A 132542-nucleotide genomic window follows, 5' to 3' on the forward strand; every position below is an offset into this window, starting at 1 on the left:
ATCGCGCGCCACCCCACCGTCCCGGGAATCCCCGAGCTGCCGGTCAACCTGGTCCTCGGCGCGCCCATCGTCTGGCGCGGCGTGACCCGGCAGATGCAGGAGGCCGAGCGCTTGCGCACGCAGTGTCAGACGGTAGCCAAGCTGCTGCAGGCTGCGCAGGACCGGGCGCCGCGGCCGTTGTTGCGGGATGTGTTGGGTTTGGTGAAGCGCGGGGTAGAGGGGGCGTTTGTGGATGAGAGTCTGCCGTTTGGGGTGCAGTTGGCTATGGATGAGTGGGTTGGGGGGGATGTGGGGGATAGACGGCCGAAGATGTTGGATGGGGGGGATTTGGAGTGGTTGAGGTTTTTGGCTGGGGAGGGTGCTAATGAGAAGAATCGGACGGGGAGGTTTGTTTTGGATGAGCCGAGGGAGAGGTATAGGTTGTTTCTGCTTTTTGCGAGTAAGGTGCAGAAGTTGCTTGACGACAAGAACCCGGAGGGGTTGTTTGCTCGGCATGACGCACAGGTCAAGGTTGAGGATTTGTTGGCGGCCATCAACGCTGGGAAGGACAGCAACAATACGGTCGACAAGTACCAGTTCAGCCCGGCTGAGGCCTGTGCCTGGCTGGATAGGATGAGGGTCACGGGGCATGTGAAGTATGAACCCCTTGACCCCTTAACCCCTTGATATCCCCCATCTAGTGCGAGACTTAGATCAACGTTTCTAACACGAAGCTAACCAACTTTTAGATTCCGTCTTGACCTGCGTTGCTACGGTGTCGTCGAGCGGCCCCCCGTCCAGTACTTTCCCGAACACCGCGTAACCTGGAACCCCAAGGGAACCAAATACACCCGGCCCAAGTTCTCTCCCAAGTTCATCTCAGAATGGACCAACCTCAAGGACCACGTTCCAGACGTTAGTAAGGGCAGCCCCATCCACAACCTCTTCGTCGCCCTCGCCTACCGTCTAGGCTACACCATCGCCATCGCCGACAAAACCGCCCAGGGTCTCCCCACCTCTCGACGGTCTCGCTCGACCTCCTCCCACCCAGTTCCCACCTCCCCACCGCCCATCATACCCCTCGGAAACCTCCAAAAGGCCATCCTCGACTGGTCCCAGATCTGCTCCGAGCTTCTCCAAAGCCACTATCTAGATCCTGGGTCCCGCACTCAACTAACTACCGACATCAACATCAACATCAACACCAACACCAACACCAACACCCACACCAGGACCCAATCCAACATCACAACAACATCAATACCCCCCGAGATCCCAACAACCCTCGAACCCTTCCTCTCCCAAATCACCCGCCTCCGCGCCGACATCATCCGCGACCTGCACAACAACAAGACCATGCTCGGCCCGGGTCGCAGGGTGACTTACATAGATCGCCAGGGCCAGTACCGCACTTTTTTCGCTCGGGATCACAGCTGGGATTGGGCGTCGCCTAAGATTCTTGGTGGTACCGGAGCCGCAGCCGAAGTTGGAGCTGGAACTGCTAAGGAGGGGGTTAAAGGGGTCAAGGAGACGGTTGAGGGACCTTCGGCCGGACATAGACGCAGACAATTCTGGTCTCTTGACCGCTGGCCTGGGCCCGCAGTGGAAGGGAGCAGCAGTAGAGAAGGCATGGGCGGACTACGGCGACTGACTGAGGAAGAGATGAAGCAAGCCGATCCGATTGCGGCGCGGTATCGTCAGCCGAAACTGCGGCCGTATGTGGAGGAGAAAGTGGTGTTTAGGCCGGGGCCGGCGACGTATTGGGGGGGCGATACGAAGTTGCAGAGGGAGGTGCTGTTTGGGGATACGATGGCTATTCTTGGTGGTGGTGAGTTTTTTTTGTTTTTTCCAGTTCTTCTTTGTTTTTGTTTTTTTTTTAAATTTATTTTGGGGTTTGTTTTCTGTTTCTCATGCAATTTTATACCCCCTTTTTCGTCATACTTACTACACACACACTACGCAAAAAACAGGTACTAACAACCCCTGATTTTCCCCTAACAGCGGTCGAGCTATATCAACAATCAGAAGAGGAAAACCAACCCAACTGGCTCAAGACCCTCACAGCGCTCAATCCCTTCTCACAGAAACTAGAGGAAAACAAACTGCCCACTGTCGACCCGGACCTGGTTCCGCAAAGCTGGGACCCGGTGGCGGAGGCGGAGGAACAAATGCGTGCTGAGGAACCAGAATACTATGAGGAGGAGGATAGTGATGTAGTAGAGGAGAGGGAGGAGGGGGATATTGAGTATCCGGGTGAGGATGTTCTCATGACAGGGATGGAACCGCTGTTGATGGTGTAGCGTAGTAAGAAAGGAGGGGGTTTAAGGGATGGCGTTGCTACTTTTGTTGGTTTATTTGAAACTAGTTTTCTCCGTTAAGTTTCCGTTCATGTTCTCCACGTTTATGTTCTCCGTTCATGTTCTTTACTAAGGCAGCCAATCTACTGACTTGCAAGTCACTTTCATTTGGACGACACACTCACTGTCAAGCCAGCAGCACACGAACCGGATCCATTGATAAAAAACAAAGAAAGAGCCTAAATTTCAGTTCCACGCCACATCCTAAATAATCGCTATGCCATGCTAAAACCTCGCCATTATGCACCGGGCCCGCTCGTATCCATATCATAAAACCATTACCCTTCTATACGATCCACATAGTTGTCCTCCTCAAACCTAGGTCTCGGCGTGTTGGGAGAATGTCGGTTCCCAAAAGTGTGCCAGCAATTGGGTGATTGCAGGATGTACCTGTTGATACCACCGTCGTTAGCAAATTCTCACCACCCAGACGTATCTCCGTATAAAAATGAGGCATAGAGAAGAAATGAGGGGGAGGGAAAAAAGAACGTACCTCGCCATAGCCTCCCTGAACCGACTCTTATACTCTCTCGGACTCGTCACAGTCGGCCGGTTCCGTCCACCGCCAGCAAACCCACGATTCTTGATCCAACTCTCCAACTGCTTGTCCCATGTATAAGTCCGGATACAATCGATAATACCCACCGAGATCTCCTTCTTCACCTCGTCGACGGCCACCATAAGCGAGTAGTCCATGACATTCTGCTTCGCCAAAAACAACGTGTCGTTGAACACCGACGCGCGCAGCAGTCGCTTGGAGTGCTCGCGCGAGAAGAGGGGTGACTCGTAAATGTATTCCACCATGTTCTCGTCCAACAACACTTCGTTTTGCTCGCCTGTCGACTGGATCTTGCGGTTGCGCATCGACCCCTTGAGATCGAACGTCCGGCTCGGGCACCGGTCGTAGAAGAGGTTTTCCATGACCAGGAGGTCAAGCTTGATCTCCGTGTTGGTGAGGGGGTTTTTGATGAAGACGCGGAAAAAACCAAACATCTTGGCGATGACCGACGGAAGGTCGTGGAAGAGCGCCTCCGACATGATGTTGAAGTAGTCCGGGGCGAACCGGAGGAAGGACGAGGTCTCGCTGGGCGAGAGGGACTTGAGAATGAAGCGCTCGTCGAGCGTCTTGAGGAACACAGATTTGGTCTTGCCACCCTTGGAATCCCACTTGAGACAGCGGGAGAGCGACTCGACAAAGCGGTCGGCTACGCCGCATTTCCGCCGCAGTGCGTCGAACTGCTCCGCGTAGAAGATCTGACACGTCATCCTAGCCGACCCTTCCGTAAACTGGTACTTGACATGCATGCCCGTCGGTCTGAGCAAACTCTTCTCCAGCTCAGTATTGTATTGTGCGGCCCTTGCCCCCTTGCCGGTGGGCGCCTCGGGCCGTTTCATCTCCAGACCATCGCTGCTGTCCTCCGTCTCTGACTGAACCGACATTTCCCATTTCTGCCGGATTTCCGACAGCTTGGCCAAGTAGTCCTCGGAGCTGAGGGCGAACGCCACAAGGGAACTTGGCTCATCCTCTCTGATAATCACATCCGAATCGAAAAAGATGTGGTCGGTCGCGTTGATGGGGTACTCCAGTTGCGGCCAACCGCTAGCCGAGCGCTCGGCCCAAAAATTTGTCAACATCGTCATCAGGCTCTTCTTTTGGTGCTTCGGCAGGTCCTCTGGGATCTCTTCAGGTTCCACCAGAGAATCGGCAATCTCCTTGACACCCGGGAGGATGTCATCTAGGGTAAGAGCAGGGCTGTCGTTGTCGTTGTCATTGTCGGCGTCACTCTCCCCGGTTTCATCCTCAGACGGGATTCGGCTCTCTTGACGGCTCTCTTCCGTCTCCGGTTGGGTGGTATTGTCTCCCGAACGTTCCGGCTCGGAGGGAACCTTCTGTGAAGAGTCGGGCGCTGTTGCGGGTGCCTTGGCCCGCTGCGATCCGGGCAATGGACTGTAAACCGCCACAGCTACCGCTGCCGCTTTTTCGCCTTGCTTGTCGCCCCGTTCTTTGTCTGGGAGGTGCTCATCTTCTAGCGGCCCGGGCTCTTCCACAGCCTGGTCCACGTCTTTGTAGACCTTCACTATGGTCTTGGTCGAAGACCGGGGGAGGAACGCTCGGCTGTGGTGCATCTTGGCCGCCCGTTGCTTGCGGTCTTTCAACCTCTCCTTCTCAAATTCCCGACTCAGTTGCTCGAAATGTTTTGCCAGTGTTGATACCTTCGATTCCTTCTTGTGAACGTACCGGGGAATCCCGGAAGGCACCGCCTTACGATGGCCTTTCAAGACCCCGAGCCCAAGACGGTCGGTGAACTTCTTTTCTCCCTTCACCAAGATGTTTTCTGTCGCCGCCTTCTGCAGCTCACCTCCCCCCATATCCTGGGCTTTCTGCTCTTTCAGGAGCTTGCCAATGGCGGTTTGTGCCCTTGGAAGAGTGCCCCCCGGGGGGTGAGAAATGGCCCGAACCATCGGAGGCGACACAGCTGCGCCGGCTCTCCTAGACAAGGCACGATCTGCTGTGTGCTTAGGGGTGCTGGGCAAGTTCTCGCCATTGGAAGAACCCGACCCTCTGGGGTCGTTGGACAGTGCCCGCTGCTCGCGACGGAGCTGCTCTACTTTTTCCGATAATGACATATGGCCAGTGGTTGCCGTCGGTACTGGGATGCTCGTTTGTGCCACAGAAGAGCCCGTAGAAGTGGAAGTAGTGGCCGAGTTGGACGGCAAACCGTTAAGGGGTTTGGTGTTTGGGAGGTTGTCTTCCGTGGCCGGCATAACAATGTCCTTTGCAACATTTGTCGTGCCAGCGGTTGCCAGGTCCAGCGGTTCAACCCTATCCAGGACCGTTTCTGTTTCGGCTGCGGCAGCACCCTCCTTCGGCGCTGGGATGGGCTGCGGGGTTGGAGATGGGGGCGCCTCTTGTGACTGACTGGCATCGGCTTCCAGATCTTGTGACGGTTTCTCGCTAGTCTCAGCTGTACTAGGTGGAGACGCGGTAGATGCCGTCTTTTCTTCAGATTCAGAAGCAATCGACGGAGTTCCCTCGGTGCCCGGGAGAGACTCTTTAGACTCGTGGTCTGTAAACATCTTCTTGAGTTGGATGATGGTCAACTGACGGACGTCCTTGTCGGAAAGGAAGTCGGCCTCGAAGGTGGCAAATGCGGCATCCCAGTCCGTCACCTTTTCTAGCATCTGGCGAATGACGGTGTTGAAGGGAATTACTTCGTAGTACCTGGAGCCCATGTACGCATCCTGAAGGGCGCGGACCAACTCGTTTTGGTCCTCCTGTGATTTTTTGCTGAGCCTTTCCACCTCGACTTTGCAAGCCTCCGCCTTTTCCGGGAGCACGCTGTCGATCCGGATGCTCTTAAGTCGAGCCCCAACAGAATTCATGAAGCGGTTCCAGCGGTCTTCGGCCCGGGTGAAGACCTCGTTCTTGACCTTGAGATCGTAGTCCACCTTCCAGGTGATCGTCGTCCGCGGCACAACGATCTCATAGAGATCAATGGGATCATAATGCACCCTCACCGCGATGTCGCGGTACAGGTAATAGAAAAACCGGATGTGGTCCTTTTGGTGGTCGTGAGGACACTCGGTTTCTGGGTTCAGCGGGAGCCCACTGCCCCAGAATGAAAGCTCGAGGTACTTGCCAAATGAGTACTTCCAAGTGCTCATGGACATGGGCATGAGGCCGAAATGCTTGTTGCAATGCTTGCAGTAATTCCACATGCGGATGCCCGTTCCGTCGTTGTCACCGTCCCTCTCCTGCGGTTTGGCGGGGAAGTTCTCGGGCCACACCGGGGAGGTTTCCAGTATGACAGTAAGACGCGCGTTGTCGTGGACGTAGGTGCGATGGTGTTCATACATCTTCCGGTCGCAGCCGTTGGAGTGGCAGATAAATTCAGCACCCTCGCACACATCCTCGATGTATTGGCCCAAAGTGCAGTCTTGGTCCATATTCCCGTTGGGATCCGGATGCTCGTTATAAAACTCAATGGCGACTAAACTGGGCTCCGAGCAGGGAATCTTGGTCGCGGTGCACGTGACAGAGTACAGGACCACAATATTCTGGTGGGAATGGGGGTCGAAGAGATCGAGGCTCCCGTGAATGTACGCTTCCCACTGCTTCGCCTGGGTCCTGTAACTGTGCATCGCCTTGTCGTATTCGGCATCATGGACGGCATGGAGCACCTCCATGACCTTTCGTGGAGCCACTTGTTCAATCCCCCGCACCATCTCAGGCTGAACGAGCTGAAAGGGCTCCGGCTCCCCCTTTTCGCTCTCTTCAAACGCCTCCGGGCGTTCCTGCTCAAGAAGCCGTTTCAGGTATGCCGCACGCCGCTCTTGCTCTCGTGCCTTCAAGAGCAAGTAGGGTTGCTTGAATTTGACGAATGGGGAGGCCGACAAAATCCTCGTCTCATACCTTTCCACTGTGTCACCGTGGAAGCCGGGCATGGGAATATCATCAGGAATCTCCCCATGTGCATGTAGCTCATGCATGGATACCGTCCCTTGTTGAGTTTCCAGAGCCGGCTGAGCAGCTGGTTCGACGTGGGCTGGTTCTTCTTTATCGGCAGCGACAGGTGTTGGTTCGTTATCCTGCAAAATACCCCCATCTTCTGCTGTACTTTGCCGCGTGACGAGAATAGCAGGGCGGTCGGTGGGGACGCCTGTCATTCCTTCAGCAACCGGCGCTGGGAAGCTTTCATCCGTCTGCTCCGATGGCAAAGCTGGCAGTAGAGGCTGCCCAGGATCCGAAGGAAGCCGAATGAACTCGTCGCGCATGAGGCAAGACTCTAATTTTGAGTTGTAAATGACGTAGAGCATGAACTCGGTAATGCGCTTCATCCGCGACAGGATCTCGGTTGATGCACCACGAAGCGCAATGGTACAACCGCGATCTTTGGGGCACCCGGATATGAAGAGGTAGGTTTTCTTTTTGCCGCGAATCTCACTGTTCACAAATGTCTTGACCTCGAAACTCTCGCTCATACCCACGCGGGCGCCTAGGCTGAGCATGTCCATGGATGAAATGACGGGCATGTTCACAATGCGTGCCACGGCTTCAAGCACTGACGGCTTGACGTTGTAGGCGACAGCAACGTTTGCCTCGGAGAGGTACTGGAGCGCAAGTCCGGCAACGCTCTTTTCCACGAGCAGCACATGGGGTTCCAAGTTGAGAATCCGGTTGACAACCATTCGCAAATATTCTTTCTCCTGCTCGATTACCGGCTGCAAGCTCATAAAATGCTGCTGGGGGTGGCGTTGGTACTCGAGAGGGAAGGTGATAATGACTATCCTCGGATTACGGATCTTGCGCGGCATGCTTTTCAAAGCCAGATTTTTGGTGAAGACAACGCCGTGCACGTAAGCCGTGTCACTCGGCTTGCCACCGGGGATTCGTTTGAGTTTCACCCAATGCCGGATATCCATGTCATCGCCGTTTCGAATGTCCGGGTCGACGTCGTCGGCACACCGGTCCAGGATGGGAATCAAGGTTTTTTCCCAACCGGCAGGATTGGGAATGTCGGCATCCTGGAGCAGCTGTCGAAAGAGCTTTTTGACATGCTGCAAACTGGTAGGATTCAGATCGTGTTCGGCGGACCTTGCCTCTCGTTCAGATTCAGTTCGATTCTGAGTCGGCGCCTCAATGACGCTGTCGAAGATGGAAAGGGTATCGGCCGAGGCGGAAGGCCCTTTTATCACGGCTGATTTTGGGCGTGGAGTGCGCAAGTGGTGGACGCTGGCGCTGGCAATGCTGAGGTTCCTTCGACGAGGTGGCCGGGTGTGAATGGATAAGTTCTGCAAGCCGCTGCCACCCTCTTCAAAACCGCGACTCGCATGGCTCAAGCCGCTGACGCTCTTCTCGCCCTGGCGAAAACGATGCTTCCGACCTGCGGTCAAATACGTACCAAAGCTTGCCCGGCCGGGATCCAGACTGGACGATGGGAAGTCAGTTCCATCCATGGTGGCAAAGATGCTGCTCATCTGCTCGTCTTCGCTGGACTCATCAGACATGTAATCTGCCAGCTCTGGGTCGATAATGTTATCGGCATGGAATGCATTAACATTGGCCTTTTTCCCTAGCTCTTCATTTGCGGGGGCCCGAAAAGGGGCTCTGTCGTCCGGCGATGCCTTCAGCCTGGATAGGAAATTCTGCTTGGAGTGATGCCGGCGGTGTCCCGCAGACTGTGGTCGGTTAGTCGCAAGTGATTTCAAGGACCTTGATGAACCAGGTCTGCTCAGTTGTGGCATGTCGATCTCCAGAACAGCGGAATGGCGATTGTTTTCCCCCAACCGTCGCGTTGCTGGAATAGCCATCATGGGGGTTGTTGCAGTCCTCCCGTCCTCGGTCTGCTCAGCCCGCTCTGAAATGCTCATCTCATCGTCCGTTCGAAGCCTAGTCACCGCGGGGGTCGTTTTCATCTGCTGGTTCGTGCGGAAGATTGCAGGGAGATAAGATTCGTCAGCCGAGTCGTCTGAGCCACTATCATAGCGGCGGTTGATGACGTTTAAACAGGTTTTGCAGACCCGGAGGGTCCCTGGGACCCCAAACTTTTGCCCTGAGATGTTGGAGGTGCACTTCGAGTCAAAGATGCAGCCGCACGTGCGGCAGTGGTGCTTTCTCCGAAACGCAGTAAAAGGCGTACCGCAAAGGAAACATTCTTTGCATGTCTCATCAGCCATCCAGAACTCCTTACTCAACACCTGTTTCTTCATTCTTTCTAGCCTAGCGTTCACAACGTCGGGAGCTCCTTCATTTGTGGTTGTGCCCGGGATCCTCATGATGCCCGACTGCAGCATCTGCGGCCGCTCGTTGTGGGTAAATGAGTCATGATACACTGAGCTGTGAGCTGAGGTGCTGATCGGGCTTGGAGCGGCACCAGGTTCCAAGGACGATGATCTCGAGTGGCTTCTACCCCTGGTGGAGGTAATTCGGTCTATTACCGCCGGTTTTCGCATGGCCTCCGCAGGCGAGATGCGTGACGAAGTGGAGGACACACGGGCTTCGACCACCGGTGGAACGGGGCTATGCGGCGCATCCGTGCTCCCGTCGATGCTGAGAGCATCATCTCTTGTTGCTCGCTTTGAAAGTACGAGTCGATCAACGGTGGTTACGCTGTCCAAACTTGCATTTCCCGACGGACTGGGACTTGGTATCCCGTCGTCCGGCCTGCTTATACTTCTACGACCTGTAGTTCTAGTGGGCAGCTCCTCACGGGTCGTGACGCCCCGAGTCCCCTCCGTATCCATGAAACCCTGCACAGTGACCGGTGCTATAGATGCGTTCGCAGCGGATGGGACTGCAGTCTTTGCCATTTTTGGTAAACTCTGGGTACTTATGGCGGGAGACTTGAGGGCTGCAGCTATCGAAGTCGACGACGCTTTGGAGGATTGCGGGGCTGTGTTTGGTTGCGACTCGGTGGCCGGAGCCCCAGGAGAGGATATACTTGGGGTTTGAACATCCGAGGAGGTAGCCGGCTCCATGGTTGGAATCGAAACACCACTTTCCCCCCTGGGCAGCGGCGACAATTTTGTAGTACTTGGAGGCGCACCCGTAGTCTTCTTGGAAGAGGCTCCATCCTGACTGTTAGCATCGTCTGCTTCTTGAGCAGGAGCCTTGCCCTTGGCGCCAACAGCCTCCTTGAAGCGGGAATACAGGCCACTCAGGCCCTGCTGGACGATATCCCCGGCGGTCGATTTGCTTTCGGAGGTAGGTAGCGAGTCGGGTGGAGGACCGAAATCGTTGAATGTGGTCAGAGCGTCTGACTGGCTAGCTGAGGTATGAATTTTGTCGAGCGTGAGCGCGATCTGCTCCCTATCGACGGGCGAGGTTACTGAAAACGACGTCGCCGAACTGCGGCGGGATCGGGTACCGGCTGGTGATGGTGGCACCGAGGGGACGAGGGAGGGCGGACGCAGCCCGTTGGAGTGGGCCATGATATGGTGCGTCAGTCCGGCGACAGCCGCGGGTTATGAGGGGGACCGATCGATGGGCATCACCCATTCTTTGGTTGCTATGTAGGTAGATGGGAAAGTCTAAGACAGCTGTGTTGGGTGGGGCACAGATTGCGGCGCGACTGAGCACGACCAAGTCATCCACCAAGACCGACAGAGTGGTAGTGATGCCTTAGCATCCAGAACGCCGGTGGTTTTAAAAGGTGAGTGTATGGAGGTCATGCGTGACTCGAGCTAGCTTGGGTAGTTCTGCAAACTTGGGCGGGGCGAGGACCTTGGTCGTGAATGAATGCCTGGATGACTGGTGTCTCAAAAGGGTGTCGTCACCGGGCAGGCATTCCTACAAAAAAGCTATAACCTGTGTCATGCATCTTTTGTAGCGCAGAATACTGTCACAGTGTCACGGGTGCAGCCCCACTCTTCCCCAGAGGTTGCTTAGTGGGGCAATCACGTGAGTTGGCGTCGTTGCACGCGGTCGTGTTCCTTCGGATCCTTCCACAAACAGCAACGGGCCCACCGCGTCCTCCTGATTTGAGGAACGACGCCTGCATACTGATAAGTTGTTTTTCAACATCAGAGGTATCGATCACCCTTGTGTTAACAGAGCAGGACCATGCCCCTTTCATCCAGGTTATGCAAACCCTTAACTTACTCGACGACGTCCCCTCCGCCTTGAGCCCGCCGTGAGCAATCACTATACCTAGCAAAGTACGGATAGCCTCGGGCATTTCGGGGCCAGTCGAATCTGCTCGCAAGACACTACCCATGGCGAACCAAAACAATCCCACTGTTGCTTCATACCGGCCGTCATGGTCGCCCAGTCACCACGCTCGAGCGACAGCCATCCCCCGCCGCTACGTCCGAATATCCGCTAAGCAACAGGCGTTGTTGAATCGCTCAGACTCTTGGGTTGACGACAGCGGTTTCCGTGTTCCACCAAGCGTGTTGAACTCTGCCAAGGAGCGATACGAGAGAACAACCCAGTCCAGCAAAACAACAACCCAGGGAGCGTTCCCTTCAGATCCTCCGTCGCCCATCGCATCAGAGAAGGAACCCGATTTCCCTGACGAGAACCGCCAAGCCGATTTAGGACGCACACTGGGCACGACCAAAGGAAACGAGGATGATGTGGGGGAAGACAGTCTTGGTTCGTGGCCGCCCTCTCCGCCGTCGCATTTCGCCAAACCACACAAACAAGAGGAGCATCCCCCCAGAGCTGCAGATATTTCGAAAACTAGGCCATCTAAGTTCTATGGCGACCGCGCCGCCAGACATTTTACCCCGCCGTCCTTGTCTACTCCCAACGCCTTTCCCAGCAGCTGTGCCACGTCTGAGCCTGGGTTAGAGATCGAAATTCCCCAAGCTGTACCCGAGGTCGCGGCGCCGGTCAATCGACAGCCTGTCGTTGCTTTGCTCGAGCCAACGCCACCTTCTGCGCAGATCAATTTCTCAGTGCCTACGGGACAAACTAGTCCTCTTAGACGGCTCCTCGCGAACCGGTCCCGCCTTACGAAACCCCCCGCCACCCGCTCTGCAAGCCCCACGAGAGAACACTTAACGGAACAATCCCCTGGTGATACAGGCTCGATTCTGCCCCGGCCACTCAGTTCAGCCCTTGACTCACCAATGCCAACCCCACGGGTTCCCCTACACCATCCTGCAGAGACATCATCCACTGTGTTGTCTATGGGCGCTCAATGCGCTCCGTTACGGAAAACCCCACCCGAAACCGCCAGGAGAACGCCCTCGGCCGCTGCCAGCCAGAGGTGGAGCAAAACTACGGAAAAGCTACCACCCAACGGTCCGTCGTCCCAAGTCCCGTACACCGCTTTCAAAGTTGCGTACCCGGATTATAATGGGAGTCTTAATGTTTTTCTCCGTGGCGCCATGTGCGTTGCGAAGCTCTGCGAGGGGAAAGCTCTCCCCGAATTTCTTTACGACGACTTCGTCCGCGTTTTCTCCACTGATTTCCTAGAGTATGTGAGAACATTTGACGACAGCCGAACTCCGCTCCCAGCAATCCAATTCTACAACGAAAACGTGTCGAGGCCCAGCTATTTGAAGGGCATATTGACTCGTGACAACATCAACGACGTGGCAAGCAAGTACCCGGAAGAGTCCCGAGCCATTCTGCAAACTCTGAAAAAGCCTATACCCCGCCGATCAATCCCGCATCTGCCGAGCCGGGCTGAGACAGACAAACGACCCCTGGAATCCTCGCCTGGGGAACCGGACTTGACACACTTAGAAACACGTATCCAGCACCTCGAGGGCATGATTTCACTCGCAAACCAGGCGTTTGATTCAACGGGGGACAAGATACCTACACACACGACGAGCCACTATATAGGGCCAGGAACCATCCCTAACCTGCGAAGCGGGGAGGCTACAGTTTTGGAAAATAGCACAAAACCTCTTATGTCCACGCCAGCCCGACAACCACGACTGAAAAATGGCACGGTATCGACGACAGCGGACACATCTACAATCAAGCCCGTGTATCTCCGGACCCAGGTTGATTCATCACTACCCGACATAGAGCAGCCGTCGACCCGAAACCTGCCAAAACACACACTACCCCCAGGAAGCGCCATGTCTAATGTGGTTTTCTCCCAACTCAGCAATGCCGATAGCATTCCGGAGGCGAGACTCAAACGCAGAGCTGCTCATCAGGCCCCAGGCGGGTGGTCAACCGGCGGATCGGGTTCCGGGGCCAAAAAAATGCGACTTTCACAGGATCCAGAGCTTGCGAAAGTTCGACGCTTCGGAAAGTTCCTCCAAAAGATCAAGTCTTCCACTCCTCCTGGAGGGCCAAGTCCGTCAGCAGCAGAGGGACAAAGCTTTTCCGGGTGACGCATGTGGCTCCTAACATCTTGTAACCCTCGTAACGCGCGTAAGTACGGATCACAGGAGGAGGGCGCGTTAGCATATGAAATCGAAGATGGATGGGATACTAGTGAATGGCGGCTGCTGTACGGTAATTATTGCTACACAAGGGTGCCAACCTGCTCTTGCATGATTTCCAGTTCAGCGCTGAGGGTATCACCAATCTAAGCCCTTGTAGTGCCTAGAAAGGCAATATTCTCTTTTTTTTACTCTACTTCGGCCTCACGAGCTCGCCGCTTTGCGTCCTCTTCTGGGGTCATGGTCCGGAGTTGCAGCGCGTGGATTCCCCCTTCCTGGGCCAGTTCGTCCTTCAAGAGGGAATAGACAAGGCGGTGTCTTGCCGGCTGCATCTTGGATTGGAAAGCTTCGGATGCAATGATGACCCTAAAGTGTGTTTCCTTCGACGTAACACCCTGCATCGCCTGGTGGTGGGCATGGAGATGCGAATCGTTGTGGATTTCGAGCGTCGTGGGCTGTAGAGCGGCAGTGATCTGAGGAGCAGCAAGAGAGAAATGATCAGCACCCGCATCACATGAAGACGGATGTACTTCCGTCGTATGTCGGATTTCCGATTACATACCTTCTCCCGGATCACATCCTCAACCGGAGTGAGTGACGCCATGGCGGAATATGGGCGGGCGGCTCTGGCAAAGCCCAGGGCGGCTTGGCGCAACATAGAAGAATGAACTGCCCGGCGCCGGAACCCCGAACTTCGAACCTGCAGGTCAGGTTGAATGTTCCGTCACCTGTACCTATAAACAGCCCACGGCAACTGGTTCGGCAGAGACGGCGGAATGGTGAGAGGTGTGGGCCACAGTTAACAGGTAAAAGGAATGGAAGCTCGCCTTGCATGTTACCAGCTCCTGCTGCGCAAGAATTCAATCGCCGGCAGAAAGCGTGGGGTATCGACAGCCAAACGAGATGAGCCCCCAGCGGCCCGATTCCCGTCTTTCGGGGCTGCACAGTGGGAACAGGTGTAGCGACGCCACATTGCCCCTCAAATCCCACCTGGGACGACACTGGACTTCGGCCCTGAACGTTTTGACCAACGTCACATGGAACAGTACTTTGCACACGAAAGTGATAATTAACCGTCGCCCATAGGCACAACGATTCGAAGAAAGAAAAGGGATCAACGATCTCTGTTTTAAGTTTCAATCCATACACCAGTGCTGATATCGACGTCTCAACTCGCCAACTCATCTCGACCCCGCGGATACCATTCCCTGTTCCCGCAACTCGGGCTCTTAGGTGCTTCGAAAACCCGATTTGCCGGCCGCCGTTCCTCGTTCCCGGGGGAAAAAATAGAATGCGCTCCGAACCAGCAACAAGAAGACCGTGTTGTGGATTGTTTGGACCCCTGTCGTATTCCATTTGCAAGTGTGACCGGCCGACTCCGTTTTCCCACACTCCCGCCCCATTCTCCGGCCACCACGGGTCACACCTTTAAAGGCCGATCGACGACCCCCCTGCTCTGGCCCGCCGTTTCGGCTCCTCTCCCACCCCTCTCAAAATCCTCATGTCCTCTGCCCTTCCCTTTGGTAGGAGCTTTGCCCGCCAGCTACATCCCGTTGCGCTGCTTCTACCTCGTCTCCGTCCTCTGTGGTGTGGTTCGACGACCCAATCTGCTCGAGCGAGAACGATGGCGTCTGCACTACCGAGGTTACCCGTCTTCGAGGCGATTTCGCGCCATGACCCGAATTCGATCGCCGTGATTCATTCGAATAGCGGACGCCAGTTTCGATATGGGGAGTTGTTAGGCGACGTGTGCAAGGTTCGAAACCGTCTATATGAGACCGCTGGGAGGGATGACCTCGACGGCGAGCGTATCGCGTTCCTGGTCGAAAACAGCTACGACTATGTGGGTAAGCTTGATTCTTGCCTTCTCACAACGCTCACTGTGTCGGAGCTTATGGGAAACCTATACATCGGCGTGGACTGACGATATACCACTTACAAGTCACGTTTCTGGCTATCCTCGCGGCCAAGTCCATAGCGGTACCGCTTTCCCCAGCTTTCCCAGCGCCGGAGGTACAATATATCTTGAACCATAGCGAAGCAATTGTGCTTTTATCATCCGCAAAGTTCGCCTCGAAAGCGGAGGAAGTCTTGAGGACCGAATTGGACGTTCAGCCCGCGTACCTACGTATGAACAAGTTCGAAGGGCAGGGTGCCCACGAAAACGTCACATTGGATAAGTCCGACCCGGGTTCCGCAGGCATGATGCTCTATACATCTGGGACCACGAATCGACCGGTACGTTCCGGCCCTTTTGCCCGGAATACGGCTACGATAAACTGACTTGCGAATTTCAGAAAGGCGTCCTCCTCCCCCAGTCCGTCATGACAGCACAAGCCAAATCTTTACTACAGGCGTGGGAATACTCACCCTCTGATCACCTCCTCCACGTTCTGCCGTTGCACCACATCCACGGCACCATCAATGCCATCTTCACCCCGCTCTTTTCCGGCAGCACTATCGAGTTCCTCTTCCCCTTCAACGCCGATGCAGTATGGCGCCGCTTGGCCGCTCCCTTCCTCACACCGGACCAGACCCCCAACGCGGACTTGACCCAGCATCAACACCGCAAAATTACCTTCCTCACCGCTGTCCCAACCATCTACGCCCGGCTCCTCACTACCCACAAAGCCCTACCCCCAGACATGCAAAGCGCCACGCGCACCGCCATCTCGCCCGCTAACTTACGCCTCGCCATCTCCGGTTCCGCCGCCCTTCCAACCCCGATCAAGCGCGCCTGGTCCGAGCTGAGCGGCGGGAACGTACTACTTGAGCGTTTTGGCATGACGGAAGTCGGGATGGCGCTCAGCTGCGGGCTCGATGTGGTCGACCGTGTAGACGGTTCCGTCGGCTGGCCACTTCCCGGCGTGGAGGCGCGTCTAGTCGATGTCGACACACACCAATTGATCGAGCCCGGCCAGGAACGCGACGCTGACGGTCGCGAGCGCGTTGGCGAGATCCAGCTGCGCGGGCCTACCATCTTTACTGAGTACTGGCGCAATCCGGAGGCGACAGTTAAAGAGTTTGTGGAGTCCAAGGACGGCCGGGGCCAGTGGTTCAAGACGGGCGACGTAGCAGTGCGCCGAGCCGTGGACGGCGCGGGGCGGAGCGTCCTGCCGAGCCAGAAGGACTGGGCGAGAGGGGACCTGTACTTCATTCTAGGGCGCCGTAGCGCCGACATCATCAAGAGCGGGGGCGAAAAGGTTTCAGCATTGGAGGTAGAGCGGGAAATGCTCTCCTTACCGCAGGTTGCTGAGGTGGCCGTGCTGGCTGTACCCAGCGGGAAATGGGGCCAAAAGGTCGGGGCGGTAGTGATCCTCGACAAAGAACGCTTGCCTGACGGGAAGTGGTCGCCACTAGAGATGCGCCGCGCCCTGAAGGGGAGGCTGGCGGGCTACAAGATCCCTCAGGTACTAAGAGTGGTGGATCACATCCCGAGGAACGCAATGGGCAAGATCAACAAGAAAACACTGGTCAAGGAAATATTTATCGACGACTTCAGCGGGGATGAGCTGTAAGGAGAATTTGGAACGGGTTTGGGATAAGTAGGACATGTTCTGGGTCCCCGCAGTGAATGGATAGAGGGGATAGAATTCGTTAGATCATCACTTCAGTAGTCATAAAGTGTATCACCAATAACTGGTGCGTAGACTCTTAATAGAAGCGGACCGGAGCAGCAGTGGCCGGGCATCATCGACTCCACAAAATACAAGTTGCTATTGTCGGGTTCACATTTCTCATTAAACGGATGCGGATATGCTAGGCTCATCGCAGCTAAAAGCCATCTTCGAGAAGCAAATAAACAAACAACCGTTAACCATACGCAGCCAAGGAAAACCATGTTCGCCCAAACCGAAAGCTCCCGACCCCCCGCCCAACACGAAAATCAACGCCGAATTTTCGACGGAGGCTTCCCTCCGGTTGGTTGATTGTTTCTTATTTCCCAATGCCCTTGAAAGTCGGAGGCCACCCGAGACGGCTCTTGGGCCAAAATATGGTATGCACCAAGCGTATCGCCATGGTCCTTAAAGACCCCCCAATCGTGTAGGCCGAGTCGGAGCGGCTTTCGGGGGTTGCATGGACCGACTCGAAGTTTAGACCACCATCTTTGCCTTTGCGCGTGTACTGCCGCTGTGAGCGCTGTCCGTGTGACCCGAGAACTCGAGCATCTCGTTCGGTGGCAAATTGAGAACAGCCTTAAACCGACGCCCAAGAGACATCAGAATTTCCTTGCCCTTCTCAGGCGAGCGGCCTTTGCCACCGGCAATATCGCCATCGCCACGGCCTGGGACGTGACGGCCTGTGGTGCGAGTCCAGACACCGATACGGAAGAACGCCTTGCGGACGTTCACCACAACTCCCATCACCTCACCGTCCTCCTCCTCCTCCAAAGTCTCACCAATCGCACCAAGCATAGTATGCAACCAAAGTTCGTCAATGTTGACCGCCCGCTTCTCCTTGAACTGGAACGACCATTTGCCGCCGTGCTTGTTTTGTGGGTCCTCCCATTCTGGCCGTACGCCCTCCTTGAAGAGGTGGTAATCCGATTTAAGGGCGAGGTCTGACACGGGGGTGATGTTGTTCTATATTAAGTGTTAGGGCGACCGGTTGAACTTAGACAGCACGTTGCCTCTTACGTAAATGCCCCAGAATTCCTCCACAGACTCGAACGTAATGACTTCCTTCAATAACTCGTTCCAGTTGTCGCCCTGTTTAGAGAAGCATTAGAATAGCACGAAGGTGGTGGGGCTATGTGTTGGACCGAACCTTTCCGCTTGCGGGCTTGGTAAACCAGAGAGTCCACCGATTTGAGAGCGGGTGCTTGACATTGAAGTTGTCCTTATCGTGGAAGACGGTCACCGGCTTGCCGTCTCCGGTAGTATCGGCGGCAGCGCCATCAGGCTTGTTCCCGCCATCGGGCGAAATGGGGATGGTCGTAAGATCGACTTGCTCGGCCATGTTGGTGAACTTGGGGTGATTCAAGGAAAGGAAAAAATTGTCCGCTCGAAGAGTGACCCGTTTGGATTGATAATGGCCGGGCAGAGGCGTGGGCGAGAGTGGTAGAAGTGACCTACTTGCGTAGGTTCGAAGCTCGAGGCTGTGTTGGTTTCCGTGGAAAATGCGACCTGAGGATGTGGGTGGCGGAGGGGCGCAAGGCTAGGGAAAGGCCGACTCGGAGCACTTGGCAATTGCGTCCCAATCTGTCGCGAACGGAAAGAGCGACTGTTGCTCCAGGCAATGTCGTCAGGTAGGCCGTGTGAGTGGATGAGAGAGCTGAGGGAAGGTCACGAATTAAACACAATCAAAAAGTTGAGAAGAAAACCATCAGTCGCACGTCGACAAGAGCGTCCCGCCCAACGATTTGCCCCACCCTAATGATTTTGGAAGACGCCAGGGATACATCCCGCCCTGGGATCACGTGATTTATCACGAGAGGGGGGTTGATAAGGCGATTACGGTTACATGGGCCGAACGAAAGGGAGGGGATTGGTGGGGTAGGAGGCGGGCCAGGCGGAGAAGAAAAAAGTTCAACGCAGTTGAAAATTTCAAAATTTAAAGGTCGTCCAGTCTGCCCCACGCCGAATCGGTCTTTCCCTCTTCGCGCGCCAGATTCAGTCAAACTTCATAGCCTCGTTAAAAAAACACCAATCTTCAAAAATGGCGGACGAAGTCTACGATGGTGCCATTGGCATCGATCTCGGTAATCCTCCACCTGCTATGATTCTCCTACGGCTTTGACGCCACGCTGGGTAAAAATTGGGCGCCCCCGCTAACTGAAGACCACGATGCACAGGCACGACCTACTCTTGCGTTGCCACCTACGAAGGCACCAATGTCGAGATCATCGCCAACGAGCAGGGTAGCTTCACCACGCCCTCGTTCGTCTCCTTCACTGAGGACGAGCGCCTGATTGGTGAGGCCGCCAAGAACCAGGCCGCCATGAACCCGGTGAACACCGTCTTTGACGTCAAGTATGGCGCCTCCTGTTGTGGTTTAAGTGTAGAATCCCACTGACAATCGTTCCCTTGTAGGCGTCTGATCGGTCGCCGCTTCGAGGACCCGACCGTCAAGAAGGACATGGAGTCGTGGCCCTTCAAGGTCGTTGATGATGGTAACGGTAACCCCAAGGTCGAGGTCCAGTACCTCGGCAACACCCACACCTTCTCCCCACAGGAGATTTCCGCCATGGTCCTCAACAAGGTCAGTACACTATCCCCCAAACCCGGCTAGTTCTTTTCCTGACACGTTGTGGAAATATATAGATGAAGGAGATTGCCGAGGTTAAGCTCGGTAAGAAGGTTGAGAAAGCCGTCATCACCGTCCCGGCCTACTTCAACGACAACCAACGCCAGGCCACCAAGGACGCCGGTGCCATTTCCGGTCTTAACGTCCTCCGTATTATCAACGAGCCCACTGCTGCCGCCATTGCCTACGGTCTTGGCTCCGGCAAGTCTAGCAAGGAGCGCAACGTCCTGATCTACGATCTTGGCGGTGGTACTTTCGATGTCTCGCTCCTCAACATCCAGGGTGGTGTCTTTACCGTGAAGGCTACTGCCGGTGATACCCATCTTGGTGGCCAGGACTTCGACACCAACCTCCTTGACCACTGCAAGAAGGAGTTCACGAGGAAGTTCAAGAAGGGTACGTTGTCCCTGGTCTTTTACATTTATTATTATTAGGACCGCGATTTCGCTTTCCGGCCTCATTACACTTCCCTAGAGAGATGTATGCTGGTGACTGTTAAAAGGGTTGTTCGCTGACACTTCATTCACTTAGATCTTTCTGGTGATGCCCGTGCCCTCCGTCGCCTGAGGACTGCTTGCGAGCGTGCCAAGCGTACTCTGTCGAGCGGTGCCCAAACCACCATTGAGATCGACTCTCTCTTTGACGGCGAGGACTTCAACATGCAGATTACTCGTGCCCGTTTCGAGGACCTGAATGCCAAGGCTTTCTCTGGCACCCTGGAGCCTGTTGCTCAGGTTCTTAAGGATGCCGGTCTTGAGAAGAGCGCTGTTGACGAGATCGTCCTTGTCGGCGGTTCCACCCGTATTCCTCGTATCCAGAAGCTCCTGAGCGAGTTCTTCGATGGCAAGAAGCTCGAGAAGAGCATCAACCCCGACGAAGCCGTTGCCTACGGTGCCGCTGTTCAGGCTGGTATTCTCTCTGGCAAGGCCACCTCGGCCGACACCTCGGACCTCCTCCTCTTGGATGTGGTTCCCCTGTCCCTGGGTGTTGCCATGGAAGGCAACATTTTCGCCCCCGTCGTTGCCCGCGGCCAAACTGTCCCGACCATCAAGAAGAGGACATTCACCACGGTTGCCGACAACCAGCAGACTGTCCAGTTCCCCGTATACCAGGGCGAGCGTGTCAACTGCGAGGACAACACCTCTTTGGGTGAATTCACCCTTGCTCCGATCCCTCCCATGAAGGCTGGTGAGCCTGTCCTGGAGGTTGTCTTTGAGGTCGACGTCAACGGTATCCTTAAGGTCACTGCCACTGAGAAGACCTCTGGTCGCAGCGCCAACATCACTATCTCCAACTCTGTCGGCAAGCTTTCCTCCGGCGAAATTGAGAACATGATTAACGGTATGTGATTCCATTGTATGCTAAAGCAGATTTTCCCGGGGCGCTTACTAATAATGCCTTTTGTACAGATGCCGAGAAGTTCAAGAGCAAGGACGAGGCCTTCAGCAAGCGCTTCGAGGCTAAGCAGCAGCTTGAGTCGTACATTTCCCGCGTTGAGGAGATCATCTCCGACCCGACTCTGTCGCTCAAGCTCAAGCGCGGCCAGAAGGACAAGATCGAGCAATCGCTTAGCGAGGCCATGGGCCAGCTCGAGATCGAGGACTCGACGGCTGAGGAGCTGAAGAAGAAGGAGCTTGGCCTCAAGAGGCTGGTCACCAAGGCTATGTCCTCGCGGTAAATGACTTCACGACGGATGAATGGTATGGCCGTGCCTAGATAGATACAGGGCGCATTGGGCGGGATTATGAAGCCACGGTCTGGGAGGTATTGGACCACAGGCCAAGGGCGGCAAGGGTCGCGGGATGATGGGAGGCGTCTTACATCTTGATTCATGAAACGGGACACAAAAGTTAGAGGGTTTATCCGGCTTTGAATTGCGTTTCGCTACGGGGCGGTTCGGCGGAGGTGTCTCTAAAGATTGTTGATGATTGGTATTACTGTTCTATGACCTTGATTGATGGCCACGCTTTCGTGCATCCCCGAGACACTGTTTGTAGTCCTTGCGCGCTTCGATTCCAAGAAGCACGGTGGCACGAATAATTCCCTGAAAATTCGATGCGACGAAAGCGAGAGTCAACAAGCTGAAGGGGAGGACGGACAGAATAAAACTCCGGTAGAGGACACGACAGAAAAAAGGCAAGGGAAGGAAGGTAATGGTTCAAATATCGAGTTTCGGAAAGAAGGGAATGTGGACGCTTTGAAAATCAGCATGCCGCCCCGCTTGGGTGCTCGGTTACCTGCCCCGATAACTACCGACTTTCCTGAAGCAAGAGCCAACCTTTTCTTGTCGCCTCGCTCTGCAATGAGTCATTCATATTTGTACCTCGAAATTAAATGTCACGGCCGCGAGCCCGTCCCGGTTATCTAGGTAACGCCATAATATGCAAAAATGGCACCCGCAAAATTCGAACGTTTCTTTGATCTCCCGGGAGAACTGCGCGAGCATATCCTCTCCCACGTTTGCGTCTTCCCCACGGGCATTTGGGTAGGCGGTGGCATTGACGGGAGGAACGTGGCCCTCCGCCCCGGTACCATCGCCGATTTTCATCGCGGATTAGGAACGACGAGGAATGCGACCAATGTTACACGTGCGCAAACAACAAACCTTGGCGGTTACGGCGCCGACGCGTCAACAACTGAGGGAGAGAGAGAGGGAGGGGACAGAGCGGAAGGAAGACTGGAGGAGGAGGAGGAATGTGCCGATCCACCTGTCAACCTTTTTCTTGCGTCACCCGTCCTCTACCGCGAAGCCGGCGATCTCTACTACGGGCGGAACGTTTTCTACCTCGATTTCGCGTCCAACGGCTGGTCGAAGAGGCAGAGACGGGAAATGTCCAAGAAGCTTCGAGCATCTCGCGGGGGGCAAGCAGCTCTCCATTCAGAGGATGAGGACACGGCCGCGGCCAACGTGATGATGGCAGATGTGCGGGCAAAACTATTGGGCCATCCCGACACGGTGGTCTCGCGGCGGCGGATCCGAAGCGTGGTAGTCGACCTCCGACGGCTCGCATCGTCGGCTTTTGTTGTGTCGGAGCTGCAAGACATGGTGTTGAATGGGGCCCTCGAGAGGATCAGGGTCAATATTCTCGAGGCCGGCGTTCCGAGCGGGAGCCAGCAGCGTTTGCCAAGCCAAACGCGGGGTCGGTGGCTCCAAACGGTGGATTACGCGGAGAATCCTGCGCTGAGGGCGCTGCTGGTGCTGCTGACGGATCCGAACTTGGAGAGGGCGCAACTGGGGGTGCCTGTATGGGAACATGCGTGGTTCTGGTGTTCCTTTCATGAAGGGGCCGTTCCGGGCTGTGCGGCGTCTGCGACTGCTTCCGCTCAGTCTGGGCAGAGAGACACAACCACTGGCGATGGGTTTTTCGAGGTACAAATCCCGAGACTTGTGAGCAGTTGTGTCGGTGATTCGGCCGAGTTCAGAATCAAGAAGGTTGGCGGATGAGCAACTCCGAGCTTGGCGAATTTCCTGCAACTGGCGCGCTTCGTGCCAAGTGTTTTCGCTGCATCAAAAGGGTCCTTGGGAGCTTGGGGAGGAGGTTGCCAAGTTGCCAAGCAATCCACAAACAAACAAGTCAGAGCGAAGCAATGTCTTGGACTCTTGTTTAGGGTCAATTGGCCGACACTCAGCGCCGAGCCTTCCGCCAAGGCGGGATGATGCTGATGATCAAGATCTCCCCAGCCAGGCGAGGCAAGTGGCACAGATTCAGATCTGGGCATGAAGATCCGAGATCTCCGGAAGGCTTCCACGGAATTCTCGAGATAAGCAGACAGTTCGTTACCTTCATTCCTCCCGGCAACGCCGGCGTTGGCGTGATTGACAGGCTACAGCTGACGTGGGCGAACCCAACTCATTCTCTGTCAACCAAGCTAAATCAGGCAATTTTGTCGAAAAGGAGGGCGACATCATTCTTCCAGTGGAGTTCCCTCGGATTCAGAAAGGTCCGCGTGATCACACCGGCAGCGGTCAATCAGCTCGGGCAACCGACGAGAAGGTTGCTTGGCAAGACAAGGTGCTGAAACTAGCTTCAGGTCAAGACTTCGAAACCGCCGCCCAGCCAATGATAAGAGTAATTGGAAAGACCAACAACAACCGCTTGAGTCTCGCAAACCACAACGCCTCGGAAAAAAATCTTCAGAAAGAGATTGCTGCCCAAGACTCAGCCCAGACCGCTCTCTTCTCGTTCAAACATGAACCTATCAAATCTCCAACGTCATCGCCCTCTCTTATCCTGTTTCGCCCAGCCCTCCCTTCCCTCGCTCATCACTGCCCAACGCAATCTTGTGCAATGGTTGGCGCTGCGCCCGGCCGCCTTGGCTTGGATTTCAAACGCTTGTCGTCCCTCCTGAAGGATGTCGATCTTTCTTTTGTGATGGTCGAAAATAATCCCGCGCCCAGCATATTCGGTGATGATGGGACGAGAGACGCCCGAGGAGGGGGGGACAAGGCAGCTGTTTGACGGCGGATTTGCCCCCTCCTCCCCTCCCCAGTCAAGTGAATGGAAGCATGGAGGTTGGTGTGGAGGGAAGAGGGATTTTAGGAAGAACTTTGGGCGTCCATGATGTGGATGGGAAATCAAGTCGCGACACGCTCACCATGCTCACACACCCTCCCTTTTTTTCGGTGTTTAAGCTGCTTTCCAGCTCGTGAACCGACGGAGCTAGCCCCTTGTAATCCTGGGACCCTGCGAGCCTGCCAGTCGTAAGCTTTTGCCATGCATCCTTCTCCGCACTTTCTCACGGCGATATGCATGAGGCATGGGAGAGTCATTGGTCCGTTGGACGCCGGCGCTGTCGGGGCTGTCGGAGCCGCCCAATCCCGGTGGGTTTTGGACCAGTGAGGAAACATGGAGCTACGAGGAAACTCCAAAAAAACCAACAACATTCCCATCATCACCATGGGTAAGCACACCATCTCACAACCATGGACAATGGAGTTACCAATCTTTTCTCTTATTTTCTCTCTTCTTCTGTCTGCGTCTATCTCCCAAGTGGCCCCAACCAGAGAAAAAGAAACCCCCTTTTCCTTTTCCAACCCCCCTACCAACCCCACACCCACCCTCTTGGACTGTTGGATCTGTGGTGTCACAGAAATAGGCTAAGCCAAGCATCCTAGTACCCCAGTTCGGAGTTTAGCTCGAGAACCCCCACCCCAATTTCATTCCTCGACAACTCCAACCAGAACAGGCGGCGTCTTCGCGGGCGGAAAATGATACGTAAATCATTTTGGAGAGGAAGAACGGTCGGCTCGCCGCGTGTGGGAGGGCGAACCCACCACCCTTTCCCCCCCTCTCTCTTTTACCCCCCCCCAAGCCAGATCCCCCGCCATGGAGGTACAAACGGCTGATAAGAAACTCCCCGAACCAAAGAGACAAGGGAGGTCGGGAATGGTGATGAGTTGTTTTTTTTGTGGGTGGGTGATGGATGGCTTTCCTGGGGTATCCGTGGCCGTAACCCGTCCGACATCGAGGGGAAATGGGGAATCTCAGGCTGCCCCGAGACTGTGGCACGGGAATCTTGCTTTCCCGTTGTTGCTCTCTTTTTTTTTTTTGTGTAGTGAAAGAACTCGCCGTTCACTCGACGGCCACCTCGTTCACGACCTCATGGAAGTCGTCCTTGTGGTCATCCTGGTGCTCTCCCCAGTGGACCGGTCCGAGCTTGAGGAAGCGGAACTTGGAGGCATCGCTGCCGAGGCTGGAAGTGCGGCGCTTGGTCGCGTCTTCCTCGACGGCGACGGCGGCAGCTTCCGTTTGCGTGACCTGGGCGAGGGCCTCGGTGGTGAGAGGTTGCTGCTTGGCACGCTGCGCCCGCGGGTAGGAGTCCGATGTCTTGGGGGCCAGCGACAGGAAGGTCGAGGGCCGGCGCTGGGTCACCTGGGGGGCGAACTCCACGACCTGCTCGCTCAGCTGGCGGATCTGCTCAGTAGTAGGGGCCGACATTTTGGGCGGAATATTGGTGTTTTGGGCGTTTGGCCGGTGATTTCTGTGATGATCAGAAAAGTACCAGGTAAAGGCAAGAGAGTAGATGTGCGTTTGTGTGGAAGGTAGCGAGAAAGTGTTTGATGGATGGAAAGAAGAAGGAAACAAGGAAGGGCCAGGACTGTGGGAGTGGGAAGGGGGATTTATACACTCTGGGGGCGGGCAAATACCCCCCCCCTTCTTCCGCTCGGTCCGCAGCAGTGTACAGCTCACATGAGAACATTGTACAGTAAATTGTCCCAAGAACCACGGACATGTTTCACATGGTGGGTTGATCCAAAAAAGTCCCCGTCAGCCCCGCCTTTCCGTGATTGGGTTCAAAGGGATGGGAAGGACCCAGCATTTCTAGGCGAGCAACGGTCGCACGTGGTGAGCTAATTGGCCTAAGGTGAGGATAAGCCGGCGGTCGGTACGTATCTACGCCCGGTCAGGCGCGGAGTGTACCCCATCGACAAGTGCACACTGGATTGCAAAGTGATGCGTCAAAGCTGAGTGGCACGGTGGGAAAATAAAATAACTAAAAATACAATGTTTCCGCTTCAGTTCATGGTGGAGCGGAGAAAAACTACACTACAACAACGATGGAATAAACTTTTCATCCGGTTGCGTTGTGTGGAGCCTTCGGGGCGGCTCTTAACGCCTGGCTTCCATGGGCCGTCCCGTCCCCATGACGTCGGGCCTCGGTCGTGATTGATTGGGGTGGCCCCGCAAATCCGCGAAGATATCTCGGGGGATCGCTTCACGGATGTAAACCGATATGTCGGGAGACTGCGGGGCCCGGGAGAGCCTGTCGGAGCCGACTGGCTTTTTGCCGCATTTCCTGCCTTCCGCCTCGGTTAACTATCTGGAAGCTGTGAAGCATTCAAGCCGCTGTTACACCGATGCAATGCGCCCCACGGCAGCCATGAGGTTAATAAATGAACCTCAGAAAAGTCCCATCGATGAGTCTCTAGGTGAAGACAACTGACGAAACGGCGGCCTAAGCTGTTCAGCCCGTACCGTCATAATCCAAGGTTTACGAAGAGCCGGGTTTATAGGGCTTTAATGCCGAGCCTTTCTCGGTGATCCCTTTGTTTGCGGTTTGTTGTATTCGTAGAGGTAGCCAACATGTGTACGTAGTACACGCTCTAAGTGGTAGTTTTCCGAAGATAAGACAGACTAGAAAATGGCGCTCCCAGTTCTCTCTCGCGTATCAATGAATCCGTGGCATCTCCAGAAATCAGATGGTCCGCCTCGATACGTGCCACACATGCCCGACAGAGGGGAAATATGGACATGAGTGAATTTCGGGATCAGGCCAACCTCCTAGCTCGTAGGCGCGAAAATGCCTCTCATTGCCGGTCCCTAAATCTTGTTTGTGTTTAGGCTTCCTTCGGCCAGTTTCATCGACCGTGAAAGCCCGTCGATTTCCGAGAACGGACACTCATGAATAAAAGCCTCACAAAATAATGGATGAACTTCCAAATAATTACAAAACGATAACAACCCGGGGCAGGCTTGAATGACCAATTACTTGTACGAAAGCAGCTCGTCATCATTTTGTTATACACCTCAAGCATTTGGGTCAAGCATGAATGCCACAAGCCCTGGTCACCTATGTTCACCCTTGAAAAGTCTACACGCAATGCAGCAGCGGCTATTTGCTGGCAAGATGCGTAGAAAATTCCAACATGTGGCCAGAAATGTGACCATGTAGACAGAGCCCCACGTTGTTTTCGCGAAACCTCGAGGGTTCTATCATCGCCATCAGCGGGCTAGTCATTATGACATTTCTGACCTCCCCCAGCGCCATCGGTACGTATCAACGCGGGTGGGTGGGCTGAAAACCTTATTCTTCCACCGTTGACGCGAGAAAAGGGACACTGGGCTACTTACAAGGAGTATTGCTACTTGCTAGCAGACTGGTACATCCGCCGCTGTCTACGTGTGCCTTGAGATGACCCCAGAACCCTTGACCCATCGTTTGTTCTCACTTCAGCAAGCAAAGCTCACTTCGGTCGAGAATAGAACGTAAAGCAAATAGCCTCCACGCCCTTTATGTTGGGAATAACTCCATTCGCAGAACACTAACGGCCGGCGCTTGTCTACCAGGGGGTTATGGTTAGTAACACGGACGCCATAAACTCCAAGCGGATACAGAAGTACTATGTATAGTTGAGATAAACATTTATAGTATTCCGACACCGGTGAAAACGAGAATACTCGACTGATAGTGTGAGATCTTGGAGAAACTCAACGACACTGAGCTCGCCGAACCAGATGTAGTCAGACCCAATGACGAGGGAAAAAAGGCGACGGATAATTAGATAAAGCGGCTTCTCGGCGAAATGAACCAGTTGGCGAGATAGGGATCTCTGCCTGGAACCAGACTTGGACATTGGTTGTAACGCCTGATTACTGGGCTGTCAAGTTATAAGATGTTGATTATGATGTTTGGAAAAGGGCCCCAGGGCCCGCTCAACACCCGCTTCAAGGAGCCGGATATTGGCGAACCATGGTATCGTGGTATGGTAGTTGAGCTGCGTGGAATGGGTGAGGCGAGAAAGGGACAGCGGATTTGACCGCCGCAGAAAAGGAAGAGAATCCTCACGGGCAACGCTACAGTGTCGGGTGGTCTCAAGTCATCACGACTTAGCGTGAGAGTTATGTATTTTTACAATGAGTCGACAGTTACGACCGCGGTTGACACGACCCCCATGGATTTATCGCCATAGAACTCATTTCCTCTCCTACGGTGTTGCTTGGGTGGGAGCCCGTCGCTTAGGAAAGGCAATTTGCCTAGGATTGCTGACGGTGCCAGCTTTAAAGTGGTAATAACTGGACGACGCATCTGCTACCGTCGTTCGTGATCTCAGTCCATGGCCGCAGCACATCTAACATTTCGGGGGAGGAGGGATGGCCAGCTCAACATTTGTCGTCAGGCGTACCGCCTGTTATAATCATCTGATTCGCCCCTGGTGGTGGACTGAGTTGGTCGTGTCCTTGCAATGGGAAACAGCTCGGTGTAATACTCTCCGTCGAACTGTCGTTGAAGGTGGGACTCAATGGTATCTTGAACAAAACACGAGGGACGGGCCCAAAAATTCTAGGAAACGCACTCAATCTCCAGAGAAAGGTCAAAGATGCTCAGGGGTAGCTCGATTTCCTAGTCTTGAAGGTGAGGATAATATCTTGTGATCGTCCATGAATCTGGCACCATGGGCCCTTGTCTTAAGAGATCAAATTTGACAGCAAAACAACTGCTTACGACTACATACCTGTGTAGGACTTTCTCTCGCATTCAACCAGTGTCTCCATTAATGGCGTTGGTTGGGCTTGAGGGACGACGTTCAAAAAGGCGGCAACGGGTCTCGGGCAAGTCCGGATCGTCGCGCTCCACCGGTCACATGTGAAATGGCTGCTAGGGGATCGCGAGGGAGCGAAATTTAATACTAAAAGGGATGCGAGAATGAGTACTCGTACAGAGGCCAATCCAATACTTGATGCGTCAAGTTCAATGTCCGGTCGCTGGCCTGCGGTTTCGAGATTGATATGGAAAAGGGGCTGTGGCGGCCAGAAAAGCCGGCCCATTGTTCTCCTACCGTGGCTGGAGCAGCCGTTTTAACGGCGGGCACAGAACGGGCCGCTTGAGGCGGAAGTCATTGTGGCTATGAGAACACTAGACCTCCGAGCGATCCCAAACTGATCGATATGCCTTGAGGTATTTCTCGACAATTTTTTAAGTTGATTTGTGACTTGTGTCGAGAGAGAGTTGTTTTGAAGAAAATTCGGCACGGCCTCGAGAGAAGAAAAGTGCCCGCCCCAGAGCGGGTCTCGGAAGAACCTGGCCAAGCATCGCACGGCGATCTTGACGTTTTGTTGCAATGACGGTTCAGGAGCACCGCCAGCCTGTAAAAGTGATGGTGCGCGGGTGCCTCCCTGCCGACAGCTTCGTGCCATGCGTCAATGTGGGGTCCAGCAGGCAGGCACGAAGGACGAAATCGGCAATCCTAATCGAGAACTGCCCATCTAATTGGTCGATCTGAGGTTCGAGACAGGGGGCCATGAAGCATTTGACATGGAAGGTGCTCATTGCAACGGGTGTTGTTCGTTTTTATTTTTGCCCCTAGGTTCAGTCTTGCGGCTCCCTCCCAAGCAACTTTAAGGGGGTTCACCATAACGTTAGTTAATGGTTGGAGCCCGAATAAAGACATGGAAGCATCAACACAGTTGGCGGCCTCGATCCGTCTCATTCTTCCTTTGGGACTGAGATAGGGGAATTGCCCACCATTCCCACCCCGTGTCCTTGTCCAAATAAGCCCCTCCTTCTCTTCAAATCCATGTTGTTTGCTGCCGTTGCGGTTACGAGTTACCCCATTGCCGTCGTCAATTCACACATGCCCCACCAGATCAAACCCGAACCGGGACCCCCTCCGCCATCCCCGGTGGGGGTGTCCTAAGCCCAGAAACTACCACTAACGCCGAGTTTGTGCTAGCTTTGGACATGATCCCTCAAGTGCTCATGGGGATGGAGGTTGTTGCGCTGGATGAAGACCCTGGGCTGTGCAGGTTGTTGGCAATATGTACCCATCGCATTTGCCCCGGCTGTTTCTGTACCTTACTCCTTCAACATCTCACCCAACAGCTTTTGGTCTCATGGACCTTCACGGCATCTGGGGGAGGTACTTCACTATTCCTCTCGATGACATACCATGCTATCTGTCCCTCGGAGCGGCGTTCCCAAATCTAGGCACATTGTCACACGGAAAGGTTGGTAAGTAGCACGGGGACTTGCCCGAATTCTACTTTGTTTTCTGGTGTCTCTTCTTCTAGAAGCGATCTTCGCTGGGCTTGTCCTCGCCTGCCAAGTCTTTTGTTCAACGCCACCTTGTTCATCATGTTCGTCATATTTTGTGCCCAGGGGATGGGGGGAGGGGGGCCTTGCTGCGAGTTGGGCGGCCCGCTGCTCCCTCCACGAACGGCTGCAGGCCTTCTTGAAGAAGTCTCCAAGAAAGTACGTACCGAGACGGCCTCGTTCCGGAACCGTTAATCACCCGAGCTGTTCCTCCGTCTTCTTGGCAACGCCCCGAGACGGGCAATCTGGCTCTGGCACCACCAACAGCTTGGGCTGATGACACAGCAGGGCCAGATCGATTCGGCCGCAGCCCGGCTGCTCATCCCCACAGACGGGGATGAAAAGCAGCATTCCCGTGGTGGGCAGCATTCCCGCGGCGTGCGTTAGGCTGGTGCCGGCTCTCCTTGCGCCTCCCAACTGGGACGTGCAGCTCACTACCTCGCCGGTCCTCGGGGAATTGATGTTAACCACTAGGCGAGAAGTGTAGGGCACCGCAGTGGGGTCTGCAATTCCGCATCTCTTCCAACCATCACTGGGAGGTGAACGCTCTGCAGGTGTGATAGGCTCGGCGTGGTCTTCATCCTCAACTACCCCTTGCTACACATTGTGCCCGGATCGGCCCACACCTGGCTCTACCAGTGTTGAGTTTCTATTCAGGTAGGAGAAAGTATTCCCGCAGCCCGCGATACTCACCTGTACATCCAGTGAATGGCGGGTATCGTTACATTTTCTGTTGGAGATGCCCTGAATACGGCCACACCCATCAACCAACCGACTCTAATGCGATTCCATTTTCCTCGCCCCTTGTTCAGGCGAGAGTCAACCACCAACCGCCGCTGACCAAGAAATCGTTCTGGTAACAACGAGGGACTATCATTTGTCCCCAGGGGCCCTGGCACACGATAAACTAACTGGTCAAAGTACTACCCAGGAGCGGACACCACCTCCAGGTCCTTACCCAAGAGAAGTATAAAGACAATGCTCAACTCCCCTCAAACTCTCGAAAAGCGTTCTCATCTCATCACCATCATCATCATCACCACCGTTCTCAGAGGTTCCCAGATCCTGATCTTTCTCTGTCAAGTCTTTTTCTCAACATCGTAACCACCAACTACAACCCTCTACCTTTTCTTCCAGCACGCTCTCATCAATCACCATGTGCACCTTATACCGCTTCCACTATAGAGGCTGCGGCCATGTTTTGGAAGATTTTGTTAAGTGCGCAGGCCATGCAGCCTTGGGTTACTGCCCCGAGGGAGGCCCTCAGGTCGTGGACGACTATCATGATGGCCTTTGCCCAGCTGGACACTAGAAGAGGGAGAGACTGGAGTGAAGATGCAGACAAACGTCGAATTTCAGGTATGCTTTTAGCACACTCCATCTTACCAAGCTCGGAAACGGGCATCAGACCAAGCTAACAAATTCACTAACAGCTCTCGAACCTACCATACCATGTTTTAATCGACAGCCATGGCCCCATAACAAACCGAGTACCTCCACCATCGACCTGGACTGCTTTTGTTAGTCCGCAGGGTCAAGGGATGCGGGCGCGGGGCCGAGGGCGTACAGTACAACGATGATACCTGGGAATGAGATGAAAGCCAGTTCAGCTGGATGAGAATTTGGGAATCTACTTTTGTACTAGTATTTGTTTTCTCCTTGTGGTGATTTTTTGTCACATAGGAATGAATCTTTTCCCGTTCCACCGCGACTTTGGTCTCCCAACCAGCCTGCCCTACAGGCATGGGCACATAACTATTCCCCTGTGTTCTCGATTCCGTTGTTGCCAGATCTCAGTGTAAAATACGCAGTCAATACGATACAAAGAGCCAGTTGCCACCAGCAGAATAAAAGGATAGACAGTCGCGGGCCGAGAGGGGGGGTATTCATTGTTGGACACTGCTGCCGCCACCGAGTCGATTAAAAGACGGGTGACACTGCAGGGCGAACAGTAAGAACTTTTTTCTGCCACTTTGCTCGGTACCTAGCTGCAAATCCTTGAAGGGCCAAACCCCAAGCCTGCCTATTGTAGTTCGCAGATTATCCCCAGAAGCAATTCCGGTTGATGTCGGCTGTCTCATCCCAGCAAGTGAGAAATGATTTCTCGAGTTTCGAGTCCCAACGCGATTGTTTCTGGCTTGACACCGCCTTTCCAAAAGGCGGTAGCTTGCATTTGATGAGGTGCATCCCGAACAACGGGTTCGGTCAGGCTCGCAGCCCGAAGGGCCGGCCGTTGGCCGCGACCGGTTGTCGCATGGCAGGAACATGGTCGCGGGGGAGTCGCAGCAAGATTTTGTCACATGAGCCCTAGGCAAAAAAAGATGCAGGCCCCCACTCCAGTGCAAATCTGGGGGTGAAACCTCCATCGCATGTGGCCCGTGCACGGTCGCCCAGCGCCCAAAGCGGGAAGGAGCACATCCCTGAAGGCTTATCACGGCCCGGGAAGTGGGGGCATATATTTGGTTTTCGCCTTCCCTCGCTGTTCCTTTCTCGAGGAGAACGAATTTTCTCAACCAGCATACAGCTGGATGGCCCGGAGTTTTCCATAAAGTAACACATATGGGAGTAGACCCGCATGAAGAAGTATCTCTACCCATCATCTATTCGCGCTCCCTGCAAGAAAGCGGGGTTTCGGCACCGTTTGCACCCCACGCCGGGTCGTTGGTCTCGGTCTGGCCCGTTCCGGTACTCCGCAGGCCCGCGCCGCATTTTCTCTCGAAATTATTACCGACCAAGAGAATGTATGAACCTTGAGGAGGAGAGAAGGCTGGAAGGCCCTCGGGCTGGGAGTGGTTGAGGCTCGGATATCTCTCACGCAACCGGAACCGTCGCTGGACAACAAGCCGTGTGTACCGGCAGATCACGACCAGACAACGCCGCAGTTATCCCCCTCAAACTCCGCAAAATGGGCTCGCCCTACCGCTGGGGGCGTCATGCAAGCCAACCGAACAGTTCTCGTGCATCCAGATCGCGCTTAGGAACCGCACCCCGACCAATCAGTGCTAGCTCTACCAGTTGGGAACTGAGCCGGCCCCTACCCCTCTCTTGACATTGTTTGAACAGCGCGGCAGGGAAGATGGTAACTGTGCCGACTGTGTGTTAACACTTATATGCGAGAACTTGTCACTGTCGCTGCTGATATCCCAACCAATCACTTTCTGACGGCTTTACTGGAGATGCGCCTCTCCCTCCGTCACATTTTGGTCATGCAGGGTGCAGCAAGGACCTTGCATACTAACATTATAATTGGGAGGCAATGGTTCCTGACGTCTGCCCCGGAGGACGGGAGCATTGTGGCCTCCGCGACGAGCAATGTTGCAGGAATTCATTGGCTTTGAGTTATTTGGCATGACATCGGTAGGGCTGATTCTGTGCAGGAACATTCCACACCTATCACACCGAGACCCAGAACGATAAGTCCCTAGTCCCCACAGTGACGATAGCCGCCACTTGCATCAAAAAATCACCGCTGTCATAGGTCGACGGCAAAATTAAAGAACCGATTAGCAGAGGTAGCAGCCTTGGGGGTAAACTGACGTTTGCTAGCCACTGCAACATTGAGTCAGTCTCCTGGTGTGGCCAAGCACACAAGATACAATATGTTTACCGAGACTTGATGGGCACACGGACGCCACATCACGGAGCCGAGCTCGAAACGGCAAAGATGTTTGGTGAGGTTCTTCCAACACTACATGCCGGCTCCCCGGGGCCGATGTCCCATGCTTATTTCTGCGCCGTATGGTACCACGAGAACCCGGATGGACACGGTTTGGTCGGGAAACATGACTGGCTCGGTACGAATTCGGTTCGAGAGTTAAGCGCGGGCTGTCAGGGCCATGTGAGGGCAACGCCCAATAGGATGTCAGAGCCGACCAAAACGGTTGCAGGAAGTCACCCAACAACCCTTGGCTCCCGCATGAAATGCAGGCGGTCTTGAACCATTGGGGGAGATCACCTTGTGCAAGCGCAACCTCCCGTCGTTCCACTGCCTAAAGCTTGCGGCGAAGCGGCGCCAGTCGGGTCAAGCCGTTGCAGGAAGCTGGCTCAACTTTACTTTGGCCCTAATGCCGTTGTCTCAACGATATCACCAACACAATTGCCTCGTCGGGCAACTCGGGGGAGCTCGGTATCTAGAAGTGCGGTGTTGCCTTCACAGACCCAGCGGAATAAGGGGAGAGAAACGGCCTGGCAGAAAGGTGAATGACCTTCCTAAAACGAGGTGAATACCGAAAGTACCAAGAGTCTGAAAAGGTGTGAATCGGCATACCAGTGAAGGCTACGTTGAATAGATCCACATGTTGTCTATATTCTAGGCCAAATACAGTAAACCACAGTTTCTTTCAAAAGAGAATTAAATATTGGGACACAATCCACTGTCATGATGCTCCATCAACACCAAGCAGAGCTCAACGAGACATGGACTCTCTTCATGTGGTCCCAGGAATCTGGTAACCTGGCTCGTGCACGACTAGGGGTTGGGGGAAAATCATTGGTGGTCCCGCCGTGTTATAGCGAACACTGGTGTGGCTTTAGCGGATCCGCCGCTAAGCGCGGGGTTCCATCCCAGCCGGCTGGACCTCTGAACTTTTTACGAAAACGCTCCTGCCTCACTTCACTTGAAAGAAACGCGAAGAGAGGGAGAAAATCATTGCATACCTGCGGCGGTATCCTGGGATGTCAGGGGAAATTGTCTTATCCCTGTTGGCCGCCGGCTTCTTCACGATTCTGGAATGAGGGTTGAGGCTGTGACCAGGAAACTAGGCCGCCATCGATGCGACCGCCGTAACAACGTCCCAAGGCTGAGTCCCCTTCTCCGGACTCGCATGCTTGGATCGTCTCCTATTCTTCGCCCCAGTGGCCTCTTAGCTCGGGATATCGCCTATCATCTCTCCAAGTCGTCAGAATTCGGCCGGTCGATCGAAAAAGTCCCCAGGAATCGCCGACCAGACCACATATGCGCCAAGTCCTGCAGTTTCATGCACGAAACTCGGTGAAGTGTCCGGGGGTTGCCATCATATCACGCGCAAGGAGCCGATTTTACGTACATCTCCCGTCCCAATCACAGAAGAATGATTCACAAGGCGGAAACCGCCAATCAAAACACTGATTCTCAAATGGGGATAACTTCGCCTCGGTCTCCTACTTGCACTGATGCTTGCTGTTCACGGCCCCTTTCCACCTTTCCACCTTTCCCGCGCCCCACTCTGACGCTGTCGTCTCCCGGTCTGCCTCAAGAACACCTCTCAACTAGGTGATCGCAGGACTAACCACCACCATCCTTGCCATGAAGGAGCCAACAGTGACATGCGAGCGATCCGCAGGCATCCGGTATGCCCCTGACCCGCCCGTGTCTGCGTGAATGTACCTTTGAACTGCGCTACTTGTGTGTACTTGCTCTTTCCAAGTTCCACTCTGGGCGCCATGGATCACAATGGTGATCACCACCGAGTGTTGGTGTTCGTTCAGCTTTTGCCCGAGATTGTCTTACCCCTTTGAACACAATGCGTTTTCTGCACCCCCTTTCTACCCCATTCCCATTCCTCGGGCGTCCCATCCCGTCCCGTCAAAAAGCTAGGCAACAACAGCCTCCTTTGTGCAGGTTCCGCCCCACGGCCAAGGAATGCCCGACGCCGGAGCTTTCGGCGCCCATGGGGGTCAAAAGATTGGGTTGATACTTTTGAACTAGCTCGGTATGTACTTGTTAAAAAGATAAGATGATTGCAGGTCGGCGGAAAAATCTTCCAGGCGCCCCGTCCGAGTCGGCAAACAGGTAGGCATGTGTCAGTTCGGCTTTTCCCAACTCCCATTCCGCCGATGAGTCTAGCAGATGTATGTGTGAAGGTAAAACGGACCTGACGGCGACACATGGTTGCTAATGCTTGCTTCTTGTATTGCAGTGTGGGTACTATACAAATCATTACACAGCTGCCCGCCTTTCCTCTTTCCTTCCTCCCCGTTTTCTGCCCATTACCATCATGTACTCTTTTTCTCTTTTCGTAGTCTCATCCACATACCTGACCTCTCTCCCAAATCAAACTTGTGATGGCAAAAGTTGAGCTTCTCCCCTCTTGTCTTGCCGTAGTGGGTTAGGTGGCTAAAACCAATCTGGTGCCGGTAGCGTGCCTGTCGCCTCTATCCCATGCTGAGACACGAGTAGAAAATGGAAAAGCGGAAAAAAAGAAAACTTTCAGATCCGGCGCGGTCCCAATCTTTTTGGCATCGGAGAAGGATGAAACGCGCGGTATGCACCCCTTTTTGCTAAAAAAAAAAAAAGACCCCGTGATTCTTTGGCTCAACCAAGCCATGAGACAACCGAAAAATATAACGCGAGGATGGGGGGAAGGAGCAGACCCGCTCCAGCTACGTAACCCCGAATGAAAAGGAAAAGGCAAAGATGCTTTCGCATCGGGCCCAAGCCAACCTGTGGCCCTATCATCCATGTTACCAGACTCCGTGTAATTCGGATCAATCATTCGTCGGGGAGGTGGGTGAGCTGCAAGAACGTGGTGTTAATAAGACATGGTATTCCCCGGTTCACGGAACGCAACTTACTATTGGTCACCGTTTCCTCCAGAAGGACCGCGGGCTGGGGTCCGCGGAGAGAATGAAGGCGACGTCGGCGAGTAGCCCGGGCTAGTCGGCGACATCTGCTGTCCAGGAGACCGATGGAACGACGGGCTGGTCGGTGAGTAGGCGTCCGGTGAGGTGGGTGACCAAGTCGGAGAAGCCGGCGAGTACGAGGGGGAGGTAGATTGGAAGTTCGGCGAGGCAGGGCTGTAGCTCGGGCTGGTGGGGGAGTAAGAGGGTGACGTGGGGGAGTTGAACTGCTGCGGCGAAGTCGGAGAGTAGTGTCTGGTCGCGGCGGGTGAAGCCGGCGAATAGCTTGGTGACGTGGGGCTATAGTTAGGGCTTGTCGGACTACCGGGCCGCAGCATGGGCGAGGTCGGCGAGAAGGATGGGGAAGACGGGCTGAACTGTGGGCTGGAAGCATAACGACCACCGGCGTCGAGGAGAGGCGAGGTGGGAGAGTACCCAGCCGGAGCTGACGGCGAGTAGCCAAAAGGCGACGTCGGGGATGTGGAGAAGGGGCTGGTGGCACGCGGGCTTGTCGCATAAGCACCCACGTTGCTGCCAAAACCTCCGCCGTACTCCGTCCCAAAACCACTGGGGCTGTCCGAGCCCGCACCCTGGATGGGCGAGAAGTTGCCCATAGTTGGCGAGAAGCTGCCAAGGAACCCACTGTCTGCCATCGGCGAACCAGTGTCGTAAGGTGTGGCAGCACCCTCGAGTTGGGTGCCTTTGATCGTCATGCCTGGCATGAGACCCATGCGAGAATTGTCTGAGATAACCGTCTCGAGCATCTTAGGGTCGAGAAGGACATCAAAATGGCCGGTGCCCATAGGAGCCATCTGGCCTAGCATGACGTTCTCCGAGATACCCTGGCAGTCGTCGAGTTCACCGACGGCAGCAGCCTCCAACAGAATCTCAACCGTCTCTTCGAAGGAACAGCGCATCAGAGCACCGGTGTCGGCACGGTTGATACCATGACGCGTGACGGCAGCAATACTACCGCGGTAGGTCATGACATCCACAAGCAATGCCAAGTGACGGTGGTTGACGTACGAACCACCAAACGCGAGCACCTGAGTCAACTCCTGCATCAGAGCCGACCGGGCTGCCTCGATGCCAAGCACATCAACGATCTGGTACAAGTCGTTGGTGTAAGTCCGCTTGGTGTCGACGCCGTCAATTGTCAAAACATCTCTCAAAGATGTGCCTTGGGTGTCCAAATACCACTCCATGCATTCTGGCGTGTCCTTGTTGGCCACCTGAGAACCATCGGCCCGTTCCACCAGCTTCACTCCCTTGTTCAAGAAGGCACGCTCAATGCCGGGCACACCGCGCAAGATGCAGTTGTCGAGGAGGTGAGTCTCTAAACGCTTCAACATCACATCGTCCTCAATGATCTTGTTTCCGTCATCATCTTTGTCATCTTCCTGACGAATGACACGGATGCGGATGACCATCTCCTCGGCATTATTGTCACTGAAAATGACAGCAACATCCTTCTTATACTCGTCCTTGATGCGTTGCGCAACATCCTCCACACGGAGGCCTTTGTCAAGCATCTTCTGCCGGTCAAGGGTCAATCTGAGGAGCCAGCGGGATTGGTTCTCGATGGAATCCTGGTCAGACGAGTCCGGAATCAAGAAGTAGGATTCAACCATGTCGAAATCCTCCGGAATGGTGGTGAATGTGACATCTGGGTCGTAGTAAATCTCCGTGACGGCTGTGACGGAACGGAGGGTCGTGTGCTCAACGGCACTGCGCATCCTCTTGGCATCCTCTTGGGTTGCGTTCTTGGCGTCGAGGTAGACAACCATGGATGGCGTTTTGATATCCTTCGCAACGTTCAGAATTTCCTTGAGACGAGGCACACCGAGTGTAACGTTCTTAGACGACACACCGGCAAAATGGAAGGTGTTCAGTGTCATCTGCGTGGCTGGTTCTCCAATGGACTGGGCGGCGAGCACACCAACCATTTCGCCAGGAGCCACCATTGATCTGGACCACCGGTTCTCCAACTCGCCAAGCACGTGCTCGAACGCTAGTTTGGTGAGCTTCTGTTCGACGGCCAGGCGCTTGTACGCCAGTCGTGATCGCAGCTGGATCTTGAACAAGATTGTGGAATTGTAGTCGGCCTCCTTCGAGATTGAATCTTGCCCACGGACGATAACCATCCGGTCAAGCAACGCCTGAACGGCGGGGACCACGTCGCTAGGGGTGAGGTCGCTACGATGGGAGTCGTCGACTTTGAAGAGCTTCTTTGCCGTCTCGATGATACGAGCGATGTTGAGAGGAAGTTGCATGTTATCCTCGGCCAGCTTGCGCCGCTGGATTTCCCGCACGAGCTTGCGATCGGCGACGAGCTGATCATACTCCTGATCCAAAAGCTCTTGCACAGCGGGGTCACTGGCCATTTCCCTTCCGTACTCTAACGATTCGAGGGCGGTGCTGGAAGCCGTCTCGTCCATGACGTCCAGGCGGAATCGCTTATCAAAGCTGGTGGTTGCAATGTTCATGTGATCCACCCGCTGTCTCTCGATGGCCATACCATCCAAGCCATCTTCACCGTAGACAAACTGAATGATGTCGCCGAGGGAGTTCCGCACCGTCCCGTCGTAGCGCGCTTCAGCATCCTCGAGAGCCTTGACAAGTCGTCGCTGGATATAACCCGTCTCAGCTGTCTTGACTGCAGTATCGATCAAACCCTCTCTACCAGCCATGGCGTGGAAGAAGAATTCCGAAGGCGTCAGGCCACGGAGATACGAGTTCTCAACGAAGCCACGGGCCTCGGGAGAGTAATCATCCTTGGTGAAATGTGGGAGCGTCCGATACTTGAAGCCGAATGGGATGCGCTTGCCTTCCACAATCTGTTGACCGACCAACGCAGTCATTTGAGAAATGTTGATCGAGGAACCCTTGGACCCGGAACGAGCCATTGTGGCCGCATTGTTCAAATCCTTCAAACTCTTCTCGGTGGAAGTACCAGCCTTGTCACGAGCCTTGTTAAGGGCAGTTGAGACCTTATTTTCAAAGGTCTCTCGGATGCTCATACCGGGGAGACGCTCAAGCTCGTTGTCGGTAGCTTGCTGGGTCAGCCGGCGGACTTCCTCCTTCTCGTCGTTGATATGTTTTTGGACCATTTCAATGGTGGTTGTGTCGGGGATCGTATCGCCGATACCGATGCTGTGTCCATTATGCAACAACCAGTAGTTGACCACCCGCTGGCAGCCGTTCAGGAAATCCATGGCGCCTTGAGGACCAAGTTCATTGTAGCACAAATGAACAATGCCGCCCCCAGAAGCGCCAACGCTCTTCTTCAACAGAAGCCCGAACACCAGCTCACCCTGCTGGATGAGAAGACCGTCGTCCTTGAACGGATGGTCCCTATCTGGTTGTTCCGAGTTCATGTGGATGTTGATGATCTTGGGGATGATCATACTGATGATCTGCTTGCCAGTCCACCGAGGGCGAGGCTTGAAGATGGCCGGAAGTGGGATAATACCATCCCAGTCAGGAACCCAGAGCATGGTGTTCATCACCTCCTCCTTGGTGAGGAACACGTCACGCCGACAAAGCTTGTACACACCGGCCAAAGTGTCCTGGACAATACCCATCAGAGGGCCGTTTCTCTGCGGCGAAACGATGTTCAAGGGAACCATGCAAAGTTCTTTCACCTCAGCACGAGTCTCCTCCGTTTGAGGAACATGCAAATTCATTTCGTCGCCATCAAAATCGGCGTTGTAAGGCGAGGTGACGGACAAGTTCAGTCGAAACGTGGAATATGGCATGACCCGAACCCTGTGACCCATCATGGACTCCTTGTGGAGCGAAGGTTGACGGTTGAAGATGATGAAATCTCCATCCATCAGGTGACGCTCGACCTTCCAGCCATATTCAAGCTGGATACCCGTGGCCCGCCGAGAGTGGCGAAGATCAAGACGAGTGCCGTCAGAGCGAACGACAAATCTGGCGCCAGGGTGCTCGTTCGGCCCGTTTTGAACGTACTTGGTGAGTTTCGCGATGTTGTAAGGCGTGACGGTTTCAGGGTACGTCAGCGTCCGGGCAATGCTGCGCGGCACACCAACTTCGTCCAACGAAATGTTGGCATCACCGGTGATAACAGTACGGGCCGAGAAGTCCACGCGCTTTCCCATCAAGTTACCTCGAAGTCGACCCTCCTTGCCCTTCAAGCGAGCGCGAATAGCCTTGACAGGACGACCACTCTTTTGCAAGGCCTGAGGTTGGCCGGCGATATCGTTATCCATGTAGGTGGCGACGTGGTATTGAAGAAGGTTCTCGAAGTCCGTGATGATGTGCTGCGGGGAACCCTCAGAAATAGCCTGCCGCACGTTTCCGTTGGCGCGAATGATATCACCTAGCTTGTAGGTCAAATCATCTTCGTTTCGCAGGCCAGTTCCGGTACCGTCCATAGAGATGCTAGGACGGACAGGAGGGGGCGGGACGGGGAGGACGGTGATGATCATCCACTCGGGACGGGCTTGGGAGATGTTAAGGCCGATATCGATCATCTCATCGTCGGACATGCGTCGAAAGATGTTGAGCGCGGCTTCTGGCGTAATGACCTTCTTCTCCTTGTTCTTGATCCCGTCCTCATCTTTAATCTCGACACTTCCCCACAAAGTGAGTGCTTGCTGGCGAATGACGGGCTGGACGTTGCCGCACCCTCCATGGCCCTCGACAGGCCGTTCTCCGGGACCGCCGTTCGGGTTGAACTCGCCGTCGGCTCCCTCTTGTTTGGGGGCCTCGTTCTCGCAGCGTTTCTTGCTCTTGCAAATGTCCCAAACTCGCTTGAACCGGACTTTCGGGTCTCTAATCTTCATGGCCGAAGCATATTGCGGATCAGACTGGGAAAGAATGTCAGCATCAGCCACACAAAGACTGCTTAATCAAGCAGGGTGCACTAACTCGATCAGCCAACACCTTGCTACAGTTGTGGCAGACCATCTCGAGCAACTTCTTTGTGCGCCTGATGAAACCAGGGTGGAAAACAGGCCGAGCAAGCTCAATGTGGCCGAAGTGACCGGGACATTCGGTCATGTTTTCTGTGCAGGTTTTGCATTTGAACTGTCGGTCTACGGAACCGAGAAGGGGATCGTTGAGGCCACCATCGCGAGGCTTTGTGCGGCTTTCGTCCATGGTCTCTGGGTAAAGGATATGGCAAACGCTCATTCCCTTGATTTCCTCCGGAGACAGGAGTCCAAACTGGATTTCCCTGATCGTTTGGATCGGCGCGCTCGAATGCGCGAAGATGAGGTTCGCCATGTTGACGTCGGTTCGATGCCGAAATTGATGAAAAGTTCGATTGGAAAGGTAAGGTTGTTGAAATGAACAGTTGGTGGAATGCCGGTGACGCGGTCAAGGGAATGTCGCGATTCTAAAACACGCGCAAAGAGCCTGTCGTAGGAAACCTGCTCGTTGAAATGAGAAAGGAAGGTTATTGCGCAATGGGTAGATGGTTTCCTGGCGCGAAAACCGACGCGAGATGGCCCTTTCCGCGGTGCTGTTTTCAACCTCCTCCGCAACGCTTTCCAGGCCAGCGGCCTGAAGGAGCGACGTCAAGAGCCCGTTGTTTTCACCGTCGCTGGAATTAAGAAAACAACGTCTTGATCGGGACTTGCAATCGCGCACTCGATTTTCTGTCGTGGGGCAATGGGCGACAGGAACTCGCGGTTGTTGGGCGCGATTCGTGATGGCGGTGGAAAGTCGTTGAATGAATGTTTCGGAGAAGCGAGGATGGCATCCCTCAGAAAAGTTCGACTTGACAAAGCAACGCGGGAGAGAGGCAAAGGCGGCTGCTGACCGAGAGTCTAGTTTAAGTGGGGCTCATGAACCTTGAGTGGAACCCTTCCGTGCAACGCGCCCGTGCACGTACCGTAACTTTCTTGAGTCGGTCATTCAATGAAACAACAATGATAACTAACCCGCAAGACCTTCCCGCTGCTACCTTTATTCATCTTACATTCTTCTGAAGTAATGAACCGAACACCTCATTGCACTCACCTGCAGCCGTTTGCACAAGGATTGCAACCCAACCAAAATGAACACACTGCTCCACTCACCCAGTCCGCTTTGGAGCGCTCAGCGTCATTTCGAGTAATGGATGTAACCAAAAAAGTGCGAGAGTCGTGTACTATGGCGTCAATGTCTACAACTACCTATTGTAATTACATGCCTTGATTACATACCTGATTTTCCCACCTTCAGAAGTCGCACGAATCACCACCAACGAAAAGCCGGAAGGACCTTCACCCACCGCCACAAACAGTGAGATCACGCGAGCGTGATACAAGTTGAAGCCTGTTGTCAGAAGAAAAAAGGGAACTTGGGTCGCATTGAACTTGATTAGGTACTTGAATGCTAGTAATCATCAACCCGCATATTCCCTGTCAACCCTGACCCTCAACTACCTCACGCGTATACTTTTTCAAGTTAGAGTTCATTACCTGACCTTGAGGCTGACTGAGCTCCCTGGCGGTACATCGTGATCGCTAGCCAGAGGCTGCCCGACCGTAGGCCAATTAGGTAGGTAGGTAAACGCCAGTATGGGAACAACTATCAAAACGCCAGGATCTTGAATCACATTGAACCAACTACCCCAACGTCAGGTCTTCGAATGCTGTCTAGGCGCCCAGCTCCTAGCCGTCGGAATCCATTATCTTACCCGTGAAGTCATACCATCCAACTCTACCCTCCACCAGTTCGCCCTCGACATAACACCACCAACATTCAACCCCGTTATCTCAATCCCCATCAACTATACCTGCACCTCCAAGTAGAGAACCCTTCCCCCCATCAAGTTGGCTTCCTCGACCTACTGCTCGGTGTACTTGCAGGACACCGGCGTAGGCTCATCGGTAACCTCGGCCTGGAAAGGGATGCATAGTTTGCGGCCGTCCTGGCTGGGGTTGCCAACGTATAGGGACACCGAATATGAGCCGTCATCCTCTGAGCAGGCCAAGAAGTCTTAGTCACAGAACGACAAGTGTGGGTCTTTTGCCTGCTAGCGCGAAGTCTCGCCGTCGGATGTGTTATTGAAGTAGTCTAGGGTACCCCGGCCTTAAACTTCTGCCAATAAAGAATATCCTTTTCTAGGTACTTTACACTTTTATATATACTAGGATGAGGAAAGAAAGGTAAACTCGTGGGAAAAAAAAACAACTAGGAAACTGACTATATTTGGCACTATTGGTATACATCTGCTGATGGGAGTTATGATCGCCGCCGTCCAGGAACAGCTCATCATCTATAAGAAAAAACGTGGTCCGCTAGAATTCCCCGTCGCACTGAGCATCCTGCTTTTCTTTGGGCAGAGATTACCACAACCTGCCCTTGCTCGCTCTGAGGAGCGCTTTGTGGATAGGCGTGTCCTCTCGCACCGGAGTGAGACTAAACTTCTTGAGCTCGGGTTCGGGCTCGGGGGTCAGGGCCGCGGCGGACACGGCAGCCACGGTGCTGGCGAGGAAAGTGAGCGTGGTCAGCTGCATGGTACCTGTTTTATATTCTTCGTTTCGGTTTGGTTGGCGGATTGGAGAGCACGTGGTAAATGATATTGATGATATTGTTGGTGCTGAGGTTGATGGACATGTCTCGAAGTTCCGAAGATGGGCTGTTGTCCAAATACCAGAGTGACACCCCCCCTCCCTCTGCGCCCGAGCGAAACACCAACTGATCGGCATGAGACGCTGAGCCTAATCGAGACAACTGACTGAGATACCGTGCTGGAAGTCAAAAATTTTGTCTCACTTGAGCCTGCCGGGGGTCAGCTGAACGCTAGTGGTGTCTCACACGTAACTACCGAGTCGCCTGTCAGTGGCGGGCTTAACTAGTGTAGGGTCTGATCGGTTTTGTTTGGCTCTGGTTAACTACCTGATAACATTAACATTACGCGTTTGGATGCTTCACGAGTGCCCAACTTCTCACCGCCGAAGCCCCCTTGCCCTACCCACAATCTCCCTATCCAACCCACCCTTCACCTGGTAACCAACCTTCCTGTACCCCGGGTATTTCAGCCTCACCAACGACACCTCTAAGAAGGGCGCTCCAAGGTCTTTGGGGAGTCCTCCTTTGCCTAGTTCCCGCTATACTTGCACGATACCGGCTGGTAGTTGTATTCGACTCGAGCTTTAAGCTCAAAACAGCCTCGGTCATAGTCCTGATACACGCCTACCGTAAACGAATCGTCGGATGCTGGGCAGGCCAGCATGACAGCTTCGTTGAAGGATAGGTATTCGTCCTGGTTGTCCGGTTTCAAAGACCAGCCCTTAGTCTCGAAGTCTTGCCCGGGTCCGTCTTTGGTATTGTTGAAGTACTTCAGGCTCTCGTGCTCTAGATATTCATCACTAAAACCATGCTTGTTTTTCACCTTCAAGATACTAGTAACGGGCAAGCTGAAGAAAAAGTGAATAGAAAAAGATCAAAAAATGAAAAGAATATAATTACCCTTTCCAGACACATTGGCGGCCAACTGCTGATGGGATTTACCCTCGCCGCCGAAGAGGAACAGCTCGTCGTCTTGGAGAAACAGTGTAGCCGGTGCCTTGTCCACCGGCCCGCTTCCGCAATCTGTGTCTTGCTTTTCCATGGGTTGCGACAGCCACAGCTTGTTCTGGCTCGCAGTGACCTCCTGCCCGTCAAACGGCGAGCCCGCATCCTCCTTCGCGACGAGTTTAAACGCATAGCTTGTGGACTTCGGGGTCAGGGCTGCGGCGGATGTGGAAGCTGCCATACCAACGAGCAAAATAAGGACGGTCGACTGCATGGTTGCGGTTATTCGGGAGTGTGTGTTGATGTTGTGGTTGATAATGACTGGGATTGATGAACAACTCTCTGACTCTTTAGGCTGTGGAAGGGGGGGTTTATACACACACAAATTTCCTCTCTCAGCCAGCCCCTGCTTCCCGGGGAACAGACTCGCCCTCTCCAGCTGAAAACCGGCAGCCGACTAGCGAGTCTACAATGGTCAGACCAGCCAGGATGACGTGGGCAACGTGCAAGGCTCCCGTCCCCCGCGCGCTGTTCATTGCCCGGAGTTCATGCCGTGTGTTGGTCCTAGCACCGCGAGCCTACGGCGACGATCATCCACGCTGGGCACCTTTGTGGGCCTTTGTGGTCTAGGCCGCTGATCCCGGAGGGCGGGAGCCTGCCTCGGAAGAGGTCCAACTCGGCCATCCAACACTACTGCTCATGACCAAGGCCTTTTTTTACAAGAGCATGGCCCTAGGCCTGAGCCCTTGACAGGCGCCTCGATAAGATACGGGCTCCGCCGGAAGGTATGATTGAAGGGCTCGAGACAATTGGGCGAGGATGTGTTTCTTGAGGGCGAGGGTTTTGGGAGGCAGGGAATGTAGGTGTTACTGTGTTTGAGTTGGCCTCGTCAATCTTTGGAGGGCAAATTCTGGACAGACTTCACTTTAGGTATGTATTCTTGCGGGGCTGGGCGCCCAGTATCACTGGGGGAGCTCCAAGGTTAAGTCATTACGGCTCCGGCCCGCACATGTGAGTCAAGGTATGTTGTTATGACGGTCTAGCTGTCAAACTAGAGTTCGGGTTTGAAAGAATAGTAGCTAATAGAACTGGGTCTATCGGCCTACCTAGCCGTTCAGGGTTTCAACTCCACGATATGTGCCACATGCCCGAGCAGCAAAGGCTCATGCGACCACCCCATGGAAGATTAAGAAATTAGAGACGACTTTCGTTACCTTATTTTCTTCTCCCACGTCCTCGGCCTGCCCCGCTTGTTTTTTTTCCAAGGCCCTTTTCTTCGCCGGTCATGTCACCTTCATCCTGGTCCCCGGGACTCTTCCTTCGCAGTGTCCCAAGCCCTACGTTCACAAATTCTTCCTCGCTGTCTGACTCTCCCAGATTAAACAATATAGGCATCCGAAAAGCCCCCACGTCACTTCCCAGCCCGCCCCCATCTGCCACAGTCAGGACATCGACGTCCTCATCTTCTTGATCAAGCCGCCGCTTTTGTATCTCCTCATGAGGGTGGATGTCAAACTCGTCTTCCTTTTCTATGTACTCCACGTTCTCCTCCACTTCAACAAAGTCGGGCGCCAGAGCTGACCATCGCTGCGGACTGGTGACGGACCAAATATTGATCCGACCAGTTTCCAAACCACACGCCGCAAGTAGAGCGCGGTGTGGGTGCCATTCGATGACCCCCTGTTCCTCTTTCGGGCCTTCCAACATACGCACCAAGCTACCATGCCCCCGTTCCCAGATGTATAGTTCATGGTTGTTATAGGTCGACGCTGCTACGTACTCCCCGGTGGAGCTAAACGCGACGTGGTTCCATGACAATCTGTTGACTACATCCTGAAACTTATGCTCGAGGGGTATTTGTATCGTGTCCGGATCGAGGTCTACGGCGGAGAGATTGGGGACAATGAAGGTCCGTATTATCCGATCCTGAGCATTGACAAGCAGCTCCTTGCCAGACTCGGTCAATCGTAGCGTTGTGATGATACCACTGGCTATCTTCTCAGAGTAGATAATCTCTCTCGTTCGAGCATCAAGGATGTTGAGGCGACCTTTTGTCGTCCCAGCCAAAAGATGATCACCGGTCGCAGTGTAAACAATGGCCGTCGTCATGTGCTTAGCATCTTCCTTCGCCTGCTTCTCTCTCAAGTTCGCGTCGGTTTCTGTGTTGGGTCGTTTCTGTACGGAGGGTAGGATGTACCGGACGTCGGCGGGGTCGGCGATGTCGATAAGCATCGGTTGGTCCTCGAAGAGAGCTGCAGCAAACTCGAGGCTATTCTAGGTTAGCCTACAAAGAGACATAGCACAAGGAACTCGGCGGACAAACTGATTCCAGGGGTGCAGCTCGGCCCCATAGACCGGGGCGCGAAAGCGAACCTCGCGAAGGCGTTTACCATCCTGAAGATCCCAGAGTATGGCTTTCCACCCTTGGCACGCTGAGAGCAGATAACGCCCGCACCGAGACCAACTTAAAGATGTGATATTTTTTGAATGGCCTCTCAGTTTACGAGCCACGCCCATCGTCTCCAAGTCCCAGATGACAACGGTGCCATCAACGCGCCCTGAGGCAAGAAAGTCGCCTCTTCGGTTGAATCGGACGCATGTCGAATGCCCCGACCGGATTGTATTGGTAATATTTTCGGGGTAATCCTGAAGAAGATAATCATCGGAAAGTAACAGATTCATCGCCGCGCTGAATGGAACTGAGTTGGGCGAATGTAGTTATCGCTGCGAAATTACATAGTAGGTACTTACGGGACTGGGAGATTTGGGGAAATGCAAGGCTGCGAAATGGTGCTTGGTTTTATTCCAGATTGACAGGGGTTGTCGCGCCTTGCGCGCCCGATCACAGCAACCCCCACCACCCCCCATGTGGCATGTGGGCCTGCGGGGTGCTCGGTCGGCTGGTTTTCTCCCGACCTCAACAGGCACGCCAGTCTTCAAACAGGTGGTTCGTCCCACATGCTCTAAGGCAAGGCTAGAGGATTGAAGTATGGCGAACTCAAAGTATGAAGAACACCAAATTTTGACTCCCATAACTATGACTAATGATAGTCAACGTTCCAAAGGTTCGAATACGTCAAAAACTTCGAGCAATCTGACAATCTCCTACCAAACACGTGGGTGGTGGTCAGGATTGATGGACGAGGGTTTACAAAGTAGGTCTTGGATGACCCATGCTAAACCTACTGTTAGACGTTTCTAAATTCGAGTAAGGTTCTCGACTAAATATGGGTTTGAGAAACCAAACGACAAACGAGCCCTTGAGCTCATGAATGCTGCAGCGAGGGCTGTGATGGCTGAGCTCCCAGACATCACCATCGCATATGGCGTGAGCGATGAGTACAGGCATGTCTCTGTTTCACGAGATGTCCGCAAAATCGTGTCATTAACACGCCATTTAGCTTTGTCTTCCATAAGACCTGCAGTCTTTTCGAGCGTCGCTCGAGGTATGATATCCATTCATTGTGGGTTGTTTATTTTCTGGCTAACCGGCCACAGTAAATTGGTTTCGACAATAGTTTCCACCTTCACTGCGTATTATGTCCATCTCTGGTCTACCCACTTTCCGGAAACGCCTCTGTCTCCCCCCTTACCGAGCTTCGATGGCCGGGCCGTGTGTTATCCAACAGTTACAAACCTACGTGACTACATGAGCTGGCGGCAGGTTGATTGTAAGTCTACTATGGCATTGTGTTGTACTTTGATCTGACTTGTAGGCCACATCAACAATCTCTACAATACAACATTCTGGGCTCTCATCCAGTTAGGGGGCGTGCATGCTACAGAGGCTGAAAATGCCCTGAAGGTCAGGTCTATTGGAATGTATCCCATTGAGATCAAGAATACTGATATTTGCTGCTTTCCCCAGGGGACGTATGCTGCAGACAAGAACGAGATTTTATTTTCAAGATTTGGGATTAATTACAACAACGAACCCGAGATGTATAAGAAAGGAAGCGTTGTTTTCCGGGACGTAAGTAATCTATTCTATGGCCTATTCCAACACATTTGCCGTCATGCTGAACAGGGAGTTTAGTATGAGTTGGTGGAACCTGGAACACATGACACGGCAACAGAGGCGGATAACTTAGCAGAGCCGGTTCCGCAATCAAAGACACAGACGGAAAACGACAAGAAGAGAAGAGCAAAGGCTCGAATTGTGGTGGAGCATCTTGACATTATCAAGGACGAGTTTTGGGACCGCCGGCCCTGGTTGTTATCGAATAAGCCCGGAAAGGTCCCCAAGGAGCCCTGATGTCTGGGCTAGGAACTCGCTGTAGAGCCGGAGACGGAGTTCCAACTCTCTTCCTGTCACCCCGGGGCCCCGTGGCTGGCCCGCACTTTCGGATGCGGTGTTCATCGAGGTCCTCGAGGGAGCCTGTTCGGCAACTGGGCGAATGCCTGGCGCACCTCGTCTCGTGGGGTGGAGCAATACAACCGAAATGTTCTCGATTCAACTGCTTCACCCCTGATCTGAATTTTGCGCTGCGTCCCCTTTCCTCCTTTTCATTTCTTTGCGTGCTCTCCTCGCCGCCCTCCTGGCTCGTCTTTCCTCCCTTGTTTCGCCCGCTTTCATTGCCTTTTCCGACTCTTTTGTTTTGGCCTTCTTTATAACCTTTTGCGCTGCCTTGGCCTTGGCAGCCTTTCTAGCGAGTTTGGCCGCCTTGCGTAACCTCCTGGCCTCTCGTCGTGCTTGTTTTTCCGCCCTGGATTCGCCTCTCCTCTTTTGCTTTGGGACAGACCCTTCGCTATCGTCCGATGTGGTGGGTGTCGCATCTGTGGATTCGCCATTCGTGATATTCATTTCCAGCGTGCCCTCTAGTAGGCCTCCCCGTACGAATGACGCGTAGAGCCCACTAGCCCCCGAGTATTTTCCATTCGGCTGGCTGCTTGCAATCGTATCCAGCTTGCCCTGTGTTACTGACTGCACCACGACCCCTTTCTTAGACGTATCGAGGCCCTTAAGCTTTTGGTCGAAAGCGTGGAGCCACCATTGGTCGCTTGTGTAATGCTGTTTTTTCCCGATACCGCGGCCGTCTGTGTTGCGAGAAATGAGCAGTGGTTTTGATAACCCGATCGCGTTGTCTGTTGGATGAAGCGAGAAGCCTTTGCCCCGCCAGCCTTGTGACTTGAGAAGAGCAGCTGCGTCCATTGTAATAGCGCATGCGGTCGATTAAGTATTCAGAGGATTGGCGCTAGTTTAATTGCATCGTGGTTCTCGACATTGGGATTTGTTCAGGTTGGTCGCATGGCGCGTTTCGGTAACCTTGACGGCCCTCGGTGTTGATGGAGGATAAAATTTTGGTGGGCCATTTGCGGTGTGGGGACACTCAAAGAGGGACGGACGCAGCGCGAGCGAATCTGCTTCTTGACGTAACATTATGACATTTAACCTGGACAACAAAACAAACCAAACAATTCATGTGGGATCTATTGAACAACTTGCCACCCCAGATTATTCCATACTCCTGCAGACTTAATGCGACCATTCCAAATACCACCCGAATCTTCCACTTGATGAGTTACGAGATTTCACAGTTATGATGCTAGTTCTACTACCTAATGTAAGGAAACCTCAAAAATAGGCGGCCGAAAGTGAGTCAAGAGGACACTCTGGGGTCTCCTAGAGTTTTGCTGTCCGGTGCTCGCCTACCGGGAGAACTCAAAACCAGCTAGTGACCCAACCAAAACGAGACGATACCGCTTCAACAGGACCCTGCTTTTTACCACCCCATACCAAGCTCACTAGGGAGGCCCACTGACGGGCAATCCACTTCCAGATGCTGGAGCCAAACCCCCAAGAAGATGACTTGCTGGCGACCGGAGACCATACCGAGGTGATAAACCAGCGGTACATCTTGGCAATCTCTTCCGTAATGGCATGCTGGAAGTTGGCAACGGCCGGGATGTATAACCCCAGAACGCTCAGCAACAACCACAGAACAGAAATGGATGTAGCCCAGCGCAATACCAGAAACCACCGCTTCACTGCGCCCCCTCGCTTGGCCAACGACACCCACTCATCCAAGGTCGAGTAATCGCCGCCTTCTCCTTCATCTTCTGGGTTAGCCAATCCGTGGTAGTACACCACCTGAGACTTGAGTATTGTGGTGAGGTTTTCACCATCTGCAACGCCCGTCATCGGGTCGACCTTGCCGATTGTCGCGAACCGCTCAAGCTTCGGCCAAAGAACCACCTGGACCTTGCCCATGCGGGAGGGACGGCGCCAAACGGCCTTCTTTGCGCCGGCTCGTTCGAGTTTCCACTTCTGCTCCGCGGCCGAGTCTGCCTTCTTAGCCGCAGCCTCTGAAGCCTTGTAGACGGTGTCGTCAACATGCTCTTGATCATTATTCCACACTTCGCCGGGGAACGGCTGTGAGAAACGGAATATGTTACGCGACCAGCGAATACCAATGGAAAGATACCCGGCTTCCGACACGATAATGTGTAAGTCCTGGTAAAACCTGCGTAGGGACCGTAGCTTGCGGGCCGGCAGGTGGTTCTCAACGAGCTCAAGAAGGGGTAGCATAAGTGTTGTGATTTGGAGCGCAAGCTGGTCCACGGCGTCCCAGAAGCTGGAAGGCAAAGTTTCTCCGGCCAAGAGAGTGCGGACGTTTTGGGAGCGTAGGTTGGTGCGGTGATAGCCTACGCCGGTCAGTCACTGATCTCGAGCTCAAGAGGTGCCCAGTGCCCGGTGAGCGTGAGGGCTTCGGGATGCTTACCTTCAGCGTTAACAGTGCTCTTATCCTGAGCCGCCAACATCGTCTTTCCCGGTTCGCTCTCGCCGAAAAGCAGGTCGTCAAAAACCGCCGTCTCCAGCACCTTCCCAACTACCCCGACGACCAGACACTCTCGCTGAGCCCTTTGGGTCAATAGCGCATCCCACCCACCAGTGTTGTTGTCCTGTATCGCAATCTGCCCGATAAACGACAGCAATATGTTCGAGAGCCCTGCCTCCAACCAGATCGCGCCCTCCTCATTCTCCTTTCCTTCGGCCTCGGCCTCGGCCCCATCCACATCCACGTCTGGGAAATCGTCATGCCCAAAATACGTCTCTGCAAAGTCCCGCACGCTTTCAAACAGCCGTGAATACAACTTCTCGTACCACTCATCAGGCACCTCGCCATCCATTGGCCACAGCGCATCGAACCGCGCTCTCGTCGGCCGCCATGACCCGCTGGTCAGTTCTCGCACACGGCTATCCGAGCTGCGGGCAGCTGAGGCGGCCCATGTCATCCACTCGGAACCCGCATTTGGCTTATCGCGGACGGGTTTGGCGCGGGCGGGACGGAGCGGGCTGTCCTGGATCCCGAGCCGCTTGCTCTCACGGTGCTTGAACCTGTTCCTGGGAGCGGCCGTGTACTCGCTGCTGGGAGCAGCCTGGTGGTGGCCCTGTCTCTTTGTCGTCGGAGTTTGCTTTTTGGTGGTTCGCTTGGACCGAAGCTTGGTCAACTCTTCCGATGAAGAGGAGCTGGAGATGGAGTACGTCGAAGGCGGTCGGTATGGCCCGTCGCGATTGGGTCCGGCGCCGCCGCGGAGGTAGATGTCAGGGCCTTCCATGGTATAAGCGTGAAGCAAATGATGATTTATCTCTGCCGGGGCTGCAGTTCTTGTGGGAGGATGGTTGAGTTGGCAAAAGCGTAGAGGCCTGTCGTCTCCTCTTGTGGCTATTTGTACAGCAACAGCGAACGACTGAATGCAAGGTGTTCAGTTCAGAGGAAAAATAAGACAAAAGCGGATGAGAAAGCCTAGATTAACAATCACTAATCAAAATTCGTATAATGCTACTTGTCAAGACAAAGACGCGCGGCTGTGCATAGTTGAGAGACGGGGCCTTGCATGGACAAAGGGAACTTCACAGCGACAGACGGAATGAGCTTTCCAATGGCAACCGCATCCGGGGGAGCAAACAGAAGGGACCGGATATAGATGCCACCACCGTTTCGGCTTGAGGGTGTCCTGCTTGCCCGTGAACATTGGCTGAAGGACGGAGTGAACCGCGTGGCTCCCATTGTGCTACAATGGTGGACTATGTGAACTAAGATGCTCGAAAGCCCTTACATAGCGCATACAATGACTAATAGAAGAAAGAAAGAGACATACAGGTTAACCCGCCCATCCCCAAACGCCAGTTCCAGCCGTCCTAGCCGCCACAGAGTCCGCCGCCTTATCGTCGCAGCACCCATAAAGCCTAGATACTGGCACCGCAATTTTACCGTGCCCACTGTTCCCTGCCCGTTCATTATTTTCGGGCAACACGCCCCTTGACAACTCCGAGAACAGCCTTGTGGCCGGTAAGTATTACCGGAGGAGTTGGAGGTTGAGAACAACTTTCTCCACCTCGCAGTCGGCACCATTCATCAACTTTTGCCCCTTAGGTAAGTTAGCGATAACCGTAACCACGATGATGTTCGTAGAAGCCTGAAGGTTAGCGTCAAAAACTATCGCGTTCGGGGGCAACGGATCGTCCTTAACAGGCAGCGGGACCGCCCGACCGACCGTATGGCCATTGACGGCCACAAACATGCGGTACTGCCGGCCTTGTTGCTCAAATGGCGCCAAACGAGGAATAAGCTGCAGTCGGTGATAGCTGGCTGGGAGGTGCATTGTGAGATTCTGGTGCGCTTCTCGCGGGTGAGCCGGGAATTCCATCCGGAACTTGTGGTCCATAACCACACTAGGATGTGTCCTGACCAAAAGGCTAGGCAAGAGCGCATCGGCGAGACCTGGCGAAAAGGTTAGTTACGATGCTAGGCGCGCGTTTCTATGACAACTTGGAGAGCAAGAGCTAGTCATGGGGTGACGCACCTCTACCAGGGGCGCGGTATTTGAAATCGTAGATCGGGGTTGTCGCCGGGGCCGGGGCCGGGGCCGGATGTGAGTGGCCGTTTTGTATCGGCTGACCGTTGGGCTGGTGAAAGACTTGACCGCGACCCGGGATGCCGTTTATGCCATTTGGCACGCTCTGCGTGTTGTCGTTCGGCCGCGCATAAGAGGGCGGGGATGGCTGAGGGCCTCCTTGGGCTATCGGACCGGCACCGATAGGGTGGGGAGATCCCACAGCGATGGGTAAGGTTTTGGTGTTATCAACCTGGAAACTAGCAGTGGTGGTGTTGGCCGGGACCGCCGAATTGTTGCGACTATTATCTAGGATTCCGTCGGGGCGGCTCGAATCGCTCATTGAACGGCCAGTTTGTGGTGCGGGCGAAGCTGCGGTACTGCCACGAGACCCTCCAACATGAATGGTAATTTTCTTTGAACCGGGAACCGGGGTCTCTTGGCCGGGCGTCATCTTGAGTTTAATTTTTGGTTGTGGTGGCTCCTGCACAAGGGTTTTGGCTTCTCCCACTTCCCGCTCAAAACATTTCTGCAAAATTTTGCGTCAGTTCTGACATACTGCCTGCATATTAAGGCGTCATACCTTGAGCTCTGTCGCTAACGTGTGAATGACGCTCCCCTCTTCGTTGTAGAAATGTGCGTTTGTCCAGAGAAGGCTCGCTCTCTCTTCAAATGCCGCCCAACCTTTGAAGTCGCTCACTCCCGTCGCTGGCTGTCGACCATGAATGCCTTTGACAAGCTTCTGTAAACCTTTCAAAGACAGAGGTGATGTGATAACCGCGAAGTAGTCTTTGTAGCTACGCGGCGGAAGGTTGATAAAGTCCAGGAAATATGGGTCGCTGCATTGGTCAGTTTGTCGTTCCTTCCTTTGCCACACAAAACTCGAACAAGAACAGATACTTACGACCCATCTGGTTTCCTGATCAACTCCTCGACAATTTTCTCTTGTGCCTGTTGAAAAGAGAGTCCTTTATAAGGCACGCCTTCGTACTCGTGGTCTGCCTTGACCCGTCCGCTCTTATCCAACTTCCTTGACTGCTCGGAGCCTGGCCGGCCAGGGCCCCTCCTCTTGAGCACAATTTTCCGGGGGTTCTCATCTTCTTCATCGTCATCTTCGTCGCCCTCGGCATCTTCGTCCTCCTCTTGCGCATCTTCCTCGCCTTCCGCGTCCTCGTCACTCACCGGCATCTGCTCCACTGCCGACTGGTGCACTATAGCACTACCGGTCTCGGGCTGCCCGTCGGTATCGACCGGGGTGGCCTGGCAGCTATAGCCATGGACAAGTTTGTATGCCGGGTTGGTTTTTGTCATGTAATTGCTTAGCGCCTTGCGTACGCGTTCGGCGTCCTCGAAAACCTCTGAAGACTTGGGGTAGAAATCTTTCGCATTCATCACCATGCGCTTGAAGTAAGCTTCAAGCTCCGATAGGTTCGCGAATTCTTGGTTTTGAAGTCTTCGCTCAATAATGCTCAACGAAATGGGCAGGCGAATGCGCTCGTAGTATTCCTGGTTGTTCTCCCGTGGGATGAGGGTTTCGAAGTAGTTTGCGACAAGCCGCCCACTGTATCCGTGATATATTCGGTCAGTGCGGTCCATATGGAGATCGGGAGGGGAAGCAAGATCAAGCGCACCTTTTGTCCTTCGTTCTCCGAATCGTTTCAAGAAAGTGTAGTCCATAGGCGGTCGTAGATTCGTGTGTTTCCCCTTGCAGGAGATTGTAGTCGGAGGGTTGCTGCGTCCACTATTAGCAACCTGGTTGCTGCCAGTCGAGGGGGAACGTGTCCAATGTGTATGCGACAAGGGAGGGATAGACTTCAGAGAGCCCAGTTGTTGTATGGAGTGATGGGAAGTGTTAAAACTCGCCGCTCGGCCAGTGGGATTTGAGAGAACAGTGGTGACAAAACATCTAGGCCCAGGCTAGCAGAAGGTGATAAGGAGGGTGGGTTCCAATTGCGCCCTGGGACTTACACCTGGTGTCCTTTGTCTCTTAAAAGCCCGGTCATCGCCATCGGCAACGCCGGCTCCAGACAGACTCGCCTTGCGCTTATGGTCCATTGCGCTTCCACTGGCCAACGGTGGCCACACTTCTCAGCCGCGAGTGGGAAATTTTTTGGGTCTGTCGGGAGAGGGATAATTATGTGGATGCGATGGGCGTTGACGTCCAGGCGCGGGCCAGTGTTGAGTCGAGACGCGTCGAGGATGAATCGGAGAGGCGCAAAAGCTCCGACGGAGCGGGGCGCTTAGCCTCAATGTCAAGGTGCTGCCACTTAGAGCACACGAGTTCCAAGGGCGCGCTGGCCTAACGTGAGAAAGAACCAGAGCAGTGGGTGAGGCAGTTCAGGAGAAAGGTTGTCAACCCATGGAAATGTTGGTTGGGGTCAAAGCGTGCTCCCCGGCATCATCTTTGCAGGTCAATCCGATTTAGCAAGGGGGAACCGGCTTGGCATGCGAGGGAAAGCATAAAACAGTGTGAAACAGTGCCATAAGTCACGGAAATCACTGTGTGGCCAAGGGATCTAGGTTGGGTGAACAACAGGAACAAGGCTGTTGTGTTGTGACTCTGGCCGTGTGTATGTTTGTTGTTAAGAAAATAGGCGAGGAACAATTCAACAGCTAATGAGGTGTTATGGATCTGTACAAACGACTTGTTCTAACTAGGTAGCTGCAGGGTCTTTAAACAACTTTAGAAGTGCAGTGCCCGTTCTTACCACGGGGAGGCCACCCACTAGAATCATCCCGGATCATACACATCTCCTGTCGCATTGATTCCCGGAACCGGGACGATGATATTGTCACTCATAAAGTCCTCTTGTAGTGCCTTGTGCCTCACAGTACCCCGTGACAAAATTTACCTTGCATCCAATAGTTTGAAGCTCGACACACGCGACCGTTTGCGCTCTGGAGACCGTGCCCGATTTGTGGTGGGGTTAAAGTTTTTAGCGTCGGGCAGGCGCGGCAGGGGCCCTGGCAGAGCTAAAATGGACGAACGATTCCATTTGTTTATGTTCGCCCACGCTTCAACCCCTCCTCGAAAACGAATTCTCGCTCTCAACACCCGTTACCTACGAGCGAATACGGTATCGCGCACCATTCTTCCGCACCTAGTTCCGCCGCAAACGAGACCTCCGCTCGGCGCATTCAAACGTCATTATCCGGCACCTTCATTCAAAATCGAGACCCCCCGGGTCGGGCATTGTTACCCCACGCACCTATTCTGTCGCGGGTCCAATCTGCGCCAACTGCTACTCGCGCGACGGTGGGCAGATCCTGAAAACCCGCCCAGAAACAGGGTTCGACTCAGCGAATAGATAACCCCAGGCACCGCAAGATCCGTCGCTTGATTTTCCAGAACAGCGTGAACAGACGAGGATGGCTACCCAGGAGCAAATGGGCATTGACACCAGCCGCCGCAACCGTGTCCCGCGACCGCTGACGGACGACGAACGTTCGCGACTGGATGAGTTCATCAACGACATACATTATTCCAACAGGTGCACTTCCAAACTCCTCCATCGCGATAACTAGGCCCGTTGACGCTAACCTATACTAGGTACTCCGACAGCGAGTTTGAGTATCGTCATGTGCAACTCCCGAAGGCGATGCTCAAGCTTATTCCGGCCGACTACCACGACAAATCGAAGGGAACATTGAAACTCCTGTGGGAGGATGAGTGGAGGGCCATGGGAATCACACAGGTACGCTTGCCTACAAAGGGGGAAGCGACACGACAAGTGTGCTAATTTGGTATATGCAGAGTCTCGGATGGGAGCACTATGAGGTGCATGAGCCGGAGCCCCATATCCTGCTTTTCAAGTAAGATACCGCTCGCGACTTCTTGCCCATGTCCATCGCTAACTATCAGAAGGCGCCCCCTGAATTATCAACCACCGCAGTGAAGCAGGCCGAGATAGAGGTGACGACGAGAAGCATTTAAATCGGAGTTCAGTTTGCCTCCTTTCTTGCATCATCATGAGCAGCCTGGCTGCACTGTGAATGCTAGGGTTATATGGGCACGCCGAACAACACCACGATAGATAGGAGGATAATGCGCCTCACCCGTGTGTCAGAGTGTTGTTTCTCGACTAACGCATGAAGCGGGCGGTGAGCTCGCACAATGCACTCTCATCGCTTGGTTTCCAGCAGCGGGGTACATTAAGGGCGGTGGTATTTGCGTCGTGTGGGTGACGAACTGTGGATTGGAAGGTCAATTTGAACGCCGTCTTAAGGTTTGCCTGGCGTTGGGGTGTGGTTAGCATCGAGAGAGGGCAAGTCGCAATTGACGCCCGCCTGAATGATGATTTTGTTGGTTATTCCATAGGATCAACAAATAATAACCACAGCCTTTGAGCAGACCATGGCCAACTAAAGACCGCTTCAAGAGGTACTAAGTGTGACGTCCCGTTATTCTTTGGAATTGATGCTAGTGAGACTACCTTACATCATGCCTACTCCGGTGTTACCGGACTGGTCTGTTTGACACACAGCCACATTTTTAAAGAAACAAAGTTTACTGATCCCTCCCAAGCAGGATTGGAGTAACAACCGGAACAAACGGCCATCGGAGAGAGGGGTTTCCCAATCTGTGTAAATTCAAGATTCCAATTTGGGAATCGGAGTCGCAGCGGAACGGCAACTGAGAATACGACGCCGGGTTCAGCGGAACATCCCCCAGATTATTTCGAGCAATCAGCATGCAGCAGTCGCTTTTTGTCGGCAAATCACCATCCGAAAGTGGTCTTCGGTTCTGGACACATTTCATCTTCCCGTCGCGACCCCCTCTCATCTCCTCAATGCTGATTGTTAATAAATGAGGGGCCGCCCGACGTCACCCGGAGCCACCTTCACGATGAATTCTACGAATTCTGAAGAGCGAAACGCGAGAAGATACCGCGACTCTCCCCTGAAGGTCCATTCCGTTTTTGATAATTGGCTTCCAGAAGCGCCAAGACTTTCGTTTTGCGGGCCGTTTTCGATGCAGGCCTCGCCTTGATAAGCTCTTATCGCCAAATGTCCTCTTTGTAATAATAAGGGCCGCCACCCATAAGTTCGGACCACATCTCCGCGACCTCGACGTTTCAGGACGGGCCTTGGGAATTGTCCCGGCCACACCAGAGCTTCGTTTACATCGCCAAAAGCTGGCCTCTGTAGTTTCGCCCCGGGGCCTCCCGAAGTCAACACATTCTAAACGACCGGCAGGTCGTACCACCAAGCCGACCCTATGAAGTCGGCTACGCGCCTCTTTTACCTGTCGGTATTTGCCCTCTGGGCCCCTCAAGTCCGATGTCAGAACCCGGACCCGAGTTCTCCTTTACAAGATGCCTGCGCGGTATGCCCTTCTAAGTTTATTGCTCGTTTACACGTCTGTTGGCGCTGCACTGTCGCATTGCGCCCAAGTGACGGTTACCTCGGCGACTCAAGTTCGCTTCTTTCGTTCTAACGGCTCGCTTTGGCAGATCTCACCCAAAGCTATCGTCCACGATGCATGCGCTTCCTATTCGACGCTTGAGCGGCTGAACCGCAACGTCAAGCCGGCACTTGACGAGCTGACGCAGACGACCGACTTCTTTTCGCATTACCGAGTCAATCTCTTCCACAAAAAATGCCCCTTTTGGGATGACGAGAATGGGATGTGCGGGAACATCGCCTGCGCTGTCGAGACACTGGACAATGAGGCGGATATTCCATTAGTATGGCGTGCGAGCGAGTTGGGCAAGCTGGAAGGCCCTCGCGCACACCATCCTGGCAAGAACCTGCAGAAGGAGCAGCCCGACCGGCCGCTGCAGGGACGCTTGGGTGAGGATGTCGGGGAGAGCTGCGTGGTGGAGTACGATGACGAGTGCGATGAGCGAGACTACTGCGTTCCGGAGGACGAAAGCGCAAGCTCAAAGGGCGACTATGTCAGCTTGCTGCGCAATCCGGAACGCTTCACGGGATACGCAGGTGACGGGGCGAAGCAAGTGTGGGACGCCATTTACCGGGAGAACTGCTTCCAGAAGAGCTCCTTTCCGCACTCGGCGTCCCTCGGAAAGGACAAGTCAGTTAAGGGCCCGGCCGCCATGGATTTCAGAGCTGTGATTGAGGCTGCGGGTCGGCAACAGGTTTTGGAGGAACATCGGCAGCATAACCCGCTGACGCCCTTCGTTGCGAAGACGGGTCTGGAGCACGAAGATGAGTGTTTGGAGAAACGCGTGTTCTACCGCGTCATATCGGGCATGCACGCGAGTATCTCCACGCACATCTGCTGGGACTACCTCGACCGGACGACCGGGGAGTGGCAGCCCAATCTTGAGTGTTACATGAGCCGGCTACACAACTTTCCGGATCGCATCAGCAACCTCTACTTCAACTACGCGCTCCTAACCCGCGCCATTGCCAAGCTTGGGCCCTATCTCTCCGAGCACCAAGATTATACCTTTTGCACGAGCGATTCCGACCAGGACACTTTAACGAGGGACAAGGTCATGGCCGTCACGGACAAGGCAGCAAGCGTGCCACAGATTTTCGACGAGAGTCTCATGTTCAAGAACGGCGAAGGCCCTTCTCTGAAGGAAGATTTCCGCAACCGCTTCCGCAATGTCAGTCGCTTGATGGACTGCGTAGGTTGCGACAAGTGCCGCCTTTGGGGTAAGCTTCAGACAGTCGGCTACGGAACCGCCCTCAAGGTGCTATTCGAGTTTGACAATAACGACCACCCCGCTGTCCCGATACTGAAGCGCACCGAGCTGGTTGCTCTGTTCAACACTTATGCGCGGTTGAGCAGCAGCCTGAGTGCTGTGCAGCAGTTCAGACAGATGGTGGAACAGGGCCGAGCGGCCGAGAAGGCTGAGGCGGAGCGACCTAAGGAGGCCACAAAGGTCAACGTGATCCCAGACTGGGCAAAAAAGCCACGGCATGCCGTTGTGCCCGAGTCGTCCGAGGTGGCTCCGTCGGCAGCTGTTGGAGCGGACGAAACTCTCGAAAAGGACGACGGTGCGGAGGGTTATCAAAACCGGACTGCCAAAGAGGAATTCGATGACGAGCTGCAGAATGTGATCAGGGCCTTCAAGTTCGTCGTGAGAAGTTGGTTCCATGTTCCATCACACGTGTAAGCTCCCCCAGATAGCACATTCTGTTTTCGAGAACATCCCGCTGACCCTTTTGCGCGTATTAGGTGGGCCATAGTCACCTCCGAGTTGAAACGGCTCTGGCAGTTCTACATCGGCCTACCCGTCTCGCCACGGTCGTGGGGTTACGCTCGGGTGGATGAGTTGTAAACAAGCAAGGGAGCGTCGTTGTTTTCCTTCTCTTTCTTCTTTGTGGTTAGCATTGCATCGTTGCATGGCGGACTTTGTTGATTAGAGTCGCTACTGGCGTTTGGCATAAGACGGACTGTTTTGTTTCTTTTCCATTTTTATTCCTCGATTTATCGCAAAACGGCGATGCATTGGATACATTTTGAATTCTACAATGACTAGTGTCGGATGTCACAGTGCTGCCTAGGAAATACATACATATATGTCTTTACACATACAGGACCTAAACAACACGCCGTTTGTGGCGTCCAAATTCCCTTATTCGCTGCTATGGGTTCATAACCCAAGTAGATTCCTTCTACCCTCTGCACCACCCCTTCTCCCAGGTTTTACGAGAGGAACATGGGTAACAACGTTCCCAATTTTAACCTTGACCCCTTCAACGGGAACACGCACCTCTCGGACACCCGTGCTTGACCCAATGTCATGATCAAACACCTGACGAGTCAAGTCAACAAGCTCCTCCGTCGGCTCCGCAAACGACCACGCTATAGAGATGTGAAATGCGTTCCCAACACCCCTTTTCCGCCTTTCTTTCCCACCCTCCTCCTCCGCCCACTGGTACAGTCCTGGCTGCCCATATTTCTCCACTACCGCATTGCACTGTTTCAGCAGGCTCGTTAATTCCGGGTTTGGGTTTAGGTTCGGGTTCGGGTTCAAGTTCAGGGTCTCGTCCTCATCAGCAGCGCCTAGACTCCGCACCCGTAAAACTAAAAACGACCGACCACTCTCCACTGTGCGATGCCACTCTACCCTATCCCCGCGCAATTCAAACACAGGCACATCCGCCGCCACCGCGGCCTGGACATCCCGTAGAAACGCCTCCTTGGTCTCCGACGAGAGCACAATCGGCTGCGACAAGCTGATGTGCAGCGGCAAAGGTGCGGCGAGGCCACTGGTTAGGAAGCTGGTGACGTCATCTCCCGTTGCCGACTTTGTCTGGGACTGGAGGCGCGCGAGTTGCGCGGAGAGGGAGGCGTGAATCGAGCGCGGCGGGTGCCATTCGATGTAGATGTGGCTGGGCCAGTGGCCGTGGACGTGGGGGTTTTGGCGGGTGCGGCCTTGGTGCAGCGAGGGATCGTCGTAGGTGGTGGTGCGGACGGTGGAGGCGTAGAGGTCGTGGAAAGAGGCCGGGAGAGGGGGGAGAGATGATGCGGTTGTGGTAGTGGTTGTGGAGGTCGCTATTGTGTCATTCAGCGTTCGGAGGGGGTCATGAGTGGAGCTGGAACCGGAGCCGGAGCCGGAGCTAGGATCAAGGCCGGCACTTGGGCCTGGGGAACCCGTTCTTGGCTTCTTCCTTGCAGGAGTGTCGGTCGGCGATGCAGAGCCCTCTGAATCGGACTCGTAGTCTACGAGAGCCATTACCCCGTGTGTTTCAAGCCCGGATAAGGCCTGCTTCTGACGGGCGGTATTGTGGATGCCCTCCGAACAGGTCTTTTTGTTTCGTTTTGTTTCCGTGTGGAGACCGGCCCGGTGGGCAGACCTCAGGCCGATCGCAAACCTTGCCGCAGCCACGTTTTAGTGTCGTAATCTGATGTGCTGAGGCGGGAAAGCTGAACACCGGACGACCTGACCAATCCACGGCTGCGGACGTAAAACGCCGCAAACAGGTCCCTGAACCCCGAGCCGCCAAGCAAAGACGCAGTTACGGGCAGATCGCTAGGGCAGCTGAGTGCCTTACATCCATGGATGCATACTGCGGCCTCGGGAACGCGGGTTGAGCTGCAAGAATGCCCGTGTAAAAGGGCCGGCCAGTGATTCGGGCTGTTCTTCTACACCCGATTTTATCCCCTGCCCCAAAAGAAACGCTGAAAATGAGGGTCGGTGTGAGAATGGAACCAAAACATCGGCCTCGAACTAAGACGAGGCGAAGCGGGCGGGCAAGTGGGCAAACCTTGTTCACAAATGATGTTCTTTGATTGATGACGGCTTGCTTTTTTCCTTCTTGAAAGAAAACTTGAAGGAATTAGGGTGATTCCATTTCGCAACAGGACGACCACCTAGGCGGTTGCTGCCCCGGAAATTTGGCTGCACTTTGGCCGGTCACACAAAACTGCTCGGTTCCCGAGGTTTTGACCAAATGCCGTTCCAGTTCTTTCTTTCTTGACACCTTTTACCGTGAAACTTAGAAGAAACCCAACCACAAAGTTCAAAGCTTCCGATACGCAGCCAGTCCAAGATCACGAAAAGTTTCGTGCAGTCCGCCCACTCCGACTTCAACCATGACCCACAGATATGACCCCCGCTCAACTGATGACCCGCTAACAGTGGCATTGCGCCGCCACTACACAAAAATGAGCGACAGGGGCTCCGACGACGGACTTCCCGACAAGCAATGGGTGAGTGAACCCTTTTCCCTTGCTCTGGGCATCCAATTCCTCAATCCACTTCATACCTACCTAAACCCGCGTGTGCGGCTTCCTCCAGATGGAATCTTCCCAACATTTATGGTTCGCTCTCATCGGGCGGTTTCCTTTGTTTTCGGCTTTTTCTTTTTCTGTTTTTCCTTTTGCGCAGTACAAAACTTGGAGTCAAGCCACCTCATTCGATGACGCTGGGTTGCTGCGGCCTTCCATGAGGTCTCACAGCGCTTACCCCGCCGCACATGCGGCTTGAATGGACTTGGAGACGCATCACCCACGATCCCTTTCATACCCAAAAGCTTGGGGCTTCGCTTCTCATTTCTGCCAAATCCAAGGCATGGAACGGCGGGGTATATCCAACTGTGCACCTGAGCCAACCAAGATGGTGACTCGACGGGTTGTGGCCCACCATTACGACAGCAGCATTTCGACGGCTGCGAGGATGATCGCGGCCGATCGCCGAACCCCTGCGATCGCCCTTGAGGTTGCGTCACAGGTTTCCCGCCGCATCCATGGCATCGGCTGCCAAGTTCCAGGCCTCGAACTTTCGCCAACCTGCCACTCAGCACTGTCGACTGCCTTCTCTTATCGCCTGTACACGTACCTCCATACATAGACTCTATAGATCCGATATTTCCGTTCCCAAACTTGCCCTTTGCTACGAAATAGTGTTGATCTTTTCCTCCGTCACTAACACATCTTCTTTGTACCTCCCTCACCTAGGCGTCTAAATATATCTTAGGTCCTCTTTACGATCCAGAACCGAACCAAGTGTGCGCACCACAGTACAAGCCACTCCCTATTCCGCCATCTCCCGAGAGTCCTGCCCGCGACTCCTCTAGCCAGAGGCGTCTCCGAAAGAATTCCATCGACGGCCGCCGCGAAGAGCTCCCGCTTCTGTTTCGTTCCCTCAGCTTGAGCCGCAGTCGTAGCAACAGTGTAAAGGACAAACCCTTACCCGCACCTCCGCCGCCACCACGCTCCAAGTATCCACCCCCGGCAGGCCTGGAACGAAAACGTTCGCTCTACACGGCAGCCCCCAAACCGACCCGTTGGAACCAAGGCACCATCCTCACTAGGGCTAGCAGCATATCCACTCCTCGGCCTAGCGCAGACATCATGGCCTCTATAGGAAACCAGACTAGCCACCGGCTTCGTGCTAGTTCCCTAGTTGAACGCTATCAAGGCGACAACCATCGCCGTCCTCTCGACAAGCCTTCAAAGGAACTTAGCACCGGAGGTGGGACCCAAGGGGAGAACGGCTTCCCTCGCCGGGCTAACTCGCTTCGAGAGCGTTATCCAGGCGACATGTCCCACCGCCCACTAGCCATGCTCACCAAACAGCATCGTGCTGCAGACCGGGCACCTCATCTGCGCACCCACCGCCGTCAGCAGCCGAGCGACCCAATCGACACCCTCGATCATACGGGCCCCGTGCCCGGCGCCACCTACCATCATGGCGGGCCCTTCGACGCCACGCTTAAGGAGCGTAACCTCAACAAGAAGTACGCCCCTGTCGACGCGGTTAAAGAGACCAACATGGAAGCCCTCAAGGCAACCCCGGTGGAGTACGTCCAAGACTCACTTGTCAAGCATGTGCCGCTCCAAGGCACCGCTGTTGTGCCCCCTGGCATGCAGGACGTGGGCGGCCGCACGATGGAGTACCAGGAAGGCGCCGACCTTATGCGTGAGGAAGACGCAGAGGGCGGACCGTACAAGCGCTGGGACCACGTTGTATGTATATCATCCCTTTCCCCATCAAGCTAGGATAGAAATAACTAACATCATTCAACCCAGCGCTACCGTGACGACGACTACAAGGGAAAAGGGGAGCCCGCCTTCTCCTACGACCAAGCTCGTCGCGAAAAGAAAGCCACCACCGCCCCGCATGCCGCAGAGGCCGGAACGGTCTACTACGAGATGCAACCCACGGCCTCAGCCACCTCCCGGGACGCCCACGCCTCCAAACAGCCCGCCGTCACAACAGCGACACGCGGCCTCCGCCGCCGCGCCGCTAGCGTTGGCAGAAATGACCGTGCCGGCCCTGCTACTACTGCCCACGCACAGCAGACTCGCCCGTTGATGGGGGGTTCCAATGGGTATTACGACGATGACGAAGATGGTGAGGAAGGTGGCGACTATGGCGACGATGAAGATGACGCGTGGGGCACTGGGACGTCGGGCGCTGCGCGAAGGAATAATGCGGGCTCCGGGGGCAAGAATTTGGCGCAGACGCTGAAGAGGCGGTTTGGGAGTCTGAGGAAGAAGTAGGGTGGCTATGCGGGCTACTACTGATTGGGAAGTGCGATTTGGAATGGATTATGTTCTGATGTTTTGATGATTGTGTTCATTACCCCCATTTTTGGTGCCCTTCTCTTTTCTTACCGCGAGTATCTTGACGTTTTTGTGTAGTTTTCTATGTTTTAAGGCGGATGCTGTGCTATCTGAGTAGTATGGAATGATTCGCTTTGACACTGAGGTAGCTTTAGAGCAGAATAGACACGACGGCAATGATTTTTCACCACCACTTTCCACATTCTCTGTCTTCCTTTTCTCCGTCGGAAAACGACGCAGTGGTGACATTACCGAACAGGCCACAGTCACAATAATCAGGGACAAGACACCGTGAGAATGAGACACCACATGCTAAATAGCCGTGTATACCCTCAAAACCTCAGAATATTATTATGATTCCTATCCATATCCCCGCCGTGATCTAAAAATACGTCATGCCCGCCCGCCCCAATACACTTTCCAGTTCCGCCCTCACTTCTCCAACCCCAGCATATCCAGCCCTCCCCGCCAACTCCACCTTCCTCGCCATCCCAAGCTCCATAAACCGCTCCAACACCGCACCATCCACAATACTCCGTCCAATCCCCGCCTCGACGCCCGCCGGCGGACAGTCGGCGTTGGCGAGCCGGTAGCCGCGCGGGTTCAGCCCGGCCGCGTGCGGCAACGAGTTAACGAGCTGCGCCGCGAGGGATGAGAGCCGGCGGTAGGCTGACTCGGAGAGGGGGCGTAGGGCGGCGAATGCGCCTGTGGGAGACGCGAGGAGGAGAAGGTGCGGGCGCTGGGTGGCTGGTTCGGCGTCTTCGCCGTCATCGGCCGGGTTGGTACCATTGGTATGGCCGTTGGGTTTCGATTTGGCCTTGGTTGCTAGGGCGCGGTCGCGCTCCTTATCGGCTGGCGTGGAAGCTGGGAGGAGGAGGGATCGGGTTGGGTGGTGGGCGCCAGTGTTGAAGGTGACACGGTGTAAGAGAAGGTGGCCTTGTAGGGATTTTGGGTCTGGAAAGGGGTGTCAGTTTAGATCTAGTATGTCAAGAAAAAAAAGAAAGAGAAATAATAGGGTTGTGTCAGGGAACAAACGTACGCTCGGGATCGAACTGTAGGATGTGCATGTGGCCTTCAGCATCAGCGGCTACAATGAAAAGCTCCTTTCCGTCAGGCAGAAAATCCGCGTTCAGCACTTCCAACCTGGTTGAGCTCTTGCCGAACAAGATCATCTTGTACGGCTCCTCCGTGTACCCAGTAAACCACACGCCCTTGAACGCGTCCGCCATTAGACACAGCCCGGTCTTTGGCAGCTCCTTCGCCGCGGTCACGTAGCAATTCATATCCATGAATGCCACGGGAAGAAGGGTGCCATCTTCCTTGAGACCACGCACCATGCACTTTTGACCTTGCGCAACTAGCATTAGGCCTTGTGTGCCAATCTCAGACAAGGCCGTGACTGCGCCTCGCGGGATGTCTTCTTTGGCTACTAGTTTTAGCTTCTTGCTGGTCTCTGGGCGACCGGGCTCGGGAATGACGTCCGCGATGTCATACACGTAGACCCGGCCGCGAGTTGGCAGGTCTTCGCCCTTAGTGAGTGCGGTGCCAACAGCGATGAGTTGTTTCCTCTCGTTGGTGAACTCGGAAACTTCTAGATTGAGGCTCTCCACGCAGAGGATGCTTTCGCAGGGCTCCATTTGGACCGAGTCGACAGCGGTCCAAGTGATAGGGCTTATGAGCCTGAGAGTTCCACGGTCGACAGTGGGCTTAAAAGAGAGGGCTTCCCGCGCCCATTCTTTGTGATAGTCATCGTCCTTTGGCAGCTCGAATTCTTCGGCGCCGTTGCAACCCACAACGTAGCTCTGTGTCGGTGAGTGATACGCCACGGCCGCAACATCTTCTCCGATGGATATCTTCTTGACCGCCAATCCGGTCTCCGCATAGCTAACGTCTTGCGGCAGCTGGGTAACCCGAGCGACATGGTGAGAATCTGCGTAAATGAAGCCGTGGTCACACCCCTCGGTGTGGAAAGGACTCATCGCGATCACGCCTGTTCCCTGCAACGGCAACACCCTCGGGGACGACTTCGATGACTTAATGATGAAGCTAGGGGACGCCCCTGGAAGAAACACGGTGCTGTACCCTCCAACGTTATTGCACCTCCGCATGGAGAGGAACCGGGGCTGGTGTGTGGCCTCGTCCTCATCCGCTTCCTCAGGGCTTTTGGCAAATGCCGCATTGGGGAGCTTTTGAAAGAACAACGTCTTGGAAAACTCCGAATCTGGCCCTGCCTTGTAGCGGAAGGGCTGGTAAAGGGTCAAGTCATCGTTGGCATGACGAAGCTGCACTCGATTAGTGATCCTAGCTAGAGAAAGAAATAACGGGATAATCGGAGGTAACGCACGATTAGGTATGGAGATTTATGGGTCGTGTCTCCCAGCTCAGCTACGATAATCTCAGCAATCGTCTCCTTTGCCGTCCCTTTTCTCGCGGCGTAGTCGGCGGAGAGGCCTGGCGGGATGTACGACAGCCCTTGGGCAACATAAATTGGCTTTGATAAGTCAGGGAGTCGATATATCTGCGCTTTGAGGTTAGAACCAGCGATATTTCTGCATGGGAACGAGGGCAAAACTAACATAAAGTGCACCGCTTGCACTTAGCAGAAACATAAGAATGCTATGCGTTGGTTTCGGCCCCTTGGTAGCAGTTTCTTCGGAAAAGGCGCCAGTGGTGTCTGCATATAAGCAGCCGGTGAGCCATTTGGTCGTGACGAGGTTTTGGTCCTCTTTTTCGAGCTCCTCGAGCTCGTTGTTGTTGTCGATTTGGGCAATGAAAGCACTAGTATCATCCCGGATAATAAGGAGGAATGGGTCTGCAATGCTTGCCGCGATGGCTCGAGGCTCCGCCCCGGTCTCTTCATCGAGCATTGGAACAATTTGACTGAGACCAAAATCTAATGGAGAAAGAAGTATCAAACCACAGGGTTAGCAACACGTCGTAAGCATGGGTCCGAGCCATCGTTTACGCCTCCAACATACCTCCGTCATAGCATCGGACTTCAGACTTGAGAATCTGAATGATCCTGCTGCTTTTCCCCATGGTTCCCGCCTCAATAGTAATGCCGGCTGCGGGATCAAACTCAGTGCCACCAAGACTCTCAAATCCGGCTGCGGTCAAGGCATACACATCTGACTTCTCGTACCCGTCCAGGTCTACCTTTCCGACAATCATGAATTTGTCGTACTGGTCAGGCATGTCGTAGTCTTTCCCTAGCGAATTCCCCCCTTTGTCACCCTGCAGTGATTTGGGAACCGGCTTCTTAACGAACATGGTCCAGAAGCCGCGTGCCTCGGGAAAGTCGAATCGCCCAATGACTTTAGGCTGGATCGCCAAACTCATGGTTGCGAGACAGGCCGACTTATCTCGACCAACGGCGGCAACTAACTGCAAGTCGCTGTGGACGCCGGACGAATTTCGCTCTTCTTCGCTCCCCGCGAGCCAAGCGGGTTGGCTGTATGTCAGCGCCTGAACGGGACCGACGTTGATGAGGCGATCGTGGATCCGGAAGCTGACGTCTCCGCTCAGGAGGCTGTTCACCGCAGACAAAGGCTGATGTCGAGGACTGGACTCTTCGCCATACAAATCGTCCTCGTCCTCCTCGTCTTCCTCCGCAAGATCCCCGTCGCCAACCCCAGGGTCTAAAGAAATATCCTTCGCTCTCCCTTTTCGCCGCCCACCTTGGGCCTGCTTCTTACCCCAACCAAAAAGAAGAGAGTCGCCCTCCTCCAGCCCGGCAAACATGGCATTTCGACCAATCCGCGAGACGGTCGACACCCGACCGGGCACGATGGAACCCCCGGAGGACGCGGGTAGTACTTTGAGCTGTAACCCAGATACCGTGCGGCCGTCGATTCGGAAGGTGACCGCCGCCATCTGGCCGTCGTTGAGGATGATGAGAAGCTCGCCGAGATCGGCTGTCAGAACGTCGATAGCGCAGCCTTCGAGGCGCAGGTTAAGATGAGATTGATCAACGAGGCTGAAGGAGGTGCACTGCTTGGCCATGGGGTTGACAGCTACGCCGTTGGGCTTGCCCGACTGGTCGATGTGAACTAGCTCGTTGGCGCCCACGAGTAGGGCTCCGCCCACGGGGGCCGGTAGAGGTACTACCCGGAAAAGGTCCTGAGGCAGCCCGCTAACTGACAGGATGGTAGTGGATGCTTTTTGCTGGAGGTCGAGTGTGAAGACCATGTAGACGTAGTGGTCCTTGCGGCCGAGCGAGTTTGAGGCACTGACGGTAGAGGCGAGAATGCCAAAGGTGGGCTCTCGGTACTCGTGCAGGAAGGCTAGGTGCACAGGATGGAGCAGGCTTGGGTCAAGATTGGAGAGTCGGAGGACAAATGACGGTGAATATGGTGTGTCTTCTATGTTGCTAGCTCCATTTATGACGGCGCTCGACGGGCCCTTAGCCGGCCGCGGACCGTCGAGCCCCTCATCCCAATCGTCCATGTCAATGTCCTCGTCGGCCTGCCTAAAGGGCAGGATGGCCAAGTTCCTAGCCCCAAACTTGAGCGCCGCGCATCTACTTCCAGGGTCCGCCGCCAGAAAGTTGGCATAGTGGCTCAATGGTGCAGCCCAGGGGCTCCCTTGAAGCTCTTCCTGCTCATAGTAATGGATCGATACCGTCGAAAGTGTGTGCCGCTCTGCGTCCCATTCGACGAGACTGAGCTTGGCGTCCTTGAACGCGATCAGGAGCGAGTCGCATCCGTGGCGCGCATTTGGAGTCTTGATCCTTGCCAATCCTGTTACCGTGCCGGCGAGCGGAATCTCTGAAGCGAGGACGAGCCTCGTGTTGTTGGTGCGGTCGGTCCGCGCAGCGAGACTATCACCGCCGAGGAAGGATGCTTCGAGGCCGTCGTCATCGTTGGCTACTCGGCTTTCGTATCGGGCCGCATTACGGGCTTTCTGTCCGGTACCTTGCGATAATGTGTCGGTCTCGACTGCGACGAGCTTTGTCCTGAAGATCTGAAGAAAGGAAGACTTGGCGACAACGAGGTTGGTGCCTTGTCCGGGGATGAAATGCAGTGTTGCCGAATGCGTGACTGCCGTAGGCGGCGTCAGCTCTGTATAGCACTGCATGGTGCGTACCTCATCGGCATATCTTGAGTTTTGGAACCGAAGATGTGATGCTGGCTAAGCTGTGAAGACGTCGGTGCGGTCGAAGCTTTGGGCGAGCTTCCAAGCCAGCAATTGGCCGTTGTCTGGGGAGACGCGCTTCAAACGCCCCGCGAAATTTGCTGGGCCCAAGCCAGGGAAGCTCGGTCCATTCACAGCAACTCTGACCCACCCCACTGTGCACTCGGTACATGTACGAGCCTGTACTGTAATTACCAATTCATGTTAACATGCACTTCGTCCATGGGGACCATCAACTCAGTTAACAGAAAACATGCCACTTCTGGTCCATTTTCCCATGCTTGCCCGCTATGACTGGTATTGCCGGGTTGTGCAGTTTCAACAGGTTACTTTTTTGAGGAAAAACCTAAGAGACCAACTCAAGGGGTGTAAATATTAGAAGTGTATTGTCATTATATTACGTTAATTACTACTGGCGTACGTTAAGCCTTCTCCCGTCTGCTTCTTTCCACTTTCTCCCAGGAGGGACCTGAGTGAATGGACACTTGATAATCTCGATGCGACCACCCTCAAGATGAGATAACGACGGGGATGATTGGTGCTGGACTGTCTCTCGGACTTCTGGCAGCCGTCGGCAGACCCGTTCGCCGTTCGCCGAGGCCGATGATGCGAAGCTGGGTATGAATCGACATACGAGTGGGCGCAGTGTTTGGAGAGAGGCGCACAATATGCCGCAGTTGAGTTCGACGATGGACCAGACGGACAAGTCCACGCTGCGTCAAATGGTTAGCTATGTCATCTTCACACAAAAAGCGCGGTCCACGGAAACTCTGCAGGGGATCATGGAGGTGAGGCAGCTCGGAACTCGACGTACTTGTTCCAGGACGGGTCATCCTGGTTGGTGGCCTTGGGAAGATAGGAAAGTCGAATGACGGAAATTATACAGGTACTAAATAAGATTGGTGAGTCAATTGGAGGTCGCATCGGGGCAAGGGAAGGCCGCTTACAAGAAGCCCAAGCAGAAGACAGAAAATATCATCATTTTCTGGTTCGAGTGCATAGTCATGCCATAAACGCAGGGTAACGGCACGGCAAAAATGAGAAAGTCGATGGCGATGTTCAGGACGGACGAGAAGTACCAGACCGGCAAGGTATCGAGACACTTGCCGGTCATGCTGGGAACGAATGCGGTGATTGGGATGCAGCAAATCCCAAGTAGGACGGCTTGTAGGACAGCCCAAAAGAGAACGAAGGAGAAGAGCCAGCGGCATACTCGGTCGGCGGTAGGGCTGCTGCTGGCAAAGATGCGCCGGTACTGGAGAAGGAAGGACATCTTGACGACATTGCTCGCGAGGTTGTAATTGAGGACGGAGGCATACAGTGCCTACAGAGTTAGTCTCAGCCAAATTGCACGATGCGTCCTGCGTGGCGGGCAGGATGGAGGAAAGAGACACGTACCCTCATCTGTTGTCGAACCATCTCCTCAGTCACAAGCCACACGTGTAGTCCCATGCCCCAGTGAAGTTCTGATAGAGTCAAGTCAGCCTTCTTTTGTCATTCCGTTTTTTTGGCGCCATGCTCTCCCATTTCTCGTCGTTATCCCACGCGGAGCACTGGAGGAAATAATTACCTAGCACCGCCTCAATCGAAGTCCCGAGGGCGAGAAACTGCAACGATCCGTCAGCATCCACCGAAAATACAAGGCTAGAGGGACGGCGGGTAGAGGGCCATACGAGTGCAACAACGACGAGCCAATCGTCAGATCCGGGAAGCTCGAGGATATAAATCCGGGTGTATATTCGTAAAAGAACGGCTAGCGTCGACAGCGCAAGAAAAGTGGCAGAGATGACAATGACCAACGACTGCTTCGACTCAACGGAGCCAGCGTGCTCAGGAATCAGCACCGCCGGCATCGTTGATTATCGCGGTCCCCCCCGCACGCGCGGTGAGGTTGTCGATGTTGTGGGCGACCCTCCTCGAGCAGAGCGATGGTGCCGGATCAGCCCCCCTCCTGGACGCACGGGCGGGAGATAGATGCCCCATATACCGGAGCGGCCAGTGCCGCTGATGGCTGCCACGGGCGTTCTTGGCCCGTCCTTGTTGCCATGTGCTAGGTTTTATTGCGATAGCGGTCACCCGGGCTCCCCTGTTCGGAAAGGAGGTCGATCTGCCGGCATCAGGCGTAGTGCCGTCTCGTTCCGCATCTCTAAAACAGCCTGCCCGTTCCTTCTCGGATGGGATTCACGTAATCATGTTTTATGTCCTCGACCTGTGTTTCTTCCCCTACGCGTGAAGAAGAGAGAACATTGAATCCATGGGCTGCTCATCGACCTGATAACCAGTACTCTGTTCTTGTTGGGCTGAGTGGCGCCCCTTCCCTTGAGAAGCAAGGCTGGTCCCGACCGTGTTTCCGAGATGCACATCACATCGCATCCTCCAGATGCCCCGGACTCCGACCCACTTAGTGTCCTCGAATCTATCCCCATTCCGGAACGATATTCCCCAGGATACCAGGGCTTCTCAACTCAACGCAAACCCAACGCAAGCTGTGAAATTGGCGACAAAGGGAGCACTCACCCACCCGTCACGCGTGACTCGTAACTCGTGGGGTATGGCATCGCGTCAGTGGGGTGACGACAGGGGAATCCATCGATATCCCGAGGAGGCATGCCGATTTCCGAGCGGGAACTTGCCGGCTCACGATCCCAAGGTGAATCAGGGCTCCTCCAGGGGTCCATTTTCGAGCGGCCCCAAAACGCCGCGAGTGGATTGGATGATGTCCTTCGTTGAAATGCGAGCTCCCCCTTGACTACTAGTGTACGCAGGAACCACATACACTTGATCAGGTGTAGTGAGGAACTAGTCAATGTCTAGGATGAATCCCGACCTGAGTACGAAGGAGTGTAGTGTACGATACGAATATCTTCAAGAACCACAGAAACCCCCACGGGTAGGATGGTGGCGTCCGGGACCAACCGATCGCCAGGGCTCTGTCAAGAAACTCCGACTCCCGGTCTCATCTTCTGAGCCGTGTCTCGCTCATATTCCCGGCCGCTTCCGGGGGCTGGTTCAGGAGAGTCGTACTGCGTACCTGATTGTCACTTTTTAGAAAGCGAAGTGAGCCGGCTCCCCCGCCCACGGTCGAGCAAATTTTGTTAATGTCGAGTTGATGCCCGTTTCTCTGGCAAATCACGTCCTCTCACCTATCCGCCTTTGGGGCTGACGAACTCATCGCGACACATTCTTTTTGAAGCGCGTTCCTTCTCAGAAGTCGGTAAAAAGTGTTGCAACTTCGTGGCTGAAACAATTGACCGGAACCGGTTGAGATTCACGCAATCTTCGAGAAATATCGGCTTAGCTGTGATGTGTTGGCCGTCCAGCAATGTTGACCGGAGGTCCAAAGATCCGGTTGCGAAACAAAAAGGGAGGTTCCAGCCTACATTTGGCGCGGCGGTAACGTACCGTATGTTACAATAGCACCGTTTCTGAAATGTATGACGTGGGATCGTTTGTCCCGTATGTAACGATAACAGGGATTTGGCCGCCGCATTGGGTCAGCATTGACTTCATGCATGCAGCATTGCGTCACAGCTTCCTGAGCTCCCAGCCAACTGCCCGCCGCGAACTCCTCGACGGTTCGTGCACGATGACCTCGCATCAACGACTTGCGTTTTGAAGCCGCCCCCTCACTTCAGTATTTCGCTCGACGGCCTTTGCGGACGGAGCTGCCGCTGCATTATTCAGCTCGTACGCAGCGTAGAAAAACGACATTACATCTCACAATGGCACCGGCAGGTCTGCTACAGACCAGTCTAATCTGGGTCGCGTACGGCGTGGCCGTTGCCCTGGTCCTGCTCGTCGCCGTCATCACCATACTTACCTGGCAGACGCCCCACGATCGATCCATCGCCGTCAGCCTCGTTTCGATTTTAAGCCTTACCGCGCTGCTCGCGACTGTTTTCCTTCTCCCCGTCGACATCGCGCTCGTCTCGTCGACTTCGTCCGTCCACCTCGGCGCAAAGAAAGATTGGGCCACGCCTGGTCGGATTGACGGCATCCTTCTAACACTTAAGATTGTGTATTACACGCTTTACACCCTCGATGCTCTACTATGTCTGCTCGTTATCCCCTTCACCTATTTCTGGTACGAGGAATATGACGAAGTGGAAGAAGAAGAAGGCACCAGCAGCCCGGGCTCTCGCCTTTGGCACGCATTGAAGTACACGCTTGGATTCGTGTTCCTTGTCGTGGCTCTCTTCCTCATTGGCTTCTTTGTGCCCGCCGCCGGCAACAACAATCCCGGAAAACACATGGACTTGGACTACTTCAAGCGCTTGTTGGGGGCTAACAATGGGGAGAAGGCGCTGACGTTCGGCATCGGTCTTCTCATTACCCTGGGAACTTTGCTCTATACCTTCTACACGGGTGCCGGTTTGGCTCTACTTCCCGTGTCTTTTATCAAATCTGCCCCATCTGTTTCCGCCCCGCAGCTCTCGGCAACAACTGCGTCGGACCTGGAGCACAACCGCGAGCTTCAGAGACAGCTGGAGATACGTAACACTGGCCGGCCTGAAGGCTTGTCTCAGAAGGACAGGCGGGAGCTGGACGCGTTGTTGCGTGAGGAGCGAACGCTGGTGCGCCGCGAACGGCTGGCGGCCGAAGCGCGTGGCGACGGCCGCAGCACGATTTACCGAATCTGGACCAAGATTGAAGCCATTTTCAGGCCATTGAAACTCCTGGGTGGCATCTTTCTGCTTCTGCTATCCATCCTCGTCTGGGTGTCCATGCTCATCAGCGGCATTGACAAGGCTGCAAACTCAGTCTGTAAACAGCACTGCGGGTACATCCTTGGCCACCTGAACGTCTTTCAGCCCATCAACTGGGTCTTTGTCCAGTCCGCCAAAGCTTTCCCCGTCGACTACATCCTCATGGCGCTCCTGATCCTCTTCTTCTTCAGCAGCTCCATCACCGGACTCGCCACCATCGGTATCCGCTTCCTGTGGGTGCGGATTTTCCAAATCAAGAAAGGCCGCACCGCACCGCAGGCCCTTCTCATCGCCACGGTGCTGCTGGCGCTCATGGTCCTCGCCATCAACTACGCCGTTGCCATGGTCGTCGCCCCTCAGTACGCCATCTACGGCACGCAGACCTTTTGTGTTAACCCGCCGCGCCACCCGGGCAAGCAGCCCGATTGCCGCGAGCATCGTGACATGGTGCGACCCTGTTCCGAGGCGTTTAGCGAGCCGGCTGCTAAGGACGTGTGCACACCGACCGTTATGTCGACCTTCCTCAACCGTGTGACGCTCAACTGGCCGGTGTTTGGCGCCGTCGATTTCTGGGCACAGTTTGCGTTTTTGGCGGTGTTTTTGGTCGTCTTTATTACCAGTTTGTTCCGTACACCGCGTCTGGATGTTAGTGAACTGGATGAGGAGGCCGAGGTAGATGAGGAGGAAGGGTTGTTGGCAAGCACCGGCCGGAGGTTTGGGGCTACGTGGGGGGATATTACCGGCCGGGCGAAGAGGTCGGCTGGTACTGGTGGGCAAAGCCGAAGTTATGGTACGGCGGATGGGCAAGAAAATGGAGGACAATCAGGTTCGCGGGATTAAGAAACGATATAGGAAAATGAAAACCGGAAAGAGCTCGGGAGGTTTGGCCAGTTTTCGATGGTGAGGAGGGGGTCTTTCGGAACGGATTATGAGCTTTCGCTTTTGCCCAAAATTGACACACTTCAAAACCGGTATTAATATAGGTATGGGGCGGCAAAACGCGGGGGGTAACGGACAGTTTGGGCGGATATCTCTTAAGTATAACAATGCGGTTTAGTAAACGGGAACTGGCAGGATGGATGGTCTGGTTTATGGGAAATCATGGCGGTCTTTTTATTGTATACATATGTAGCGCATAGCTCGGGCTTTCATAAACGTCGACTCTTCTACGTCCTTGTCCTGCCCTTTCTTGCCATGCTTGCCCACAACAAAAAAACGTCTCTTTTCCCCAGTGGTACCTAGTCGAAACGACGACATCGCCCCGGCAGATCAAGGTCTTCTACGCCCTTTTTCAACCTTCACCCACTCGTGCCCTCTCTCCTCAAAGCCAGCCGACGGGCCTACATGCATCTCCTTCCAGCAACGCGCACAATACATGTCACCATCACAACCCATGCACTCAATTACCCCGTCTTCCAAACAAACGACGCACCACGTCTTTTGGTCTTCGTCTGAGTACTTCTCAGAACGTAGCAGGCCAGTGCCGCTGCCCTGATTTCCGGGGGTGTTGCGGTCCTGGGGCCGGAAAGTGGGTGCGGAGGGGAGACCAAGCGCGTCGACGGATCCGAGGCCGCGGAGTGAGGCCATGCGGGCTGAGAGGTTTTCGTCGACGGTGTCGTCATCCGGGGTGTCGACGGGGGCTGGGTCGAGGAGCTGGTAAGGGACAGTAGGAAGGGTGAAGGGGTTATCGTCCTCGGTATTCAAGGATGCAGTGTTGGGATGTGCTCCTTGATGTGGTGAGTGATCCCCGTCTTCTGATACATCCTTTGGCGGTGGCAAAGCGCTAATTTCATCCCGTATTTGCGAGAGTAATGTCTCGACATCGCGTGTCATTTGTTCGCCGTCCGGACTGTCATCGTCATCCTCATTATCACCATTATCACCGTCACTGAGAGCCTTGGAGGGACCACGCCTTGCGTTTCTCCGGAAAGACTCGATCAGGTCATTCACCTTGCGCGCCTCATCCTTTGGTCCGGTATCGAGGGGCAGCTCAATAACCTCCTCCGCGGTGAAGTCGAAATCTTCACCCCCCAAGGACTCTAGAAGCTCGTCCAAGGCATCCTCATCGCTTGCAAAGGGGGCGGCTAAACGATACGAGGGCTGTTTCTGAACGGAGGATACTTGGGTCTCTTGAGTTGCCGAAGATGGCTGGGGGCTTTCACCCTCCTTTTGAGACGTGTTTGGAGGTCGCACCGGTTTATCGGCTTCAACGGTCACCGTCTCCTGCGCAAGTGGTGATGGCTGGGAGGCGTGTTGGTCCTGGGCATCGCCATGGTTGGCGCTTCTTTTTGTCGGTTGGCTTCTCAAAACTCGCAACCTCGCGGCTAACGCATCTTCCTTTGATACCGCCCGAGCCTCCGCATCGAGGGGGGCTACAGTGCTTGTCGCACGTTTGTCTTAGCCCGACGCTCTCCTTTGACAGCAACAAAGAAATGTTTGACGGGTGAGTGCGGATGTTTCTAATGGTGGGGCGGGATTACTTTGTTGGCTTGTCAAGCTTGTCCAATGTGACGCCCGTTGGCTTGAGGGCATTCAGCCTGTCCAACAGGGATTGGTCATTCGGAGGGGGAGGTGGCATATTCACGGGTTGATCTGGTGAGCGGACGGGCGCAATACAGAATTGCGGGGTGGGTGATTTGATTGCAGTCTTTGCTTCCCGTTCGCTGCGAAGCGAGATGCTGAGCGTTGAGCAAGGAACTTTGTGGTTCGACGGCGGGACGGAGCGTATTACAGAAAATGGACCAAGGTAATGATACGTATTGTCGTGCGCGCGTTGGCCCTCGGGTGGTGCGCTGTGCTGACAGCCTGACAGCGAGGCGGATTGCAAGGCCGACGCCATGCCTATTTGGAATCAAAGTGGGGCGCCCGTGTCTGTAACTACTGCAGTTATTGGTCAATTGACGAGGTCCGTCCACTGATCAGCCACAACTGAGCTTGGGAGCCACTTGGATGTCTCCCGTTTGTGAGGGAACCCATGAAGCTACGAATACGGATACATCGTCTCCTCCGTAGTGTATGATGCGCAAGATGGCACTGGAGGGCGCCCGGGGTTCGTCAGATTGGCCAAAGTTTTGGGGCTACAAGCCACCTTCCGGAAGGCGAAGCGGTACCTCAAAGGCTTCCTTTCAAGCCTCCATTGTGGCACTGTGGCAAAGCATAGTGTAAACGCAGGCATGGGAACATTGGATGGGTGGATGGCCCTGGGGAAGTGGTCCACGCGTGCCGTGCTCCCACGGTCTGGGGATAACGTTGGGTGGCAGCGACGTCTTTGATGCGAGTGCGAGTCCGCCACTTTCCCAGGGTTCGGCTTGGCACACGCACAAGTACTTGCGCTAACCAATGACCATGATGGCAAGCATGGACACCCAGCGGCGCTTCCGTCCATTCGGGTGGAACGTATTTCGTATATCAACACCGAGATCCTGTTTCTGGACCTCCCGTCATATTTTCCAACTCACGATTTGCTTGTCAACCCCACTATCCGATCCTGTACATCCTAGGATCCTAATTTCTCGGAGCACATTTCCGGCTTCTTTTTTTCTACCCTCCTCGACCGTACCATCATGAAGTTTGCTTCCCTCGTCTTTGTCGCGACGCTCCTCAGCGACGTCGCGGCCGGTGCCCTTGTCGCGCCGCCCGCCGCAGAGGTCGCGATCCGCCAACCAATGCAAAATACCGAACGCGACGAGTCCTCGAGCGAAGAGTTGTGGAAGCGCAAGGGCGGCGGTGGCGGCGGTGGTCGTGGAAGTGGTGGCGGACGCGGTAGCAGCGGTGGCAGCAGCGGTAGTGGATCTGGATCGTAAGTGAATAGTACTTTGTTTCTATACTGCTCCCTTTTGTCGTTTCCTAGCGTGGCGGCCCCAACCCGAATTTTGGCAATCCATGAAAGTCCGGTTATGGTAACCGGACAACGACTAGGGGTTCTGGCTCAAGTGGAAGCTCTGGCTCAAGTGGAAGCTCTGGTTCGAGTGGAAACTCTGGTTCAAGCGGAAGCTCCGGCCCCGGCAGAGGGGGAACCAGCAGCGGGGGGGCCAGCAGCGGGTCAAATTCGCAAGGCCGGTGGGTTTTGGCTTCATTCATTCTGCCTCGAAGCATTGATTTCCCCCCCACGCCCTTACTCGAAATGGTTACTAACGGAACATATCATTAGCGGCGGCCGAACTACCCCGACCCCTACCTATGGTGGTGGGAGATACTACGGCGGAGGGTCGGCGAAACCGTACAAATCTGGCGGTCGCTCACCCTCAGGCATCCTTCCCGTGTTTTTCGTTGCTGGCGCCCTCGCCTTCTGGCCCGGCGTCTGGTTGTACGGCGCCCACCTGTATCACTACGACAGACCCTACCACTTCTACAACCAGTCCAGCCAGCGCAATGAGTCCAAGCCGGTAGACTGCGCCTGCTCTCCGAATGGCGACTGTGGCTGTGATGACAACGACAACACAGATTACTTGAAGGAGCTGATCGGCAACGGCAGCTATGCCAGTCTCAACAAGTCCCTAATCGACGTTGCCAACGTGAACGGTACTAGCACTCTGCTCATCAATGGCACTCTTCCTGCCGGTACTGCCGATGCAGCTGGGAACGCCGCTGGTGATGGACTCCACGCCTTGCTACAGCAAGCCGGTTGGTGGCCTGTCGTTGCCACAGTCGCCACCATCGTTTTTGCGGCCTAGACAATTCTCGGGATTCTCGGCGGGGGATCTTTCGTTTCTCAACGCCCCTTTTCCGTTGAAAAATGGTTTCAGGAAAAGGGCAGTCTGAGACCAACACCGCTTTTGCTTCGATTCTTTAAGGGTATACCCATCAGTACAAAAGGCGTTCGGGCGCAGACTTGGGGCGGTCGAGATGAGTTGTGGTGGCTTGAACTCGAGGGGTATGGGGCATAGCCGCCATCGTTGGGTACCTAATGCCCCGGGTTTAGGGCAGCGAACAGTTTACGATAAATAATGCTCAATATATGATTTCTCAATGTTGGCGAGTGCAAAAATGGTCTTGGGGAAGTGCACGAGGTCTCAAATTATATGGGTATTTTGTGGCCTTTCGACACATTACTCTCCTTCAGTGATAACAGCGGCTCTCTCCGCCCTTCTCTTCACTGCCCAATCGCCCAACTGCTTCCAAATCTCTTCCTTCTCTTGTGGCTTCAGCGTTGCGGCCAACCCGCTCGTGCTTGTAGCCACAAACAACCTAGCTCCCTTCCAATTAGGATTATACACTACCCCATCCTCCTTCTCCTCCTCCTTTTGCACCCCTTCCTCCTCCAACACCCCCATATTCTCGCTCTCGTCCTGCCACCCATACCGAAACTCGTTCGCCTTCATCGCCTTCCCATGCCTCACGCGCCAAACACTCTCCCAGATACTCTTCCCCACAACACAAACGGCCTCAGGCCGCCAGCGACGTACCTTCTCCTCCAAAATAGCCACACCATCGTCCATCTCGGCCTTGCTCAGCTCGGCACCGTTGCGGCTAGGCCGCGCAACGATGTTGGTCAGACCGAGCGAGTACAGCGCGGGCATCTGACGGTCCTCGGTGGGCGCGCAGAGGCGCGGGGTCACGCCAGAGGAGTGGAGGAGACGCCAGAAGCGGTTGGTCGGGTGGGCATAGGCGTGGCCGCTGCGGGCCGTTTGGACGCCGGGGTTGAGTCCGATGAAGAGGATGAGGAGGTTGGGAGCGATGGCATCGGGGAGAAGGGGGAGATGCTACGTGTGAGTGTCAGTATGGGGGTTTCATTTGATTTTTATTGTTATATTTGATGTGAATCCGTAAGGGGAAACTTACTGCATAAGTTGAAGGGGGCGCATAGGAGGAACTCTGCCGGGAGCGTTTTCGGCCGGAGGGTGAAGCTACGTTGGTAGCGGATGATGTTGAGGGAGAAGAGGTATTGCTGACCCCATCATCTAGCTGAGACTGCGCTTTGCGCTTAGATGGAGAGCGAGAGGCCCCGCGGGACGATGGTACCGAAAGTGTGGTGGCTGATGATGTGCTCTTCCCCGCTGGCCCTGTGGGTGTCTCGGAAAGACGTGGACTCCTTCGACGCTCTTTATCCTCGAACCGGAAAGTGTCAAGCTTGAGGCGGCCCTTAAATGTGGGCGCAGGTTGTGGTTCTTCCTCGGTATTTGGTGACATGGTTGTGAATTTGGTTGTGAATGTTACGGTGTAAACTGTCGTCACAGATTCGCAGTCGTCACAAACTCCTTGTCGCTCTCTCGTTAAGTTCAGGGGAGCACATTAAGGGTGGTCAAAATCTAACGTCACCCTCGAGTGAGACAGAGAGCGAGAAAAGATGGACAGAGATGAGTCCGAGTATACAAATAGCAGCATCGTCAGATTTTAATAGAGGACCGCTCTCGTTCACCCCCTGGCTCGGCTGGTGGCGATGCAGGCAGCAAAAGGCTAAGGGACATTAAAGCCAAGGGTTTCGGGGCAATTTCCGCCCGGTTTGACCCATTTCATAGGTTCGTCTTTTACGGTCCCTTACACGAACGTCACCGGATGCATTTCATTACTGTCGCCCTCGAAAGCAAGCCCGCGAGCTCTCTTGATTCAAAACTATTGTTTTTCTCAACCGCGGGAACACAGGATTAATATGTCTAGACCCGGCAATGCAGACCGCCCCAACCGCTCAGCGAATGGGACTTCAACCCTGTTGCACACGGTGGGTCGGGCTTGGTCTCACTGGAGCTGGCTCAGGTTGGCTCTGCGCCGTGGCGCATGTCGCGCGTTGCGGGGCACTCCCGGCAGTGGACCTCAGATCCCGCCCGAGACGGGACCTGAGGGGACCTGCCTCGTGTTTGTTGGGCTTTAAAAGGATCCCACTTGAAGTTGAACAGCTACCTCTTTGCAACAACTGATTTCTTGAGATCTCCATCAAGCTTTTCCTCTCAACACCAATTCCACGTCCCGGTGCTTTCCCGGTTCTGTTTTCCGTGTCTTTTTGTTCCCAACCCCACATCGCTCACACCATGGACGCCATCCAGCACGCCCTGCATCGGTCAAGCAAACATGCCCCGCAGCAACCAACACCCCAAGAGCTGTCCGAGCTCAAGCACAAGTACGAGCTTGCCGGACAAGGCCAGGTCTTCACCTTCTACGATTCCCTAAACCCAGCTGAACAAGGCGCATTGTATCAGCAGCTCCTCGGTTTCGACCCCATAAACATCAACACCATCACCGCTAAAGCTCTTGCCCCTGCCAAGACGGAACAAGATGGCGGGGCACCAAAGCTCGAGCCCCTGCCCGAGTCCGCCAGCGCCAGCATCTTGGACTCCAAGCCCGAGGACATCAACCGCTGGTACGCGGAGGGTCTCGACCTGATCGCCCAGAATAAGGTCGCCGTCGTGCTCATGGCTGGTGGCCAAGGCACCCGGTTGGGCAGCTCCGCCCCCAAGGGCTGCTTCGATATCGGCCTCCCATCGGGCAAATCGCTGTTCCAGATCCAGGCGGAGCGTATCCGCAAGATCGAACAGCTGGCCGCCCAGAAGGCCGGTCCTGGCGCCAATGTCACCGTCCCCTGGTACGTCATGACGTCCGGGCCTACGCGCGGCCCCACCGAGAAGTACTTCAAGGAGAAGAACTTCTTCGGCCTGAAGAGCGAGAATGTGTTCATCTTCGAACAGGGTGTCCTCCCCTGCATCTCCAACGAGGGGAAGATCCTGCTGGAGGGCAAGGGCAAGGTGGCCGTGGCCCCCGATGGCAACGGCGGAATCTACAACGCGTTGGTCGAGTCCAAGGCGCTGGATGACATGAAGAAGCGGGGCATCGAGCACATCCACGCCTACTGCGTTGACAACTGCCTCGTCAAGGTCGCCGATCCCGTTTTCATCGGCTTCTCGGCGTCTGCCAACGTCGACATCGCGACGAAGGTCGTGCGGAAGCGCAACGCCACCGAGAGCGTCGGCCTCATCGTCCTCAAGAACGGCCGCCCGGATGTGGTGGAATACAGCGAGATCGACAAGGACATTGCCGCCGAGGAGGACCCCAAGCAGCCGGGCGTGCTCCGCTTCCGCGCCGCCAACATTGTGAACCACTACTACTCCTTCCGTTTCCTTGAATCCATCCCGCAATGGGCGCAGAAGCTGCCCCACCACGTCGCGCGGAAGAAGATTCCCTACGCGGACCTCGCGTCTGGCGAGACTATCAAGCCGACCAGCCCCAACGGCATCAAGTTGGAGCAGTTTGTCTTTGACGTCTTCCCCCTCCTGGAACTGAGCAAGTTCGCCTGCATGGAAGTGCGCCGAGAGGATGAGTTTAGCCCGCTCAAGAATGCCCGTGGCACCGGTGAGGATGATCCGGACACCAGCAAGTACGACATCATGGCCCAAGGCAAGCGCTGGGTCGAGGCTGCTGGCGGTAAAGTCGCCAGCGACGATGCCAAATCGGGCGTTGAAGTTAGCCCGTTGACGAGTTATGTAAGTTGGGTCGACGACTTTGTATCTGTGGGATCATCCTTCAATCATACTAACCATGACTTAGGGCGGCGAGGGCCTCGAGCAGGTGGCTGGCAAGAATGTCCCGGTCGCGGCTGCGTTGGAGTTGAATTAATGTGTCGATGCCAACGTGCTGGCCCAACCTAATATCGATAACCTAGGAAGATGGAGCTATATACTGTTAAGCACTAGTCGCAAGCAAAATGAAGTGGTTATCTTTACCATTGGTGGTGTGGTTCTCCATGTCATGCTCGTAAACCCTGCTTCGTTCACTGATAACACAATGAATAATGTCTTTGACCATTAAAAGCACGCCTTGCGAGTAGTCATGAGTAGTCATGGGGTCGGTCTCAGGACCCGATCATGCATCATATATTAAAATCAACGTTAGGTACTCGCTCATCAGACGCTGATACCCATTGAACCTTTTGTGTTTCTCCCTCCCCCAGGTCCCAATGTCTATAGCCCCCCAAAACCCAGCCTGTGTAGAAATTATGGAAATCAACGGAGAGCAGAAAGCCCTGTACCAAGTAGCCTTTGCCTATCCATTTCTCGAAAGACCCTTTACGAGCTGTTGAGGAAGCTCAGGTAGCAGTTCCACCCAATGCTGATAACGTTGACAAACAACAGGCGGTGCTGCAGCGGCACCAGCTTGAAGTTGGCCATCTGCACAAACGGCCAGATCATCCAGTTGGTCAGCAGCGCGTCGGAGTAGCTCTTCTGCAGTTTCTCAGTCGGCGAGGTGCCTTCGAGTACCGCCATGCTGCTGAGGAACACGCCGATAAAAGTTGGCGCGAACACGCCCTGGTCGCACGCCACGCGCGCTAGGATGGTCGCGTTGGGCGAACGCAGGTTCACATGGCGAGAGAGGAACTTGAACCAGGTGGCCGCGGCAGGGCCGAAGACAACTAGTGTGAAGTGTTAGTAGCCGGAGAGACAAAGAATATGATATTGAGAAAATTAAAGGCCAAAGGGTGTAATCTCCATGGAGAAAAAAGAAATGAACATACCACCGCCATAAAGGGCCATGCGCCCGGTCCGAGTAATATCGTGCTTCTCAATACCTTTCTTGTCGACTAGCTGCTGTGCGGCAACATCGCCGACCGCGAACAAGACCGAAGTGGTGACGGCCTGGGTAAAGAGGGGGCGGGCCGCCAGGCGGGCTTGGTACCTAAATGGCCGCCAAATTTGGTCAGAAAACTGGCGGGGATAAAATAAGGAATCGTCCACTTAGAAAGTAGGAACCAAAAACTATATTTTCCCCTTACCATCTGAGCATCTTGACGGGGTTTCTTTGCGAGGTTGAGCGCCGGATGTGTGTTGGGTTGTTGGACTAACTGGGCCTCAAAATAAAAACCCAATGTGGTGTAGAGGCAAAAGAAGGAACAGCAGATCGAAGGGTAGAAAGTAATTCTCTCGTTCAGAGTTTCACGAAGGGATCGCCAATCGTCTGATGTTGTGATCGCCTCGGGAACCATAAATCGGAAAGCGAATACTTCATTATCAGTTTTTGTTTCCCATCTACAACAATTGACAATTCACCCCAAGTCATGCCAAACCCCGAGTTCCCGGTTAACTACATAGTAATGATAACAGTTCAATTCCTCATCGGGAAGAATCCTTGATCGATGCCCACTCATTTCACTGTTGTAGCAGGGTTACATGATCACGGGACCAGCTGAAATTGAGGGCCCCAAACCAAAAACTGCGTTCTGACAGGCCCGAATCAGGGCTGTCCAGTACCTGGCGGTGTGGTGGATTCTTGTGTGGCGTGGGGGCGTTCTTTTCTCCTTTCTCGTCTTGTTTCAAATCCGACTCGGACAAACGGCCAATCGACGGAACATGTACTATGTACAAAGTAAGGTTGGGTGGATGGGCATCAGTACAGGTATCCTCCTTTTCCTGTCCTTCCCCAAGAGGCGTCCTTGATATGGGGAAAAGGGAGGAAGTTTCTCTCTCATAGCGGATATGGATCTCAAGGTTCATCGGGGAAACCATTTTCAACATCCTGAAAGAGTATGGATACCGATATTTCACATATTCCGCACAACGTTCATAAGCGCGGAAGGGCATATCTCAAACAGAGACTTTTCCTCAGGAAAATTATGGGAATCAACGTAGAATGAAAATCCATCGCAAATCATGAATCACGCATGCATAGGTAATACGTAGTGTCGCTTCCAGCACCTGGTTTGCCGGGTAAAAATACAGCGCTCCTCATGCCGGTTGACGTCCAACAGTTACAAAACTCGTCATATTATGCCGTCCCACCGGCCGAACCCATATCCCTTGAATCAAAGCCTCCAATCCGCCAGGCAACAATACGCAGTCTTATTCATGGGCCGGACAGCAAGTACTCAACCGCGCCCTGAACACTCCCACCGCTACGACGTAGCGCGGCTATGTTCCGATCAAAGTCGTAAAATCCCATGTCATTCAGCTGGCGCAGCTGGTCCGCATAACGCTCCTCCGGTGGCCTGTTGTCTACCGGTGCTGCGGGAGCGCCGGTTCCGCCGAGCGGTCCCGATCCCCCGAGCATCTGTGCTAGCTGCTGAAGAGCCTCGGGCGAGATGGGCGGCATGTTAAAGGGATTGGCGCCTGGGGTCGAACCCGGGCCGCCGGCACCGAACAATGCACTGAAAGGGTTCGGTGGCTGGGCGGTGCTGTCAGCCTGGCCTTGAGCACCCGCACCCGCCGTCGGGGCATCTCTGTTTGCGGCCGAGCCAGGTGTAGGGTTCGCAGCATTGGGAGCTTGCGCGGGGGCGCTACCGGAGAGAGCAGCCAAGAGGTTGGGGTCACCGAACGGGTTTCCGGCACCTCCGCCGGCACCGAAAAGGGCCTGGAGGGGGTTGGCATTGTTCGTGCCCCCGCTTGTGCCCGGCGCGCCTGCCGGCGTGTTATCTGTAGCGCCAGGGGCGGGAAACGCAGAGTTCCCATCACCCTGGAACAATCTTCGCATTCTCGACGCCATACGTATAGCCTCTGGGTTGGTCATCATGTCTCGGAAGTGTGGTGACTGGAGCATCTCGCGCGCGTTCGGCATATTGGCGAGGGTAGGATTCGATCGGATCATGTAGTCAATGAAGTTGGGGTTGTTAAGCGCCTCGTTCATCGTTTGGGCGATCATGGGATTTGAGAGCATTTCGGCCATCTGTTCCTCGTTAGGAGGGGCACCCATCTGAAAACAGAGACCCGGGTTAGCATTTTATGACGATAGTATTGACCCTCAATCTAGCGGGAGGAAAGGGACTTACTCCGCCATCGGCCCCAAACATGTCGGCGCTCGGCAGATTGATGTGTCCTGCGAACCGAGCGCCTGTAAGCCCAGCAAGAGGGTCGCCTGCGATGGAGCCTGCTGCCATGTTTTGGGGGACTGCAGCCGGGGTTGAAGCTGAACCAGGAGCACTGGTAGAAGGAGCGGGCGCATTGCTGCGAGCACTCTTCACCATATGAACAGTGTTCAGGTTTTTGATCTTATAGACACTCAGAGCGTCGGGGTCTTTCATGATGCGCCCAGAGTAAATCAGGCGTTGCCTGTCGGCGGGTGTATCCTCATAGTCAGCCCCGGCTAGCTTAGTCTTGAGGTCGAGAACGGTCGCCGACTCGTTTATGGTGATTGTGTGTACTTTGTCGTTCGAGGCCTTCACCTTAAAGGTGATTTGGGCGTCGGCGCCCGCTTCTGAGCTGTCTGCCATCTGCGAACTAGGATCGGGGGAAGTGACGTGAACGCGGGGGGCGAGCTGGCGTCAAGTTCTGGCTTCTCAGTGATCCCGAGAGAAAACGCCGCGGTAAGGGACGGTAGGCGGTGAACGGTGGAAGTTTTGGCTTTTCAAGGTCGCAAAATAAAAAGAAGACTCTTCGATTTGCAGTTTCTCGGTCGGCGACGTTAACGAGGTTGAGGTTAAGCTGCGAGGCTGCCTCAGCTGGGAGGGAGGCAGTGGAACATTGATGATGTGCGTGGAATCGCCAAGCCAGGCTAAGCAGACGGTGGGGCAGATTAGATAAGGCAACAACCACAGTGGATGGATTTGTCGTGAGGCAGAACTATCCTACCTGTTGACACCAGTGTACCTACTCTTATACTCTACTTTCTACACGATTGTTTGGTTTGAATGAGACATTTCCATACCGCTCCACCGGGCCCTCCTGCCTACTTTTGGCGAAATGATGTGGCCATACAGGTATGTGCATACAGACATACAGTTCTACCTGTGACGTAATAAAACAGCCACTACTCGACACGGCAAAGGGAAGCCAAATACCTGTGGGCGCGACAGCTGCGGTTGTTTCTCGAGTCACGGCAAAAGTACATATGACCTGATAAATCATTTTGCGTCCCTGTGTGGCATATAACTTCTTTCTACAAGAGTATGAACTTGAGCTCCCAAACTTTGGGCGACCTCGAAATGAACAGCTGGAAGCTCGGATACCGTAATTTCGTTACACTACCTAGGTGTTAATAATCCAGCCTCTCAGTCCGACCACCCTACCCGACCTCCAGCTGTTTAATGGGGGTGGGCTGCCTGCCTGTTATGTATCCCCTCTATCGGGACGAAACAAGTGTAACGTCCTGGACATGAGGAGTGCTTTGATGGGGATATATTCAACCGCGTATGGGTTTCTCGGAGATTTACGTCTCCTTGTTCTCCGACCGCGGACTAAATACATAGGAGGTATCTCTCTCTTATTCTGGTGCGGTCGGCATCGACAACGTTGTGTTCCGGTCCTGTGCTCGCGGCAAGCAACCCTTGAAAAGGGAGGCAACAGGGCAACTACACTGCCCCGAGATAAGCCTTGCTTGATTTTAAGAGGAAAGCTCGAGTGTTGGTGGTCATCACCTGGGATACAAACGAGGTCAATCGCCGGTGCATCATCCTTAGCTACCTACCTAGAAGCTTTGTTGAGTATTGAACGTTGGAGGGGTAAAAACGCTGTTCAATCCCCCACTCAGGCGCCGTTTTAAGGCTTGCAGCTGTTGGCAATCCGAGATCGCCAAGCCAAGGCGCGGATGCCCGGGTTCCTTAGCGGAGGTGACATTCGGCATCCTACCCTAGCTCCCTGGCATCGGGCACACCATTTCTGCAGAGGTGTGTGTCTTGTCACCACAGATCGGCACAGCCTCGCCAAATCCCAAGAATCAAAGTCAATGCCCAGCAGGTCCCCGAAACAGGCATGACAGGCCTAATGAGCGCGCGTCGCCACCATCCTTGCTGCCCAGCTTACCAGCCTTGTCCTGGGCCAGAGACGACCTCTCGAGCTGATCACACTGAGTCCAACTGCGTCAAGGGGAGACATGACCACGCAACCCTGACCTCCCTGACGTACAGACGCCTAAGTCCAACGGCGGGATACATTCGTAGCAGATGGTGAAGTCCTAGACATTCACCGTTGGCCAATGGAGGAAATCCAGACGATAAGGTATTCCAGGAAGCTGTCGAGCGAGGAGGGGCATGTTGTCGTCGAGCCAACTTTTTTTTTCTTGTCTAGCGGGGCTTCGAGGAAACTGGCGGGGTGTCTCCCCGTCCTATCATTCTTTCAAAACCCCTGCGTGGCATGTGGATGACTTGCAGGGCCAAGAAATGCCCGGGTGTTGCACAAGTTAGGCTGGACGAAAATTCTCATGATGTCGGGCGGTCATCTGCCTTTTTTCAACTGCGTCCCAATGCGGATCCCATCGGAAAGCATCGCGAACGACGGTTACACGGCGTCCGAAGGAAACCTATACCCTTCCTTTCCGCCGCTGGCGAGACTCTGGTCCGTTCATCCGAAGAACAACCCGCTCGTTTTTCGTTGAGATAGGATGTTTGGCGGAGCAGGAACACGGGCGCTTTGAGATGGAGAGGTGAAAGTGGAGAGGCAAAGGCGGGACGCACAGGGTTGGCAACTAGTGAGGGGCACGGAATTGTTCTGGAAGGAAGGGATAAAAGAGACGGCGCAATGCACTGCAGCCCTGGAGTCAACTAAAATCGGAACGAGGTTGCCATGCCCATGTGGAAGCCACGATGGCGAGATGAGCTGGCAGTTCCTGCCTCCTTACCTGACCTGGCCCAATTACCCGTACCTCGATGTCACAGGTACCAGGAATCAGCACCTGAAGGCGCCACTGGCTTCCTTTGGGTTCCATCATTTCAACCTGGAAGGCATGGAAGGCCTAGGCCCTGCGTTTGGCCTCGCAGAGGGGAACTTGAAGAGAGGATCGTGAGCTGCTGCCAGTGGTGTCCATTGGCAGGAACGAGTGTGTACTTGACCCAACAACGAGAAGCACGCAGTCCCGTCATTGAAGCGGCCCGAACACTAGGCCCTCCCATCAAAATCCTCCAACTTCCAAGCGACGGGGGCTGATTCTCGGTCGTCTCTTTTCTCGGCGTCCCGGAGACCCAATAGCGTGCTCCGGACCCCACATCTCTCCCCTCCATTTTGCTGACCCCTTTTGCCGGAACATCCAGTTGCTTGCGCACTTGACGGTATCGGGGACCACACTTCGGGTACTCCAAGTTCCTGGCTTCCCGGGCCAATCGAGACCGCCACGCTTTGTTACGGGTTGTGTTGCTCACAATGTAAACCACCCCCGACATCCCGGTCCGGTGTTGAGCCCCGGGAGACCGCAGAAGCCTGGGTGACGATGGAAATCGCCCACGAGAGACTCGACCAATGTTGTACTACGAAATTCAGTGCTCGCTCACCCTTCTCACCGACATATTCCTCACGTGGCCTTTTCCCGACTTCATTTCATGGCCAAGCTCCTTGTACCTGTTGCAATGATACGCCCAGTTCTCCGGTCATACCCTCACCGCTGGGTCACTGTGGATGGGTTGGCTGGTTGGGTGGCATTGTTGAAGCATGGTCACGGGGGATCACAAGGGACGAGACCCGGCAGATGTGGTGACCTAGTCCCCGATCCGCTCCGCTCACAGAGCCCGAGGGAGATACAACAGACACCCATCCCCCTGTCCCTTGTTCGCGAATCGTGGCGGTCGGGTAGAGCGCAGAGAAAAATTTCAAACGGACGTGTCTCTCACGTTACGTTGCTGGTTTGCTTCGCGTCCGCTCCTGGCTCTCAGTTGCCGGCATAGCATACTCATTCGCCCAGACCCCCCCTGCCGCATGATTGCTGGCTCTCCGACAACCTAGCAACACATCACTTCCGATCGTTTGTCTTCTCTAACCCGCCTCTGTCCCACCCCTTGACGATTCATGGCCCACGCAATTATGTCATACCGCAGATGTTGCTTGGGAACATGGGCCTCTACTACGGTCGCTGTAGACCGAAACTCGGTCCGGGTCCCACAAAAGCTGGATGGCTCGCTCGGTAGCTCACCCCCGAACCCGAACACTCGAACAGGTGTCGATGCTTGGCTAGGTAGAAGAACTCAAATCTTGTGATACTTTCTATTGACTTTGTTGTGTTCCTTGATGCCCGACCAGCGGTTCGAGTACCCATCAGTCATTATGCGCTGGCACAAGCTTCTTCCCAGCAAGCATCGATGCCTCCCGTTTCTTCCGTACTTTAAAGCGAGCTGTTGACCCCATCTCCATCTTGTATTTCCTCTCCTATCTCCCAAGCTTTGGAACACCATCCTCCATCGAGATCTCCCCGCGCTGTCCCCGTCCGCACCCCACTCACTATACCCTTCTTGCCATTGAGCATCATGACTTCTTCACGGAAAGCCCATTTTATGTACACCAATGCGGTGTACTGGGAAAACCAGCGTGTCTACAACGGAGATACCCCGGGGCAGTTAAGTTATGGCTGCATCAACCGTGTCTACTATGCCTTCGCCAACGTGACGCCAGACGGCGGAGTATTTGTAAGTGATATCGAATGTTGCTGATCTATTCCTAGTAGTTTGGTTGCTCACATATATCCTAGCTTGGCGACGAGTGGGCCGATACCAGGGCGCCATGCGATGGTGTTCAGGGTGCCTTGGGGTCGTTCATGCACATCAAGCAAAGATACCGCCACTTACAGGTTGTTTTGTCCATTGGGGGTGGTAATTCAGCCGACATATTCCCCATCGTGGCCTCTAGTGCCATTCTTCGAGACAACTTTGCTCGCTCAGCCCGGAGTTTGGTTGAGGCGTCTGGCTTGGATGGCATCGATAGTGAGTTAACCCCTTGCCCCAACATGTCTCTCTGTCCTGTCATTTCGAGTACTAACCCAGCTTCAGTTGTGTGGCCGTACCCCTATACCCCCGAACAGGGCCGGGACTTCCTGTCACTTCTAGCCGCGGTCCGCATCTACCTTCCCGAGGACCGGTACATTCTCACGGCGACCCTCTCCGCGATCAAGCCCGTTCTTCAGAACATCGACCTTCGGCAATCGGCCGAGTACCTCGACACCGTCAACCTGAACACTTTCGACTTCTTCGGGCCCTGGAGCCCCAAGAGCGGCCACCACGCCCAGCTGTACACCATGAGCAAGGATGAGCAGTCTGCCGCCACGGCTGTCAAGGATCTCATGTCCTCGGGCGTACCAGGCAAGAAAATCTTGATGGGGATCCCCACGTACGGGCGCAGTTTCTTGAATGTCGCCGGGCCCGGCCACAAAAACCGCGGGATGGGCGGCGCGGACGGGGCGTTTGAGTACAACCAGCTGCCGCGCAAGGGGACCAAGGAGCTCGTCGATAAGCGGGCTGTGGCAGCGCAGTGTGTAGGCGGCGATGGCGGGTTCGTGACCTATGACAACCCGGAGACGGTTAAGATGAAAGCGGCGTTTGCAAAGCAGAAGGGCTTGGGAGTGAGTGTGCCATTTTATTTACCTTATTTAACTTTACTTCTTTTTCCAAGTCATTAATGCTGACGGTTTGATTCAGGGACTGTTCTACTCGTCCGGACCTAGTGATGCAAAGGAGAGCAAGCGGAGTCTGATTACCACAGGCTTCAAGACGCTGCATAGCTCCTGATTTTATTTTTTTTTTGGCTTGTTTACCTTCTTGACCACACTCACTTCATTTCATTTTGTTCTTTATTTCTTTTGTTTGTCTTTTTCCTTCTTTTGGCCAAGGCGCTCAAAACATCTTTTCTGGGGACTTGACGACGAGACGAAGTTACGATATGACGTTATGATCGGGAATACCCAAAAGGGACTCCGGAATGAGTATTGGTTAGAGGAGTTATCATCCTTACGGCGGTTTGACCTTTCCTTTGTCACACCGGCTGGGTTCTGAGCGGTAGCATCAATTAGATGGTGGCACGAGCCGCAAAGCTGACTGGGATAAAAGCGACATCACGGCTGGCCGCGAAATAGCTAGACGAAAAAAAAAAGAGATATTGTTTTTCCCACCCTTCGTCGGGCATCGGGTTCAACCCCATTGGAACGTGATTGTCCTTTTTTACACTGCCAAGGTAATGACGTGGTCCTTTGGTAGGCAGATAAAGGAAGAAATCGGAACATATTGGAAAGGTTTCCTTGGAAAAATGTGGCGGTGTTGGCAGAGTGGCCCGGAATATTGGATGCTGAATGGAGGAATACATCAAACAAAAACAATAGCTGACACGAGACAAGACCACATAGTGATCGCCGCCTCGGGGCCACGCCGGGCTGGCCTCATCGAATGTTGCTGCCACCAGACACGGACATCCTTGATAACAAGTGTTTGATGCCCAAATCAAATAAAGCCAGCTTTTCAGGAAGTCGCGAAGACAAACTTTGTAAGGTGGTTCGAGATGTGATGAGTGTGACATTGAGAAGCGGGAAGAAACCGGGCCTGGGGACATGCCACGTCTCCCATTCTGCTGCGGCGCGGAGCGTGTGATGATGTCTGAAGAAATTTTTTTCACCGTCGGTGTTTTAGGTTTGAAGAGTCACAACACAGGGCTGAAGAGGGGGGGTGGAAAGAAGAACTTGTACATGGAATGTACTGGGCAAAGCTGGGAAAAAGGGGCCGGGGCCGTGGGTTGGGCTGGAATGCAGCCAGAGAGCCGCAGGGCCTTGGCCCTTGGGGAGGACGCCAGTGAGGGCTGACACCCTTTGTCAATTGCGCTGCTGCACCGCTGTTCTAACTGTGTGGAAGAGGGGCGGTATTGTGGTGGGGTACCCGGGGGAAGAAATAATAAATAAAAATAAAAGGGTGAAAAAAAGGGATGGATGCATCTCGAATTGTCGCCATGTGGTTGCGGGGCACCCGGCGCTGACGTCATCAGCCTCGGCCGAGGCTTCGGTCTCCGAGCGCGTTGACCCTAACCCTTACTTTTTTGTTAGTGGAAAGTCAACGGGATGATTCAGGGGTTGGGCTACTCGAAGCTCCATTGAACATTTTCTGAAGGATGAGTTCAATGGGATTCTTAGTCTTTGTTGCTGGGATTTGGTCACTGCCCTGACGGAGTTGATGCTTCAATACCGACCCCTTTTCCGTTTCTTCCCACAATTCTTGTGGGATGAAGAATGTATCACTCCATAGGTACCCTCTTGCTTGTTCCACACAAAAATTATAAGGCTCCGGCCATCATCACCTTCGAAGAAATCTAGGCGAGAATTAACAAGAGTAAATTAGTAAGCCATAGGGCGATGTATTCACCCGTATTACGGGAACGGTCGAGCTCAGATGACACTAGACCCCGCAGTACGACGAGCTTGACTGCTCGGAGAGAGGACCTCCCTAATTGAGTATCGACCCATGAAGCACAGCCTTGGATATAAAAGACTCCATAGGCCTCGCGCCATCGATTCTTTCTCCAGGATCAGGCACTTCTCCTCCTTATTTTACAAGAGCGAAGCAACAATACGCAGTGTAGTTTGAGGGGTACATATCATAGACACATTCTCGATAAACAAAGGTCAACCTCACCTCCATATATCCACTACCATGGCCGACTCCCTCTCCTACCTCATTTGCAACGCCTGCGGTACCCAACATCCCACCGCCGACCGAGCCTCCTTACCCACTTGCTTCATCTGCGATGACCCCCGCCAGTTCGTGCCAGCCTCCGGCCAGAGTTTCACCACGCTCCAAGCTCTACGCGACGAAGGCACGCGGCGCAACGAGTTCATCCCCCTACCTAACCACAGCGGACATTCTACCGGCGCAGACCCAGAGACCCCCCAGCTCACAGCCATCGTGACAACCCCCAGCTTCGGCATCGGCCAGCGTGCTATCCTTGTCCGCACGCCCGCCGGTAACGTGCTTTGGGACTGTGTCGCTTACCTGGATGACGCGACGGTTGAGGCCTTGAAGAGGCTGGGTGGGATCCAGGCGATGGTTATATCACATCCTCATTTCTACACGACGCATCTTGAGTGGGCGGCGCGGTTTGAGTGTCCTGTGTACCTAGCCGCGGAGGATGCGCAGTGGCTGGCGCGGCCGGGGAAGGAGCATGATACCGAGGGGCGGCGAGTGTTTTTGGAAGAGGTCGAGACGAAGGTGGTGATTGGCGGGGTGGATAGCGGAGTGAGGATTGTGAAACTGGGAGGGCATTTTCCGGGGAGTCGTAAGTCTGTTTCTGTGGTTTTTGCCCCCTTTATTCTCTTTCGTTGGTTAGCTTGGGCCGAGGAAGAAACTGACATAACGAGCAGAGGTACTTGTGTATGACGGGTACATCCTCACAGCAGACACGCTGATGATGACGCCGGCTGGAAAGTCTACCTGGAAGGTCGATGCTCTCGGGAACCCTAGGACGCGGCCACCGGGGGTGAACTCCTTCACTTTTATGTGGAGTATTCCCAATATGATTCCCTTGAACCCAACCGAGATCACTAGGATTTGGCATGTTGTCAAAAATTACGAGTTCCGGAGCGCCCACGGTGGATTTGTTGGAGCGGACATTGTCGACGACGTGAGCCTCAAGTCGAGGGTGTTGGACAGCATGAAGATCCAGATTAGGGCGATGGGGTATGACCAGCACCCATTATTGGAGGAGACGGTGTAACTCTCTCGGGAGAAGTTGAAACCAGCTCATGTATGTACAAACGCCAAATTTCCCGGATATTCCATGTGGACTAGTGAATTTAAATAAATGCAAACCTATCCTGTTCCCCTCTAAAGCCCGTCCCCTAATTCCCTTTAGCCAGCTCAAATCCAATCTCATCCCTGTTTTCGGCCACTATCCTCCCCCATTCCAACAACAACCGGAACAGGTATACTTCCATATCCTCACGCCGAATTGCCTTCTCTGCCCACCGTTTCCCTTGTTCAGCAATCCATTTACCATCATCCTGGCGGTCCTCCATTTCCACCTCCCTCCCGTTCAGCATCCGGCCATCACGCTTCTGAAGTCCCATGAAATACACGACTGTGCTATGCAGGGCGTGAAAGCGTAGGTCGATGGGGACAAAATGGATCCACGGAAGGAGTCTTTCGCTGTACCACTCCTTGAAGATGGAGGCGTAAAAAGGGACGCTATTGGACCGCAGCGTGCGTAAGACCTCGGGCGAGGGCCCATTGTCCCCGTCAATAACCATGACGTATTTATGCCGCAGCGTTTCCTCGTCCTGCGGCTTCTTGTGAAATTCGGCGGCGGCGTCTTTGTTGCAAGTGTCGTCGATGCCGGGCTGAGGAGCGGCGGCGTCCTTGCAGGCGTTGTATTCGGAAAAGGCAACATCGATAGGGAAGAGCTCGTTGATATCGGCGGTCGGAACCTGCTCGTACCTGAGCGTCTTTTTTTGCGGTAAGAGAAGTATGGTCTTCTCCGAGCTTGCGGGATTGTTGAGAGTGTGGACGAGCCGTTCTTGATGACCACCACGCACGAGCTCGTGGCTAGTACCGTAGCGGTCAACCTTACCACGCCAGAACAGCCTCTTGTATTTCATCTCAAAGTCCTCCGTGGTGGGCTCGGCAGGCTCGCTGATCCGACGCAGCGGGATGAGAATATCGCTATAGCTGGTGGTCTTGGCCCTGCTGAAAACTGGAAGCAGCTCTTGCAAAGGGCGGACCTCGGGGGGTGTCATGTGGAAGCTGTGGAGGCGGAACAGATCTGACTGGTGGCAGAGACCTTGAGATAACTGCCAGTTGGCCAGGTATAGCTGTTGTGACTGCGGCCTGGCACACGAGACGCAAATGTCGCGGACGTCCCAGTGTGTCCCTGCTCGCCCCCTGGTGCCGGGAGCGCAGGTGAGAGCCGTCATCTCCCGGAGGGCCGTTACCGGGGTGAAGTATTCTTCGGCCGGAGATTCCCCATCGTTAGGGGGCTGGGCCGCCGGTATGTCTCCCTGGATATCCACTGACCTGGGTAGGAGCTTGCTAACACGCTTCCAACTGGCCGATTTCACTGCCCTTTGCACATCATCCCGAGGCGCAAGGACCCGAGGCCGCTCGTTCAGGTTGACAGCGAACTCCATGTCAGAGAGATGTTGGACAAACCCTCCGATCAACTCAATCAGATCATCTATGACCGGCTTGTAAGGGCTTGACGGGGGTAGGTTATGCTCTATCTTGCCCCCTTGGATCCTCAGCAGAGCCATATCGGGTTCGGCAGCGGCGTGCCGGACGGCTTCCCGCACCTTCGATGGCAGCACACCCCAAAACGGGAGAATATCTTCCTCCATCTGAGCGAAGTGGTCAATGACAACAGAGCGTCGTTGTGTTGCAAACTCGTACCAGGCGTCAAAGTTCGGGGGCGGGTCCCTTCCGCTGTGACGGTCTTTGTATTCCCGAACGGCGACGGGGAGCGAATCGCTGACCGTCGCGCGGACTAACCACCGGTCCGCGGCGATCCGGGCGTCGTAGATAGTCTTTATCAGCGGGTGTTTTTCGGTGACCTGAAGCGCTTTGATGGGGGTGTATATGGTGGCGACGATGGTGATGATGACCAGAATGATGACCACAAATGCGCGGTGCATAAACACAACAGACTCGATGTTGTTGGTGTAAACGAAAAATGAGAACCCAATGCATACGAGGATCAACCCAATATAGACAGTGCCGGGAGAGATGTTCTCCCATGTCCCCGTCAGGGCCGTCAGCTGAATAGCTTGCGCAATACCAAAAAGAAACGTGATAATCCCCACCAAAGATAGAGGGCTACCTTCGGTGGCAAGGAGGCTTGTTGAGATAATGGAGGTAGAAAATGCGAGGCCGTCAACAATGACGTCGAAAATGTACAGGGAGTCCAGGCCGCGGAATTGGTAGGTCATGGGGGTGGTAGGGAGGAAGAAGCGCGAGGCTCGATAGAGAAGCCCAGTCCCGAGCGCGGCAGCCACCAGCATTCCACTTAGCGTCCTCAGCCTGCTCTTTGTACTTCTTGCCCAAGCGAGTATACGCCATAACAATATGGCGATAGCGGCATCGAGTACTAGGCCGATCCATTGGAAAAGGACGACCACAATTCTTAGGTCTTGGGTGGAGCAAAAGAATGTCGAGCCAGGATCGCGTGATGAGACGAGATAGGTGCCGATGGTAAGCATAATTATCGACACGCATAGGGATGCCTTAGACTCCGTGAACCAGGCCCTAGCGGCATCGATGATGGTCATGCCCATATCGTCCGGGGTCTCTTCATCGTCGCCATTTCCGGACCGCGCTCGTCGGCCCGGAAGCAATTCATAGCCAAGAATAAATAGGGGTAAGAATGCCTTGGTGATCGAATGGGTCAGGGTTTTGACGGACAGAGCTTTACGCTTGGGAATTTGGCACTCACCTCAACACCGGGCGTCGAACACTGGAGGTCAAGCGACACGCGGTGGAAGACTTCCAACCGTAGGATAACACAAAGAACCAGCGACGGGAAGAAGTATCGCCGCGGTTTCTTTGGCAGGTTCACACGCTTTGCTTTCAGCGGTGCTCGGTCATCGTCTTCGCGAAGGTCAGTAATACGAAAGAGAGGCACCTGCAAACCCCTGTTTGATAAGAGGCTAATCACTTACCGAACCTTCCATTTGTGCCTGGCAGCCACACAGAACAGAAGCTTGCCGCATATGATGCGAATGCGGCAATGAAAAGGACGAGAAGTGATGAGAGACGGGGTTGTTCTGGTGTTTGAGGTGTCAGCAGGAGAACTAAACTTAGGTGGTGCCGGTACTGACCTATTATTTGGTGGTCTTCTAAACTGTGAGCAAGCCACAGGAAAGACGCAATGGCGCTGGGCGGGAATCAGTCAATGAAGCTTCGATATGGGTGTTGATATACCAAGTGAACATGAGTGTGTCTCGGCAATGGGGTCTCACCAAAGCGCCGTCAAATGCTGGGCCATGAGGAAGGCCAGGGGTCAGATGTGCCGAGTGCCTGCATGCCGGCCCTTGCTGGCTGACCGAAATGCACCGTCGGCAGTGCTCGATGATGTGGATGGCAAGCGACGGGAATTGAAGCAATTTCTGAGGCTATTCTTGGGCCCTAGATGCATTTCCTCCTAGTTTTGTTCGATGCCCGTTACCTGAGCTAAACGTGAACGCTGGGCAATGGGGGTACCGCCCCCTGAGTGGGCGCATTTCGTGTCTAGGCCCTTGCCGCTGATCAGCTCCCTAAAATTTCGCACATTGACCCGACCCCCTGGGTGCTCCCTCAAAAGTTACCCCTAGGCCGGAAGAAGCTTCAACTGCAAGCCCCCACTGGCCCCTGATTCGAAGCCTGTGAGGTGGATCTGCAGCTGCGCCTCGACGCGTCGGGTTGTGCCTGCACTTTCCAGGTTGGTCCCCTGTTTCTAACGTCATCCGATTTCCAACAGCTGCTCAACTTCGAACTTACCATCAACAACAAGAACCTCACTAGTACAGTACTCAGCAACAAGATCGGACAACAGCCCAAACAACTCTCCCATGGGTCACACAGAAACGCAGACGCCATGACAACTCCCAAAACCGGGCCCACGACGCCCGGTCTACACCTTCTTTACATACCAGCCGTGTGCGCGTTGATCGCCTTCCAGGGCTACTTCTCACAGTACCTCTTCAACACCGACCCCGATCTCGCGCCGGGGCCTCTTACACGGAGAGAAAACTACACCTTTAACATCCTGCTAGCGTGCCTTTGGTTCACCTACTACCGTGCCTGCACCGTCGACCCCGGCCGCTACGTTTCGTCCCCAACATCCTCCCTTTCTTCCTCCACAGCCGACCCTGATCTTCGCCCAACCTCGACCTCACACTCCCGACTCGACGCCCGTGAACCGACCCGCTGGTGTAAGAAATGCGTGGCCCCCAAACCCCTCCGGGCACACCACTGCCGGCACTGCGCGCGATGCATACCAAAAATGGACCACCACTGCCCGTGGACGGGTGCCTGCGTGTCGATGCAGACGTTCCCCTATTTCCTCCGATTTTTGGTTTACACCAACCTTTCGCTGTGGTACCTGGCGTCCCTCATCTGGCAGCGCGCTGCCGCAATATGGGCGGACCGCCATCTTCCCGCCTACTTGGGCCCGTCGCTGGGCAGTCTGATTGGCTTGGCAGTGCTTGCGTTGGCGAACTTTGGAACGTCCTTTGCACTAGGGATACTATTGTACACAACGGTCAAGGGGTGGGTGTTCAATAGCACGATGATCGAGGACTGGGAGATGGAGCGACACGAGGCGTTGCTGGGACGGATGCGGGATGAAGACGAGGGTGCTGGGGAGTTCTGGGGCGACGATGGCACCGCAATGCGCGAGATGCTCGCCCGGATCGAGTACCCGTACGACCTCGGCTTTTTTGCCAACATGGCCCAGGCAATGGGCACACGAAACCCACTGCAATGGTTCCTACCCATATTCGGGGGCGGCCCGGTGATCGACAATACGACGCCTGGCAAAGGGGTCGGGTGGGAGTGGGAGGAGAACGGATTTAATGACCTACCTGGACTGTGGCCACCACCGGATCCAGAGAAGACGAGACAGGCTAAGCGGGGTGGTTGGCCAGGGTCGACAGCTCAGCAGCAGCAGCAGGATCAGGGGGTTGATGCTTATCAACCATACCAGACACAGGAAGAAATCAAAGCGGCGTTTGCGAGGCGGCAAGAGGAGGACTTGATTAGACGACAACAAGCCCAGCTAAGACAGGCCCAGCAACGCTCTGGAATTATCACTGAATTAGAGGAGCTGGATGGCGAGGATAACGATGACGACGACGAGGGCTACCAGGTGGTTGGCAAACCACTGTGGACTAACTCGGACGGTGACCGCCTGTGGGACTACGGGGTTGATGAAGATGTCGAAGAAACCATACCAGCCCGAGCGGATGACGAGGATGTGCCTCTGGCTGAGCTGATGCGACGAAGGAAGGTTCTGACTAGAGAGGATGAACGCTGAGACTCGCATGAAGCATCGGAACGTAGACACAATTCAAGACGGTAGCAAGGCCGTTCTCTTCGCTATCGACTAAAAGGCATCCAGTCCGCTGGCCCGCTAAGGTAAAAGGAGAAACAAGATCCATCCGCCCGCCAAACCATCCAACGTACTATTCCAGATCTATCTACCAATCATCATCGTCTTCTTTCTTCGCCATCGCATTCTTCCGAGCCAGCAGCGCATCCGCCAAGCTACCCGCCAGACTCGGTGTCGGCGTGCTGCTCCTGCTGCTATCTGACCCGTTCATACTCATGCCCGAATCGCGTGCCTGCAGTGCCACTGGCTTCCTGCCCGCTGCTGGGCGCTTCGCCGGGGGCTGGGGTGCGGCCGGCTTCGCTCGTGCAGCTGCTCCGTTGGTCGCTGCGGGAGGTGGCGGCGGGGGCCGAGGTGCCACAACGGGGGCCGCTACTTGTTCCTCAACGTAGGCCGCCGGAACCCAGGCCTGTCCACCAGGTGTCTTCGCCAACCACCAGCCTAGTGAGACACAATGTGGTTAGCATGATAGGGCTCGATAGACGTAGTAGGGGTGGGTTTGAACAAAGCTTACCGTTGTTCTCCTTCTGGACAATTTCTATCACCTCGCCTGCGTGAATCGGCAGTTCGTTGTCTCGCTGGCCGGCAAAATCGTACAGAACCTTGGCCATAATCTTGGGTTTCGCAGGCGGTGCAGCGGGCGGAGGAGGAGGGGGCGCGCGAACTGATGAGTTGGACTGATTCCGCGTATGTGAGGGTATGCTAGCCGTCACCGCGGCTGCTGCGGCGGCTGCAGCGGGCTGTGGTTGTGGTACGGGCCGTGAGGAGGCCGCAGCAGAAGCACCTGGCCTGGCCTGGGGTGTGCGGTTGACCGGCACCCGGGACGGCCGACCGTTGGGACCACCGGGTTTGATCAACTTGCCCCGGGTGATTGGTCTCGGGGGCACCGGCTTGCCTTTGGGCGTGGGTCGGGAGACGGAGCTGGGGGGCTCTCCCGGCTGTGTATGCACAGCACCGCTTTTGTAGAAATCATGTGGACTTGGCGAGTCTTTGAGAACCTTGACAATTTGCATCTTGCCCGGCTTCTTTGCGTACTCGATCGTGTCCCCAATCTTGAGGTTGAACCCGCCGGGCATCACCCGCTTCATTTGCGTGAACATCTCGGTCTTGAGAACGCAGTTCAGCAAGGGGTCCGCCTCTTGCTGAGAACCCACCCCCAAGGAGAACCAGTCGTCGCGAGCCGTCGACGTGCTCACAAACTTGATGGCGCCTATGGGGAACGACCTCTCAACAACAACTTGGACTTGATGGTTTTGCCCCATAACCTGAGCCACAATGTAATATTTGCTGTTTGTGACAACAAAAATTCTTGGACTCGGCTTGCTGGACCGACCAAACTTGGCCTCCAGGATCTCGCCACGGCAAGAGAACACCGCCCTCTCGTTGCTCCCGAGCTGCATACCGTTCCGTAATTGGACCCCCGGACCCGCGCTCGCGTTGATACCCAAATAGTCACCCAGGAAGCGCCGAGAGCCGAGAATACTCATTCTCCTGCGCTCCTTCCGACCCTGCAGAACCCTATGCCCTTCGTCACGGAGTTGGAGATACTCAGCGCCCGTCCGCTTCTTCCTCCAGAAACGTTGGATACGGGTGGCGGACTCGGCCCTGTACGCGAGGTAGGCGCGCCACATCCGCTGGATACGGGTGGCCATGTTGTGCCAGTACCGATCTCGCATGTGTTCGAGAGCGAACAACGTCTCGGGCGACTTGATGAACGCCTTGGTAACACCAAGCTGCCATTCTTCCTGAGGGATACTCGTATCCTTGAGGATCTGCTTGACCGCAGCCTCATAGGACCCCTGCCAGGTATACTCGCCAGCGTAGGAGGTGGCGGGCGAGAGCAGGAAGAAACGATCGACAAACTTTTCGAACGACTGACGGTAGGCGAAACCAGCACGCCGGATGCGGACGTTTTCTTGGAGACCCAGATACTTGATTTGATGGAGGACGTTGGGAACATTGTATTCGCTGGGCGACTTGTTCTCGTTCGGTTTGATGGTTCGGATGTACGAGGGCTGGCATTTCATTAGTGTTTCCACGAGCGCATTGGCGGAGGTTCTGATCCTGTCGCCCGCCGACGGAGGTTGCTTCCGGTTGTCCTGGTCCACTTGGTGTGGGAAGATGGTGTGGAGGAACTTGTTCTGGCTACCCTGGAAGAGGTTGAGCAGGCCCTTGAGAAGTTGGTCCTTGTTCTTGTCCGTGATGCCGTCCACTGTGTAGGTCACGTCGCCGGCGTAATGTTTGATAATGAAGTTTCCTTGGCGAGGCGTTAAGTGGGGGTTCGACATCCCGTTGATGCCCTGCATAAACGTGCGGTCGCAAGCGGCGGGGTCGGCGTGGGCGGTCTTCGTTGCGTCCTTCATAGCAGAGAAGATACCAGGGGGCCGGATGGACTCGATCAAGTCGCACACAATCTTGTTGTCAAAGTAAGAGATAGGGGTCCACTTGATCTGTTCCCGGGCGTACTCCTCCTGCTCTGCTTTTAGGGTCAACTGAATAAAGATCTGCTGTAGCTTCTCATTCACATAGTTGATGCAGAGCTGCTCAAAGCTGTTTTTCTCAAAGATTTCGAAGCCGTAGATGTCAAGGATACCGATTGAGTTGGCAGCAGCCTGCCGCGCCCTCAAGGACTGGTTGATCCGCTCCACGATCCAGTCAAACAGATTATAGTAGATCGCCTTGGCCAGGGCGTCCCGGGTGGCCGTCGCTTGCGCCACGTTCGCTGGTGATTCGATGACCTCCCCGTTCCTGGGCGTAAGAACACGGATAGTGATGGCGTGAACGAGGCTGGCGGAGTCGACTTCGAGCAGGTATGCCAAAAAGTCCACAACGGACTGATCCGACACTGCCGCATATCCATCATCATCTTCGCGGAACACCAAGTTGCCCGTCCATAGGATAGCCGCCAACATCCGGAAAATATTGTCCTGCTCCGCCTGGGTAAGTCCAATGACTTTCATCGCATTCAGCGTGTCTTGATATTCGGCCAAGTCATCGATCCCGTCGACATTGAGACACTTGGACTTGCTGGTGTAGATGTATGTCTCCGGCTTCTGGATACCAAACGTTTCCCGGTATTGCTGCGACGCTCCCTTCGTGAATTGGTAGAAGATATGGAAGTTGCGCTCGTTGGTGATTTGCCCGACGACACGGGACTTCTCGAGAAGGTAGTTGGTGATATCGGCACCCACTGGCTCGCCCTGCGCGTTGAAGTGGATCTGCAGGTACTTGCCGAAACGCGACGAGTTATTGTTGCGGAGCGTCTTTGCGTTCCCGAACGACTCTAGTAACGGGTTGGTAGCTAATACCATGTCCTTGATCTGCTGAATGTCGCCCGTTTCGCCCCCACCCGAGACGTTGGCGATGTACTGCATAATCCGCTTCGCGGCCTCGGTCTTTCCGGCACCCGACTCGCCCGAGATAATCACGCATTGGTTTTCCTTGTACGCCTTCATGTTGTAGTAGGCGGACTCGGCAATGGCGAAAACGTGCGGTGGCATCTCCAGCCGGTTCTTCCCCCGGTAGCTGTCGAGAACCTGGTCGGTATAGATGCCGAGATCGCGGAAAGGGTTGACCGAAACCAAGACATGGCCAATGTAGGTGTAGATTTCGGCGCCCTCGAAGCGCTTCTTCAAATTTTCGTTGATCGCCTCGTTGGATACGGTACGCAGCAACGTCAAGTCCGAGACCCCAATCTCCTTCTTTTTTGTTGTGTCAAAGGTCGCCTTCTTAGGTTTGGCTCCCCCCGACTTCCCGCCCCCGCCGCCGCGCTCGGCACGCGCGGCCTTGTCTTTTGCACGTCGAGTGATGCCCTACAATGTGAATACTGTTAGGAGAGCCCGAAGTTTTGAATTCAGTAATATGATGCTCACCATGGTGGGCTGGTCATGCGCGTGGTTCCCGAAGACTAGCAATTAGATTAAAGGGCAATCAAGCCGGGGTTGAAAATAGGGGGTTCGTGCGGGTGCGCAAGTGCGCTGGTAGGTCAAAGTTGTCGATGGCCGAGGTGCGGAGAGGCAACAACGGCAAGAGGAGCGTTGAAGGATGCCTCTTTTCTTTTCGAGGTTTTTAGGGAGGCGATCCTCGGGGCGAACGGTGCCTGATTCTCTCCTGGCGAAATGGGGCGCTTCTGCGCAGTGACGAAAGGCGTGCCAAACTTGGTGGGGCAATCTGGCTGCGGGAAGCTGGGGCTTGAATTCCCCTGCGATTCAAAGGGACCATCCAATCAGAGCACTGCTGACGGAAGCCAAGCTCCACTTTTCCACGCGTAAATTCAACTCAGCCACAGCCTTCTCCTTGGGTGCCGCGGGACTGGAGCGCCGATGCCACGCAAGCGCGAGGAGCTCCCAACGGAAATGGCCGGTCAAGCCACTTTTGATATGTTTGTCCGTTTTCTTTTACTTCCCCTTACCGATGTTTTGATGATAAGACTTTGTGGAGAGGGAAAGAAAGGCTTCCGCGGCGCATGCCCAAGAGGCCAACACCCAACGGGAGCTCCTTGACAGAATGGCAACATCGCTGCGTCTAGGGAAAGGAAGGCGCTCGATGATCGAGCTCTCGGGGATCTTATATTTGGCCCGCGTCGGCCTTCATGGTCACTGTCTTTAGACAGCTGCAAAAATCGTACGATTCCCCACGTGCGGCGCGACCCGGATCGTCGAGGGCTGGCATGGGGCCAGGTCTTAGGATGAGAGAAGGTGTTACCAATGGGCCCAGATTCAGCAGGGGAACTTTATTATAAGAGCATGCTTTCATGTCAACGGTTTTTCGAAATCCCAGCTCACTTAACTTTACGTTGTCTATCTTCGCCATCCGCCGACTGACGGAATTGCTTCCCTCGCGTTGCACCGACGAGGAGCGCGGTCGAGTCGTTAAACTCTCACCAGTAAACGCTCCTAGACTTTTCGCCCAATAGCCGGCCATGGGCAGCGAGAAGTCACCGAGGATTCGATCCCGACAACTCACACATATCCTTTTTTTTTTTCGGGATCAACGGTTTCGCGAAGGACCGAGCGTCCCGGGCGGTGCCGTTGTAACTCCTAAGCGCTGTCTCGCGATACCGGGAATGGTGACGTTCCTTCTGGGCTTCGTTCTCGGACGTCCGTCGCAACACAAGAGGAAGCTGGTTATGGTTCGGGGTTTTCCGTCCCTTGAGCCCTTCCACTACTCTACGACGACGCTGCCCTCTCAGTGACGGCAGGGTAAGGAAGGGTACTTTCTCGCTAATTTACGTAGACGAAAACCAGGACAGTCTCACGACATCTAACCCCGTTTCGTGTTGCACCATGTTTTAGCCCCCCCCCTTAACAAGCTTACATTGAGGTCAAGCCCAAAGGAAAAACCCCGACGATACGGACGGATTGCAACCGCCTACAGTGACCATCCCCACCTTCATCTCTTCTGGCCAAAACATGTATATTATTGGTAAGAAATATGGCGGTCGGGCCCTGAATCGGCTCTTACGCTACCGCCCGTACCACGTACACGTAAGGGAGCTTTCGGCATCCTCGAGAGGTTCAACTTTCAAGTGAGGAACCGGAGATGCAGCCTGCCGAGACACACCCATTCAAAGGTACTCCTCGCTCACCCGCATCAAGGGCCTTGGCGTCAGGGTCGCTCAGGCATCACGGCTCTGATTGGCTTGCCCCTTCGATATTCTGAAAGCGCCTAGCCGAAATTCGGTTAGCGTGCTGGGCCACGTTCTCGGGACAAATCCAAAGCGAAGTTCACCAATGCTTAAGCGCCCGCCCGCCGACTTCGTTTCTTGGCTGTCCCCAGCTATTCTTAGGTCGAGTGGCCTCGCGAACAAAACCTCGACTGTTCAACTCCCACATTGGTTTTCGCCTGGCCATGTCACAAAACGCATCTGGCGTACTTAGCAACTACGAGCTATCGACCTAGACTCAATTGCAAGTGAGATTTTCTTGTTCGCGCCTTTTCGCCAACCCGGTTTGAAAACCATAGCGTCTTGCCAGTACTTCTACGAACCCCTGTCCAGACGAAACACCAAGGTCGCCCCAAACCAGACCCCTCTGTCAAAGCGCCTCTCACAACTTTCGTCTCATCTTCGACGCGCTTGCCATCATCGCAAACGACCCCGTTTCTCTAAGAGCGACGCTTGGCAGGGTCCATACATCTGACACAGATTTTGCGACCACGAAACCGCCTCCAACGTCTGATCTCCCGGCAACCCCCTGCCTCTTCAACCCCCCAACCCCCCCGTCGAACTCCATTATCCGCACAAACCTCGCCCTTCCCCACAAACGATACCCTTGCCGAGGGGCGATTCTCAAAATCAACGTGGGAGTTTTTGATCCGTTTGGAAGTTTCGTAGCCCCGGAGGCACGCGAAGAAGACTCTGGTTCCACGTCTTGCAGGGCTGAACAGGGCGATACGAGGAAGGAGGAGGGAGACCAAGGGCACGGCTTGTGCTGCCGTTGCATCCGGCCTTGTTCCGCTCCTTGTGAGCGTTGATGTGCGCTTCGCGGGTGGGAGAGAGGACCTTGCATCATCTGGTTTCCGATTGCTCGGCGCTCCCCGTGGCCGGTCTCTTTTGACCACGCTCCCGCCACGGCATTACTACGTCCTTCACCCGTTCTTCTCAACCTTTCCTCTCTTCTCTCACTTGGCGAGGCTAAGAACCGAGACCTCTTCAGCGAGTGCCTCTCGTCGTCGCACCCTTCATTTCTTCAGCTGCTGGCTCAGAACGCTCTTTTTATTTACTCGCTTTCGCGGACTTATTTTCTTCTTCAGCCTCTCGTCGTTGCTACGGCCTAGTTCGGTCCGCCCTTTGTTTTAATTCTTGTCCTCGGCGAATAATATTGCGACTTTATAAGTGTTAATATCTTGGGGGACGTCGAAAGAGACGGACAACTAAAACAAACTGGTCGCATTTCAATACCGGCCGCTAGTCAAAGTTGCCGGCACCCACCTAGTCGCAGGACGACATCGATATCCCGTATTTCGAACGGAGATAAGAGGAGGACGTCCGGCAAGATGCCGCTCCTGACGCTGCTGAAGAAGCAGCTCACGCCGACTAAGCTTCTGTTCCATGTCCTTTTCTGGACATTCCAATGGGGCATCTTTGCTTATGGATGGTACGTTTTGCTGGGGCGTGATGCCTGTTACGGATTTGAGTTCGACATTTGACTAACACGAGACCTATAGGTATAAGCAAGAATCCGACCCACGTTTGGCGGGCCTTAATGCGCTCCAGTACTCCGTGTGGATCTCACGGGGTGCTGGTTTGATATTGAGTGTCGATGGAATGCTCATCCTTCTGCCTGTCTGCCGAACCATCATGCGATTTTTCCGTCCAAAGATCAGGTTCATCCCCCTTGACGAGAACATTTGGATGCACAGGCAACTCGCATATGCTCTATTGCTGTTCACCATCCTCCATACCACAGCACATTACGTCAAGTAGGTCATGCAGTCATTTCAGATGGTGACGCGTTGTTGACTTTTCATAGCTTCTACAACGTCGAGAAGACCCAGATTCGCCCGGTGTCCGCCCTCCAGATTCACTACGCCCAACCCGGTGGTATCACTGGCCACACGATGCTTCTCTGCATGCTTCTAATGTATACGACTGCGCACCATCGCATTCGGCAACAATCATTCGAAACGTTTTGGTATATGCACCATCTCTTCATCCCCTTTTTCCTTGCACTTTATACGCATACTGTTGGGTGCTTCGTGCGTGACTCGAAAGAGGGTTTCTCACCTTTCGCTGGTGATGACTATTGGACGCACTGTATTGGGTACCTGGGTTGGAGATGGGAGATGTGGACCGGCGGCTTCTACCTCCTGGAGCGGCTCTATCGTGAGATCCGCGCGATGCGCGAGACTAAGATCACACGTGTCATCAGACACCCTTACGGTGAGTCGAATCCCCCCGCCACCGCCCCCCCAAAAGGAGCTATTCCACATGAGGGAGGTTGGTATCTGACGTGCCTCAGATGCGGTCGAGATCCAATTCAACAAGCCGTCCTTCAAGTACAAAGCCGGCCAGTGGTTGTTCCTTCAGGTCCCCGAAGTGTCGAAATACCAGTGGCATCCGTTTACCATCACGTCTTGCCCGTTCGACCCTTACGTTTCGGTCCACATTCGGCAGGTCGGTGATTTCACCAGAGCACTTGGCGACCGCGTGGGTGCCGGTTCGGCGCAGAGCAAGGTGTACGAAGGTGTCGATCCTATGGGCATGTACGAAGTGGCACTCCAGAACGGCCAACAAATGCCCACCCTTCGCATTGACGGGCCGTACGGCGCGCCCGCGGAGGATGTATTTGAGAACGAAATTGCTGTTCTGATCGGAACCGGTATTGGTGTCACGCCGTGGGCCTCGATTCTCAAGAACATCTGGCACTTGCGGAACGGGCCGAACCCGCCCACCCGCCTGCGCCGTGTTGAGTTCATCTGGGTGTGCAAGGATACGAGCTCGTTCGAGTGGTTCCAGACGCTTCTCTCGTCTCTGGAGCAGCAATCTAGCGAAGCAGCTCGCGTTCCTGGCTCTAGCGGTGTCGAGTTCTTGAAGATCCATACCTATCTGACGCAGAAGCTTGACCGGGACATGATGGAAAACATTGTGCTGAACAGTGTTGGCGCCACCGTGGATCCGCTCACGGAGCTCAAGTCGCGGACCAACTTTGGCCGTCCCAACTTCACCAAACTCTTCACCGGCATGCGCGACGGTATCCTCGATCGCACCTATCTTAGCGGCCTAGAGGGCAACATGAGGACAACCGTTGGTGTATACTTCTGCGGTCCCTCTGCAGCTGGTATGTTCTTCGACACTCTTTTCCCCCACTTGACTTGACCTGCCAAGCTAACACCTCGACACAGCTCGTGATATCAAGAAGGCGGCTAAAACGGCTACAGCCCGCGAGGTCCGCTTCCGGTTCTGGAAGGAGCACTTCTAATCGCTTCTTCTTCGACGATCATAGCGCACCACTCATTCCGACTGTGGATATGCGGTGTTGGCAGCTCCCGTACGGAGCTGTTCGATCAAACTTTTACCACGCCTGACCCCCGGCTGTTCGTTGCCACTAAGGCGTAATGGGATGAACAAACCGGCGGTTTGTGTCAACGAAGTATTTAGATGAGGATTGAATCTTCGTATGCTGTGAGAGCCCGCGAGCACTTTCATCGGCTCTGGGGAAGAAGATGTAGGGGGGTCGCTTTTATGGCAAAATAAGAAGCCACACCGCAGTCCACTCTTGGGAATGCGGGATGTGAGCTTGCTTGGAGAGATGATGGAAACGATCATGTTGTATATGCCTGATTTTTCTCTTTCTATTGCTATTGTTTCACTATATCAATATACCATGGAGTATATATACTCTTCTTGACGCCCACAGTTATCCACCCGACGATCTTTGCATGAGGCCAACCCGTTCATGGTAACCCCCCCTGGGGTTTCCTAACGGTGCCATAGTGTCGAGGACGAAGGGAGCACGAACGAGGCCGCATAGCCATCACTGCCCGCCACACTCTATGGGCCCTCAGCTTTGCCCCAATGCGTCGTCTGTCAGGTCAGCTTCAAATGCGAAGAAACCTAATGGTAAAAGCCCAGTGGTAACAGGAGAGCCGTGTGCGTCAGCCGCCCCTAATGCCCCTTGGGCCCCAGCAACGGGCCGTCGTAAACGGCTGACACATGCTACAATTTGTGTCGCAGCATCAAGTGAGACGACTCATCGGATGAAAAGCCGCGATGTCAGAATTTGGACTGGATGGATTGCCGGCACAACCGCAGCCTTACCTACGTGCAAGTGTCAAAAGGGGTAAGTAAAAAGATGATGGGGGTGGGCATTACAATGGTCGGCGGGAATGTTCTTATTTTTTTCTGTCCTTCTCATGTTGGTCGGGAATGAAAAGGAACGGCATAAGCGGCAAAGGGACCCAAGGCTGATGGCTCCTTAATCATGCGGCGGCGTGGACTTAACACAGGACGGAGGCGGGCAGTCTCATTTTGCCCAACACTGTCTTTTCAGCTGTGCGATGTACCGAAAGCCGGGCCCGTGCTAAAGGGGGTAGTCGAGAGGATCTTTTTCACATACATTATTTTAGCCTCCACTAACACGAATTCAAAAAGAGTACATGGAGCCTCTCCTGCAGCCCAGAAAGGCTCTGTGCGTCCCGGCCCGTGTTGCTCTTTCCTAACCGGTCTCCGACATGTGTGCCGCTTGTATACTTGGACTTTTCGGCGTGGGACAAGCTGTTGCAGCATGTTCTGCTCGGGACTGTAGGCCACGACTTCCTAATGCATGGCACCACTTCACGGCCCGGCGTGCCCGCCCTGTGATTGGGACCAGTCACCCACGCCCCTTATTTGCCCTGCCCTTGAGTCTCCTCATGCTCTTCTGCCTTGAGGAAGTCATAGTGTTGTTGACGTTATGTACATACACTCCGCCACAAGCCGGTGCTCCGGTTGCGCCCAGATCCACGGCCCAACTTTCATGTTCTCCGGCGAGCTTGCCGTGCAATTACAATCTCTTCCCACTAACCCGTAACTCTGTGCCGGATGGTATGTTCACCCCCACACTTAAGCACCAGCAACCTAGCGTACAGTCCAGTGACAGAATACATTTGAAAATATTGTAACAGTAAGTATATGGCACAGTGCTAGCTTAATATCCGCAGCCCGCTCTACCCAGCCCCCACGGGTAATGTGGAAACTACGCAGGTTAACTCTCTATATCCTCCTTCAAATCATCCTCCTCCACCTCATAATCCTCCGACCCGGATGCCTCCGACGCGCTTGCTTGGTCAGACCCCATACTCGGTGTCGGCGGGCGGAGCTCCTCCACACTTTCATCCGGGTACTCTTCGACTAAAACCCGAGAGCCCTCTTCATCTCCAATATCTGATTCCTCCCCTTCAGCTTCCTGCTCCTGCGCCCGCTCCCTTTCCTCGCCGTCCCTGCTTTCCTCGTTGTCTTCGTCATCCGGTAGAGTTTTGACATCGTCAGCGAACACAACAGTCTTGGTCGCAGGGAATTTGGCCTCTGGTTCGAGCACATCCCCGCTCCACGGCCGACACTCCTTGACGAGCTCGCCACATCGGAGACAACCCCACCCTTCCCCTTCCTCCCTTTCTATCCTTGTCGTCAAGCAGACAAAGCAGTAGATACACCCGCAAGGTACGGTTTCGTATGGGTTGGTGATGTCTGTTTGCGCGGATCCGACAACGCCACTCGAGGTAGCGGCCATGAGGTCATTCTCATTTGATACCGAGTTTTGGTCCTGGTAGCAGATGGCGCATGTCCGTTCGGGGAGGAACGAGAATTCGCCCTTCTTTTCATCTCCCGCGCCATCCGCGCTCGTGCTCGTGCTCATGATCTTTTTCGTCTTCCGCCAAGTCCGTGCTAGCCATCGCCTCCACTTGTTGATACCAATCAAGGGTAGCACAAACAAGAGGAACTCGGTGAACGCGTGCCACACAAGCTGTCGGTTTAGATATTCGAAGGATACTTCGCGGCTGACTTGGCTTGTTGGTGGTGCTAGGCGCATGCGCAGGACCCGATCTAGGAGTGTCCTGTACCGGCCGTGGAGTAGGAACACCACAAAGGAGGCAAATGCGGCGGAAGCGTGGACTGTGGATAGCGTTGAGCTCCAATTCGACAACCGTTGGATTGTCGGAGTCGGGCCTTCAAACCCATCGTCCTGTTCCATCAACCAATCCTCCCATTTCGCCCATACATATCTGCCCCCGACCGTAATCAACCCATACAGCGACTTCTGCCATCTGCTGGGGGCAACCAACGCCGGCCCCGTCTTCCGTGCATCCGTATATTTCAGATTCTGCAGCGCCGCCCCGTATGTCGCGTCGTGATCCCACACCGTCAGCTTGAACAGAACCGCCCTCAAGAGAAGCGATATCTCCGCATCCCAATCCCGCAGAGCCGAGTTCCCACCACCACCACCGCCACCTCCGGCTCCGCCTCCAATACCGCCACCAAGGTACTTGAGCGCGTCGCTCACCTGCCCGCGCAGAAGCTCCACCAACTCTTCATCTAACAACTCGGCATCGACCTGGCCCACACGGAACGCCGGGCGTGTGCCCTCGCGACTCGAGATGGTGTCCCACAGGGAGAGGGTGGACGCGCCGAGGCGTCGGAGTAAGGGGGACTGGGAGGCGGCGATGCGCACGCGGAGTTGTGAAGCGGATTGCTGGGCGGCAGCTTGTGCGGCCGCGGCGGTTTCGCGGGCTTGTCGGCGGGCGGCGAGACGCTGTTGGGCTTGGGCAAAGGTGTTGTCGGAGTTGGCATTATTTGGGCTGATACTGGGGTTCGCGCTGACGCTGGTGCTGGCGCTGCTCGCGTCAGGACGGGCGCCAGCGGGGGCGCCGTTGCGGTCGCTTTTGGGGTCGGAATCGCTCATTATCGCAGTGGAAGAGTGGTTCGCCGGGATCCTGGCGAAGGGTCTCCCAGGCTGTTGAAGGGCATTGTTGCCAGAGGCAAGTTTCGTTGATCGCAAGATGAGCCGATGGTGCTGGGGTAGAGCCGACGCGAGCGGCAAGAAGCCGAGGTTGCTTGCAGCTGAAAGCCGGCCGGCCCCTGGCAATGCAGCATGCGTTGTGCCGGGGTAGTAACCCCACAATTTTGAGATCTGGACAGTGCCTGGGCTGACTGGGCACTGGCCTTTTTAAGTGCGGAGCATAAGGTAGTGTAGACCCAGCTCAGAGTTACAATCAACCTCTTCCTTGTAAGTCGGAGCATAAACATTCGAGTTCTTAGATTATACGGCAACCTCTAGGACCCAGCGGCCGAATCCTCGAGTGGTTTAAAACCACGGGGCATCCGCCGGGCATCGTGCCTTTGACTGACAGGGAATGGCATGGCCCAGGCACTGTAAATATATTTGCTTGCTGTTGACAGCACAGGCAAGTAGAAATTCCCGTTAACCTCATACTGTTTAGTATTCCATACCCAAAGTCTCAGCCTGCGAGAATGTGGCCCCGGTTTTTCATGGGTACACGTACCAGGTTCAATCCCGACAAAGAGGAACCTTGCCGGCAGCCGGCTCCCGACAAGGCAGTGGGTCTGCCCCTCTATTCAACGAACCTCAACCTTGACCCCACCATTGCCTGCCTGCAGCCCAAGATCCAAGCCATTCATTTAGCCAACCACCATCGGTATCTCCAATTTGGAGTGACTTTTTTGACTTGCGAGGGCCGCATAGGCTACCTCGACGCTCGTTACCTCCACGAAACTAGTATTGTCACCGAAAGGCATTCACTCGGGGTTCTTTGCGGCCACGCATAGTCTTGGAACCATAAGGCAAAATGAGCTTCGCGATCGAAGTTGCCGGCGAAGCTGCCCCTCTCAGCCAGTGGGAGTTGGTCAAGGCCCTTAGCGGTGCTGCTACTTCCACAGATCATTCCCAGAGGCAGTCCGCCGGTCAACAACTCCAATCGTGGGAGACTCAACCGGATTTCTATCTCCATCTCCAGGTAACCCTCCTCCCTTACGGATCCCTTGGCCACTTGCTCACTCGAATATCACCTGCAGACCATCTATCTCGACACTACGCAGGACAAGCAGGTCCGCTTCCTCGCTATCATCTTAATCAAAAACGGAATCGAGAAATACTGGAGACATCACACCACAAAAAATGCCATTAAACCCGAGACGAGACAGGCGATACGGTCGCGTCTGCTCCAAGGCTCGCTCAACGAAGAAGACAGGAGTCTCGCATTACACAATGCCCTCGTTACCGCCAAAATTGTCAGGATCGACTACCCACACGAGTGGCCAGACGCCTTCTCCAGCCTCATCGACATGACAAAGGCGGCTATTACATCCAATCCGCTGCAGTTGCGGGGCGCTCTCTTGACGATGCTCCGGATTGTCAAGGAGCTTGGCACGGCTCGCCTGCGTAAGTCCCAAACAGCCCTGCAGGCTATCACGCCTGAGCTAGTCCAGCTACTCGGGCACATCTACACCGAGAAGACAACCTATTGGCAAGAGTCGTGGTCGAAGGGGAGTAGCGACGATAACAGCGTGGGATTCGCCCTCGAAAACAGCCTGATGGCCCTCAAAATCTTGCGCCGGTTGGTCACCATCGGCTACGAACAACCGCATTTAGACGGTGTGGTTAGCGGGTTTTGGTCGCTGTCTCAAACGCAGTTCGACCAGTTCCTCAATGGCGTCAGCCAGGACTCGTGGATTCCAGCGCAGTACCACGACGCGGTCGGCAAACACCTGATCCAGTTTACCAAACTTCACATCGACATGTCTGAGACTCACCCCGCTAGTTTCCCGGTGCTTCCAGGGTCGATGTCATTAGTTAGGGCGTACTGGAATCTAGTCAAGGGGTTCTCCGAGGTGTTCAAGAAGTCCGGGGGCCTGAAGCAAACTTCAAATACGGCCGTGGGAGGCGGCCCGAAGCAAGAAGGTCCACTCTACGAGAAGCTTGCCCTCAAGGGACTCCTTCTCCTAAGGAGTTGCGTTTCAATTGCATTCAAACCGGTTATGACCTTCAAATACCGGAGTCCCGAGGCCAAAGAGCTAGAGAAGCAGGCCGTGCATACTCTTCGGGTAGAGTTATTTACCAGGGATACCCTTATTGACATGATGCAGGTCATTGTCAGTAAGCTATTCATATTCCGCGAGTCGGACCTTGAAGCGTGGGAAGAGGACCCGGAAGGATGGGAGTCACAGGAGCGGATTGAGGGTCAGGCGTATGAATGGGCCGTACGGCCCTGCGCAGAGAGACTGCTTCTCGACTTGCTCACTCATTACAAGGAGCTTGGTGAGCCCTTACTTGCGTACTGCAATCTCGCCACAAGGGTGGACATGGACATCGTTACCAAGGAGGCCGCGTACTGCGCTCTAGGCTGCGCCGCCGCGCTCATCCATGAAAAGTTTGACTTTGATCAGTTTCTCACGACTTGCCTGGTCAAAGATGCCCAGATCCAGGACCCCATGGCGAAGCTGCTTCGCCGTCGGATTGCCATCCTGTTAAGCCAGTGGACGCCAGTCAAGATCTCACAAGAGACCCGACCTATTGTCTACGACATCCTCCGCCACATCATGAACCCTGACGACCAACACAACGACGAAGTTGTGCGCATAACGGCGGCGCGCCAGCTCAAGTACATTGCCGAGGATTTTGAGTTTACTGGTGAAAGCTTTTACCCCTTCGCGAGTGACGTCTTCAACCTTTTGGTCAACTTGATCGAGGAGGTGGGGAGTGATGAGACGAAGATCGCTATCCTCGAAACGATCCGGCTCCTTGTGAGCCGCATGGAGACCCACGTAACGCAGTTTGGAGACGCGATCATGCTGACGCTACCGAAACTGTGGGAATCCCAAGGCGGCGAGGAGTACATGGTCAAGCAGTCGGTGCTGGCAATCATGTCGGCCCTGGTGTCCTCTATGCGTGTTGAATCACAGCGGTACCAGGGTGTTATTATCCCATTCCTCCGAGAAGCTATGAATCCCGCATCGCCGCTCCATCTCTACTTGATAGAGGAGTCGGTCGATCTGTGGACGGCCGTTCTAACCCAGAGCTCGCCGCCATTGCACCCGGACCTCATACAAATGGTACACTTGGCCTTGCCCCTCGCGGAATATGATTCAGCGGTGGCAAACCAGTGTCTGGGTATCGTCAAGGACTACATTCTCCTCGCGCCGCAAGACATCCTAGGTGACTCGCTCCGCCGCCCAACCCTCGTGGCATTGGCCAAGGCGCTCGATTCGAAAAGCCGAGACCAGTCACAACTCGGCACGAAATCCATCGAGCTCATCATCCGCGCGGCGGAAGAATTTGGCGGCTCGCAAGGGGTCTCGCTGGTCGTCCAGGACCTCCTCGAAACCAACGTGCTGCGGACCATCCTTGAGGGGCTGCATAGTTCGTGGGAATCCAGCCAGACCACGGGCCCCAACCGGAAACCGAGCAAAATCAACACCATCAAGGAGACGGATTACTTCGCTATCCTTGCGCGCATCGCCCTCGCCGACCCATCTCTGCTCGTCAGCATGCTCAGCAGCTTCGGCAGTCCTATCGACCAGGTCTGGCCCTGGCTCAGCAACCAGTGGTTCGCCAACTTTGACTGCATGGGGGATGTCGAGCGCGAAAAGCTCTCCTGTCTGGCGTTAGCCCGCCTGTGGGAGCTGCCTAGCCCGGTGCAAGATCTGGTGCTGGGCCGTCTGCAGGATTACCTGTCGATGTGGACGAGCGTGGTGACGGAGTTGGCCGACGGAACAACTGAGGGCCCGCTTGGGGCAAGTGATAGCCTTGTTTGGAATGAGGTCGGCGAGTACGAGTACGACACGCCCCGGGACGTGGCAGAGCGGGAGTTCGTTTTCAAGGACCCGGTACATCGCGTTGTGACGTATGACTTTGTCCGGGCGCGGTTGGGGGATATGGTGCAGCGGGTTGGTGGCGAGCAGGCGTTTGAGGAGAATTGGACGGTGAACGTGGATAGGGAGGTGTTGGCTGGGTTTCAGAGGTTGAGTCAACCTCCCAACCAGGAGGACGGGCAATAAGACTTGAAGGCGATGGGGATGGGTGGGGAGAGATACTGTTTGAGATCGAGAAATCGCGAGTTATTACGAATTTCAAGGACCGATCATGGAGCGGTTGTCATTGAAATGTCGGCATGTACAATGCGCCAGCGGAGTTTTAGGATGTGATGTGTCTTGGAGGGACCTTGCAGCAACGAGCGACCGCGGGGACCCGGCTCCAGGGTTGTTCGCCGTGGATCAGGTATGTACTTGATCCTGAAGTGGATGTTGTAGTGGATGTACGGATTAAGGTGGGGAAGCTGGCGGGCAGTGAGGGATGCCCCATGTTGTCGTAGTTGTGTTCTATTTCGATCATTCTCCAAAACACCATGCTTCTAGTTTCTGAGTTCTTTTTTTTTGCATTTTGTTCTCAAATCGACATGTACACCTTTAGACCACTACTGAGCACTACAATGAAGCCGATGATGTCAGAGGACCAGGGGCTTGGCGGCCCAACTGAGCTGCTGAGCTGAGCTGCTGACAGGGGTCTTGGGGAAATTCGTTGGACCCTGAATCCGGGCCGCAGCCGATGGATCGTGTGACAAGACAAAACCAACAAAACCGTGACCTACCACGACTTTCAAAGGAAAGGCGAGCTTACACCGGATATTTTCACGATTTCTTTCTGGCCGTACGGTCCGACGATACGAAGGGAATAGTGCTTGCGACAAGGGGCACTAAGCGCGCCTATCGCGGTTACCTAACATTAAATCAACGCGCGAGAACGGGCATACACTCCGATCATTACAACCATGCGCCTCTCGATCCGATAGCGGCACGACTAACCAGCAACCACCCCTCGAGCTCCTCGCGGGAACGCGTCATTAATAAACTCTACCGTCCAACAACCTCGAATCCCCCAAAGAAACCATCGAATGGGAAACACCCAAAGCACAACCTCCCCTCCCCGCGACCAGCACCACCACGGGCTCGGACTCGCGGGGTGGGACGCCCGAGCGCCCTACCGAACAAACGGACGACACCCACCACCCCCAGCTCCTTCACGACGACCCTCCCTCCCGCCGCCCTCAACTTCCTCACGTCCGTCCCACTCCCGCTCCAACTCCCGCTCCAACTCGCGCTCCTCCAACTCCCGCCTATCCTATGCGTCGACCGCTACCCAACAACCTACCCTCCCCCCCACAGCCTCTTTCTTCTCTTTCCAGCAGGGCTCGGAACGCGCCCAAAATGTCCGTCACCCCTCTGAAGCGTCGCCGTTGCTTGGCCGGTTCCGTGCTGTGCCGCGGTCGTCGGGGAGTACAAGTCGGGGATTGGGACAGGGAGGTGGTGGGAGGTCAGGGTTAGGGTTTGGTGCTAGAGGGAGTGGGAGTGGGATGGGAGGAGGCGGGCAGATGGGGCTGTTATCGGGGGATCCGGGATGGAGGGGGAGTGTATATGTTGGGTATGGGGCGTTGGTTGTTGCGGCTGTGGAAGAGGAGGAAGAGGAGGCTAGAGAGAGGGCTGGGTATGGAGACCATGAGGGGGGAGATGAGGTGGGATGTTGCGGGACGGGGGTTGCGAGGAGGTTTGCTAGGCGGCTTGCGGATGTGTGGGTTGACCCGAAGGCGAGCGTGGTCAGGAGAGTGGTGGATGTGTGGTGGAGTAGGTGGTTTACCTTGGTGGTATTGCCGGCGTTATTGGTAAGTGGTGGTTTGCTCTCTATCTGTTGAAGTTGATTGATGTCACAAGCTGGCTGGCGGTTGGTATTATTATTTTGTGCGGTTGGGATGCGATAGACTGACTTTCCGGCAGGCTGTTTCATGGGTCTCGATACCCTTTCCGCAGTACCCCCTTGCGAGCAACGACGGTGAATTACATCCACCCGGAGTACCGAGAGCCGCTCCTGGCAGTAAGGTGCCTGGTCACGGTGCTGCCCGGGTCCGGGTCAACTTTTGGTTTTTTGTCTTCGTCTACTACAGCTTCTACAACTTGACCGCCTTGATATGGATCACCAAAGTGTTCAACCTGTACAGCCTCAACTGGTGGCCACAGTCGCTCGGGTTTCCCATCACCGTATCCGCTATTGCCGTCCTCTCGATTGCGGCCCCGATACCCATCTACCTCATTCCCGAGTCCAAGTTCCTCACTATCCACAACACGGCTTGGATCTCTTGGACCTTTGTCATCATGGCGATGCCAGTCGCTATCGCCTTCCTCATCCTCACGACTAACGAGCGCCATTTGAAACTGCGGCATACTCTCTCCGAAACGCAGCGGCTTTTTACCTCGTCCTGGTGGGCCGGTGAACCAGATCCCACCCCCCGAAGCGTGGGGAGACGGAATCGACCCGCCCTAGATCCTCACGCCTTTGAGGCAAGCCTGGATGCGTCGACGGTTGGGTTTACAGACAGCCACTACCAGCCGCCACCCATTACTGTCAGACTGCGTCGCAGGTGGCTCCCGGCAAGCTTTGTTCGCTTCGTGTGGTTTTGTTTAGCGCTGTTCATCGGGTTGGTGGCGTACGTTATAGGAGAAGCATATGCTGAGATCTACCTGCGAACTCTGCCGCATAACAACTTGGAGACGATCGTCTACGTGTACGGGTGGATCTCGACCGTCTACCTGCTAGACGGAGTGACAGGGTGGATTCTCGGAGGGAACGAGGGCGAGCGCGTCGGGAGTTACCCGCTGAGTTGGATCTTCAAGCTGTGAGTGGCTTTCCACTAAACTTTTGTGTCTCTGGCCGGTATTGAATGTCGTGGGCCTAACCAAAACGTGTTTAGGTACTTCATGCTCACCTACCAAACCTACGTCCGCGCGCTATACGCACGTCTACGCAGCCCCGAACAGTTCATTGCGCTCCAGATCCTCTCCTCCACCGGTCTCATCATCGTCACTCCGATCCTCATGTCCGCTCCATTCCACTGGTTCCTCACCGTCATCGGCGTCAACGGCCAAAGCTACGGCTCGTACCAAAAAATCTGCATCCGCAACGTCTTCATCCGCTTCATCGCCGAGAACGCCTCCATGCTCACCTTCCTCGGCAGCGTGGTGGTACTGCACTTTGGCGCCAACAAGGACGTCTACCCGTATTTCGCATTCGACGGTACGGAGGAGAATGAGGACTACGACTTTGGCCTGACCTTCTACGCCTCGAGCATCACCTGGGCCTGCGAGCTCGTCACCAGCTTCATCGTTGCCGGCTTGATTCGCTGGTTCTACCGTGTCAGCGTTGTCACCGAGGGAAAGCTTGATTTTATCGTTTGGCCTGAGTTGCTGCCGACGTGTGTCGCTGTGATGCTGCACGTGCTGCAGAACATGCTCTTCTCAATTATTCGTCTCCAATTCCGATGAAGCGTGTACTACGCTATATATTCCTTTTCCTCCCTGAATTCTCCGGGATCGGGATCGCGAATCTGGAATCTCGGCTGACGTCCCCCCATATCTCCAGCCCACGCGCCTGTCTGGGGACTGGAGCTGATAAAGGTGGCGGGCGTGCAGGAAAGTGGGGGCCAGGGAGATGAAACGAACGAAACGTGCTGCGAGGAAGACAAGGGCATTGGCGATAACTACCGGGTCAGCCGGTTGCGACCCTCAAGGCGTCAGTCAGCCTCGGCATCTTCTCCGCAAGTGGGAGTGGAGAGCCGTGCTCGCTCACACCTGTCACAGCTCACTTCACCTTCCCGTGTGGGAGTGAAGGTCCATGAGTCGCCCAGCGTTGATTTTGACATTTTGACATGTTCTGGGTTTGCTCTGCTTGTTTTCTTTTTGTTTTTTTCCTTTTTTATCTCGTTTCTTTCCTTTCCTTCTTCCATTTCCTTCTTCCATTTCCTTCTTCCCTTTCCTTCACTCTCTCTCCCTTCCCAGTAGTAATCGATTGTATGAAGACTTTTCTTTTACTCCTTTTATGCATACACGCGGTGCGGAAGACTGTGAGAGAGCATTGGCAGAGACCTAGATTTATTTCAGATACCCCTCGTTTCCTTATTCATCATGTCGGGTTCGAGTCGTTAGCATAGCGTGGAGGGGTACAGGAGAGACATGATTACGGATGAGTAATGTGGCGATGATAGACATGGTATACAAACAATGAAGAGAAGCTTGAACATCCGATCCTTTCCTGCCAACCCAAAACCGTACGCATGTCGTCCACCTGAACTGCTGCCCCGAACATCGGCATCTCGCTATCTATCAACGGCTTGTATCGGCGTACCCAAGACAACTTAGCCCGCTTCCCGGACCGCAGTCGGTAAGAAGATAAGGCAGAAACCCAGTTTGCGTTCAACAAGACCGCGTCGCGGGCCGTGCCTCACCAGTGTGGAAGTAACACCCATTCGGCTACCTCCACTATGGAAGGCCGGTAATACAATGCATTCCCACCTTGCACCGCCCCATGGGTGCGGGCCGGCTGGGGCGAGAGCTTTGTGGACATGGGCAGGCAGACGAGGCCCAGAATTGGGTCTTTATGACACCGCATCATGCTGTCCAACACCCGATGGGAGGTGGAGGGTACGGAAAGGGGTGGGGTTGAGCGGGACGATGGCCCGGCATCGGCTGTGAGGCCGATCGCAGCAATTACGGGCCTCTTTCAAGAACTGCCACACCGCGGGAATTGTCTGTTTTTCGACAACTACTAGCCGGTGGGACAAAAAGTGTGATGGTACGGGTGTTTTTTACTAGTAGCTCACCGTCTTAGCTCTCTTTGATAAGAAGGACGCCGGGGACCCAGTGACGATGTGCTTATGTTGGGCAAGCTTGAGAACCTTAATAAAAGGATCGAGCAGCGAGGAGACAACTACAGTGGGAAATCCGATGATGACTTAATTGCCAAGCGGGTAGGTGTTGCAGTGTGCGGCTGCATGGTTTGTGCACACGATCGATGAACCTGTGAATCTGCCCTTCTGCCGTGGGCTTGCTGTCGCCATGCGAGAACGGGATGTGGTTCTCGGGCGTGATTCGACAAGGTTGAGACACCAGGTCCAGGCCAACCAACAGGTGTGCATATCTACCCGCTTCAACTTCAACTCGCCATTTCGACTTCTGTCTGCAGCTAATTATGGACTCTTGAAAGCTGGGACTCTTGACATTCTCTGGTCTTACCGGGGCTCGGTTAATTCCCCATGAGATGAAAAGGAAGCACAGGACACGGGAAAAGTGGTCTTTCCATTGGCGAATAGACACCGGCCTAAATGTGGTGACATCACAGGGAAGGTATCAATAATCCAGGTGCCGTCAAAGACGAAAGTCGGGCCATCCAGCGGCTTTCACGAGGCACCAATTGAGGGTGACGTTCCTCAAGCACAACCTTTACCCATGCCGAGGATCTGCTCTCGCGGCAGGCAGACGGCATGGTGACACTCTCCTTGGATGGGGGTTGCCTTGTCAGAGACGAATATGCTGTGCTCTGACACAGTCAAGGAGGAGGGAAACAGTGTGAAAATCCTTTCCGACGACTAGGACGAGAATGGAATTATTCTTGTGTTTCCCCTCTGGCGTGCTTCTTGTCAGGGTTGGTTCGCACCGCTCCTCAACTCTAGCGGGCCCAAGTGATGGACCTTTGAGCGATACAACTAATTATCGGTGTTGGATTCACAGCGTCGGTGCACGCTTTGGCCGTCGACGAACCAAACATTGCGGTTCATCGGGGAGCGGTGAGGCTTTCTCCTTGATCTGGAATTTTCATTGGACTTGGGTCGCGGGGAAATCGGCCATCCTGCGGTATCCCTTCTTGGCCTACACGGCTCACGGACAGGAGACGAAGGCAGGCCTGAAAGATGGTGCGCCGAGTTGCTGAATTGTTATGAGCTGGAAATGGTTCAAAAACCTGGACGTGAACCAAACGGAAGCGGCCCGGCTGAGAAGAAGTTTGATGCAGCGGTTTGAACTCCATAACGTTACGCAAATTCTTGCTCCTCCGCGGGGGGCTTCGGCAAGTTATTCCGTCACATCTCGCAATTGAGAGGTGCTTGCCTCTCAGTCCGTGGTGAGATGGGAGGGCCGTGGGGGTGTGAAACGACAATTGGCCAACTTGAGAGAATTTGCTCCGTGGTGGTGTGGTGGTAAAGGCGTAAGTGTAAGTCAGCTATATCAGTGCGGTGTGTTGGAGGCTGGGCCCCGCAATGAAATGTTTGAACGCAAAAGCAAAGCATCGCTGCAGCTGAAGGACCTGTCGGGTGGTTATCGCGATGATTATTGTCCCGTAACATCCTGGGACCTTATAGGCATACCACAAAGGCAAAAACTGGCTGGAGACGGGAAGTCCGGCCCACGATTTGGCGTTTTTAAGTACATGCTGCCCTTGCTAAGTAGGCTTCCAGGCGAGGTCGGATGGCCCTAGAGCCTTTTAGAGTCTGGTGTGCATTTTTGAGTGGGATGATGGCGAGTGAGCTCTTGGAAGCCAATGCTGGGGGGTGGACAAGGTGTTGGATCTCGGGTTTATCCACAACACCACAAGATAAGCTATGGTAATCAAAAAGGAGTAAAAATGCCCATGTTTGCTAGGTGCGAGGCGAGACGTAGCATTGAGACGAAGCGTCTTGGACCTGTGGCCGAGATGCAACAGCAGGAAAGCACGATCTGAGTGGAAGTGGAAGCAGCCAGTTGGGTTTGGCCTGCGACTAACAACACTCGTCAATGGTGTGTGCACCACATCGATTCTCCAGCAGCGGCTCCCCAACGGTTCCGAGCATCAGAGACCACCTCGGACGAAGCGAGTTTCCTTCGAGACGAATGGACGAGCTTTCCTTTGGCGGAAACTTAATTGCCATGCAGACAGAGGCTGTCTGCCTATTTGCCTTGTGCCTGCCTAACCACTCAAATTGCAGTGGGGACCTTTGCGGCTGGTACTCCCGCTCACCTCAGATCCACTGCATCTTTTTCAGGTTTCCACCCCACCTTCCTGAATCATCCAATCTTTCCGCCGCAATCTCGAACTTGAAGCCTTTCTCCCAGAAAACTAGGTTGGCACATGCTGCTTGGATTGGTCTCGAGGCGCCTTGTTACTGTACGGATTCCGGTGTTTCCATAGCCAGTAAGTCGGTGGCTCCTCTCCGCCACTGCTCCTTCACTTCGTGATTTGAAGGAGCGCATAAGAGATAAGACAGGCAAGCAGTGTCTAGACCACAGGGAGCGACCGAGCGAGGAACGCAAGTGCACGCCGCTGGCCCAGAAGGGAAACCCCAGTGCGAGGATTCACAGGGCTGGCCGTCTGCTCGGCCCTTTCTCCTCCCACTGGAAGCCCATCCATTGTGCGCGTTGCAACACGGGTCTGTCTCTGAGAGGGGCAGTTTTTTCTCACCGACCCCACAAGGGGGGGTTCAGGTCCCCTCTGACTCCTTCCGGGAGGGGCCGCATCGCTTTCCACCGACGGGAGTTTCTCTTTTTGTGTTCTGGCAGCAGATTGAGGATCAGGGTGTCTAATTCGCTCGTTTGGCTCTTTCCACTGCTGACGCCCGAGCCTTCTGTGCTGCACAACCCGGCGCCGCAATTTTTTTTATTTCTCCTGCTGAGACACCAACACCAAGCGGGAGCCTGCCTTCCCCCTTTCCTCTTTTTCTTGCAACATGAGCGCTCCCGCCGATGCTGCCCAAGTTGCGGCGCAAACATCAACAGACAAGACCCCACTGACCTCTGTCGAAGCCGCCGTTCTGGCTACCAGCACCGCTACCGACGCCGGTCACTCCCACGATGCCTCGCGAGGACAGTCCTCCTCCGCCGCCGCCGGTGCCTCCGAACTCGCCCGTACAAAGATAACCCTCCTCGGCGCTCTTAAGCACTTCCCGGACTTTCCCATTCCCGGTATCAACTTCATCGACATCCTCCCTCTGTTCCAGGACCCCATTATCCACAATGCCCTACTGCGCGCCCTCGAACTCCAGGTCCAAGAATTTGGCGAACAGGCCAAACCCGATGTTATAGTGGGGTTGGATGCGCGGGGTTTCCTGTTCGGGCCTTCCCTCGCGCTCCGTCTCAACTCCAGCTTCGTTCCCGTCCGCAAGAAGGGCAAGATGCCGGGTCCCTGCGTGACTGCCGCCTACGAGAAGGAATATGGGACCGATTTTTTTCAGATCCAAGAGGGCGCGGTGAAGCCCGGCCAGAAAGTGCTTGTGGTTGACGATATTATTGCGACTGGTGAGTCAAGATCCCCTCTCCCCATCGCGCCATTCATACCACCCCCCTGGCCCGATATCCGCCAATCAGCCCAGCTCGGCTGGCACCACAGCCCTTCTCGCCTCAACCCCATTGCTCCAATGGCGGCTCGTTGTCAGACTTTTCTTGCCTTTTGGTTTTACGCTCCTGCAGCACGGTGGCCTTTTCGTTGGTCTTATTTGCATTTACACTGACATTCACATCTCAACCAGGCGGTTCTGCTGCGGCTGCTGGTAGTCTTGTCAAACAACTAGGTGGCAACCTGGTCGGGTATCTTTTCATTCTGGAGATTCCCGTCCTGAACGGCCGGTCGAAGTTGGACGGCGTCCAAACCGTCACTCTTCTCGAGACAAACGAGTGAAATCTTCCGCTTGCAACTATATTTATACGGAACCGAACCACCACTAATTTCGGCGACCGCCTTCGCCCCGCCTAATTCCCTTCGCAAAAGCTTGGATATTTTTAAGACTATGCCCAACCTCAAGTTAATGACAAGTTACAAAACGACCGAGTTGAGCTCAGACGGGATGGTATGATTAAGGAAGCTTGGGGAGAGAGATAAGCTTGTTTTCTAGGCGTCGACTCTGTCAAGGCTCCTGATCCTGAGCACCTCAACGGGCGTCTCCTTCGATCAGTTGGACCAGGAAACTGTTGGAATCAGCGCAATGCACAGGCCGAGGCTGCTTTCGACAACATGACCCAACTCATTTCGATGATTCAATTAGGGCTTTACAATTGTCACTAGCATGATATATACAGGTTACCATTTTAGACGGGAACTACACTGGGGCTGCATTATCGTACTTGAAGTTGAAACGTTGAATATATGCTAGACAACTCCCACATCACCTAACGTCCCTTCTTTGTAGATGCATGGAGTTTATATCACCATACCCGCTCTCCTCTGGCTTACCATTTCACACACATACCAAGAGATCTCCGTGTACTCGCTTTAGCATATGATCCAAACTTTGATGCCCAGCCGTTCTATCACCATGAGTCCAACCCATCACCCCCTTCATCCACGATAATATTCCTCACCTTGACGCCTTGACTCTCGATAAAATACCTTCTAGACACCCCTACTCGACTCGCCATCTTCAACTGTTGATACACCGTGTCTCCACCACCGACCATGGCCATAGCGATTGGGTTTCGCCGCAAAATCCCGCCCGGCGTTCGCTGCGCCTCATCTAACAGCGGCCGTATCAGCCCAGCGCCATTGGGACCATGACCATTTCCACTGTCTGCGTCGTTGTCGCCACTATTCTCGTCCTCCGACACAATCACCACGAGCTGCAGTGCACTCGGCGAGGGCGCATACGCCGGCACATTCGCCAGCTTGGTCGAGAAGCTGCAGCCGCCGCGCCGGAGAAGAATGATCTGGTGGTCGCGCGGTGCTGCGTCGGGGAGCGGACCATCACAGGCGTCGCCGCCGGCATAGATGGTGGTCCAGGGAAATGAGGAGGGAGGGACGGGGCCGAATGAGGGTATGCGCGCGCCGGCTGCTCCACTGCCTGATGCCGAGGAAGCAGGGGGTAACGGGGCCGCGCCGATGCCTGTAGGGGTTGTGGCGGTTGTGTTGATGACGAGGTTGAAAGGGAGGGATATGGAGGGGCCACCCATTCCAGGGATGGAAGTGGGGAGCTGGAGATCAAGGGAGGAGGTGAGGCGACTGAAGAGGGATCTGACGAGTGAGCCGAGGTCGGTGCGAGCGGCTGCGGCTGCCTCAGCAGCAGCAACAGCGAGATTGGGATCTTCGAGCATTTCGAAGATAATGCCCTCGTCGTCGTCTTCGTCCTCCATGTCATCGTGGTCTTGTGATGCGTCACCATCACTTGTGCCCGTTTCGTTGCCGGATATGTCGACCTGGTGCAGATGCTGGAGCCTGATGATGACGGGGTCTCGAACGAGGTTGAATCTAGGATCCGAGACCTCCCCGAGGATAGATCGGTCAAAGACGACAAACTCATCGCGGCCCAAGGGGACGCTGTTAAGCTTGCTGACTCTCCATTCCCGCTCCAACTCCTCCTCCAGGCGCAGGGTGATTTTAAGTCCAGACAGGCTCAGAACGCGAATATGGTCCGCATTCAACCGCTCGAGGTTTTGGTTCCCCATCATAAAGTTAAAGGTGGTTCCTCCCGCGTTCTGTCCTGCGTTGGAAGAAAACTCCAGGATGAGCTCTTGCGGGTGGTGAACTTTGGCGCATGTGCCGTTGCTCGGCAGCAGCTCTGCGGGAAGGGTCCAGGGGAACAGAGTGTGGTTAGATCTCGCCATGTGCTGCCCGGACATCTGCCCGCCATCTACGGTCAGTGGTGAGGAGGATAGCTGATGCAGGTCTAACATGCGCGCTGCGTGGTATATATCGTCTCTCGCCGCGATAACTGAGCCCGACACGGGAGTTGTTGCAGGGCGTGGGGGGCACGAATTGGTGAATGCGTCGTCATAATAGAGGGTAAGGTCCTTGCGGCCAGACTTTCTGGACTTTGACCGACCACCTGGTGGTGTTTTGGGTATAATCAAGGGATGACCCTCGGTAGTGAAGACGTACGCAGCGTCCAGAGCGTTGAGCGGGTGGTTGTCGTCGTAAAGCAGGTACATGTACTTGGCGGTCTCCCCGAGGAAAAAGCTCTCCATACGGTCATTCTTCTCTCCATTCAAGACGTTCTGCAGCCCTGCCCAGCCGCACGGGGTCCAGCACCGTCTCGTAATGTCTCGTTGCACCATCTCCCCGACATAGAGATACCAGGGGTCCTTGGTCGCACGGTATAGGTGGTACGTGGACTCAATAAACTCAGGTCGCAGCGGCCACCAGCCCAGGCCGCCCTCAACGGTCTTTTCCCGCATGGACCACCGCTCCGGAAGGGCGGCATAGCGGGTCCAGATGGCAGTGTACAACAGGTTGGTCTCAATAGCCTCGTCCACTTCGCCGGCAAGGACAAGGAGGCCCGAATAATAGGCACCAAGGCTGTCTACCCAATTCGACGCCAGCGACCCCGTCCAGAGATTCACGTTCTCGTAATGGGGATGGTCACGGTCACTGTAGAGGTGGCGCTTGATGGCCGCATGCGCCTGATGCCAAGCTTCAAGAAAGGTGTCGGGCGAGTTCTCGACGTCGCTCAGCGGGGCGAACAGTGAGTTAGGGTCCATCCATCCCACATTGTGATCATAAGGGGTCGCTGTCCGGTTGGGGAGCTCGTGGCCTGATAGCAAGATGTGGGATTTCAAGGCATACTCGAAAAAGCTGTCGGCACCTGCACCAATAACGGAATAGGACCCTATCCAGTGTCCTTGCTCCGCATCAACACCAGCCCCAATAAGGCCAATTTGGCTTTTCCTGTACCACACTGCCCAGAACGCCCTTTTTGCCAGCTGCTCAAAACGAGGGTCACCCGTAAGGCGGCTGAGGACAGTGAATTCTAAGACCAACGACCCAGCCCCCGCGCTGCAAGTTTCGGTAATCTCAGGTGGCCCGTCCGCCGTCCCCGCGACACCACCATGAAGCGGGGAGTTGGCGTAGAATGGGATGCCGTCACGGAGATTAACGCGGGGGTAAGGCATCCCGGTCTTAGTGTAGAAGGCCGGTAGGATTCTTTGACCTAGGTCAAGTGCCAATCTCAACAACTGGCCATCGTACGTCAGTCCGTTGGGCCACACGATGGGACGCGGGTTGTTGATGTCACTGCTAGGATGGCCCGGTTCATAGCCAGCGATAGGTAGGGCCCCAACCGCAAACAAATGGGCACTAAGTAGGCCACCAACGCCGCGAATGACAGTCTCAAACACCTGGACCTTGCTGTCGACGTCAAACCCACGCCCACGCAAGCCCCGGCCAGAGGGGCCTTCTGTTCCATCTCCGTACTGTTCGACCAGGGCCGCCACGCCGTCTTGGAAATCCCGTAACGCCTTTGGCCCGGTATCACCGTCGCTAGGAGGCGCAGACGCTAAGATGGCCAGGGTCGAGAGGCTGTCGATAAGCGTGAGGGAGTAATTGCCCAGGACGTCGTTGAGCTCGACATTGCGCGGGTTGCGGCGATCCCGAGAGAGCGGAGTGCAAGACAGAGGTCGAAGCTAGAATGCAGTCCTCGTGGTCAGCGGCCGCATACCGATGTTGGACTGGGGGAAAGGGAAACAACCAGAAAACACCCAAAACATACCTCATCCTCGGGAAAGGCCACTTTCATGTAGTTGTTAAAACCGTGGTAGAACATCTCGACGGTCTCCCGTCGCAACTCCGTCACGCGATCCGGGCGCATGGCCGCAACAGCGGGCCATTGGCCGAGGCAGAGGGCGAAGAGCACGCATCCTAGCAAGAGATTCCAGCAAGCGGTCCACCGCCACGTGCGCGCCCGGGAGCTGGTGCTACGAAGCCGGCCGGGCGAAACATTCACAACCGGCCTCCCGGAGCGGAATCGGGGGCCATCATCGGCATTGGCCGCAGCCCACGAGCGGCAGTCCATGCCGACTGGGCATCACCTCGGGCCGGGTGTCGGACGCCACATGTGTGTTTGCGAAAAAGCCGAAGGAAAACTAGCCCAATCCGGGGAGGAAAGGGAACAGGGGTGTTCAAGGAGTGGCAGTGGGCGCGACGAGCCAACTGCAAAACGGTAGGCGGTTGTTGGAGAGGTGGCGGTTCTCGGACACGCCCTTGGCGGCAAGAGTTCGCGAATTGTGCATGGTGGATTGTTGATCGCAAATGCGACGAAGCTGGCCTTTCCAATGTCGAAAGGCCCCACTTTTACCGGAGTCTGAGCACGGGACCGGTGTTGCGCGGACCGAAAGGTGGGTCTCGGATCTTCGATGTTGAGGACCCCGACTTCGTTCTTTTCTTCCCGAGTCTCCGAATACCTACGTCGATGGCTCCGTCACGCGTCCAAAGGGCCAGTTCTCGCGGCCCACCTCACCGGTGACAACAACACATCGGCGAAAACTGCGCGCTTTGTGCGCTTTGCTCGGCTAGTCTCTCTTCCAAGGTGGAATATCAATCCGATCAACCCCCAACCACGCAACTAGATTTGATGCTGGCCCCAGGGATTATCCAAACAGAGGCTGCGGATGCTCGCTGTTCTGCACACAGGCATTGCCCTACCTTGCGTCTCACACAGTGCTTTGGATTTCAGCTTCTCTCGACAACAAATCTCGCTTTTTCGCTCTCCCAAGTCACTGTGACTTTGTCAAACCCCCCAATAGCAATGAGTTCCAGGTTCCTCTCATCGCCCCGGATCTACTATGTGGATCTTGGAGCGCGCTTCAAAATATCCACAAGGAATGATAATCGGGGTGCCCCCATATCCGTCACCTTCACATCGACGTCGCGTTCGGTGAATTGGCCTATTGGTCTCGGAGCACCCGAGTTGCTTGCTTGCTATGGAGCCACACCATCCCTTGGCCTTGCTGTCAACTGCAGTCGGTCAACATCAAAATAGCCGAGCTTGAGTCAGGAACCAGGCACCATTTCAGCCGGGATCACCGCATCAACGCCATCACATTCATCATGCAGGTCTCGCAGTCAAAGAACACGATAGATTTTTGTACATCCGCCGGTTACGTCTGCTGATGTGAACAGCTGCAAAACGGCCACCTGTGTCTGAACGAATTGGTAGGGTCCACTGTCAGTGGTTTGCTTGCTCGTCCAAGCTTTCCTCTAAGAACGTTACACAAGGAAAAAATTCAACATTCCTGAGGTAATTGTTATTACCCCCTCCCACGGGACATGGAAGGGTTTGTAGGGTGTTATCATATCTCCACAATATCCGAAATGATCACAGAGCGAGTTCAGATCTAACCAGTAGCATCTAAAAATACATGAATATAACAAATTGGAAAACGAAGACGAGGAAGGAAACGTGAAAGTGAGCAAAATTACGTAAACCTGCGCTTCAATAGGTATTTCGAAGAGCAAGCGCAGTGTATTAAAGTTTAGGACTTGTGAGTTGCGCAAATTGAGACCTGATACTTCCAACACCGAGGGGCCAGGTCTACCATTCGTTGTCAGTTAACTTGGGCTTTAGGGCAGCCCCAACATAAGCCGCCAGGAAACCCTCTCGACTCAGCACATCACGATGAGCAGTCCACAGCCGACGACAGCTTCCCCTATTAAAGATACCGTAATCCAACAGCCCTATACACTACGGGGCGCCCCATCTTCTTCATCGCTTCACAGATTCCTGCAAAGGAGGTATCATCTGTTACCAGTACGAGTTCGGCGTTTTGGATAGCCTCCGAGCAGCGACCTGCTTCTCAGGCTCCTCGCTGGCACCCGCAACAATTCCGGCGACCATCTCAGCCCGACCCCCCCCCCCCCCC

General features: G+C 54.7%; 38 protein-coding genes across 38 annotated transcripts in view; 17 read left to right on the forward strand and 21 right to left on the reverse strand.

The window, feature by feature from the left end:
- The window catches only part of C8A04DRAFT_8804 (uncharacterized protein), a gene marked incomplete at both ends in the record, with an annotated part of 3464 nt that extends 1185 nt beyond the window's left edge, over positions 1–2279 (forward strand). The window contains 5 exons of the mRNA XM_062785245.1: positions 37–635; positions 729–1029; positions 1252–1464; positions 1510–1807; positions 2005–2279. Of these exons, the coding sequence (XP_062641145.1) occupies positions 37–635; positions 729–1029; positions 1252–1464; positions 1510–1807; positions 2005–2279 (1686 nt within the window). The remainder of the gene's footprint in view (positions 1–36; positions 636–728; positions 1030–1251; positions 1465–1509; positions 1808–2004) is intronic.
- A 335-nt stretch (positions 2280–2614) lies between these two features.
- On the reverse strand, positions 2615–10268 carry C8A04DRAFT_24328 (uncharacterized protein; the record flags this gene model as incomplete). Its single annotated transcript, XM_062779091.1, has 2 exons — positions 2615–2726; positions 2830–10268. 2 exons carry the CDS (start codon positions 10266–10268, stop codon positions 2615–2617), a joined length of 7551 nt encoding a protein of 2516 aa, XP_062641146.1.
- Positions 10269–13378: 3110 nt separating this feature from the next.
- Positions 13379–13794, reverse strand: C8A04DRAFT_24329 (bola-like protein-domain-containing protein; the record flags this gene model as incomplete). Its single annotated transcript, XM_062779092.1, has 2 exons — positions 13379–13663; positions 13753–13794. 2 exons carry the CDS (start codon positions 13792–13794, stop codon positions 13379–13381), a joined length of 327 nt encoding a protein of 108 aa, XP_062641147.1.
- Positions 13795–14814: 1020 nt separating this feature from the next.
- Positions 14815–16708, forward strand: C8A04DRAFT_33890 (uncharacterized protein; the record flags this gene model as incomplete). The annotated part of the gene is made up of 3 exons (XM_062782643.1): positions 14815–15037; positions 15133–15428; positions 15488–16708. The coding sequence occupies 3 exons, from the start codon at positions 14815–14817 to the stop codon at positions 16706–16708; spliced, it is 1740 nt and encodes a 579-aa protein (XP_062641148.1).
- Positions 16709–17284: 576 nt separating this feature from the next.
- C8A04DRAFT_24331 (translation initiation factor eIF 4e-like domain-containing protein) lies at positions 17285–18149 on the reverse strand (the record flags this gene model as incomplete). Its single annotated transcript, XM_062779093.1, has 3 exons — positions 17285–17773; positions 17828–17899; positions 17958–18149. 3 exons carry the CDS (start codon positions 18147–18149, stop codon positions 17285–17287), a joined length of 753 nt encoding a protein of 250 aa, XP_062641149.1.
- Positions 18150–18848: 699 nt separating this feature from the next.
- C8A04DRAFT_8827 (heat shock protein 70 family) lies at positions 18849–21114 on the forward strand (the record flags this gene model as incomplete). Its single annotated transcript, XM_062785255.1, has 6 exons — positions 18849–18891; positions 18985–19162; positions 19223–19391; positions 19454–19832; positions 19968–20777; positions 20846–21114. 6 exons carry the CDS (start codon positions 18849–18851, stop codon positions 21112–21114), a joined length of 1848 nt encoding a protein of 615 aa, XP_062641150.1.
- Positions 21115–21825: 711 nt separating this feature from the next.
- On the forward strand, positions 21826–22881 carry C8A04DRAFT_24333 (uncharacterized protein; the record flags this gene model as incomplete). The annotated part of the gene is made up of 1 exon (XM_062779094.1): positions 21826–22881. The coding sequence occupies one exon, from the start codon at positions 21826–21828 to the stop codon at positions 22879–22881; it is 1056 nt and encodes a 351-aa protein (XP_062641151.1).
- A 2128-nt stretch (positions 22882–25009) lies between these two features.
- Positions 25010–25375, reverse strand: C8A04DRAFT_24334 (uncharacterized protein; the record flags this gene model as incomplete). Its single annotated transcript, XM_062779095.1, has 1 exon — positions 25010–25375. One exon carries the CDS (start codon positions 25373–25375, stop codon positions 25010–25012), a length of 366 nt encoding a protein of 121 aa, XP_062641152.1.
- Positions 25376–36713: 11338 nt separating this feature from the next.
- Positions 36714–42098, reverse strand: C8A04DRAFT_8870 (DNA-directed RNA polymerase II subunit RPB1; the record flags this gene model as incomplete). Its single annotated transcript, XM_062785273.1, has 3 exons — positions 36714–36741; positions 36801–41680; positions 41742–42098. The coding sequence occupies 3 exons, from the start codon at positions 42096–42098 to the stop codon at positions 36714–36716; spliced, it is 5265 nt and encodes a 1754-aa protein (XP_062641153.1).
- Positions 42099–43647: 1549 nt separating this feature from the next.
- Positions 43648–44320, reverse strand: C8A04DRAFT_24337 (uncharacterized protein; the record flags this gene model as incomplete). The annotated part of the gene is made up of 3 exons (XM_062779096.1): positions 43648–43781; positions 44008–44079; positions 44164–44320. The coding sequence occupies 3 exons, from the start codon at positions 44318–44320 to the stop codon at positions 43648–43650; spliced, it is 363 nt and encodes a 120-aa protein (XP_062641154.1).
- Positions 44321–44904: 584 nt separating this feature from the next.
- C8A04DRAFT_24338 (uncharacterized protein) lies at positions 44905–45594 on the reverse strand (the record flags this gene model as incomplete). Its single annotated transcript, XM_062779097.1, has 2 exons — positions 44905–45161; positions 45276–45594. 2 exons carry the CDS (start codon positions 45592–45594, stop codon positions 44905–44907), a joined length of 576 nt encoding a protein of 191 aa, XP_062641155.1.
- A 941-nt stretch (positions 45595–46535) lies between these two features.
- Positions 46536–48002, reverse strand: C8A04DRAFT_33894 (SWD1-like protein; the record flags this gene model as incomplete). The annotated part of the gene is made up of 2 exons (XM_062782644.1): positions 46536–47589; positions 47644–48002. The coding sequence occupies 2 exons, from the start codon at positions 48000–48002 to the stop codon at positions 46536–46538; spliced, it is 1413 nt and encodes a 470-aa protein (XP_062641156.1).
- Positions 48003–48309: 307 nt separating this feature from the next.
- On the forward strand, positions 48310–49575 carry C8A04DRAFT_33895 (Thg1 C terminal domain-containing protein; the record flags this gene model as incomplete). Its single annotated transcript, XM_062782645.1, has 8 exons — positions 48310–48323; positions 48386–48475; positions 48534–48665; positions 48722–48766; positions 48819–48991; positions 49037–49125; positions 49189–49293; positions 49357–49575. The coding sequence occupies 8 exons, from the start codon at positions 48310–48312 to the stop codon at positions 49573–49575; spliced, it is 867 nt and encodes a 288-aa protein (XP_062641157.1).
- A 1407-nt stretch (positions 49576–50982) lies between these two features.
- C8A04DRAFT_24340 (uncharacterized protein) lies at positions 50983–52880 on the reverse strand (the record flags this gene model as incomplete). The annotated part of the gene is made up of 2 exons (XM_062779098.1): positions 50983–51965; positions 52043–52880. The coding sequence occupies 2 exons, from the start codon at positions 52878–52880 to the stop codon at positions 50983–50985; spliced, it is 1821 nt and encodes a 606-aa protein (XP_062641158.1).
- Positions 52881–53621: 741 nt separating this feature from the next.
- Positions 53622–56213, reverse strand: C8A04DRAFT_24341 (uncharacterized protein; the record flags this gene model as incomplete). Its single annotated transcript, XM_062779099.1, has 6 exons — positions 53622–54046; positions 54129–54687; positions 54742–54997; positions 55063–55719; positions 55790–55890; positions 56127–56213. The coding sequence occupies 6 exons, from the start codon at positions 56211–56213 to the stop codon at positions 53622–53624; spliced, it is 2085 nt and encodes a 694-aa protein (XP_062641159.1).
- Positions 56214–59376: 3163 nt separating this feature from the next.
- On the forward strand, positions 59377–61411 carry C8A04DRAFT_33897 (endoplasmic reticulum Oxidoreductin 1-domain-containing protein; the record flags this gene model as incomplete). The annotated part of the gene is made up of 3 exons (XM_062782646.1): positions 59377–59484; positions 59612–61242; positions 61309–61411. The coding sequence occupies 3 exons, from the start codon at positions 59377–59379 to the stop codon at positions 61409–61411; spliced, it is 1842 nt and encodes a 613-aa protein (XP_062641160.1).
- Positions 61412–61726: 315 nt separating this feature from the next.
- On the reverse strand, positions 61727–62812 carry C8A04DRAFT_24343 (uncharacterized protein; the record flags this gene model as incomplete). Its single annotated transcript, XM_062779100.1, has 1 exon — positions 61727–62812. The coding sequence occupies one exon, from the start codon at positions 62810–62812 to the stop codon at positions 61727–61729; it is 1086 nt and encodes a 361-aa protein (XP_062641161.1).
- Positions 62813–63744: 932 nt separating this feature from the next.
- Positions 63745–66084, forward strand: C8A04DRAFT_24344 (uncharacterized protein; the record flags this gene model as incomplete). The annotated part of the gene is made up of 3 exons (XM_062779101.1): positions 63745–63789; positions 64537–65547; positions 65611–66084. 3 exons carry the CDS (start codon positions 63745–63747, stop codon positions 66082–66084), a joined length of 1530 nt encoding a protein of 509 aa, XP_062641162.1.
- A 445-nt stretch (positions 66085–66529) lies between these two features.
- Positions 66530–71223, reverse strand: C8A04DRAFT_8843 (CPSF A subunit region-domain-containing protein; the record flags this gene model as incomplete). Its single annotated transcript, XM_062785260.1, has 5 exons — positions 66530–67101; positions 67187–68429; positions 68492–68665; positions 68724–69040; positions 69126–71223. The coding sequence occupies 5 exons, from the start codon at positions 71221–71223 to the stop codon at positions 66530–66532; spliced, it is 4404 nt and encodes a 1467-aa protein (XP_062641163.1).
- An 837-nt stretch (positions 71224–72060) lies between these two features.
- Positions 72061–73133, reverse strand: C8A04DRAFT_33899 (uncharacterized protein; the record flags this gene model as incomplete). The annotated part of the gene is made up of 5 exons (XM_062782647.1): positions 72061–72169; positions 72228–72604; positions 72679–72746; positions 72851–72887; positions 72954–73133. 5 exons carry the CDS (start codon positions 73131–73133, stop codon positions 72061–72063), a joined length of 771 nt encoding a protein of 256 aa, XP_062641164.1.
- A 1869-nt stretch (positions 73134–75002) lies between these two features.
- On the forward strand, positions 75003–76826 carry C8A04DRAFT_24347 (putative lysosomal cobalamin transporter; the record flags this gene model as incomplete). The annotated part of the gene is made up of 1 exon (XM_062779102.1): positions 75003–76826. The coding sequence occupies one exon, from the start codon at positions 75003–75005 to the stop codon at positions 76824–76826; it is 1824 nt and encodes a 607-aa protein (XP_062641165.1).
- Positions 76827–77255: 429 nt separating this feature from the next.
- Positions 77256–78564, reverse strand: C8A04DRAFT_24348 (uncharacterized protein; the record flags this gene model as incomplete). The annotated part of the gene is made up of 2 exons (XM_062779103.1): positions 77256–78366; positions 78467–78564. 2 exons carry the CDS (start codon positions 78562–78564, stop codon positions 77256–77258), a joined length of 1209 nt encoding a protein of 402 aa, XP_062641166.1.
- Positions 78565–79549: 985 nt separating this feature from the next.
- C8A04DRAFT_24349 (uncharacterized protein) lies at positions 79550–80659 on the forward strand (the record flags this gene model as incomplete). Its single annotated transcript, XM_062779104.1, has 2 exons — positions 79550–79785; positions 80137–80659. 2 exons carry the CDS (start codon positions 79550–79552, stop codon positions 80657–80659), a joined length of 759 nt encoding a protein of 252 aa, XP_062641167.1.
- A 375-nt stretch (positions 80660–81034) lies between these two features.
- Positions 81035–82115, reverse strand: C8A04DRAFT_24350 (hydrolase-like protein; the record flags this gene model as incomplete). The annotated part of the gene is made up of 2 exons (XM_062779105.1): positions 81035–81688; positions 81768–82115. 2 exons carry the CDS (start codon positions 82113–82115, stop codon positions 81035–81037), a joined length of 1002 nt encoding a protein of 333 aa, XP_062641168.1.
- An 836-nt stretch (positions 82116–82951) lies between these two features.
- On the forward strand, positions 82952–84530 carry C8A04DRAFT_33901 (nucleotide-diphospho-sugar transferase; the record flags this gene model as incomplete). The annotated part of the gene is made up of 2 exons (XM_062782648.1): positions 82952–84397; positions 84462–84530. 2 exons carry the CDS (start codon positions 82952–82954, stop codon positions 84528–84530), a joined length of 1515 nt encoding a protein of 504 aa, XP_062641169.1.
- Positions 84531–84979: 449 nt separating this feature from the next.
- C8A04DRAFT_24352 (uncharacterized protein) lies at positions 84980–85694 on the reverse strand (the record flags this gene model as incomplete). The annotated part of the gene is made up of 3 exons (XM_062779106.1): positions 84980–85323; positions 85426–85586; positions 85684–85694. 3 exons carry the CDS (start codon positions 85692–85694, stop codon positions 84980–84982), a joined length of 516 nt encoding a protein of 171 aa, XP_062641170.1.
- Positions 85695–86750: 1056 nt separating this feature from the next.
- C8A04DRAFT_24353 (uncharacterized protein) lies at positions 86751–88110 on the reverse strand (the record flags this gene model as incomplete). The annotated part of the gene is made up of 2 exons (XM_062779107.1): positions 86751–87593; positions 87670–88110. 2 exons carry the CDS (start codon positions 88108–88110, stop codon positions 86751–86753), a joined length of 1284 nt encoding a protein of 427 aa, XP_062641171.1.
- A 3954-nt stretch (positions 88111–92064) lies between these two features.
- On the forward strand, positions 92065–93318 carry C8A04DRAFT_24354 (endochitinase B1; the record flags this gene model as incomplete). The annotated part of the gene is made up of 4 exons (XM_062779108.1): positions 92065–92223; positions 92286–92517; positions 92584–93152; positions 93229–93318. 4 exons carry the CDS (start codon positions 92065–92067, stop codon positions 93316–93318), a joined length of 1050 nt encoding a protein of 349 aa, XP_062641172.1.
- Positions 93319–95220: 1902 nt separating this feature from the next.
- Positions 95221–96280, forward strand: C8A04DRAFT_24355 (beta-lactamase-like protein; the record flags this gene model as incomplete). The annotated part of the gene is made up of 2 exons (XM_062779109.1): positions 95221–95842; positions 95928–96280. 2 exons carry the CDS (start codon positions 95221–95223, stop codon positions 96278–96280), a joined length of 975 nt encoding a protein of 324 aa, XP_062641173.1.
- A 124-nt stretch (positions 96281–96404) lies between these two features.
- C8A04DRAFT_24356 (glycosyltransferase) lies at positions 96405–99538 on the reverse strand (the record flags this gene model as incomplete). Its single annotated transcript, XM_062779110.1, has 5 exons — positions 96405–98921; positions 98987–99141; positions 99213–99317; positions 99372–99427; positions 99513–99538. 5 exons carry the CDS (start codon positions 99536–99538, stop codon positions 96405–96407), a joined length of 2859 nt encoding a protein of 952 aa, XP_062641174.1.
- A 588-nt stretch (positions 99539–100126) lies between these two features.
- On the forward strand, positions 100127–101566 carry C8A04DRAFT_24357 (DHHC palmitoyltransferase-domain-containing protein; the record flags this gene model as incomplete). The annotated part of the gene is made up of 1 exon (XM_062779111.1): positions 100127–101566. One exon carries the CDS (start codon positions 100127–100129, stop codon positions 101564–101566), a length of 1440 nt encoding a protein of 479 aa, XP_062641175.1.
- Positions 101567–101729: 163 nt separating this feature from the next.
- C8A04DRAFT_24358 (P-loop containing nucleoside triphosphate hydrolase protein) lies at positions 101730–105513 on the reverse strand (the record flags this gene model as incomplete). The annotated part of the gene is made up of 3 exons (XM_062779112.1): positions 101730–102079; positions 102153–105450; positions 105511–105513. 3 exons carry the CDS (start codon positions 105511–105513, stop codon positions 101730–101732), a joined length of 3651 nt encoding a protein of 1216 aa, XP_062641176.1.
- Positions 105514–108634: 3121 nt separating this feature from the next.
- C8A04DRAFT_33907 (ferric reductase NAD binding domain-containing protein) lies at positions 108635–110559 on the forward strand (the record flags this gene model as incomplete). The annotated part of the gene is made up of 5 exons (XM_062782649.1): positions 108635–108735; positions 108806–109060; positions 109111–109520; positions 109600–110418; positions 110483–110559. The coding sequence occupies 5 exons, from the start codon at positions 108635–108637 to the stop codon at positions 110557–110559; spliced, it is 1662 nt and encodes a 553-aa protein (XP_062641177.1).
- A 1764-nt stretch (positions 110560–112323) lies between these two features.
- Positions 112324–114018, reverse strand: C8A04DRAFT_8860 (peroxisomal biogenesis factor 2; the record flags this gene model as incomplete). Its single annotated transcript, XM_062785268.1, has 1 exon — positions 112324–114018. One exon carries the CDS (start codon positions 114016–114018, stop codon positions 112324–112326), a length of 1695 nt encoding a protein of 564 aa, XP_062641178.1.
- Positions 114019–114922: 904 nt separating this feature from the next.
- On the forward strand, positions 114923–118130 carry C8A04DRAFT_24361 (armadillo-type protein; the record flags this gene model as incomplete). Its single annotated transcript, XM_062779113.1, has 2 exons — positions 114923–115090; positions 115149–118130. The coding sequence occupies 2 exons, from the start codon at positions 114923–114925 to the stop codon at positions 118128–118130; spliced, it is 3150 nt and encodes a 1049-aa protein (XP_062641179.1).
- An 893-nt stretch (positions 118131–119023) lies between these two features.
- C8A04DRAFT_33910 (uncharacterized protein) lies at positions 119024–121442 on the forward strand (the record flags this gene model as incomplete). The annotated part of the gene is made up of 4 exons (XM_062782650.1): positions 119024–119189; positions 119295–119788; positions 119901–120796; positions 120872–121442. The coding sequence occupies 4 exons, from the start codon at positions 119024–119026 to the stop codon at positions 121440–121442; spliced, it is 2127 nt and encodes a 708-aa protein (XP_062641180.1).
- Positions 121443–125650: 4208 nt separating this feature from the next.
- On the forward strand, positions 125651–126597 carry C8A04DRAFT_24363 (phosphoribosyltransferase-like protein; the record flags this gene model as incomplete). Its single annotated transcript, XM_062779114.1, has 2 exons — positions 125651–126218; positions 126449–126597. 2 exons carry the CDS (start codon positions 125651–125653, stop codon positions 126595–126597), a joined length of 717 nt encoding a protein of 238 aa, XP_062641181.1.
- Positions 126598–127226: 629 nt separating this feature from the next.
- C8A04DRAFT_24364 (glycosyl hydrolase family 47-domain-containing protein) lies at positions 127227–130696 on the reverse strand (the record flags this gene model as incomplete). The annotated part of the gene is made up of 2 exons (XM_062779115.1): positions 127227–130307; positions 130394–130696. 2 exons carry the CDS (start codon positions 130694–130696, stop codon positions 127227–127229), a joined length of 3384 nt encoding a protein of 1127 aa, XP_062641182.1.
- Positions 130697–132542: the final 1846 nt, after the last annotated feature.

Source organism: Dichotomopilus funicola (genome assembly GCF_033296635.1).
Source record: "Dichotomopilus funicola strain CBS 141.50 unplaced genomic scaffold C8A04scaffold_2, whole genome shotgun sequence".
Taxonomy (NCBI): Eukaryota; Fungi; Ascomycota; class Sordariomycetes; order Sordariales; family Chaetomiaceae; genus Dichotomopilus; species Dichotomopilus funicola.